Source organism: Mirounga angustirostris, unplaced genomic scaffold, assembly GCF_029215605.1.
Source record: "Mirounga angustirostris isolate CCGP_5_RB_7025 unplaced genomic scaffold, mMirAng1.0.hap1 SCAF_10, whole genome shotgun sequence".
NCBI lineage: Eukaryota > Metazoa > Chordata > Mammalia > Carnivora > Phocidae > Mirounga > Mirounga angustirostris.
The window spans coordinates 110,398,269-110,526,557 of NW_026991718.1; the positions used below are offsets into that span (position 1 = coordinate 110,398,269).

Below are 128,289 nucleotides of genomic sequence, written 5' to 3' on the forward strand. Positions count from 1 at the left end.
GAGTAAGGAAGGAGGAAGAAACCTTAGATGATTTAGAAAAGAGTAAAAACTTTTGAGACACCCAGACCCACTGGAGCATGTTAGCAAACATTTACAGAGGAATTAATACCAATTTTGTACAGTATCTTCCAGAAAATAGAAGAGGAGGAAACACTTCCCTACTCATTTCATGAGGGCATTATTACCTTGATAGCAAAATCAGATAGACTGTACATTAAAAAGATAATTACAGACCAATACCTCTCATGACTCTAAATGTAAGAATCCTCATAAAATGTTGTCAAATAGACTTTCACAATGTGTAGTTATATACCATGACTAAGAAGGATTTATTCTGGGCATGCAAAACTGTTTCACTGCTTACCAATCAATTATTGTAATCCATCACACCAACTGGTTAAAAAAGAAAAATTGCATGATCATATCAGTTGATGCAGAAAAAGCAATTGACAAATCTAAAACCTATTCATGATGCAAACTCTCAACAAACTAGACATAGCAGAGAATTTCCTTAATTTGATGAAGAACATCTACAAAAAAAAAATCCCTACAGCTATCATTATACTTAATGGCAAAAGACCAAATGTGTTGTTTTTTTTCCCCTAAGATAAGGACTGAGCCAAAGATGTCCATTCTCAGAACTCTTATCCAGCACAGTACTAGAAATTGTAGGAGAGAGAAGGACAGAAAGAAAGGAAGGAAAGTGAAGGAATGGAAAGGAAAAGAATGTACATTGAAAAGGAAGAAATGAAACATTCCTTGTTTGCTGATGACATGATTGTCTACATAGAAAATCCCAAAGGATCTAATTATTTTTTTTTAAGATTTTATTTATTTATTCATGAGAGACAGAGAGAGAGAGAAGCAGAGGGAGAAGCAGGCTCCCAAGGAGCAGGGAGCCCTATGTGGGACTCGATCCCAGGACCCTGGGATCATGACCTGAGCCGAAGGCAGACGCTTAACCATCTGAGCCACCCAGGCGCCCCCAAAGGATCTAATTATAAAAACAAAACTCTAGGGTTAATAAGTGAGTTCAGGAAGGATACAAGATCAGTACACAAAGATCAATTGTGTTTCTATATAATAAATAGACACATGACTAGTTCCATCAAGATCCCCCCAAAAAAGAGAAATACATAGGTATAAATTTCACATATGTGTAAGACCTATATAAAGAATGCTAGAAAACTGATCACAGCAATCAAAGAAGAACTTAAATAGAGATACATCCCATGTTCATGGGTAGGAAGACTCAATATTGTAAGGATGCCTTTTTTCCCCAACTTGACTTATGGATTAAATGCAATCCCAATTAAAATACGAGCAAACTATTTTATGGATATTGACAAACTGATTTTAGTAGTTTAAGGAGCCAGAAGCCAACTCAGTGTTGTGGAAAAACAAAGTCAAAAGACTGACACCAAGAATAAATAAATAAAGTAAAAAAAAATAATAAAAAAATACTGACACCATTCAGCTACAAGACTTCCTAGAAAGCTACAGTAATCGAAACAGTGGCATTGGTGAGAGAACAGACACACAGATCAATGCAACAAAACAGAAAGCCCAGAAATAGACCCACATAAATACAGCCAACTGAACTTTGGAAAAGGACCAAGATAGTCTTTTCAACAAGTGTTGCTAGAATAATTGGACATCTAGACATCCATGTGGAAGAAAACTGATTCAAGACACATGCCTAACAGCCTTCATAAAAATAACCCAAATGTAAAACACAAGACTATAAAATTCCTAGAGTAACGTAGAAGAACATCTACATGGCCTTTGATATGGAAATTACTTTCTTTTATAGACTGACTTCATATTTGAAGCAGTTTTAGGTTCACACCAGAATTGAGCAGAAGGGACAGAGATTTCCCATAGGACTCCCTGCCCCCACACATCACAGCCACTCCCATTATGAATATCCTCCACAGAGTGACACTTTTATTACAAATGATGAACCTACACTGGTATGTCATTGTCATCCAAAGTGCATAGTTCACATTATGGTTCACTCTTGTTATTGTATTGTTTATGGGTTTGGACAAATGTAGAGTGATATCCACCTTTATAGTATTATACAAAGTAGCTTCACTGCCCTAAAAATCCTCTGTGTTCTGCCTATTTGTCTCTTTCCACCCTCAGCCCTGGGAATCACTGATATATTTATTGTCTCCATAATTTTGCCTTTTCAGACTGTCATATAGTCGGAATCATGCAGTATGCAGGCTTATCCTTTTGATTAATAATAAGCATTTAAGGTTCTTGCATATCTTTTCAGGGCTTGATAGCTCATTTCTTTAAGCACCGGGTAATATTCCACTGTCTGGGTGTACCACGATTTCTTTATTCATTCAGCTACTGCACGTCATCTTGGTTGCTTTCAAGCTTGGCAATTAGAACTAAAGCTGCTACAAACTCTGTGGGGGAATCTGTTCCAGGCCTCACTCCTAGCTTCTGGTAGCCTTGGATGGCCCTAGGATTTACATGAGCTTCTCCTGGTGTCTTCACATCACCCTCGCTCTGTGCATGACAGCTAACCTAAGCTGTGCCTGAACTCCTGGTCCCCAGGAACTATGAAATAATATATGTTTTCTTAAACCACTAAGTTTGAGATAATTTGTTTTTCAACAAGTTTCCTTGTGTATATAGTGCCTACTTATGCTCCAGGCCATCCTCCTATCATGATGCAGAAGAAAAGTACCCTTCCCCTTGCTGCACATTGGTCCCCTTCCCATCATCGCATACGGCAAACCAATTTGTAATGTTCCTAAATTTATGCCAGTCCATGTTGCCAAGAGAGTGTGTAAATAGACCCCAACTTGATGTAGAACCAGACCCTCAGAATATCTTGGACCCAGACATAGAACATGAGAAATAATGCAGAATTTCTTTCCAGGAACTTCAGGTGGAAGGTTCCAGGTGTACCAGCATGAAACTTTCCTCAATCCCATTCATTCTTTCATCCATGCATTCCTTCACCCACCCAGGCATCAAGCATGCATTCACTCAATGCACGCTCTCATTCAGCCATGCATTTACTCTTGCATGGATCTGTTATCAGGCACCTGAATCCTCCTCTGGAGCAGGGCCCTGGCAGGTGACCCATCTTCAAGGAGCTCCTGGGCTCCCACAGTGGACTTCAAATAGTAATTGTCTGCTTTCTCTGGAGTGTGTCAGTTCTCCCTATAGTGACAAGCTCCCAGGCTTCATCCTCCTTGGACTTGGTAGCTATTACCTGCCACGTGCAGAGATTCTATCCACAGAGTGTGCATCTCACCTGGATGGAGAACTGTCATACCTTCAAGGGAGCCGAGGAACCAACATCCAAGCAGAATAGTGATGGAACCTACACCTTGGAAAGCTTGCATTCGGTGAATGTATTGGGGCAGGGGGACGAGTGGTGCTCACCTGTAAGGTGCAGCATGAGGCAAAACCTCCCATCCAGGCCAACCTCATGCTGTCCGCAGCAGCCCATGGCACATAAAAGCACGTGGGAAGCGCAGGTAAACTCACCTCTACTGCTCTGAGCTCCTGGGTCACCCTTGTCTCCTGAGTGCAGTGAGGTATTTAAACTCACAGAGCCCCACTTGCTCTTTCCTTCTGCCCATTGGTAATTAGGTCCACAGATGCCTATCCTTATCTTTGTAGCTTTCCTTCTGGGCTTCAAGGTGCTGCTGGTGATGAGTTTCATAGTCACCTGCACTTGCAGGTGGCAGAAGCTGTAACAGGTGAGTTGGGGGGTAGGCCTTAGTACGTAAGGAGAGTGGTCATGGTCATTATCATGGACTGGCCAGAGGAGTCCAAGGTGAGCCCACTCTTACCCACAACACAAGCCAGGGGGGACCAGCCTCAAGGAAAGGCTCAGAACACTGTTGTTTTCTCTAAATGTCTGTTGGAGATCTCAGAGGCTTCCAGCTCTCATGCATCCTGCAGTGCCCTGGAGTTTGAAGGTTTTTCAATGAAGTCCCTTGGAATCCTGAGTTGGGGTCCAAGTTGTGGAGGTGGGATGAAGGTCAAAGCTTTGAGCTCTAATTCCAAAGAGTGCCCCCCTGTACTGATCTATATGTCAGTTTTCATAGGACTTATTTTTGGAATGAATAAGGGAAGTATTATTAAGATCTCCTAATGGAGCCAGTCCAGGGACTGGGAGGCTCCAACTAGTGGCAAAGGTGAACGTGGGTGTGGGAGAGGTCAGAACTGAGACAGAGGGCCTGGGGTGTAGTGAGTAGGGGGTCTTATTCCTGATCGGCACCATGATTCCAGGCATGCAGTTTCTGCCACACAGTAGGTGCTCAATAATATTTGGGGAATTAATATAAGAATGAATGAATGAATATTTCCCCAACTGCTCCTGCATGCTCTGCAATACATTGCCTCCCACTGTGTCCAAGAAACTCACATGGGGGGAGAAGCTGTTGCGCCCCATTCCCACGCTGTACATGCTCCCTTTCTCAAACCCCCTGATGTTCCTTCTCCCTGAGCTTCAGAGCTGAGTCAAGGATGGCCTTTGGTCTGAAGGACCGTGGGATGTCTGGACCCTGATGTATTGAGCTTCAGACTGGCCCTGCATCGGGGCAAAAGAGAATCAAGTGCGTCGAGGAAACCAGGTTTCCATTCTGCACTGATAAGAGCACTGCTTAATTACAGAGCGCATTTTACTTTTATTTTATTTTTTATGTTTTGTTATTTTTTATTATGTTCTGTTAGTCACCATACATTGCATCATTAGGTTTTGGTGTAGTGTTCCATGACTCATTGTTTGCAGATAACACCCAGTGCTCCATGCAATCCGTGCCCTCCTTAATACCCATCACCAAGCTAACCCATCCCCCCTCCCCCGAAAACCCTCAGTTTGTTTCTCCGAGTCCATAGCCTCTCATGGTTCATCTCCCCCTCCGATTCTCCCCCTTCGTTTTTCCTTTCCTTCTCCTAATGTCCTCCCTGCTATTCCTTATTTTCTACAAACAAGTGAACCCATATGATAATTGACTTTCTCTGCTTGACTTATTTCACTCCAGTTCCATCCACGTTGATGCAACCGTTGGGTATTCATCCTTTCTGATGGCTGAGTAAAATATTCCATTGTATATATGGACCAGATCTTCTTTATCCATTCGTCTGTTTTTTTATTTTGAATGTTAATTCTAGTATAGTTAAAATACCATGTTATATTAGCTTCAGGGGTAGAATATAGTGCTTCAACAATTTTGTACATTACTCCGTGCTCATCCTGACAGGTGTATTCTTAATCCCCTTCACCAATCACCCATTCTCGCACCCACCTCTCCTCTGGTGACCATCAGTTTGTTTTCTATAGTTAAGAGTCTGTTTTTTGAAAGAAGAAGATAGCAGAAGGGGAAGAATGAAGGGGGGGAAATCGGAGGGGGAGACGAACCATGAGACTATGGACTCTGAAAAACAAACTGAGGGTTCTGGGTATCTGCTCTACCCATCACTGGGTATAGCCTGGTGATGGGTATTAAGGAGGGCATGTTCTGCATAGAGCACGGGGTGTTATACACAAACAATAAATCGTGGAACACTACATCAAAAACTAATGATGTAATGTATGGTGATTAACATAACATAATTTAAAAAAAGAGTCTGTTTTTTGGTTTAACTCTTTTTTTTTCTTTGTTTTGTTTCTTCAATTCCACATAGAAGTGAAATCAGATGGTGTTTGTCTTTCCCTGACTGACCTATTTCATGCAAGGTTATACTCTCCAGCTCCATCCACGTTGTTGCAAATGGCAAGATTTCATTCTTTTTCATGGCTGAGAATATACCATTGAATATATATACTACCTCATTTTATCCGTTCATCTACGATGGTCACTTGGACTGCTTCCATAATTTGGGTGAGCACATTTTACCTTTATACAGAGCTTCTGCAAGTATGCTTTTATTTTAACACCTATGTATTTTAAAATCACTACATGGAATAAACATTTTTCAGTTCTGAAATATATAAGAAATACATTAAAAATCCTTAGTCCTATAATCAGATCTTTGCAAAATATTAACATTTTGCTGTGATTGTTCTGTTTCTTTTAAAAACACTGTTCTGAATTTGGAGTTTATCATTTCAAATTTGATTTTATAATTTCACAACATACTATCAATCCTTAAGCAATATACAATATTACTTGCATGTTTTAATTTTATATAAATGCTGTTATACTGTATACAGCATTCTGGAACTTTTATTTTTATGCTCAACACAGTTTGTGGGATTTCTTCATGTTGCTATATGTAGCTCTCTTTTATTAATTTTCCAGAATTCTGTGGCTCTCTATTATAAGAAAATGCTACAACTTAGGGATTCTTGTCAAGATGGTATGAAAGCTGAACCTGTTGTTTGGGTAATACAACTTTGCAATGAGCATTTTTCTCTCTGTTTCCAGGGGCACACATTGGAGCGTCCCTCTAGCTGCTCTGCTTTGGTCCACAGAGCAAGAGTGTTAGTATCCTTTGGGAGCTTTTGTAATACCAAAAAAAGCTTTTAATTTTTGATGAGGTTTTGTTCTTCCCATTTATACCTTTGACCGAGCTTTATTTTTCTGAGCTGTGTGTGTGTCCGTCTGTCCGTGTGTGTGTCTGCATGTGTGCTATAAATAGTAAGAATCTTACATTTTTTCTACCATTGGATATATTATCCAGTACTCATTGATCGGCACAGTACCTTTGCTGTATACTAAACCACTCCATTAACGTGTGGTTCTTTTTATGATGTCTTACTGCCATTGTGGTTTGGGCAGCTGTATTGGTTTCTAATTGAGCTTTGAACATCAAGATTATTCCAGCAAGCTTATCACACTCGGACTAGTGCTCATACTATGGACAGTCTCTTCTGTGTAACTCATAACATCAGTCAACTCACCTAGATTAGTTTTTACTTTCATTAAAGTTGCATATGCACTCGTTTCAACAGGCAAATAGTTCTATACCTTCTATATATGAAAACTGGAATCTCTCTACCTCCCTCTATTTTCCACCTCTCAGGGGAAACAGTTTTCCACTCTTCTAATTGATTATTTTTTTAAATGTTTTATTTATTTATTCATGAGAGTCAGAGAGAGAGAGAGAGAGAGAGAGAGAGGCAGAGGGAGAAGCAGGTTCCCAAGGAGCAGGGAGCCCGATGTGGGACTCGACCCCAGGACCCTGGGATCATGACCTGAGCCGAAGGCAGACGCTTAACCATCTGAGCCACCCAGGCGCCCCTAATTGATTATTTTTAACTGAATCTTGTAGATGTTACAGCCAGATCTCATATAGCATCTTATATTATCACTTCTTGATCTCACCCGTAGGCATTATTCACTGACTTCCCCCTCCAGATGGTGGGGATACAGTGCTCTGTTACTCCAGACCCCACCACTACATGTGCACATTTCTACCCCACTACCTGAATATTTTGATTTTAGCTAATGTCATAGTCAGTGTCCACATTATAATGGCAACAACATTGTGCTTTATAATGCAATCTTGTAACATTCCCAGCTTTTGTTTGCATCCATCTGCTGATGTGTATTTTGGGTAACCACCACCATATTCAGGGTACAGAACAGTTTCATGGCTGCAGAGCTTACCCTTGTGCTGGCCTCTCTTAGTGATAGCCAGCCCCACCACCCAATCCTCTGGCACATGCCAATCTGTTCTCTATGACTTCGAGAATGTCATGGAAGTGGAGTCACACAGTGTGGACATTTTGAGAGTGATTTTGTTCACTCCACATGATGCTTTTGGAAACTTACAAGCTGTGCACATGTAGATAAGTTATTCCTTTTTATTGCTGAGCAGTATTTCCTGGTAGAAATGCACCACAGTTTGTTCAAACATTCACTTATTACTGTACATTTTGCTTGTTTCTAGTCTTTTGCCATTACAAAGAAAGCTGCTCTAAACATTCACAAACAAGTTTTCATGAGGATGCAGTCTTCCTATCTCTCAGACAAGTGCCTGGGAGTGTGATTTTGGGGACATATAACCCACTTCCTCTCCCGAAAAAGAGAAGAAATGATGTAAGCACATACAACTTCTTCTTTTTTGTAGATTAAAGTGATCTCTACACCCAATCTGCGGCCCGAACCCACGACCACAAGATCAAAAGTCACATGCTCCACCGATGAGCCAGCCAGGTGCCCTAAGCACATACAACTTCAGAGGTCCACCTGCACTGTGCATTGGGATAAAGTTTCACCAGTTACATCAATAAAAGGTTGGAATAGGGCGCCTGGGTGGCTCAGTCGTTGAGCGTCTGCCTTCGGCTCAGGTCATGATCCCAGGGTCCTGGGATCGAGTCCCGCATCGGGCTCCCTGCTCAGCGGGAAGCCTGCTTCTCCCTCTCCCACTCCCCCTGCTTGTGTTCCTGTTCTCGCTGTCTCTCTCTGTCATATAAATAAATAAAATCTTTAAAAATAAATAAATAAAAGGTTGGAATAGGGAGTCATTTCTGTGTTTTACAGACCCTGGCGTACCTTCTTTCCTCCAGCTGAGTAGCTCTTGGTGGAGGCTGGTGCAGAACGAGGTCACATGCCAGCCACCCCCAATTGTCCAGAGCTCGGGTGGTGGGACACAGGACCAACTGCAGATGTTTCTTGGCCTGGGGCTCCCAAGTGTGGAATGGCCAAGAAGACCCCAAGATGGGGGGAGGGGCACAGTGCACAGAGTAGAGGCCCCAGGTGGGCAGGAAGCATCATTTCTGCTAGGTCTGTTCATGCTCTCTAAAACGTAAGAGGCCTTTCTCACCATGTGAGGCCTTCTCTGCCTGACTTCTCTTTCACAATCCAGAAGCAGATTGCTGCCTCACAGCCGTGTCACTGCATCATAGATGCTTCCTCTTATATCACAGGACGGCGAGCTATTCGTCCCCACAGAACAGAGGCCCCATCTCCCCAGCACACACGTTTGCACAGAGCAGGGTCCTCAGGCCTCCACAATGTTGGCCTCTGGCTCCGGACCCTGTCCTCCTCCTTACCTGCTGCTGGCTCTGCTGTTGGGACTCACAGGTGAGCATTGCCTTGGGGAGACTCCCCATTCCCTGCCCCCTCAACTTCTCCTTGCCCCTGGACATTAAGGCCTCCAGGTAATCACAGGTGTTCTACCCAGACCCTCCACAGAAGGCCAAGGACTGACTGTCATCTGAGAGCATGAAGTCAGGGATCTGAGCATTTCCTCTATGGATCCATCACCTGCAGCTAGTTACGAGATACAGCAATCTGTGGAAGAGAGGGGAAAATGAAACAAGACGAAATCGGAGAGGAAGACAAATCATAAGAGACTCTTAATCTCAGGAAACAAATTGAGGGTTGCTGGAGTGGAAGGGGGTGGGAGGGGTGGGGTGGCTGGGTGATGGACATTGGGAGGGTATGTGCTATGGTGAGCGCTGTGAATTGTGTAAGACTGATGAATCACAGACCTGTACCCCTGAAACAAAGAATACACTATATGTTAATTAAAAAAAAGAAAAGAAAAGACAGTGCTGCTGGATACAAAAATGAGAGAATCTTCAGGGTGGGATGTATTTAAATAGGTAACCTGAGTGGCCATTGCTGATAATGGAGATTTATGCAAATATTATAAGAAGGTGGGCGAGTGAGCCATGTATTTTCTGGAGGAAGAGACTTCCTGAACATCATGGGAACAGCATGAGAGTAGAATCCTCCTTCTCTGTTTAAGGATTTGAGCTTTTACTCTAAGTCAAATGTTTACAATTGCAAGGTTTTGAAGACATAACTGACATGATCCAGCATGAGTTTTTTTTTTTCAGTTAAGTTTGTTGGTTTAATTAAGATAGACATGTCCTTCAAGTTATCAACGCCAAATGTGAAACTCCCATTCCATCGAGGTCCACCAAAGGCCAAACAACCTCATATTATCTGTGTTGCAATTTGCCAGCAAAAAGATGACTTGAAGTGATGGTTAAACTCGTCTAGTTTTGAATTATTCTAGCATTTGGTTGAGAAGGGGCTACCACAGAACATAGATATAAACAGCTAGATCATTCAAGAGCTCATTGCACTCATGGCAACAGGGAAAAGCAGTTTTAACCAAGATAGCAATCAAGAGAGGAAGGGGAAAGAGGTCAGATTATGGGTGCATGCAGAGAGGAGCTAACAGGATTTCCTAATGCATAGGATTTGGGGTGGGAAAGAAAAGCTCCAAGGGTTTGGGACCTGAGCGTCTGGGAAAATAAGGTGCCTCAGCTGAGATGTACAAGAATGTGGCAGAAATTGAGGGGTTGAGTATGGGACATGTTGACTGTGACAGACTTATTTCTAGCTAAGAAAAATGTCAAGTGGCTGGTTGGACACACAAATCATAGTTCAGGGGCAAGGCCTGGGCCAGAGATGGAAATAGGGAGATTATAGATATACTGATGAAAGAGTTTTCACCTTTCCCTGGCTCCTCTTGACCCTCTGGTCCTCTTCATTCTTCCCTCCCATATTACCTCCATTTCTCCCTCCATGGTGCATTCCTATTTCTTCCCATTTTGGTCCTAGCAGTTCAGCTTGCCGACCCCAATCTTCTTCTCCAGACTTAGAAACCAAAGTGCCTGATGTTCTTGGCACACCCAAGACCTGCCTGTAATAGCACATGCCCTCCTTAGGAGGCAAGTTTGGTTGCAAATACTGTTAAGTGCATGGGTTCACTCTGCAAGGGTGAACCACAGATTTTCTCCCTGAGGAGTAGTTAAGAAATGGAAATGAACACTGGGTGTATGAGGCGAGCCATAGCAGTTTGCTCCTCTGATTTAAATCCCTGCCTGGTTTTTAGGACACTTCAAGTAAGCAGGAATGATTTTGCATTTCTCGATGTCTCCAGGCACTAGCTAGTCAGCAAGGCAGGATATCCAACTGCAAAGCCAAACCTGCTCTGTGCCACATCACTGAGTCTCTCTGAGTCTTCGTTTCCTCATGTGTGATACGGTCTCACGTTACAGGCTCGTGGTGAGGCCTGCATGCCACGTACATGCAACGTGCCTAGGTCAAGGCCCGCTCACAGTGCGCACTCACTCACTGAGCTGTTGTGGATACACACGTGAGGAGACACCCAGGATCACGTCAGGATGATCTTTGTTTTCCCTCCAGGTGTGGCAGGTGAGGCGGAGCTGCAGGTGATCCAGCCTGAGAAGTCAGTGTCTGTCGCAGCCGGACAGACAGCCACTCTGCACTGCACCCTGACCTCCCTGCTCCCCTTTGGGCCGCTTGAGTGGTTCAGGGGAACAGGGCCAGCCCGGGAGTTAATCTTCAGTTTCAGAGGAGGCCGCTACCCCCGAGTGACAAATGTTGCAGATACCACAAGTAGAAACAGCACGGACTTTTCCATCCGCATCAGTAACATCACCCCAGCAGACGCTGGAACCTACTACTGTGTGAAGTTCCAGAAAGGGGCCCCTGATGTAGAGTTTAAGTCTGGACCAGGCACTCAACTCATAGTGAGCGGTGAGTATGGCGTGGGCCTCCTTAGTCCCCTGGTTGGGACAACAAGTCAATAAGAATGCCCTCCATTGTCTGAGCAACAGCTAAGGATCAGGTTCTGAGGTGGGTGCCCCTGACTTCAGCCCCTTCCAGAAATCAGGGAGTTGAGGCCTGGGGAGGTCATGCTATTTGTTCAAGGTCACAAGGCTGGAAAACAGTGGGAAAATCTAGAACTCCAGTCTGCGGGCCCCACTACTCTTCCCTTTTCCAATCCTGAGCAGCCCTCTTGTCCAGGAATGAGGGACTAATAGTCTGAGTGACTTGCTCAGTCGTATGGCCCAATGTTACTCTTGCCTCCAGAGAGTGCTCCCCTGCATGTGGCTGACTCTTCTCTACTCAGCACTTACTGAGCACCTGCTGTGTGCAGGCTCCGCTCTGGGTGCTGGGGAAGCAGCAGGGAACAAAACAGACAAGGGCTCCTCTCTCATGAAGCTGACATTCCCTTCCTTTCCTGTGGACCAAGGCACTCAGGGCAGGGAGGTGGGACAACGTCTTTCTTTCTCAGCTTCAGAAGAATCAAAGTGAGAATAGACACAGGCTCACTGTTTACTCTGAGAGCCCAGGTTGGAGAAGATGCCAGAGGTTGGGCATTTGCTGTGGGTCTGTCCAGAAAAGCTCCATGCAATTCCGGGACTGACTCACATAATAGCGACTGAATCTCCCCACAGCCCGTGGACAGAGGCATGAAGGTGGCTGTATCCTGATTGGGCAGGTGTTACAGAAGCTCCCAGGGGTACTTCCCATGCCTGGACACCAGCACTAGTACGTGGCTCCACCACCAGGCAGATCTGTGCCTCCTAGGAGAACACTCCTTCCTCCTCCCCAAACTGCCCACACAGGTGATGCCCTGGATGAGAATGGATGGAGTCAGAAGGGACCATCTCAGCCCCTTTTACAGATGAGGACACTGAGGCTCAGCAGATCTGGCCTGAGCAGGGAAGGGAACCACAGCCTGGCTCACAGCCCTGCTCTCTGCACACTCACTGTGCTGGCCAAAGTGGGAGAAAGCTCCAACCCTGTCCTTGAAACTCTTGTAAATCTTGTTCTCTTTTTCAGCAGTAAGCATTAAGAAAACTCACAGGGAGAGGTGGGCTAGCTTTGCACCCCCAGATCAGACAGATATGCAAACATCTTGTAAAGTGTTGAGCCTGTTCCTGGAGGGCATGGCTCCACACATGTAAGAGTATCAGGAGTCTTTCCCTGTTGTGTGGTGTTGATCGTTCACTGAGCAGCCTGGGCCAGGAACCTGGACAGAACAGAGGGTCCCCGCAATCCCAGCAAACTGGGCAGCCCATTCCTGGTTCTGCAGCCTGAGGATGACTGGGAGGCACATCCTGGAGGATGTTTTGGGTCCCCTCAGCTAAAGTGCATATTCTAGACTCAGCTGTCGGGACCCCACGTCTTCCCTCTGTTGTAACAGAGTCAGCAGGTCTGGGCACCCCGAGGGACCCCTCCCCATAAGTGCTTGCAGTGGAGAATCTCAGAGGGAACAGGAGGGTGGCGGGCACTGTCAGGCTGGAGAAGGTGAGACACTTGCTCTGTTGTGGATGAAACAGTTGGAGGCCACAGGAAGTCCCCTGGGAGGCAGTGAGGTGTGAGGAGCAGCCCCTTTGTAACTGGACCAAAGTGGGTTGGCTCCTCGGTGAGGTAGAGACAGAGACTGTCCAGGGGGAGCGCTGGTACCCACAAAGTTGTCTTTATTTGTACAGATAAGGGATCACAGGGAATAATTTCCAAAGCCATGATGCTAAACAAGGGCAAACAGACTCTATTGATTAGGGTTGAGATGAATATTCCGAGGGGGATTTTAACTATAATGAGGTGGAGGTTGCTGTCAGCCGCTTTCTGATTCATCTGCTCCTTTCCATCTGCATTTCAGTGACAAATTCTAAGCAAAACCGCTTGCATTCCCTCACTTTCCTCTCCCTGCAACCCCGGGAAGGAGACAGGCATGCTGTCCCATGTCACAGAGGAAGAGCCACGCGGTGTCACGGCCACCCCTCCCGTGGACTGGCCAGCCTGGTCCCGGCTTCCATGGGGGTCCCGCCACACCCCTGCTTCCCCTGCACGGCCTGCTGCACAACCTCTCTGAACTCAGTGAGGTTTGCAGGGAGGCGGCTAGGATGGTTGATACCAAGAGTGAGACCCAACAGGAATGTTGTTCCGGTGCCCAGATCGGTGGGAAGTCACCTGGCAGAGGCAAGAAGGGGGACTTGAACTCAGGCCTGGACCTGCACCTGGGCCCTGCTCCCTGACTCGGAGTTCAGCTCTGGAACCTCAGGTCCTCCTCTGTGGGATGAGGGGATGACACAGCCCTCCCCACGCTATCAGAAGGGCGGAGGGTTCTCCAAAGTGTCACACGCGTATCCTTGGTGCTGATGACCACAGTCATGCTTACTGTTCATAAATGCTCCTCTTGTAGCCAAACCCTCTCCCCCCGTGGTGTCGGGTCCCACGGCCAGGGCCTCGCCTGAGCAGACAGTGAACTTCACCTGCAACTCCCATGGCTTCTCCCCCAGAAGCATCACCCTGAGATGGTTCAAAAACGGGAATGAGCTGGCAGCCTCCCAGACCACCGTGGACCCAGAGGGAAACAGCACTTCCTACAGCGTCTCCAGCACAACCAGGCTGGTGCTGGCCCCGGGGGACGTTCGCTCCCAGGTCATCTGCGAGGTGACCCACGTGACCCTGCAGGGTCCTCCTCTTCGTGGGACTGCCAACTTGTCTGAGGTCCTCCGAGGTAGATGCCCCTCACCCCCAGCCCAAGCCCGGGTCTGGCCCCCAAGTCTCGAGCCTGCCCCTCCCCCCACTCTCTGCCCCAGGCGGTCCGTTGCCTGGAGTCTGACTCCTGACAGACCCTCCCAGTCACCCTGCACCTAGGTGTACGGTCCCCTCCTATGGTTTTTCATGGCAGCTGGGGGGTGAACACCTATCATGTGCCAAGCACTGTGCTGGGTAGGTCATTTAGTTTAACATAGCAATTCCAATTATTGAGCACCAGCTGTAATCCACGCCACCGTGTGCTTGGTGATGTCATTTATTTTGCTGATTATTCTATTCCGGCTGCATGCCACGGGCTGAGGATCTTGATTTCACTCATTCTTACCCTAATAGGAGCTGCCAGTCCTTGAGCACCTACTGTGTGCTGGGCACTGTGCTTAGGGATTTCATTCATATGCAAAGGCTACCCTCAGTGTTTGAGCACCAGCTGCATGCCTAGCCCTGTTCTGGGTGATTCCCTTGCTGTGTGGGGGGAGCTAAGTTCTCGAGCCCCTCCCCCGTGATCTGTCTGTTCCATGAGGTCAGAGCTTCTGCTCTGTGCTCTTTCAGTTCCGCCCACCTTGGAGGTTTCCCAGGAACCCGTGGCAGGGGACCAGGTGAAGGTCACTTGCCAAGTGAAGAAGTTTTACCCCCAGCGCCTACAGCTGACCTGGCTGGAGAACGGAAACATGTCCCGAACAGAAACGGCCTCGACGGCCTCGACGGCCTCAAACCTCATAGAGAACAAGGATGGGACGTTTAACTGGACGAGCTGGCTCCTGGTGAACTCATCCGCCCACAGGGAAGATGTGGTGTTTACCTGCCAGGTGCAGCATGACGGGCAGCCCGCAGTCACCAAAAACCATACCCTTGTGGCCTCTGCCCACCAGAAGGACCAGGGTGAGACCTCAGTGATCCTGTTCCTAGCATCCTGCCCCTGTTCCCTCACCTGACAGTGATAAGTCACCACGTCTGGCCAGCCACCCCCTCCTCCTGTTCTTTCTCACCTGAGCATGGTCTCTATCCCTTCTAGATCTTTCCATCCTCACCCCAGCAAATGTACGTACATGCCACTCTGAAATTCTGGAAGGGATCCTGAGGACCTAGAGTTTTGAGTCTTGACCAGTCTCCCGGGTGACTGTGTGTGGTCACACCTGGGGTCTCCTTTCTCCCCTTATTTGTGACAGCAGACTGGCGCTATTCATGATCATTCCCAGCACACTTACTTTATGTCAATTCCAGTTCATTGCAGGTCTCCCTTCCTGCTTAACCAACCCTGTGACCTGGAATTTTACAGAAGGGACTCAGGGAGCAATGAGGGACAGATGGTGATGATATCCTGCCCTTAGGCCAGCTGCTGAGCTAAGCTAGTCTAGGGAAACTTGAGTCCCTGAAGACGGACCAGCAACCTGTACAAAAAAAACAAAAACAAACAAACAAAAAAAGCATGTGTTAATTATAGCAGCAGGGCATTGTCCCAAGGAACTATGGAGTCCCCTTTCTACAACCCAAACATTCCTTATTTCTCTCTCATGTAACATCAGGAGGAGGTTGAGCCAGGTTTCCAGCAGTCTTTGTTCCAGAAGTTCTTTCAAAGGCCCATGTTCTTCCTAACATGCCCTATGACATTGTCCTCATGGCTGGGTCAACACTGGGTCAACGAGTGTTCCTGTCCCTGCTGGCTGGGACAACAGAGAGGGGAAGGCGAAAATGAAGGATTTCTCTTAAAACCAGGGGTATGTAGAAGTTGCATAGTTGTGTCTAATAATGGCTTAGTCGTGGATGCACTTCCAGTTTCAAATGGAGTCGACAATTGTGTGGTCATGTGATTAATGACATTATTTTTTCTATAAAACCAATACTATCACACTCTTAGTAAAATTAATAATAATTCCTAACATCATCTAAAATGGAGTATAGATTCCAATTTTTCAAAGCTGCTTCTATTAACTTTATTTTGTGGACCTAACTTGGTTTTAATTCACCTGTAAGTGCTTAAAAGAATTTTCCTGTGAAACACCTGCATCTCCACCATTCTTTCTTTTGATTTGGAAAGAATCTGAACAGCTAGGGCTACTCAAATTCTTCAATTCATGTTGGATGCCTGTGGTAAGCTGTGCTTTTGAGAAATTTGGTCCTTTTTCTCTGAATTGTCAAATCTCTGCACATAGAGATGCTCATAATATTACCTGGTTATCCTTCTGATGTCTGTAGGGTGTTCAGTGATATCCCATTTCATTCCTGATTTTGGAAATGTGCCAATTCTCATTTTTTTCATCGTCACAACTGCTAGAAGTTTCTCAAATTTATCAATCTTTTCAAAGAACCCACTTTTGTTTCAGTGATTTTCTCTATTGTTTGTTTTTAATTTCTGCGCTTTTTCTCCTCTTTTTTATTTCCTTCTGCTTCCTTTGGGTTTATTTTTCTCCTCTTCACTTTTTGAAATGGGAACAAAGGTTATTGAATCTACACTTTTCTTTGTTCAAATGCCATGACTGGGCCTCCTTCTGTGCTTGGGGAGTCAGGAGTGTGGAGCCAGCATACCTGGTGTGTGTTCTTCCTCCAGTTTGGAAGCATCTAGCCCACCTGCCTTCCTCTTCCATCTGAAAGATTCCTCCATGCTTGGACCGCATGTGATTTCCAGGGGGCAGGCTTGTTCTGAGCCAGGAGAGCAGGAAGAGATGAGTCTACACATTCTCCTATGGACCAGTTTGGGTTTGGTGTTCAGTCTTTGGTCTTTCACTGGGGCTCAGGCCATAGCCATTACTTCTGGTGCTTCCAGGATGTCTGAACTAGGAATCTTCCATTGTGCTAAGGCTGAGAATAGATTTTAGGGTTGTCTGGGTTGGCAGCTGGAGCTATGTGCAGGATGCCTATGGGATCCTGCTGTGCCAGGATGCCACAGCCTCCCCTGGGCATCCCAGGGCTCCAACCACTGCCATCCCTTCTGGATCTAGTGGGTCTGGCATAATGATGCATATCTTTTTCTACATGTCTATCGTATTGAGGTATTTCACAATACTTCTAGCCTAAAAGAGCTCCCTTCTCTCAGTATAGCATGACCACGTATGTTACTGGGACTTGGGGATGGTTGGGGATATGGATGGTTTGGACCCTGGGAGAGAGGCTCTGAGTCCTCTGATCTTTCTGGTTCTTCTTTCAGGACCCCAAGTTTGCCTCCTCCATTTTTCCTTCTCCCCATCACCACTCAACTCTGAAACAGCATCTCTCCCTTCCTTTTTGCTTTTACCCCTGAAGTCATGCATTCTAAACCGTGCCTGTCCCTTTTCTTCACACCTATCTTTTTAAAACTTCCCTGCCTCCTTGTATTAAGTTCCTCTTGCTGCTGTAATAATTAGGACACGCTTAGTGACTTAAAACAACACACATTTTTCCTTCCATTTCTAGACAAGAAAGTCCTAAATGGGGTAGCACGACCGGGTTCCTTCTAGGGACTCTGGGGGAGAGTGTGTGTCCTTGCTGCTCCAGCTCCTAGAGGCAGCCCCACCCCTTGGCCAAGGGCCCCGCACCCTCCGACCTCTGCTGTGATCATCATGCCTCCGGCTCCCACTGGCCTGCCTCCCTCCTTCCCTGGGACGGGTCTCTGTGATTAAATTGGCTCCACTCCGAAAGTCCAGGATAATGACCCACTCTAGACCCTAGCTAATTACCATGCAGGCTCTCCTGCCATGTAAGGTACCATATAGTCAGACTCTGGGGGTCCTGGGCCAACTCCCTTTAGTCAGGCATACCTTGAAACCCCTTCCTATGATCTGTGTCCTGATCTTCAGGACACGTTTCCAAATTTTCTCAATTAAACTTGACTTAATATTGGTGGTGAGATTTCCAAAAAACTGTCAGGCTCCTTGGTTACCTGCCCTTGTCTGTTTCTCCTGCCCTTTCCTGTGGTTGGTGAAGGTGGGAGGGGAATGGCATAAGGGATGTGCATTTGGATTTGGAGATTATTCTCTTCTGTCTATCAGAGATTTTGCAGTTTGGGCATTGATCTTCAAGGACTAGTGAGAGCCAGTTTTCCATAGAATTGACTGTCCTTTTATTGTTTTTCCTCTGGGTTGAGAGGCCGTATTTGGAGATGAGTAGCTAAGCTGTGTGTTGTCCTCAGCAGCCCATTAGTGCCCAGAGGGCTTTGAAAGCCTTGGCCCCAGTGTCCCTACCCCACATCTCAGCATCGATCTCCCATATTTCCCCATCAGGGTTCTATTCTGGTAGAGCAGGTGCAGTGTAGCTGAGAATTCAATCCTCTCTGTAGCACTGATACTTTATGATTATGTTGGACCCAACTGTGCCCTCGGCTTTTTCTGCCCTCCCGTCTAGGAGGTAACCGTCTGCACTGTTGCCCCTCAAGTCCTCTGACTTTCATACATAACCTTTCATGTGAGATCAGTCTTCACTTTGCATTGTCTTTCTCTGAAGGATTAATGCCCAGCAACAGCCACCCAACCCGTACTCCTTATACTTACCAACTCCTTTCCAGAATGCCAAGGTACGTCACTCCTCTGCTTACACCATTGCAGGTCACCGTGGTGAGGTTTCAGCAGAGACAAGAGCAGGACAAGCTGGCACCTACCCTGCTCTACCTCCTCCCTGGGCTGGGGGCCTCTTGGCCAGCCAACTGAAAAAGACCCTGCTCCAGATGTGCCCATTAGAGCTGGCTTTCTGGACCCCACCCAAACAAACTCCACACATCAGGTGACTCAGGAAGCAGAATCTCAGATGATATGAGAAGGGGGAAAGCTCACTGTGGAGCACCGTGTGATCCACATGTGTGAGAGGGGAAAGGAGGCAGAACTGGCAAAGGGAGATGTTGAACACAGTGCAGCCCAGCAAGACTCAACCTTGGACAGAGAGCTGGGGAGCCGATGCTCTTCGTGAGTTGTTTTAAATGGAGAAGATTGGCTAAGCCTCTGTACCCCCGCTTCTTCCAGCCCTCTACTGTAGGTTGCCCTCTAGAAGCAGGTGCAAACATGGGCAATACAGCTCTTTCAACTGAGAGAAAGTCCGGGGGCCCACCCAGCTGAGACCTGCCATCCTCCAGCACGCCAAGGGCAAATGTGGCGAGGTCTCTGCTCCTTCCTTTAAGATTACTCCATATATTTCAAATTTTATTTGCATTTCTTTATTGAAATATAAAAGCAAAAATGGGTCATTGCAGAAAGTCAAAGGATCTGAAGGTGTATTTACAGATCCAACCTCTATATCCAACAAACGATGTCAGCTGATATTGGCACTGGGGTCCAGGTGGGCTGGATGGTGTTTGAAACGCTCCTGAGCATTAGACCCCATTTCCTTGTCTCCCCAGGGTGTTGTCCAGGCAGCAGGCCTCCTGAGGTCAGGTCATCCTGGGACCTCCCTCCTCACCTCTGTACATGGAGTCTTTAAGCCCTGTACATGGAGCAAAGCAGGGCAGCCTTGCCCCTCACTGACCATGACACCATCTGTTTCACTCCACTTGAGGCCAGGCTGACATTTGTCCCTATTTCCCAGAGAGTTTGGATTTGTCCTGGTCCAAAGACAAGGTCTCAGAGTCACCCTGCAGGACAGCAGTGAGGGATTTCCCTGGGTCTGAACCACCTCATCTTTTGACCCTCTGTACACTATGAGCCTGTTCCCTCATCAGAAAGAGCGTATACAACCTGCCCTATGGGTGTGAGGACCAATTCAGTAAACCAAACTTACACGTTACTGAGTGCTCATTCTCCCCCACCTCTTCCCTCAAGAAGGACACCTGGCAGTAAGAAAGGGGTGAGTGAGATGAAGAACTTCTTGCCCCAAATCTGCCTTGAGCCTGAGTGCAGGGGAAGAGATTCATGAGCTTCAGAGCATTGATAAGCTTGAGTTGCTTCAGAGAGAGTACGTGGAGGCCCCAGGGAATGGACTCCTGGGTTCCCCTCTCATGGTGCCTGTGTCCATTCTTTTCCAGACCCAAGGCTATCTACTCCACTCCTGGTCGCTGTCACCCTGGGCCCAAAGCTTCTGCTGCTCATCATGGTCTCTGCCATCTTTGCCCATAAGAAGCAAGGGCCTGCCTGTAAGTTGTGGGTCAGGGAGGGCAGGCCAAGGTCAGTCCCAGAGGGAGCAAGGTCAGGAAAAGGGGCAGCGCACAGGTCACACAAGGGGTCAGGGCCCGACTGGAGTAAAGAGCCTGTGACACACCTCCCTTGATACCCTCAGGAGTCTCAGGGATCCCAGCTTCCTGAGATGTGTGTTGGGGGGAGACTTTAGCCTATAAGAGGTGGGCAGGGTCAAAGACTTCAAAGACTGTGCACAGAGTCCTAGGAAATATGGGAAGGAAGTGGGCAGAGGGGCTGAATGAGAGGCAGCTGGGTGGGAGGAACCCTTGGAGATCATCTCTCAGTTATTTGACCACTAGGGCTCTGTCAGGCACAAGGAGTCCACATTTAGGAGAATGCTGACAGGTGCCGGATGGCGGCTCTGAGGATGGCTCCTGCCTGACCCTCTGTGGGATACACTGGTGGGGATGGGGATGGGGGATCAGGCCCTAAGGGAGAAAGGTTTATGTGGCAGAGTCCTATATCAGGGGCTGCCTGTCCTCTTGCAACAGGTGTCCCAAGAGGAAAATAGCACCGAGGATATAGGAGACACATGCGGAACATTTCTGGAATGATGAGCAGATAACTAACTGTGAACATGGGTCCCACAGGTCCTACCTTCCTCCCCTGCTACATGCCACCCTCAGACTCTGCTGCCTGCTCCATTCCCTGATGGGCCCAGCCTAAGAGAAGGAACAACTAGAAGCTTCCACAATTCTGCCCCAAAGGCCTTGCTCCCCCCTGAGACCCACCTGCCCACAGCTCCTGCTGCTCCTTCTCAGAGTCCTTGATGCCCCAGAGCTGGGTCTTCATACCAGGTCCTCAGCAGAGGCCATGGGAACTTGCTCTGGGGACTGATGCATGGATCTCTGCCTGAAATGTGAGAAACAAGTCACATCTACACGGACCAGGTATCTCTCATCCATCTCCTGGGGACCATGGCCATGAACTACACACTCATGTCCATGTTCTCAGGAGTTATTCCTGCCAAGCCCCAGCCTCCCTAGCCTTGGTGAGGTTCTCCATTGGGTCTTAAATAGAATGCATCCCAACCTGGTTTGCAGAGGAGAAATGATTCTCCTTCTTTGCCTACATGTGCTACTCACAGTCCCGGAGGGAAGATTCCCTCCTCCCTGTGATGGGAACACTGCTCTTCTGTCCCCTTCATCCTTCCCGACCCCACTGCTCGTGTATTCTAGTTGGCAGTCCAGAAGCCTGGAGCCATCCTTAAAATTCTTTCTTTATATCCCACATTCAAGTCTGCCTTCAGAATGCTGTGTTCAGTGGTGAGATGGTAAACATGAAACAATCCACTCTTAGAAAGGAAAAGAAGCCTGACTGGTGGTGCTTGTGGACTTCTGTGGTGTCAACACTCCCAATGTGACCAATTACAAGCTAACAGTGTTTAACAACTCACTTGCAAAATTCCTGAAAAGCCTCTCAGAAGTGAGTGCAAGGCTCCTCCCACACCCCAGTGAGCTCCACCCAGAATCTACACACTGCTCACTCCCAGGGCTGCTCCCTGGTCTCAGCCACCAGCATCCCTTCCTGGACTATTGCTTTTTCTCTAACAGGCTCTCCAGTTTCAGCCACAGTGATTCTATGGAAATGGAAGTCAAACTGTGTCTCTCCTCTGCTTCTTCCCCCTACGAACCGGCATGGCTCATCTCTCCCTCTTTCAAGCTCTGCTGACATGTCACTTTATTAAAAGTCCCTTCCATAAACCACCCTACATAAAATATCAGTTCCTCTCTCTCACTCTGTGTTCCCACAGCTCATAACCTAATTAGATTGTTTCCCTAGAACTTATGATTAGCTGACATGATAAGTGGAGGCAGTTTTCACTTTGCACAATAGTGCAGGATAGAACAATGATGGTGTAGCTGAAACCATGCAAAGTGATCTCAACAATCAGTGGGAGTTAACAATTTTTCTATGACTTTTAAAAACTTTTTTTCAAAACACAAAAACTCTCCAACTGTCAATTATGAATGTATAGGAAAAAAAAAAACAATAGACCATTATTTATTTGGTGTACTGTCATCTCAAATATTAGAAACACGGAAAAGGGAAGCATTTAATTTTTTTGTAAAGACTCATCAAGAATAGTTTGCACAGTGCTTACCTTCTTCTGATCGCAATGTTGACCATATAGACCAGCATCTGAATTACCTCACTCCAGTCTCAAATAGGATCAGCATCCAACATTCTATCCCTTGCACTTTCAATGTTGTGAAACCCTTACAATATTAATTTGAATATTTCTGGTGTCACATCCTCTGGGACAGTTTCACCCCCCCTCCCCATCTTGTTCTCCAGTGAGGTGGTAAGATTGCCTCACTCTGCTCCTGTGGCTGCATATCCACAATCTGGGGACCAGAATCCCAGTCACCATTCCCATGGCAGCTATGCCTTCATGAGCCCCACTCACATTCAGTTTGAACTTCACCTCCAGTCTCATCTCTTCTCATTTCTACATCACACTTTCAGCTTTGTGCCAATTCCCTTTTGCCACTATTCACTTTTGTACAATGTCCCCTGGGTTCCTCGCTGGGAGACCAGGAGACAACACAACCACCTGCATTGCTGTCTGTGGGAAAGTGAGTAACGGAGTCACAGAGAACCACCACTACAGGCTTTGAAAGATGTGATGCTTACTTATGGGGATGAGCACCTGTTAGTCATATAGGGATTGGTGGCCTGAAGAAGAGCTGGCAGCAAAGTTTGTACTTGATGCAATTGCTCATGGAAAATTCCTCATGGTAAATGAAACTGGAATCACGTGTTGGGGGACTGATGTTATTTAACTGACCTATGGCAACTAAATTCGTGCACATCAACACCATGCAAACTGAGAACTGCCTGTTGTATGTGCTTGTCTCTTCCTCAAATAGGATGTGGACTCTGACAGAGAAGGGACTGTCTGTGTCCGCAGTTGTCAGAACAATGACAGCCATGAGTTTGGCCATCATATTTTAAAAAAATAAATTGGGGACTACTTCATTGAAAACATCAGTTTCTACCAGATGTTGGATATTAAAATACCATTTCACTTCGTTCAAAGCTGGTACATGTACCTAAAACCGTTTCATTAAATACTACTCTCACTTCTTTGTGTTTAAAAGTTCTATCAGAAATTCATATGCTCCAGAAAGTAAGCAAGTGGATTTTCAAAAAATGAAACAATAACCCACTGATTGGAGTCTGTCAAACAGATACAGGAACCTCCTGGAAGGGCTCCCACTGGCCAAGGTGCAAGAGTTTGAGCAACAAATAAGTGATGTCTGGTTCCGCTCTGGTCTGAATGTTCTTGTCCCCACAAAATTCAAGTGTGAGAATCCTCAAGCCCACGTGACGGTGTTAGCCGGTGTGGCCTCCAGAAGGTGAGGAGGGCATGAGTGCTCCACCCTCATGAGTGGGATGAGCTCCTAGAGAAGAGGCCCCCCAGGGTTTCCCAGTCACTTTGGCCACATGAGGACACAAGGAGAAATCTGTAGATGGCCCTTTCCCAACCGGCCTGGCTCCATGATTTCAGACTCCAGCCTCTACAACTATGAGCAAGAGCTTTCTTTTGATTATTAGCCACCCAGTCCAGGATACTTTGTTGTAACTGCATGAATGTCTAAGACTAATTATAACCGCTCACGTAAAATAAATATCTTTGAGCCCATATTGATATAAATTAATAACTGAATAAATTACTAAACTGAGAAGAGAAAATGTCCTGTGCAGAGAAGTCCCAAATGATGTATGTGGATACTTCACTTAAGGAGGGGATCCTAACTGACCACTCCTGGAGTGTAGGCACTTGTGGTGATTCCCCTCCAAAGAGGACAGAATGGAAAGGAGGGAAAAAAAGCAACTACAGAGGGGACACCTGACAAATACAGTGCAGCCAGGTGATCACGAGTTCACCAACAATCATAAACCACTGCCACAGTGTGTATCCTGGATTAATGTGATGAAAGCGGTACTTTTCCTCTGTGACCTTCCTCCCCAAACCCATCACCGCAGTCTGCTTATGAGATAAGGATCCTACAGATTACAATGAGGCACATTCCACGATATAGGTGAGCAGCAGTCCTCAAAACTGTCAGGCCATCACAAGCCAGGAATGTCTGAGAAGCTGTCACAGCTGAGAGGAGCCTAAAGAGACATGACAAGTAAATGTAATGTGGTAATCTGCATGGAATTCTGGAACAGAAAGGGACATGGGGTAAAAACTAAGGAAATCCTTTCAGGACTGAATTTATTTCTCCAAAGTTCAAATGTTGAAATCTGAAATCCAGCGTGATGGGATTTGGAGGTGGGGTCTTTGCAGATAATGAGGTCATGAGGGTGGAGTCCTCAGGAATGGGATCATTGTCCTCACAAAAAGAGACTAGCCAGCCAGCTCACCCCATCCACCATGCGAGAATACAAGTAGTTGGCGGTCTGCAATTGTAAAGCGCGTTCTCATCACAATCCAAGCATCCTGGCACCCTGATTTCAGACTTCCAGCCTTTGGGACCTTGCGAACTAAGTTCCTGTTGTTTCAAGGCATCTGGTTTATGGTGTTTTATTATAGCAGCCCAAGCTAAGACAAAATCAAAATAAACTATGTATTTTGGTTCATAAGGATGTACCAATATTGGTTCATTAACTAGAACAGATGCACCAAATTACTGTAAGATGCCAATAAGAGAGAAAACTGTATTCAGCTATATACTGGAACTCTATACTATTGTCCCAAATTTCATCTAAATGTAAAACTGTTCCAAAAAAGTAACTCTATTTTAAAAAAAAATGTCAACATCCTGTCCTCAGCTCAATGTCTGCCTCTTATGCCCCTTTGGGGGACAATGCAAAGAAATGTGTGGTGGAGAGATTTCCGTGTTTCTATACCCAGGTTTTATGTCACTTCACAAGTCTGAGGTTCCTTCTCTTCTTTCCTCTGTCCCCTGCTAGAGCTCACTCCAGAGCCAGGCACTCAGAGATTCATGAAGAAGCTGCTTCTTGGTCCCCCCATGATATTCATCCTAAACGTTTCCAATTAGTAAAGCCCAGGTTAGACCAAGTGGGGTCAGAGAAGCCTGGGTCCCTGGTTGAGGTGACGTAGCTTTAAGATCTCAGTGGAGGATTGCAGTTAATTCATGTCCTGAGCCCAAGGAATTGAGGTGGAAGGGGCTGTGCAGAGGGTGGGGGAGGCTGTGATGCACCAGGCCTGAGCAGATGGCTCTCAGCTGTCAGCTCTCTTTGGGATGGTCTCAGTTGAGCAGAGCCACCATGCCCAAGGTCATGCCTGAGAAACTTCCACATCCAGTGGCTCATCAACATGGGGATATAAAGGTCCAGCCTCTCACCCCAGCCCAGGACCAGTCTGAAGGAACATCTTAGCACCACAGCTCCATGGAAGATCAGCTGAGGTCTTCTTTGGGACTTCACTACAACTCAACTTCTTCTAAACAATTCTGCTCCCTTCTCCCTTCTCCTCTCCACCATTGGATCCTAAAGCACTCCCTGAAAATGACCTGCTTGTTAATATTCATCTCAGTGACTCTTTCCCAGGGAACCTGATGTGGAAGAGAGAGGCTGTGGTGGGTACCAGAAAAGGTGGGGATCCTTTTGTCTCTATGGGCCAAGCCAGTCATGGAAGGATGGATTATTTACACTACCACACCAAATATCATATACTACATACCAAACACATACGCCATATATAATATACCCTATACCACATACTACCTGCCAGTTCCATGTCATTTAAATATACCACATGCCACATGCCATATATTATATAGCACATACCATATCCCATATACCAAAGAGTTTTATATACAAGAGCAATGAAAATCAGAAAAATTGCGTTCTGAAAGGCGTGTGTGTAGACCACCCTCGATGAAGTAGAAGGAAGAGCTTAAAACAGGGAAGAGAAGTGAGGTGTAGCCTATTAGGAAGTAATAGTTTTTATTCATGCAGGAGATGATGATGGAGGTGGTGACATAGATTCAAGACGTATTTAGGAGGTAAAACTAACATTACTGGGTATGGGACAGACACAAATGCACAAGTGAGGGTGTAGAACATGGGTCCCTTCTTTTTTTGACCAAATGGGCAGAGGATTGCCACATACTGAACAGCATGTAGGTGAAGAAGAGAAAGTCCGAGTGCTACATATGAACACAGTTTTGAGTATTTGAGCCATACAAATGAAAATTTCAAGGTTAAATTAATATATAGGTCAGCCTCCAAGTAGTGAACTCAGGATTGGAAACTAAATTTCATCTGGTTACAAAGCCAGGGCTCTTGACCATCAAGGCACTAAAAATCCCAGGCTCTGAAGAGTTTAGAGTTTCATGGGAGGTGTGAAGTCTCCTTAAGTTGGGGGGAAGGGTAGGTTGTTGGAGGCTGGTGGAAAGATCCTGTCCAGCTATAAGCAGGAGCCATGGAGGGTTTCTCAGCATGGAATTCATCATCCCAAAGCAATGTGATAGGATGGTGACATCACTGGGGGAAGGGAGTCTTCTCATCCCCCATAGGCAGTTTGGGCCTGCTCTGCATTCTGCTCTTGTTCTAACACTTCTCCTGGCCTTAACATCCTGTTGATCCCTAAGAAGATGTGGGGCTCACAAGGAAGCAATACCAAAATAACCCTAACAGTCAGTACCTGACTATGGACCTGTGGACATTAAAGGGCACTCGCTGAGTGTGGGCTGAGAGTCCCTGGACATAACCTTTGTGCTTGGGCAGAGCCCATATCAGAGGTGAGAGAGAATGAGGCCAATATGCTGGTTCCTCTCTCTTTCTGAGGGCAGGCATTTCTCAAGTCCCTCCACTCCCTCCCTCCAGAGCTGGCCCTAGGCCCAGCACAGACAGCAGAGACCACCCTCACCTTCCAACACACAGGGTGTGTTGCTTCCCCTCTTGCAGAGTGTTCCCCCAGCCCCACTTTCCCTGTAGCCCCCTCCATCCTCTAAATCACAAATCATCACCATCTCCAAAACTCTAACCTCTTTCCCACACCATGTCTCTGGGCCTCTAAATCAGCAGGTGTACAGGTTGGGGAGACCTCAGATAGGACGAGGCTCAGGAAAGAGCACAAGCCTATGGATGTCATGCCCTTGACTCTGGAAATCCCAAGCATTTCAAACAGCAACTTCTGCACTTGTGGCCACCTTGTCTGTGCAGTTGGTAATCTTGAAGAAAAAGTGTTGCAGTCCCATGGTCCTCTCTTCACAATCCCCTTCCGCTGACATGATGGAGGCAGGGAGTCTTCTCTCCTCTGAGCACAGAGTCCTGGGCCTCTCCAACACAACACTCACCACCACAACGATGCCCATCCCTTCTTCCCCACCCTGCCCACCACTTTCATCCCTGCTGCGGACTCTGCTTCTAGGATTCACAGGTAAGTGGGCTCAGGTTTGTGGTAGGGACTCCCTTATGCTTGTTTACTGTGTTCTCCTCACCTGTTTACCTAGAATTTCTTGGGGGAGAATTTCTCTAGCCAGAATTTATAGAACTAGATTGGAAGGGCTCCTAGCTCACAAATCTTCCGGTGTCCATGTCTGTTCAACACCCTTTTGTTGAGGGAATGGACACACCCCCATGGTCACAGGCCTGGCCCAGCACACACATTAGAGCTCTCTTCCTCCTGCCCCCCACCTGAACAAAGATCCTGTCTTTTCAATTTATTACCACCACACAGATGCTACCTCTCAATGGAGAACAAATGTTGGAAAACATGAAATTATGAAGCAAGAGAAGAATCCACAATGCTTCCATCCAAACATAATCACTGTTAAAAATTTGCAGAGGTTTGCATGTTCATGGAATATTGGCTGGAAGTGGTCACTAGGGTCTCTCAGGTCAGTGATGGAAGCTGAACCCTGCAGGCTCTCCAGAAAACTAAGCAGCTCTGCCTCTGCTTGCTGAAAAAGCTAAACAAGAATGTGGAGTCTCTTCCCCAAGGCCACTGGTCCATGTTGGCAGAGGCTCTGAGTCCCAGTTGCCAAAGCAGAAGGCTTGAGGGATTCAGATCAGATGAAAGAGGAAGCCAAGACCATTATCTGAGTAAGGAAGGAGGAAGAAACCTTAGATGATTTAGAAAAGAGTAAAAACTTTTGAGACACCCAGACCCACTGGAGCACGTTAGCAAACATTTACAGAGGAATTAATACCAATTTTGTACAGTATCTTCCAGAAAATAGAAGAGGAGGAATCACTTCCCTACTCACTTCATGAGGGCATTATTACCTTGATAGCAAAATCAGATAGACTGTACATTAAAAAGATAATTACAGACCAATACCTCTCATGACTCTAAATGTAAGAATCCTCATAAAATGTTGTCAAATAGACTTTCACAATGTGTAGTTATATACCATGACTAAGAAGGATTTATTCTGGGCATGCAAAACTGTTTCACTGCTTACCAATCAATTATTGTAATCCATCACATCAACTGGTTAAAAAAGAAAAATTGCATGATCATATCAGTTGATGCAGAAAAAGCAATTGACAAATCTAAAACCTATTCATGATGCAAACTCTCAACAAACTAGACATAGCAGAGAATTTCCTTAATTTGATGAAGAACATCTACAAAAAAAAAATCCCTACAGCTATCATTATACTTAATGGCAAAAGACCAAATGTGGTTTTTTTTTTTCCCTAGATAAGGACTGAGGCAAAGATGTCCATTCTCAGAACTCTTATCCAACACAGTACTAGAAATTGTAGGAGAGAGAAGGACAGGAAGAAAGGAAGGAAAGTGAAGGAATGGAAAGGAAAAGAATGTACATTGAAAAGGAAGAAATGAAACATCCCTTGTTTGCTGATGACAAGATTGTCTACATGGAAAATCCCAAAGGATCTAATTATAAAAACAAAACTCTAGGGTTAATAAGTGAGTTCAGGAAGGATACAAGATCAGTACACAAAGATCAATTGTGTTTCTATATAATAAATAGACACATGACTAGTTCCATCAAGATCCCCCCAAAAAAGAGAAATACATAGGTATAAATTTCACATATGTGTAAGACCTATATAAAGAATGCTAGAAAACTGATCACAGCAATCAAAGAAGAACTTAAATAGAGATACATCCCATGTTCATGGGTAGGAAGACTCAATATTGTAAAGATGCCTTTTTTCCCCAACTTGACTTATGGATTAAATGCAATCCCAATTAAAATACGAGCAAACTATTTTATGGATATTGACAAGCCGATTTTAGTAGTTTAAGGAGCCAGAAGCCAACTCAGTGTTGTGGAAAAACAAACTCAAAAGACTGACACCAAGAATAAATAAATAAAGTAAAAAAAAAAAATTAAAAAAAGACTGACACCATTCAGCTACAAGACTTCCTAGAGGGGCGCCTGGGTGGCTCAGTCGTTAAGCGTCTGCCTTCAGCTCAGGTCAGGATCCCAGGGTCCTGGGATCGAGCCCCACATCGGGCTCCCTGCTCTGCGGGGAGCCTGCTTCTCCCTCTCCCACTCCCCCTGCTTGTGTTCCCTCTCTCGTTGAGTCTCTCTCTGTCAAATAAATAAAATCTTTAAAAAAAAAAAAAACAAAAACAAAAAAAAACAAAAAAACAAACAAACAAACAATAAAGACTTCCTAGAAAGCTACAGTAATCGAAACAGTGGCATTGGTGAGAGAACAGACACACAGATCAATGCAACAAAATAGAAAGCCCAGAAATAGACCCACATAAATACAGCCAACTGAACTTTGGAAAAGGACCAAGATAGTCTTTTCAACAAGTGTTGCTAGAATAATTGGACATCTAGACATCCATGTGGAAGAAAACTGATTCAAGACACATGCCTAACAGCCTTCATAAAAATAACCCAAATGTAAAACACAAGACTATAAAATTCCTAGAGTAACGTAGAAGAACATCTACATGGCCTTTGATATGGAAATTACTTTCTTTTATAGACTGACTTCATATTTGAAGCAGTTTTAGGTTCACACCAGAATTGAGCAGAAGGGACAGAGATTTCCCATAGGACTCCCTGCCCCCACACATCACAGCCACTCCCATTATGAATATCCTCCACAGAGTGACACTTTTATTACAAATGATGAACCTACACTGGTATGTCATTGTCATCCAAAGTGCATAGTTCACATTATGGTTCACTCTTGTTATTGTATTGTTTATGGGTTTGGACAAATGTAGAGTGATATCCACCTTTATAGTATTATACAAAGTAGCTTCACTGCCCTAAAAATCCTCTGTGTTCTGACTATTTGTCTCTTTCCACCCTCAGCCCTGGGAATCACTGATATATTTATTGTCTCCATAATTTTGCCTTTTCAGACTGTCATATAGTCGGAATCATGCAGTATGCAGGCTTATCCTTTTGATTAATAATAAGCATTTAAGGTTCTTCCATATCTTTTCAGGGCTTGATAGCTCATTTTTTAAGCACCGGGTAATATTCCACTGTCTGGGTGTACCACGATTTCTTTATTCATTCAGCTACTGCAGGTCATCTTGGTTGCTTTCAAGCTTGGCAATTAGAACTAAAGCTGCTACAAACTCTGTGGGGGAATCTGTTCCAGGCCTCACTCCTAGCTTCTGGTAGCCTTGGATGGCCCTAGGATTTACAGGAGCTTCTCCTGGTGTCTTCACATCACCCTCGCTCTGTGCATGACAGCTAACCTAAGCTGTGCCTGAACTCCTGGTCCCCAGGAACTATGAAATAATATATGTTTTCTTAAACCACTAAGTTTGAGATAATTTGTTTTTCAACAAGTTTCCTTGTGTATATAGTGCCTACTTATGCTCCAGGCCATCCTCCTATCATGATGCAGAAGAAAAGTACCCTTCCCCTTGCTGCACATTGGTCGCCTTCCCATCATCGCATACGGCAAACCAATTTGTAATGTTCCTAAATTTATGCCAGTCCATGTTGCCAAGAGAGTGTGTAAATAGACCCCAACTTGATGTAGAACCAGACCCTCAGAATATCTTGGACCCAGACATAGAACATGAGAAATAATGCAGAATTTCTTTCCAGGAACTTCAGGTGGAAGGTTCCAGGTGTACCAGCATGAAACTTTCCTCAATCCCATTCATTCTTTCATCCATGCATTCCTTCATCCACCCAGGCATCAAGCATGCATTCACTCAATGCATGCTCTCATTCAGCCATGCATTTACTCTTGCATGGATCTGTTATCAGGCACCTGAATCCTCCTCTGGAGCAGGGCCCTGGCAGGTGACCCATCTTCAAGGAGCTCCTGGGCTCCCACAGTGGACTTCAAATAGTAATTGTCTGCTTTCTCTGGAGTGTGTCAGTTCTCCCTATAGTGACAAGCTCCCAGGCTTCATCCTCCTTGGACTTGGTAGCTATTACCTGCCACGTGCAGAGATTCTATCCACAGAGTGTGCATCTCACCTGGATGGAGAACTGTCATACCTTCAAGGGAGCCGAGGAACCAACATCCAAGCAGAATAGTGATGGAACCTATACCTTGGAAATCTTGCATTCGGTGAATGTATTGGGGCAGGGGGACGAGTGGTGCTCACCTGTAAGGTGCAGCATGAGGCAAAACCTCCCATCCAGGCCAACCTCATGCTGTCCGCAGCAGCCCATGGCACATAACAGCACGTGGGAAGCGCAGGTAAACTCACCTCTACTGCTCTGAGCTCCTGGGTCACCCTTGTCTCCTGAGTGCAGTGAGGTATTTAAACTCACAGAGCCCCACTTGCTCTTTCCTTCTGCCCATTGGTAATTAGGTCCACAGATGCCTATCCTTATCTTTGTAGCTTTCCTTCTGGGCTTCAAGGTGCTGCTGGTGATGAGTTTCATAGTCACCTGCACTTGCAGGTGGCAGAAGCTGTAACAGGTGAGTTGGGGGGTAGGCCTTAGTACGTAAGGAGAGTGGTCATGGTCATTATCATGGACTGGCCAGAGGAGTCCAAGGTGAGCCCACTCTTACCCACAACACAAGCCAGGGGGGACCAGCCTCAAGGAAAGGCTCAGAACACTGTTGTTTTCTCTAAATGTCTGTTGGAGATCTCAGAGGCTTCCAGCTCTCATGCATCCTGCAGTGCCCTGGAGTTTGAAGGTTTTTCAATGAAGTCCCTTGGAATCCTGAGTTGGGGTCCAAGTTGTGGAGGTGGGATGAAGGTCAAAGCTTTGAGCTCTAATTCCAAAGAGTGCCCCCCTGTACTGATCTATATGTCAGTTTTCATAGGACTTATTTTTGGAATGAATAAGGGAAGTATTATTAAGATCTCCTAATGGAGCCAGTCCAGGGACTGGGAGGCTCCAACTAGTGGCAAAGGTGAACGTGGGTGTGGGAGAGGTCAGAACTGAGACAGAGGGCCTGGGGTGTAGTGAGTAGGGGGTCTTATTCCTGATCGGCACCATGATTCCAGGCATGCAGTTTCTGCCACACAGTAGGTGCTCAATAATATTTGGGGAATTAATATAAGAATGAATGAATGAATATTTCCCCAACTGCTCCTGCATGCTCTGCAATACATTGCCTCCCACTGTGTCCAAGAAACTCACATGGGGGGAGAAGCTGTTGCGCCCCATTCCCACGCTGTACATGCTCCCTTTCTCAAACCCCCTGATGTTCCTTCTCCCTGAGCTTCAGAGCTGAGTCAAGGATGGCCTTTGGTCTGAAGGACCGTGGGATGTCTGGACCCTGATGTATTGAGCTTCAGACTGGCCCTGCATCTGGGCAAAAGAGAATCAAGTGTGTCGAGGAAACCAGGTTTCCATTCTGCACTGATAAGAGCACTGCTTAATTACAGAGCGCATTTTACTTTTATTTTATTTTTTATGTTTTGTTATTTTTTATTATGTTCTGTTAGTTACCATACATTGCATCATTAGGTTTTGGTGTAGTGTTCCATGACTCATTGTTTGCAGATAACACCCAGTGCTCCATGCAATCCGTGCCCTCCTTAATACCCATCACCAAGCTAACCCATCCCCCCTCCCCCGAAAACCCTCAGTTTGTTTCTCCGAGTCCATAGCCTCTCATGGTTCATCTCCCCCTCCGATTCTCCCCCTTCGTTTTTCCTTTCCTTCTCCTAATGTCCTCCCTGCTATTCCTTATTTTCTACAAACAAGTGAACCCATATGATAATTGACTTTCTCTGCTTGACTTATTTCACTCCAGTTCCATCCACGTTGATGCAACCGTTGGGTATTCATCCTTTCTGATGGCTGAGTAAAATATTCCATTGTATATATGGACCAGATCTTCTTTATCCATTCGTCTGTTTTTTTATTTTGAATGTTAATTCTAGTATAGTTAAAATACCATGTTATATTAGCTTCAGGGGTAGAATATAGTGCTTCAACAATTTTGTACATTACTCCGTGCTCATCCTGACAGGTGTATTCTTAATCCCCTTCACCAATCACCCATTCTCGCACCCACCTCTCCTCTGGTGACCATCAGTTTGTTTTCTATAGTTAAGAGTCTGTTTTTTGAAAGAAGAAGATAGCAGAAGGGGAAGAATGAAGGGGGGGAAATCGGAGGGGGAGACGAACCATGAGACTATGGACTCTGAAAAACAAACTGAGGGTTCTGGGTATCTGCTCTACCCATCACTGGGTATAGCCTGGTGATGGGTATTAAGGAGGGCATGTTCTGCATAGAGCACGGGGTGTTATACACAAACAATAAATCGTGGAACACTACATCAAAAACTAATGATGTAATGTATGGTGACTAACATAACATAATTTAAAAAAAGAGTCTGTTTTTTGGTTTAACTCTTTTTTTTTCTTTGTTTTGTTTCTTCAATTCCACATAGAAGTGAAATCAGATGGTGTTTGTCTTTCCCTGACTGACCTATTTCATGCAAGGTTATACTCTCCAGCTCCATCCACGTTGTTGCAAATGGCAAGATTTCATTCTTTTTCATGGCTGAGAATATACCATTGAATATATATACTACCTCATTTTATCCGTTCATCTACGATGGTCACTTGGACTGCTTCCATAATTTGGGTGAGCACATTTTACCTTTATACAGAGCTTCTGCAAGTATGCTTTTATTTTAACACCTATGTATTTTAAAATCACTACATGGAATAAACATTTTTCAGTTCTGAAATATATAAGAAATACATTAAAAATCCTTAGTCCTATAATCAGATCTTTGCAAAATATTAACATTTTGCTGTGATTGTTCTGTTTCTTTTAAAAACACTGTTCTGAATTTGGAGTTTATCATTTCAAATTTGATTTTATAATTTCACAACATACTATCAATCCTTAAGCAATATACAATATTACTTGCATGTTTTAATTTTATATAAATGCTGTTATACTGTATACAGCATTCTGGAACTTTTATTTTTATGCTCAACACAGTTTGTGGGATTTCTTCATGTTGCTATATGTAGCTCTCTTTTATTAATTTTCCAGAATTCTGTGGCTCTCTATTATAAGAAAATGCTACAACTCAGGGATTCTTGTCAAGATGGTATGAAAGCTGAACCTGTTGTTTGGGTAATGCAACTTTGCAATGAGCATTTTTCTCTCTGTTTCCAGGGGCACACATTGGAGCGTCCCTCTAGCTGCTCTGCTTTGGTCCACAGAGCAAGAGTGTTAGTATCCTTTGGGAGCTTTTGTAATACCAAAAAAAGCTTTTAATTTTTGATGAGGTTTTGTTCTTCCCATTTATACCTTTGACCGAGCTTTATTTTTCTGAGCTGTGTGTGTGTCCGTCTGTCCGTGTGTGTGTCTGCATGTGTGCTATAAATAGTAAAAATCTTAAATTTTTTCTACCATTGGATAAATTATCCAGTACTCATTGATCGGCACAGTACCTTTGCTGTATACTAAACCACTCCATTAACGTGTGGTTCTTTTTATGATGTCTTACTGCCATTGTGGTTTGGGGCAGCTGTATTGGTTTCTAATTGAGCTTTGAACATCAAGATTATTCCAGCAAGCTTATCACACTCGGACTAGTGCTCATACTATGGACAGTCTCTTCTGTGTAACTCATAACATCAGTCAACTCACCTAGATTAGTTTTTACTTTCATTAAAGTTGCATATGCACTCGCTTCAACAGGCAAATAGTTCTATACGTTCTATATATGAAAACTGGAATCTCTCTACCTCCCTCTATTTTCCACCTCTCAGGGGAAACAGTTTTCCACTCTTCTAATTGATTATTTTTTGAAATGTTTTATTTATTTATTCATGAGAGTCAGAGAGAGAGAGAGAGGGAGAGGCAGAGGGAGAAGCAGGCTCCCCGCCTAGCAGGGAGCCCGATGCGGGACTCAATCCCAGGACTCCAGGATCATGACCTGAGCCGAAGGCAGACGCTTAACCATCTGAGCCACCCAGGCGCCCCTAATTGATTTTTTTTTTAAACTTCTATCTTTTTTTTTTTTAAGATTTTATTTATTTATCTGAGACAGAGAGAATGAGAGAGAGCACATGAGAGGGGGGAGGGTCAGAGGGAGAAGCAGACTCCCTGCCGAGCAGGGAGCCCGATGCGGGACTCGATCCCGGGACTCCAGGATCATGACCTGAGCCGAAGGCAGTCGCCCAACCAACTGAGCCACCCAGGCGCCCCCCTAATTGATTATTTTTAACTGAATCTAGTAGATGTTACAGCCAGATCTCATATAGCATCTTATATTATCACTTCTTGATCTCACCCGTAGGCATTATTCACTGACTTCCCCCTCCAGATGGTGAGGATACAGTGCTCTGTTACTCCAGACCCCACCACTACATGTGCATATTTCTACCCCACTACCTGAATATTTTAATTTTAGCTAATGTCATAGTCAGTGTCCACATTATAATGGCAACAACATTGTGCTTTATAACGCAATCTTGTAACATTCCCAGCTTTTGTTTGCATCCATCTGCTGATGTGTATTTTGGGTAACCACCACCATATTCAGGGTACAGAACAGTTTCATGGCTGCAGAGCTTACCCTTGTGCTGGCCTCTCTTAGTGACAGCCAGCCCCACCCAAACCTCTGGCACATGCCAATCTGTTCTCTATGACTTCGAGAATGTCATGGAAGTGGAGTCACACAGTGTGGACATTTTGAGAGTGATTTTGTTCACTCCACATGATGCTTTTGGAAACTTAGAAGCTGTGCACATGTAGATAAGTTTTTCCTTTTTATTGCTGAGCAGTATTTCCTGGTAGAAATGCACCACAGTTTGTTCAAACATTCACTTATTACTGTACATTTTGCTTGTTTCTAGTCTTTTGCCATTACAAAGAAAGCTGCTCTAAACATTCACAAACAAGTTTTCATGAGGATGCAGTCTTCCTATCTCTCAGACAAGTGCCTGGGAGTGTGATTTTGGGGACATATAACCCACTTCCTCTCCTGAAAAAGAGAAGAAATGATGTAAGCACATACAACTTCTTCTTTTTTATAGATTAAAGTGATCTCTACACCCAACCTAGGGCCCGAACCCACGACCACAATATCAAAAGTCACATGCTCCACCAATGAGCCAGCCAGGTGCCCTAAGCACATACAACTTCAGAGGTCCACCTGCACTGTGCATTGGGATGAAGTTTCACCAGTTACATCAATAAAAGGTTGGAATAGGGCACCTGGGTGGCTCAGTCGTTGAGCGTCTGCCTTCGGCTCAGGTCATGATCCCAGGGTCCTGGGATCGAATCCCGCGTCGGGCTCCCTGCTCGGCGGGAAGCCTGCTTCTCCCTCTCCCACTCCCCCTGCTTGTGTTCCTGTTCTCGCTGTCTCTCTCGGTCATATAAATAAATAAAATCTTTAAAAATAAATAAATAAAAGGTTGGAATAGGGAGTCATTTCTGTGTTTTACAGACCCTGGCGTACCTTCTTTCCTCCAGCTGAGTAGCTCTTGGTGGAGGCTGGTGCAGAACGAGGTCACATGCCAGCCACCCCCAATTGTCCAGAGCTCGGGTGGTGGGACACAGGACCAACTGCAGATGTTTCTTGGCCTGAGGCTCCCAAGTGTGGAATGGCCAAGAAGACCCCAAGATGGGGGGAGGGGCACAGTGCACAGAGTAGAGGCCCCAGGTGGGCAGGAAGCATCATTTCTGCTAGGTCTGTTCATGCTCTCTAAAACGTAAGAAGAAGCCTTTCTCACCATGTGAGGCCTTCTCTGCCTGACTTCTCTTTCACAATCCAGAAGCAGATTGCTGCCTCACAGCCGTGTCACTGCATCATAGATGCTTCCTCTTATATCACAGGACAGCGAGCTATTCGTCCCCACAGAACAGAGGCCCCATCTCCCCAGCACACACGTTTGCACAGAGCAGGGTCCTCAGGCCTCCACAATGTTGGCCTCTGGCTCCGGACCCTGTCCTCCTCCTTACCTGCTGCTGGCTCTGCTGTTGGGACTCACAGGTGAGCATTGCCTTGGGGAGACTCCCCATTCCCTGCCCCCTCAACCTTCCCCTGCCCCTGGACATTAAGGCCTCCAGGTAAGCACAGGTGTTCTACCCAGACCCTCCACAGAAGGCCAAGGACTGACTGTCATCTGAGAGCATGAAGTCAGGGATCTGAGCATTTCCTCTATGGATCCATCACCTGCAGCTAGTTACCAGATACAGCAATCTGTGGAAGAGAGGGGAAAATGAAACAAGACGAAATCGGAGAGGAAGACAAATCATAAGAGACTCTTAATCTCAGGAAACAAATTGAGGGTTGCTGGAGTGGAAGGGGGTGGGAGGGGAGGGGTGGCTGGGTGATGGACATTGGGAGGGTATGTGCTATGGTGAGCGCTGTGAATTGTGTAAGACTGATGAATCACAGACCTGTACCCCTGAAACAAATACACTATATGTTAATTTAAAAAAAGAAAAGAAAAGACAGTGCTGCTGGATACAAAAATGAGAGAATCTTCAGGGTGGGATGTATTTAAATAGGTAACCTGAGTGGCCATTGCTGATAATGGAGATTTATGCAAATATTATAAGAAGGTGGGGGAGTGAGCCATGTATTTTCTGGAGGAAGAGACTTCCTGAACATCATGGGAACAGCATGAGAGTAGAATCCTCCTTCTCTGTTTAAGGATTTGAGCTTTTACTCTAAGTCAAATGTTTACAATTGCAAGGTTTTGAAGACATAACTGACATGATCCAGCATGAGTTTTTTTTTTTTCAGTTAAGTTTGTTGGTTTAATTAAGATAGACATGTCTTTCAAGTTGTCAACGCCAAATGTGAAACTCCCATTCCATCGAGGTCCACCAAAGGCCAAACAAGCTCATATTATCTGTGTTGCAATTTGCCAGCAAAAAGATGACTTGAAATGATGGTTAAACTCGTCTAGTTTTGAATTATTCTAGCATTTGGTTGAGAAGGGGCTACCACAGAACATAGATATAAACAGCTAGATCATTCAAGAGCTCATTGCACTCATGGCAACAGGGAAAAGCAGTTTTAACCAAGATAGCAATCAAGAGAGGAAGGGGAAAGAGGTCAGATTATGGGTGCATGCAGAGAGGAGCTAACAGGATTTCCTAATGCATAGGATTTGGGGTGGGAAAGAAAAGCTCCAAGGGTTTGGGACCTGAGTGTCTGGGAAAATAAGGTGCCTCAGCTGAGATGTACAAGAATGTGGCAGAAATTGAGGGGTTGAGTATGGGACATGTTGACTGTGACAGACTTATTTCTAGCTAAAAAAAATGTCAAGTGGCTGGTTGGACACACAAATCATAGTTCAGGGGCAAGGCCTGGGCCAGAGATGGAAATAGGGAGATTATAGATATACTGATGAAAGAGTTTTCACCTTTCCCTGGCTCCTCTTGACCCTCTGGTCCTCTTCATTCTTCCCTCCCATATTACCTCCATTTCTCCCTCCATGGTGCATTCCTGTTTCTTCCCATTTTGGTCCTAGCAGTTCAGCTTGCCGACCCCAATCTTCTTCTCCAGACTTAGAAACCAAAGTGCCTGATGTTCTTGGCACACCCAAGACCTGCCTGTAATAGCACGTGCCCTCCTTAGGAGGCAAGTTTGGTTGCAAATACTGTTAAGTGCATGGGTTCACTCTGCAAGGGTGAACCACAGATTTTCTCCCTGAGGAGTAGTTAAGAAATGGAAATGAACACTGGGTGTATGAGTCGAGCCATAGCAGTCTGCTCCTCTGATTTAAATCCCTGCCTGGTTTTTAGGACACTTCAAGTAAGCAGGAATGATTTTGCATTTCTCGATGTCTCCAGGCACTAGCTAGTCAGCAAGGCAGGATATCCAACTGCAAAGCCAAACCTGCTCTGTGCCACATCACTGAGTCTCTCTGAGTCTTCGTTTCCTCATGTGTGATACGGTCTCACGTTACAGGCTCGTGATGAGGGCTGCATGCCACGTCCATGCAACGTGCCTAGGTCAAGGCCCGCTCACGGTGCGCACTCACTCACTGAGCTATTGTGGATACACACGTGAGGAGACACCCAGGATCACGTCAGGATGATCTTTGTTTTCCCTCCAGGTGTGGCAGGTGAGGCGGAGCTGCAGGTGATCCAGCCTGAGAAGTCAGTGTCTGTCGCAGCCGGACAGACAGCCACTCTGCACTGCACCCTGACCTCCCTGCTCCCCCTTGGGCCGGTTGAGTGGTTCAGGGGAACAGGGCCAGCCCGGGAGTTAATCTTCAGTTTCAGAGGAGGCCGCTACCCCCGAGTGACAAATGTTTCAGATGCCACAAGGAGAAACAACACGGACTTTTCCATCCGCATCAGTAACATCACCCCAGCAGACGCTGGAACCTACTACTGTGTGAGGTTCCAGAAAGGGAACCCTGATGTGGAGTTTAAGTCTGGACCAGGCACTCAACTCATAGTGAGCGGTGAGTATGGCCGGGGGCTCATTTGTCCCCTGGTTGGGACAACAAGTCAATAAGAATGCCCTCCATTGTCTGAGCAACAGCTAAGGATCAGGTTCTGAGGTGGGTGCCCCTGACTTCAGCCCCTTCCAGAGATCCGGGAGTTGAGGCCTGGGGAGGTCATGCTATTTGTTCAAGGTCACAAGGCTGGAAAACAGTGGGAAAATCTAGAACTCCAGTCTGCGGGCCCCACTACTCTTCCCTTTTCCAATCCTGAGCAGCCCTCTTGTCCAGGAATGAGGGACTAATAGTCTGAATGACTTGCTCAGTCGTATGGCCCAATGTTACTCTTGCCTCCAGAGAGTGCTCCCCTCCATGTGGCTGACTCTTCTCTACTCAGCACTTACTGAGCACCTGCTGTGTGCAGGCTCCGCTCTGGGTGCTGGGGAAGCAGCAGGGAACAAAACAGACAAGGGCTCCTCTCTCATGAAGCTGACATTCCCTTCCTTTCCTGTGGACCAAGGCACTCAGGGCAGGGAGGTGGGACAACGTCTTTCTTTCTCAGCTTCAGAAGAATCAAAGTGAGAATAGACACAGGCTCACTGTTTACTCTGAGAGCCCAGGTTGGAGAAGATGCCAGAGGTTGGGCATTTGCTGTGGGTCTGTCCAGAAAAGCTCCATGCAATTCCGGGACTGACTCACATAATAGCGACTGAATCTCCCCACAGCCCGTGGACAGAGGCATGAAGGTGGCTGTATCCTGATTGGGCAGGTGTTACAGAAGCTCCCAGTGGTACTTCCCATGCCTGGACACCAGCACTAGTACGTGGCTCCACCACCAGGCAGATCTGTGCCTCCTAGGAGAACACTCCTTCCTCCTCCCCAAACTGCCCACACAGGTGATGCCCTGGATGAGAATGGATGGAGTCAGAAGGGACCATCTCAGCCCCTTTTACAGATGAGGACACTGAGGCTCAGCAGATCTGGCCTGAGCAGGGAAGGGAACCACAGCCTGGCTCACAGCCCTGCTCTCTGCACACTCACTGTGCTGGCCAAAGTGGGAGAAAGCTCCAACCCTGTCCTTGAAACTCTTGTAAATCTTGTTCTCTTTTTCAGCAGTAAGCATTAAGAAAACTCACAGGGAGAGGTGGGCTAGCTTTGCACCCCCAGATCAGACAGATATGCAAACATCTTGTAAAGTGTTGAGCCTGTTCCTGGAGGGCATGGCTCCACACATGTAAGAGTATCAGGAGTCTTTCCCTGTTGTGTGGTGTTGATCGTTCACTGAGCAGCCTGGGCCAGGAACCTGGACAGAACAGAGGGTCCCCGCAATCCCAGCAAACTGGGCAGCCCATTCCTGGTTCTGCAGCCTGAGGATGACTGGGAGGCACATCCTGGAGGATGTTTTGGGTCCCCTCAGCTAAAGTGCATATTCTAGACTCAGCTGTCGGGACCCCACGTCTTCCCTCTGTTGTAACAGAGTCAGCAGGTCTGGGCACCCCGAGGGACCCCTCCCCATAAGTGCTTGCAGTGGAGAATCTCAGAGGGAACAGGAGGGTGGCGGGCACTGTCAGGCTGGAGAAGGTGAGACACTTGCTCTGTTGTGGATGAAACAGTTGGAGGCCACAGGAAGTCCCCTGGGAGGCAGTGAGGTGTGAGGAGCAGCCCCTTTGTAACTGGACCAAAGTGGGTTGGCTCCTCGGTGAGGTAGAGACAGAGACTGTCCAGGGGGTGCGCTGGTACCCACAAAGTTGTCTTTATTTGTACAGATAAGGGATCACAGGGAATAATTTCCAAAGCCATGATGCTAAACAAGGGCAAACAGACTCTATTGATTAGGGTTGAGATGAATATTCCGAGGGGGATTTTAACTATAATGAGGTGGAGGTTGCTGTCAGCCGCTTTCTGATTCATCTGCTCCTTTCCATCTGCATTTCAGTGACAAATTCTAAGCAAAACCGCTTGCATTCCCTCACTTTCCTCTCCCTGCAACCCCGGGAAGGAGAAAGGCATGCTGTCCCATGTCACAGAGGAAGAGCCACGCGGTGTCACGGCCACCCCTCCCGTGGACTGGCCAGCCTGGTCCCGGCTTCCATGGGGGTCCCGCCACACCCCTGCTTCCCCTGCACGGACTGCTGCACAACCTCTCTGAACTCAGTGAGGTTTGCAGGGAGGCGGCTAGGATGGTTGATACCAAGAGTGAGACCCAACAGGAATGTTGTTCCGGTGCCCAGATCGGTGGGAAGTCACCTGGCAGAGGCAAGAAGGGGGACTTGAACTCAGGCCTGGACCTGCACCTGGGCCCTGCTCCCTGACTCGGAGTTCAGCTCTGGAACCTCAGGTCCTCCTCTGTGGGATGAGGGGATGACACAGCCCTCCCCACGCTATCAGAAGGGCGGAGGGTTCTCCACAGTGTCACACGCGTATCCTTGGTGCTGATGACCACAGTCATGCTTACTGTTCATAAATGCTCCTCTTGTAGCCAAACCCTCTCCCCCCGTGGTGTCGGGTCCCACGGCCAGGGCCTCGCCTGAGCAGACAGTGAACTTCACCTGCAACTCCCATGGCTTCTCCCCCAGAAGCATCACCCTGAGATGGTTCAAAAACGGGAATGAGCTGGCAGCCTCCCAGACCACCGTGGACCCAGAGGGAAACAGCACTTCCTACAGCGTCTCCAGCACAACCAGGCTGGTGCTGGCCCCGGGGGACGTTCGCTCCCAGGTCATCTGCGAGGTGACCCACGTGACCCTGCAGGGTCCTCCTCTTCGTGGGACTGCCAACTTGTCTGAGGTCCTCCGAGGTAGATGCCCCTCACCCCCAGCCCAAGCCCGGGTCTGGCCCCCAAGTCTCGAGCCTGCCCCTCCCCCCACTCTCTGCCCCAGGTGGTCCGTTGCCTGGAGTCTGACTCCTGACAGACCCTCCCAGTCACCCTGCACCTAGGTGTACGGTCCCCTCCTATGGTTTTTCATGGCAGCTGGGGGGTGAACACCTATCATGTGCCAAGCACTGTGCTGGGTAGGTCATTTAGTTTAACATAGCAATTCCAATTATTGAGCACCAGCTGTAATCCACGCCACCGTGTGCTTGGTGATGTCATTTATTTTGCTGATTATTCTATTCCGGCTGCATGCCACGGGCTGAGGATCTTGATTTCATTCATTCTTACCCTAATAGGAGCTACCAGTCCTTGAGCACCTACTGTGTGCTGGGCACTGTGCTTAGGGATTTCATTCATATGCAAAGGCTACCCTCAGTGTTTGAGCACCAGCTGCATGCCTAGCCCTGTTCTGGGTGATTCCCTTGCTGTGTGGGGGGAGCTAAGTTCTCGAGCCCCTCCCCCGTGATCTGTCTGTTCCATGAGGTCAGAGCTTCTGCTCTGTGCTCTTTCAGTTCCGCCCACCTTGGAGGTTTCCCAGGAACCCGTGGCAGGGGACCAGGTGAAGGTCACTTGCCAAGTGAAGAAGTTCTACCCCCAGCGCCTACAGCTGACCTGGCTGGAGAACGGAAACATGTCCCGAACAGAAACGGCCTCGACGGCCTCGACGGCCTCAAACCTCATAGAGAACAAGGATGGGACGTTTAACTGGACGAGCTGGCTCCTGGTGAACTCATCCGCCCACAGGGAAGATGTGGTGTTTACCTGCCAGGTGCAGCATGACCGGCAGCCTGCGGTCACCAAAAACCATACCCTTGTGGCCTCTGCCCACCAGAAGGACCAGGGTGAGACCTCAGTGATCCTGTTCCTAGCATCCTGCCCCTGCTCCCTCACCTGACAGTGATAAGTCACCACGTCTGGCCAGCCACCCCCTCCTCCTGTTCTTTCTCACCTGAGCATGGTCTCTATCCCTTCTAGATCTTTCCATCCTCACCCCAGCAAATGTACGTACATGCCACTCTGAAATTCTGGAAGGGATCCTGAGGACCTAGAGTTTTGAGTCTTGACCAGTCTCCCGGGTGACTGTGTGTGGTCACACCTGGGGTCTCCTTTCTCCCCTTATTTGTGACAACAGACTGGCGATATTCATGATCATTCCCAGCACACTTACTTTATGCCAATTCCAGTTCATTGCAGGTCTCCCTTCCTGCTTAACCAACCCTGTGACCTGGAATTTTACAGAAGGGACTCAGGGAGCAATGAGGGACAGATGGTGATGATATCCTGCCCTTAGGCCAGCTGCTGAGCTAAGCTAGTCTAGGGAAACTTGAGTCCCTGAAGACGGACCAGCAACCTGTACAAAAAAAACAAAAACAAACAAACAAAAAAAGCATGTGTTAATTATAGCAGCAGGGCATTGTCCCAAGGAACTATGGAGTCCCCTTTCTACAACCCAAACATTCCTTATTTCTCTCTCATGTAACATCAGGAGGAGGTTGAGCCAGGTTTCCAGCAGTCTTTGTTCCAGAAGTTCTTTCAAAGGCCCATGTTCTTCCTAACATGCCCTATGACATTGTCCTCATGGCTGGGTCAACACTGGGTCAACGAGTGTTCCTGTCCCTGCTGGCTGGGACAACAGAGAGGGGAAGGCGAAAATGAAGGATTTCTCTTAAAACCAGGGGTATGTAGAAGTTGCATAGTTGTGTCTAATAATGGCTTAGTCGTGAATGCACTTCCAGTTTCAAATGGAGTCGACAATTGTGTGGTCATGTGATTAATGACATTATTTTTTCTATAAAACCAATACTATCACACTCTTAGTAAAATTAATAATAATTCCTAACATCATCTAAAATGGAGTATAGATTCCAATTTTTCAAAGCTGCTTCTCTTAACTTTATTTTGTGGACCTAACTTGGTTTTAATTCACCTGTAAGTGCTTAAAAGAATTTTCCTGTGAAACACCTGCATCTCCACCATTCTTTCTTTTGATTTGGAAAGAATCTGAACAGCTAGGGCTACTCAAATTCTTCAATTCATGTTGGATGCCTGTGGTAAGCTGTGCTTTTGAGAAATTTGGTCCTTTTTCTCTGAATTGTCAAATCTCTGCACATAGAGATGCTCATAATATTACCTGGTTATCCTTCTGATGTCTGTAGGGTGTTCAGTGATATCCCATTTCATTCCTGATTTTGGAAATGTGCCAATTCTCATTTTTTTCATCGTCACAACTGCTAGAAGTTTCTCAAATTTATCAATCTTTTCAAAGAACCCACTTTTGTTTCAGTGATTTTCTCTATTGTTTGTTTTTAATTTCTGCGCTTTTTCTCCTCTTTTTTTATTTCCTTCTGCTTCCTTTGGGTTTATTTTTCTCCTCTTCACTTTTTGAAATGGGAACAAAGGTTATTGAATCTACACTTTTCTTTGTTCAAATGCCATGACTGGGCCTCCTTCTGTGCTTGGGGAGTCAGGAGTGTGGAGCCAGGATACCTGGTGTGTGTTCTTCCTCCAGTTTGGAAGCATCTAGCCCACCTGCCTTCCTCTTCCATCTGAAAGATTCCTCCATGCTTGGACCGCATGTGATTTCCAGGGGGCAGGCTTGTTCTGAGCCAGGAGAGCAGGAAGAGATGAGTCTACACATTCTCCTATGGACCAGTTTGGGTTTGGTGTTCAGTCTTTGGTCTTTCACTGGGGCTCAGGCCATAGCCATTACTTCTGGTGCTTCCAGGATGTCTGAACTAGGAATCTTCCATTGTGCTAAGGCTGAGAATAGATTTTAGGGTTGTCTGGGTTGGCAGCTGGAGCTATGTGCAGGATGCCTATGGGATCCTGCTGTGCCAGGATGCCACAGCCTCCCCTGGGCGTCCCAGGGCTCCAACCACTGCCATCCCTTCTGGATCCAGTGGGTCTGGCATAATGATGCATATCTTTTTCTACATGTCTATGGTATTGAGGTATTTCACAATACTTCTAGCCTAAAAGAGCTCCCTTCTCTCAGTATAGCATGACCACGTATGTTACTGGGACTTGGGGATGGTTGGGGATATGGATGGTTTGGACCCTGGGAGAGAGGCTCTGAGTCCTCTGATCTTTCTGGTTCTTCTTTCAGGACCCCAAGTTTGCCTCCTCCATTTTTCCTTCTCCCCCTCACCACTCAACTCTGAAACAGCATCTCTTCCTTCCTTTTTGCTTTTACCCCTGAAGTCATGCATTCTAAACCGTGCCTGTCCCTTTTCTTCACACCTATCTTTTTAAAACTTCCCTGCCTCCTTGTATTAAGTTCCTCTTGCTGCTGTAATAATTAGAACACGCTTAGTGACTTAAAACAACACACATTTTTCCTTCCATTTCTAGACAAGAAAGTCCTAAATGGGGTAGCACGACCGGGTTCCTTCTAGGGACTCTGGGGGAGAGTGTGTGTCCTTGCTGCTCCAGCTCCTAGAGGCAGCCCCACCCCTTGGCCAAGGGCCCCGCACCCTCCGACCTCTGCTGTGATCATCATGCCTCCGGCTCCCACTGGCCTGCCTCCCTCCTTCCCTGGGACGGGTCTCTGTGATTAAATTGGCTCCACTCCGAAAGTCCAGGATAATGACCCACTCTAGACCCTAGCTAATTACCATGCAGGCTCTCCTGCCATGTAAGGTACCATATAGTCAGACTCTGGGGGTCCTGGGCCAACTCCCTTTAGTCAGGCATACCTTGAAACCCCTTCCTATGATCTGTGTCCTGATCTTCAGGACACGTTTCCAAATTTTCTCAATTAAACTTGATTTAATATTGGCGGTGAGATTTCCAAATAACTGTCAGGCTCCTTGGCTACCTGCCCTTGTCTGTTTCTCCTGCCCTTTCCTGTGGTTGGTGAAGGTGGGAGGGGAATGGCATAAGGGATGTGCATTTGGATTTGGAGATTATTCTCTTCTGTCTATCAGAGATTTTGCAGTTTGGGCATTGATCTTCAAGGACTAGTGAGAGCCAGTTTTCCATAGAATTGACTGTCCTTTTATTGTTTTTCCTCTGGGTTGAGAGGCCATATTTGGAGATGAGTAGCTAAGCTGTGTGTTGTCCTCAGCAGCCCACTAGTGCCCAGAGGGCTTTGAAAGCCTTGGCCCCAGTGTCCCTACCCCACATATCAGCATCGATCTCCCATATTTCCCCATCAGGGTCCTATTCTGGTAGAGCAGGTGCAGTGTAGCTGAGAATTCAATCCTCTCTGTAGCACTGATACTTTATGATTATGTTGGACCCAACTGTGTCCTCGGCTTTTTCTGCCCTCCCGTCTAGGAGGTAACCGTCTGCACTGTTGCCCCTCAAGTCCTCTGACTTTCATACATAACCTTTCATGTGAGATCAGTCAGTCTTCACTTTGCATTGTCTTTCTCTGAAGGATTAATGCCCAGCAACAGCCACCCAACCCGTACTCCTTATACTTACCAACTCCTTTCCAGAATGCCAAGGTACGTCACTCCTCTGCTTACACCATTGCAGGTCACCGTGGTGAGGTTTCAGCAGAGACAAGAGCAGGACAAGCTGGCACCTACCCTGCTCTACCTCCTCCCTGGGCTGGGGGCCTCTTGGCCAGCCAACTGATAAAAACCCTGCTCCAGGTGTGCCCATTAGAGCTGGCTTTCTGGACCCCACCCAAACAAACTCCACACATCAGGTGACTCAGGAAGCAGACTCTCAGATGATATGAGAAGGGGGAAAGCTCACTGTGGAGCACTGTGTGATCCACATGTGTGAGAGGGGAATGGAGGCAGAACTGGCAAAGGGAGATGTTGAACACAGTGCAGCCCAGCAAGACTCAACCTTGGACAGAGAGCTGGGGAGCCGATGCTCTTCGTGAGTTGTTTTAAATGGAGAAGATTGGCTAAGCCTCTGTACCCCCACTTCTTCCAGCCCTCTACTGTAGGTTGCCTTCTAGAAGCAGGTGCAAACATGGGCAATACAGCTCTTTCAACTGAGAGAAAGTCCGGGGGCCCACCCAGCTGAGACCTGCCATCCTCCAGCACGCCAAGGGCAAATGTGGCGAGGTCTCTGCTCCTTCCTTTAAGATTACTCCATATATTTCAAATTTTATTTGCATTTCTTTATTGAAATATAAAAGCAAAAATGGGTCATTGCAGAAAGTCAAAGGATCTGAAGGTGTATTTACAGATCCAACCTCTATATCCAACAAACGATGTCAGCTGATATTGGCACTGTGGTCCAGGTGGGCTGGATGGTGTTTGAAACGCTCCTGAGCATTAGACCCCATTTCCTTGTCTCCCCAGGGTGTTGTCCAGGCAGCAGGCCTCCTGAGGTCAGGTCATCCTGGGACCTCCTTCCTCACCTCTGTACATGGAGTCTTTAAGCCCTGTGCATGGAGCAAAGCAGGGCAGCCTTGCCCCTCACTGACCATGACACCATCTGTTCTCACTCCACTTGAGGCCAGGCTGACATTTGTCCCTATTCCCCAGAGAGTTTGGATTTGTCCTGGTCCAAAGACAAGGTCTCAGAGTCATCCTGCAGGACAGCAGTGAGGGATTTCCCGGGGTCTGAACCACCTCATCTTTTGACCCTCTGTAAACTATGAGCCTGTTCCCTCATCAGAAAGAGCGTATACAACCTGCCCTATGGGTGTGAGGACCAATTCAGTAAACCAAACTTACATGTTACTGAGTGCTCATTCTCCCCCACCTCTTCCCTCAAGAAGGACACCTGGCAGTAAGAAAGGGGTGAGTGAGATGAAGAACTTCTTGCCCCAAATCTGCCTTGAGCTTGAGTGCAGGGGAAGAGATTCATGAGCTTCAGAGCATTGATTAGCTTGAGTTGCTTCAGAGAGAGTACGTGGAGGCCCCAGGGAATGGACTCCTGGGTCCCCCTCTCATGGTGCCTGTGTCCATTCTTTTCCAGACCCAAGGCTATCTACTCCACTCCTGGTGGCTGTCACCCTCGGCCCAAAGCTGCTGCTGCTCATCACTGTCTCTGCCATCTATGCCTACAGGAAGAGAAGGCCTGCATGTAAGTTGTGGGTCAGGGATGGCAAGCAAATTTCAGTCCCAGAAGGAGCCAGGTCAGGAAGATGGGCAGTGCACAGGTCACACAAAGTCAGCACCCGCCTGGAGTAAAGAGCAGGACACATCTATCTCCATACCCTCAGGAATCTCTGGGATCCCTCTGAGATGTTCCCAATTCCCAAGAAGTATGTGGGGATCTGTAGCAGGTGCGTGGAGTCAAAGGCTATCAAGGGATTTGCACAGAATCTTAGCGATTCTGGGAAGGAAGTGTGCAGGGGGCTGAATGAGAGGCAGCTGGGTGGGAGGAACCCTTGCAGACAATCTCTAAATTATTTGAGCACAAGGAGTCTACATCTAAGAGAATGCTGACAGGTGCCGGATGGCGGCTCTAAGGATGGCTCCTGCCTGACCCTCTGTGGGACAGACAAGAGGGAATGGGGATGGGGATCAGGCCCTAAGGGATGAAGGCTTAGGTGGCAGAGTCCTATATCAGGGGTTGTCTGTCCTCTCACAACAGGTGTCCCAGGAGGAAAATAGCGTGGAGGACATAGGAGACACATGGGGAACATTTCTGGAATGATGAGCAGATAATTAACTGTGGTGAACATGGGTCCTACAGCACTTACCTTCCTCCCCTGCTACATGCCACCCTCAGTCTCTGCTGCCTCCTTCCTTCCATGAGGGACCCAGCCTAAGAGAAAGAACAACTAGAAGCTTCCACAACTCTGCTCCAAATGCCTTGCTTCCCCCAGAGACCCAGCTGCCCACACCTCCTGCTTCTCCTTCTCAGAGTCTTTGATGCCCCCAGAGCTGGGTCTTCATACCAGGTCCTCAGGAGGGGCCATGGGAACTTGCTCTGGGGACTGACGCAGAGACTTGTGAGAAACAAGTCACATCTACACAGACCAGGTATCTCTCATCCATCTTCTGGGGACTGTGGCCACAAACTACACACTTATGTCCATGCTCTCAGGAGTTATTCCTGCCAAGCCCCAGCCTCTCCAGCCTTGGTGAGGTTCTCTATTGGGTCTTAAATAGAATGCATCCGAGGTATCTTATGGTTTTTTGTGCTATTGTAAATTGAATCATTTCCCTAATTTCTCTTTCTACAGTTGCATTGTTAGTGTATAAGAAAGCAACTGATTTCTGTGCATTGATTTTGTATCCTGTCACATTACTGAATTGCTGTATGAGTTCTAGTAATTTGGGGGTGGAGTCTTTTGGTTTTTCCACATAAAGTATCATGTCATCTGTGAAAAGAGAGAGTTTGACTTCTTTGCCAATTTGAATACCTTTATTTCTTTTTGTTGTCTGATTGCCATTGCTAGGACTTCTAGTACTATGCTGAACAATAGTGGCGAGAGCGGGCATCCTTGACGTGTTCCTGATCTTAAGGGAAAGGCTCCCAGCTTTTCACTATTAAGGATGATATTTGCTGTGGGTTTTTAATAGATGGATTTTATGAACTTGAGGAATGTTCCCTCTATCCCTAAACTATGAAGAGTTTTAATCAGGAAAGGATGCTGTATTTTGTCAAATGCTTTTTCTGCATCAATTGAGAGGACCATACGGTTCTTCTCCCTCCTCTTATTAATGTGTTCTATCACATTGATTGATTTGCGAATGTTGAACCACCCTTGCATCCCAGGGATAAATCCCACTTGGTTGTGGTGGATGATCCTTTTAATGTATTGTTGGATCCTATTAGTTAGGATTTTGTTGAGGGTTTTGGAATCCATATTCATCGGTCTGAAATTCTCCTTTTTGATGGGGTCTTTGCCTGGTTTGGGGATTAAAGAATAAACCTAACCAAAGAGGTAAAGAATCTATACTCTAGGAACTACAGAACACTCATGAAAGAAACTGAAGAAGACACAAAAAGATGGAAAAATATTCCATGCTCATGGATCCGAAGAATAAACATTGTTAAAATGTCTATGCTACCCAGAGCAATCTCTACCTTCAATGCTATCCTGATCAAAATTCCAGTGACATTTTTCAAAGTGCTGGAACAAACAATCCTAAAATTTGTATGGAATCAGAAAAGACCCCGAATCGCCAAGGAAATGTTGAAAAAGAAAAACAAAGCTGGGGGCATCACGTTGCCCAATTTCAAGCTATATTACAAAGCAGTGATCACCAAGACAGCATCGTACTGGCACAAAAACATATAGATCAATGGAACAGAATAGAGAGCCCAGATATGGACCCTCAACTCTATGGTCAATAATCTTCAACAAAGCAGGAAAAAATATGCAATGGAAAAAAGACAGTCTCTTCAATAAAAGGTGCTGGGAAAATTGGACAGCTATATACAGAAGAATGAAACTCGACCATTCTCTAACACCATACATAAAGATAAACTCAAAATGGATGAAAGACCTCAATGTGAGACAGGAATCCATCAAAATCCTAGAGGAGAACATAGGCAGTAACCTCTTCGACATCAGCCACAGCAACTTCTTTCAAGATACATCTCCAAAAGCTAGTGAAACAAAAGCAAAAATGAACTTTTGGGACTTCATCAAGATAAAAAGCTTCTGCACAGCAAAGGAAATAGTCAACAAAACAAAGAGGCAACCCACAGAATGGGAGAAGATATTTGCAAACGACACCACAGATAAAGGGCTGGTATCCAAGATCTAGAAAGAACTTCTCAAACTCAACACCCAAAAAACAAATAATCAAGTCAAAAAATGGGCAGAAGACTTGAACAGACACTTCTCCAAAGAAGACATACAAATGGCTAACAGACACATGAAAAAATGTTCATCATCATTAGCCATCAGGGAAATTCAAATCAAAACCACATTGAGATACCACCTTACACCAATCAGAATGGCAAAAATTGACAAGCAAGAAACAACAAATGTTGGAGAGGTTATGGAGAAAGGGGAACCCTCTTTCACGGTGGGAATGCAAGTTGGTACAGCCACTTTGGAAAACAGTGTGGAGGTGCCTCAAAAAATTAAAAATAGAGCTACCCTATGACCCAGCAATTGCACTCCTGGGTATTTACCCCAAAGACACAGATGTAGTGAAAAGAAGGGCCATATGCACCCCAATATTCATAGCAGCCATGTCCACAATAGCCAAACTGTGGAAAGAGCCAAGATGCCCTTCAACAGACAAATGGATAAAGATGTGGTCCATATCTACAATGGCATATTACTCAGCCATCAGAAAGGATGAATACCCAACTTTTACATCAACATGGATGGGACTGGGGGAGATTATGCTAAGTGAAATAAGTCAAGCAGAGAAAGTCAATTATCATATGGTTTCACTTATTGGTGGAACATAAGGAATAGCATGGAGGACATTAGGAGAAGGAAGGGGAAAATGAAGGGGGGCAGAATGGGAGGAAGAGATGAACCATGAGAGACTATGGACTCTGAGAAACAAACTGAGGGTGTTAGAGGGGAGGGGGGTGGGGGGATGGGTTAGCCTGGTGATGGGTATTAAGGAGGGCACGTACTGCATGGAGCACTGGGTGTTATACAAAAACAATGAATCATGGATCACTACATCAAAAACTAATGATGTATTGTATGGTGACTAATATAACAATAAAATAAAATAAATAGAATGCATCCCATCCTGGTTTGCAGAGGAGAAATGATTCTCCTTCTTCTTTGCCTACATGTGTTATGCTACTCCTCAGTCCCAGAGGGAAGAGTCCCTCCTCCCTGTGATGGGAACACTGTTCTGTCACCTTCATCCTTCCCAACCCCACTGCTCATGTACTCGAGCTGGCAGTCCAAAAACCTGGAGTCATCCTTAACATTCTTTCTTTATATTCCACATTCAAGTCTGCCTTCAGAATGCTGTGACCAGTGGTGGGATGGTAAATGTGAAACAATCTACTCTCAGAAAGGAAAAGAAGCCTGATAGTGCTTGTGGACTTCTGTGGTGTCAACACTCCCACTGTGACCAATTACAGGCTAAAAGTGTTTAACAACTCACTTGCAAAATTCCTGAAAAGCTCTCAGGAGTGAGTACAAGTCTTCTCCCACACCCCAGTGAGCTTCATCCAGAATCTGCACACTGCTCACTCCCAGGGCTGCTCCCTGGTCTCAGCCACCAGCATCCCTTCCTGGACTATTGCTTTTTCTCTAACAGGCTCTCCAGTTTCAGCCACAGTGATTCTATGGAAATGGAAGTCAAACTGTGTCTCTCCTCTGCTTCCCCTTGTGAACCTGCATGACTCACTCACTCCCTCTTTCAAGCTCTGCTGACATGTCACTTTATTAAAAGCCCTTTCCATAAACCACCCTATATAAAATATCAGTTCCTCTCTCTCACTCTGTGTTCCCACAGCTCATAACCTAATTAAATTCTTTCCTTAGTACTTATGATTAGCTGACATGATAAGTGCTCACTTTGTACAATAGTGCAGGACAGAACAATGACGGTGCAGCTGAAACCATGCAAAGTCATCTCAATAATCAGTGGGAGAAAAACAATTTTTCTGTGACCTTTAAAAACATTTCTCAAAACACAGAAATTCTCCAACTGTCAGTTATGAATGTATAGAGAAATGAAAAAACAATAAAACTATTATTTATTTGGTGTACTGTCATTTCACACATTAGAAACACTGAAAAAGGAAGTGTTTTATTTTTTTATAAAGAGTCATCAAGAGTAGTGGGCACAGTGCTTGTCCTCTTCTGATCACATAGTTTGACCATACAGAGCCAGCATCTGAATCACTCCAGTCTCAGTTGGGATCAGCTTCCAACATTCCATCCCTGCTACTTTTGATGTTGTGAAATCCTTACAATATTAATTTGAATATTTCTGGTATCACATCCTCTGGGACATTTTCACCCTTTGCCCACCCCCCCCAACCACCACCACGACTTCAGTGATGTTGTAAGTTTGCCTTCATTCTGCTCCTCTGGCTGCATATCCATGCTCTAGGGACCAGCATCCCAGTCACGATTCCTGTGGTAGCTCTGCCTTCATGAGCCCCACTCACATTCAGTTTGAACTTCACCTCCAGTCTCATCTCTTCTCATTTCTACATCACACTTTCAGCTTTGTGCCAATTCCCTTTTGCCACTATTCACTTTTGTACAATGTCCCCTGGGTTCCTTGCTGGGAGACCAGGAGACAACACAACCACCTGCATTGCTGTCTGTGGGAAAGTGAGTAACGGAGTCACAGAGAACCACCACTACAGGCTTTGAAAGATTTGATGCTTATTTATCGTGATGAGCACCTGTTAGTTACATAGAGATCGGTGGCCTGAAGAAGAGCTGGCAGCAAAGTTTGTACTTCATGCAATTGCTCATGGAAAATTCCTCCATGTTAAATGAAACTGAAACCAAGTGTTGGGGGACTGATGGTATTTAACTGACCTGTGGAAACTGACATTCATGCATGTCAACACCATGCAAAGTGAGAACTGCCTGTGTGTGTTTGTCTCTTCCTCAAATAGGATGTGGACTCTGACAAAGAAGGGACTGTCCCAGTCCACAGTTGCCAGACAATGATGGACATGTGTTAGGCCATCACATTTTTAAAAAATAAACTGGGGAATACTTCCTTGAAGACATCAGTTTTTACAAGATGTCAGATTTTAAATAACATCTTTTTTCATTCCATCATCTGCTGCATGTACCTAAAACCATTTTGTTAAATACTACTCTCTTCTTGTGTTTAAAAATTCTATCAGAATTTCTTATCATCCCAAAAGTTAGCAAGTTGAATTTTAATAAACAAAACAATAACCCACTGATTGGAGTATGTCAAACAGGTGCAGGAACCTTCTGGTAGAGCTCCCAATGGTCAAAGTATAACGGTTTGAACAACAAATAAGTAAAGTAGTATATCTGATTCTGTTCTGGTCTGAATGTTCTTGTCCCCACAAAATTCGAGTGTTAGAATCCTCAAGCCCACGTGATGGTGTTAGCAGGTGGGACCTCTGGAAGGTGAGCAGGTCATGAGGGCTCCACCCTCATGAGTGGGATTGGCCCTTATAGAAGAGGCCCCCCAGAGATACCCAGCCACTTCAGCCATGTGAGGACACAATGAGAAATCTGTAGAGGGTCCTCTCCCAACCATGCTGGCTCCATGATCTCAGCATCTAGCCTCCTCAGCTGTGAGCAAGAGCTTTCTTTTGTTTATTTGCCACCCAGTCTGGGATATTTTGTTATAGCTGCCTTAGTGACTAAGACTGACTATAACCCCATATATGAAATAAATATCTTTGAGCCCATCCTGATATAAATAAATAATTGAATAAATTAATAAATTGAGAGAAGAAAAAATATCCTGTGCATAAAGTCCCAAATGATTTAACTAGATACTTCACCCTCAGGAGGGGACCCTAACTGCCCATCCATGAAGGGCAAGCTGCTTGTTGTGATTCCCTTCCAAAGAGGACAGAATGGTCCTGAAAAATACGGTTCAGCCAGGTGATCACGAGTTCACCAGCAATCATAAACCATGGCCACAGTGTGCTCCCTGATATAATGTGATAAGAGCGGCACTTTTCCTCTGTGACCTTCCTCCCCAAGCCCATCACCCCCGTCTGCTTATGAGAAAAGCATCCCGACAAATTGCAATGACATTCCACCACATAGCTGAGCAGCACTCCTCAAAATTGTCAGGCCATCACCATCAAGGAAAGTTGGAGAAGTTGTCACAGATGGGAGAAACTTAATGAGACATGTCAAATAAATGTAATGTGGTATCTTGCATGGAATTCTGGAACAGAAAGGGACATGGGGTAAAAACTAAGGAAATCTATTCTGGAGTGAATGTTTCTGTCTCTCCAAAGTGCATGTGTTGAAATCTAATCCCCAGTGTGATAGGATTTGGAGGTGGGATCTTTGACAGGTAATGAGGTCTTAAGGGTAGAGTCCTCATGAATGGGATCAATGCCCTCATGAAAAGAGGCCAGCCAGCTCACCCCATCCACCATGTGAGAATGTAAGTTGTCAGCAGTCTACAGCCACAAAGAGGCTTCTCATCACAACCCAACTATCCTGGCACCCTGATCTCAGACTTTCAGCCTCCAGGACTGTGAGAAGTAAGTTCCTGTTGTTTCAAGGCATCCAGTTTATGGTGTTTTGTTATAGCAGCCCAAGCTAAGATAAAATCTAAATATACTATGGACTTTGGTTAATAATAATGTACCAGTATTGGCTCATTAATTATCACAGATGTACCACACTACTGTCAGATGCTAATAAGAGGGGAAACTGTGTGCAGCTGTATATTGGAACTCTGTACTATTGTCACAATTTTATTCTAAATGTAAAACTGTTTCAAAAATCACGTCTATTAAAAAATATGTCAACATCTTGTCCTCAGCTGGATCTCTGCCTCTTGCACCTCATTGGGGGACAAGGCAAGGAAATGTGCGGTGGGGAGACTTCTGTGTTTTTATACCCAAGTTTTATCTGACTTCACAGTTCTGAGGTTCATTCTCCTCCTTCCTCTGTCCTCTGCTAGAGCTCACTCCAAAGCCAGGCACTCAGAGATCCCAGAAGAACCTGCTTCTCAGTGCCCCATGATAGTCATCCTAAACGTTTCCAATTAGTAAAGCCCAGGTTAGACCAAGAGGGGTCAGAGAACTCTGGACCCTTGGGTGAGGTAGAGTAGCTTTAAGAACTCAGAGGGGGATGCAGTTAATCCATGTCCTGAGCCCAAGAAATTGAGATGGAAGGGGCTGTGCAGAGGGTGGGGGAGGCTGTGATGCACTAGGCCTGAGCAGATGGCCCTCAGCTGTCAGCTCTCTTTGGGATGGCCTCAGTTGAGGAGAGCCACCATGCCCAAGGTCATGCCTGGGACAGTGCCACATCCAGTGGCTCATCAACATGGGGATGTAAAGGTCCAGCCTCTCAACCCAGCTCAGAACTCTGAAGAAACATCCTAGCACCAGAGCTCCACAGGAGATCAACTGAGGTCTTCTTTAGGACTTCACTGTTGCTCAGCTTCTTCTAAACAATTCCGCTCCCTTCTCCTCCTAACCACCGATGGATCCTAAAGTACTCCCTGAAAATGACCTGCTTATTAATATTCATCTGAGCACCTGTTTCCCAGGGAACCTGATGTGGAAGAGAGAGGCTGTGGTGGGTACCAGAAAAGGTGGGGATTCTTTTTTCTCTAAGGGCTAAGGAAGTCATTGAAGGATGGATTGTTTACCCTATCACTTACCATATATCATATACAACATACCAGACACATATGCCATATATAATATACCATATACAATATACCATATACCGCATATCACATACCACATGACATATGCAATATACCATTACCAAATATCACATACCATACACGATATACCACATACCACATACCACATACAACATACCATATAAGGTATACCACATAGTATATGCCATAGACCATATACAATACAGCAAACAGTCTTAATAAACAAGAGCAATGAGAATTTACAAAACTGTTTATACAAAAAAGGAGTTTACTCAGATCTGTGTTGTAGTAGACCCTGGATAAAGTAGAAGGTAGAGCTTACAGAGGGCAAAAGATTTGGGGATACCCTATTAGGAAGTAATAGTTTTCATTCACACCAGAGATGACAATGGAGATGGAGAAATAGATTTAATAAGTGTTTAGGAGGTAAAAATAACAGGGTCTGGTAATTTGTAGACAAGAGTGGACAACTGAGGATGTAGAACATGGGCCTCTTCTTGGTTTGATCAAATGGGTAGAGGATGTGCCACATACTGAAGGGGAGAAGAAATTGTCCCAGTGCAGACTATGAACTCGCCTTTGAATATTTCAGCTATACAAATGAAAATTTCATGGTCCAAGGATATATAAGCCAGCCACCAAAAAGTGGATTCAGGATTGGAACCTAAACTACATCTGGTTGCAAAGCCAATGCTCCTGACCATCAAGGCACTAAAAATCCCAGGCTCTGTAGAGTTTAGAGTCTGATGGGAGGTGTGAAGTCTGCTGGAGGTGGGAGGAAGTGTAGTATTCTGGACCTTGAGGAAAGATCCTGTACAACCCGCAACAGGGCCCATGGATGGTGTCCCAGCATGGAATTCATGATTCCAGAACAATGTGATAGGATGTGACATCACAAAGGGAGAGGAGTCTTCTCATCTCCTATATGCAGTTTGGGCCTGCTGTGGACTCTCCTCTTGTTCTAACACCTCTCCTGGCCTTAACATCCTATTGATCCCTGAGGAGGCATGGCTCACAAGGAAGCAACAGCGAAATCATCCTAGCAGTCAGTGCCTGACTATGGACTCGTGGACACTAAAGGGTCACCAGCTGAGTGTGGACTGAGAGTCCCAACACAATCTTTGTGCTTGGGTAGAACCCATTGCAGAGGTGAGAAAGAAAGAAGGCCAGCATGCTTGTTCCTTTCTCTTTCTAAGAATGTTTCTTCTGTCCCTCTACTCTATCCCCCAGAGCTAGCCCCAGACCCAGCACAGACAGCAGAGGCAGCCCTCACATTTCAGTTGTGTTTCTAGGTGTATTACTTTCCCTCTTGCAGAGTGTTGCCCCAGCCCCACCTTCCCTGTAGCCCCTTCCATCCTCTAAGACACAAATCATCACCATCTCCAAAACTCTAACCTCTTTCCCACACCATGTCTCTGGACCTCTACATCGGGAGGGGTGCAGGTTGGTGAGATCTCAGTTGGGATGAGGCTCAGGAATGAGCACAAGTCTATGACATGCTTTTAACTATGGAAAAATCAATCATTTCTAGCAGCAACTTCTCAGCTTGTGGCCACCTTGCCTGTCCATTTTATAATCTCAAAGAAAAACTGTTTAAGTCCCATGGTATTTCCTCTCATCACAATCCCCTTCCTCTGACATCATGGAGGCAGGGAGTGTCTTCTCTCCTCAGAGTAGAGAGTCCTGGGCCTCTCCAGGACAACACTCAGACAGAGAAGTCTCCAGGGGCACCACGATGCATGTCCTTGCCTCCCGATCCTGCCCACCTCTGCCATCTCTGCTGCTGACTCTGCTGGTGAGATTCACAGGTGAGTTGTGGCTCAAGTATGTGTGATGAGGACTCCCCTATGCTTGTTTACTGTGTTCACCTCACCTGTTTACCTAGAATTTCCTGGGCAAGGGTTTTCTCTAATCCATCCAGAATTTATATAACTAGATTGGAATAGCTCCCCGTTCACAAAATCTCCCAGTGGCCGAGTCTGTTCCACACTCTTTTGTTCAGGGAATGGGCACACACTAATGGTCACAGGGCTGAGCACAGCACACACATCAGAACTCTCATCCCCCATCCCCTAGGAACAAAGAACATGTCTTTCAAATTTATTACCACCACACAGATGCAACTTCTCAATGAAGAAAAGCATGTTGGAGAACATGAAATTATAAAGCAAGAAAAGAATTCACAATGCTTCCATCCTAAGATAATCACTGTTAAAAATTTGCAGAGGTTTCTGTGCTCATGGAATATTGGCCAGAAGTGGTCACTAGAGGTCTCTGGGTCAGCGATGGAAGCTGAACCCTGCAGGCTCTTCAGGGAACTAAGCAGTTCTGCCTCTGCTTGCTGAAAAAGCTAAAGAAGCATGTGGAGTCTCCCATTGGTCCATGTTGGCAGAGGCTTTGAGTCCCAATTGCCACAGCAGATGGCTTGAGGGATTTAGATCAGATGAAAGAGGAACCCAAGGCCTTTATCTGAGTATAAGCAAGGAGGAAGAAAGCTTGGATGTTTTAGGAAAGAGTAAAATATATGAGACACACATACCCACTGGAGAATGTTAGCAAACATTTAAATGGGACTACCAAGTTCATAAAATCTCTTCCAGAAAACAGAAGAGGAGGAAACACTTCCCTACTCATTTGATGAGGCCATTATTACCTTGATAGAAAAACCAGATAGACTGTACATAAAAAAATAACTACAGATCAATATCTCTCATGAACCTAAATGCAAGAATCCTGAACAAAATTTGGCAAATAGAATTTCAAATGTGTAAAATTATATACCATGACTAAGAAGGATTTATTCCAGGCATGCAAAGCTGTTTCAACATTTGAAAATCAATCACCGTAATCCATCACATCAAGTTAAAGAAGAAAAACTGCATGATCTTATCAATTGATGCAGAAAAATCATTTGACAAATCTAACACACATTCATGATGTAAACTCTTAGCAAAGTAGAAATAAGAGGGAACTTCCTCAATTTGATAACCATTTACAAAAAAACCCTGCATCATTATACTTAATGGTGAAAGACTGTTGTGGGGGTTTTGTTTTTGTTTTTTGTAAGATAAAGACTGAGGAAGGATGTCCCTACTCACAACTCTTATTCAACATAGTACTAGAAATTGCAGGAGAGAGAAGGACAGGAAGAAAGGAATGGAGGAGAAAGGGAAGGGAAGGGAAGGGAAGGGGGCAGGGAAAGAAGTTGAAAAGGAAGAAAAAAAAAACTTCCCTTATTTGCAGATGATGTGATTGTCTACATAGAAAATCCCAAAGAATCTACTTAAAACAACAACAACAAAAAAAAAACTCTTAGGGTTAATAAGCACATTAAGCAAGGATACAAGATCAACATACAAAAATCAGTTATGGCTTTCCTCAGGCTTCCTGGTGGCCACCTCTTGAGGCCTCACCCCCAGGCTGGATTCCTCCAGTCTGGTCAGCCTCCTTTGCTTCCGGGAGACGTGAGCTGAGCAGTTAAGCCGAGATTCAGGCGGAACTTTTCCGACGCCCCAGGGCCCTTCTTGCCGCGGAACTACCCCACCTCCAGCGATTTATTTATTTGAGAGGAGCAAGGTGGCAGAGAAGTAGGAGACCTGGATTTCGTCTGGTGCCAGGAATTCAGCTAGATAGTTATCAAACCATTCTGAACGCCTACAAACTCAACAGGAGATCAAAGAAAAGAAGAGCAACAACTCTGAACAGAAAAGCGACCACTTTCTGGAAGGTAGGACCTGCGGAGCAGTGAATCCGAGGCGATATTCGGGAGGATAGACGGCAGGGGAGGGGCCTCCATCGGCCACTTCTGGCAAGTGATAGAACCATGGAGCACAAAATCGGAACTTTTAAAAGTCTGCTCTGCTGAGGGACGTCACTCTGGTGACTAAGTGGGGGGTGGAACCCTCGTGGGACAGTGTGGTCTCAGGACCCTCGGGGTCACAGAAAGACTGGGGGTGCCTGAGTGCAGCAGAGCTCCCAGGTATCGGAGCGGTGAAGCCGGCTGCAGAGACGGAGCCGAGGCGCAGGCTCTCAGCTGGAGGTTGCCATAAACCGTGATCAGGGCACAGTCGGGCCACTGCTCCTCCAGCAGGGACCCAACAAATGGCAGATCTGGGGAGACTCACCTTCTTCCCCTGGGAGGAGAGGTGCAGGAGTGCACCGCAGGGATCTGCTGGGTTTGGAGACTCCACACGGGGTCGGGTGCCAGAGATAGAAACGCGTGGTCACAGTCCAGGTGAGCACGGAGTGCGGCCAGAGACCGGGGAGATGGGAGTGACTGACTGCTTTTCTCTGGGGGCTCACTGAGGAGCGGGGCCCCAAGTTCTTGGCTCCTCCGGGGCGGAGGCTGGGAGGCCACCATTTTCACTCTCGTCCATCAAAGCCTAACGGAAAGCTTGCAGGGAACAAAAGCTCCTGAGGGCAAACCTGAGCAGATTACTTACCCAGACCAGGTAAGGGCGGGGCAATTCCGCCTCTGGCAAAGACATTTGGGAACCACGGCAACAGGCCCCTCCTCCAGAAGATCAGCGAGAACAGCCAGCCAAGACCAAGTTTACCCATCAATGAGAACGGCAGAACTCCAGCACTAGGGAAATAATGCACATAGAATTCATGGCTTTTCCCCATGATTCTTTAGTCTTTCAAAGTTAATTTTTTTAACTGTTTTTTTTTTTTTTGAATTTTTCTTCTTTCCTTTTTCAACCAACATCTTATCAATTCCTTTTTTTTTTTTAAAGATTTTATTTATTTATTTGACAGAGAGAGGCAGTGAGAGAGGGAACACAAGCAGGGGGAGTGGGAGAGGGAGAAGCAGGCTTCCCGTGGAGCAGGGAGCCCAATGCGGGGCTTGATCCCAGGACCCTGAGATCATGACCTGAGCCAAAGGCAGACACTTAACGACTGAGCCACCCAGGTGCCCCTTATCAATTCCTTTTTTAAGATCTTTTTTAATTTTCATTTTTACAGTCATATTCTATCTCTTTATTGTATTTAACCTTATTTTTTGTATATATATAAGTTTTTCTTTCTTTAAAATTTTGGGATACAGTTTCTTCTAACAGACTAAAATATACCCTAAGTCTAGTGTATGACATTGTCCTAGTCTCCTGCCTGATTCACATTCTCTTTTCTTTTTTAATTTTTTTCATTCTTTTTTTCAACCAACTTCTTATCAGTTCCTTTTTTAAAATCTTTTTTAATTTTCATCTTTACAGTCATATTCCATCCCTTCATTGTATTTATCCTTATTTTTGTATGTATATAAGTTTTTTTTCTTTAAAATTTTCTTTCTTTCTTTAAAAGAGGCAATTTTTCTAGCAGACCAAAATACACCCAGAATCTAGTGTGTGGCTCTGTTCTATTCACCAGCCTGATCTTTTTTTTTCCCCCTTTCTTTTCCTCCCATTTTCAGGTCTCTTCTGATTTGTTTAGTGTATATTTTTCTGGGGCCGTTGTTACCCTTTTAGCATTTTGTTCTCGTGTTCATCTTTTCTCCTCTGGACAAAATGACAAAACAGAAAAACTCACCTCAAAAAAAAGAACTAGAGGCAGTACCAACTACCAGGGACCTAATCAATACAGACATTAGTAAGATGTCGGAACTAGAGTTCAGAATGACGATTATAAAGATACTAGCTGGGCTTGAAAAAAGCATGGAAGATACTAGAGAAACCCTTTCTGGAGAAATAAAAGAACTAAAATCTAACCAAGTTGAAATCAAAAAGGCTATTAATGAGTGCAATCAAAAATGGAGGCTCTAACTGCTAGAATAAATGAGGCAGAAGAGAGAATTAGTGATATAGAAGACCAAATGATGGAAAATAAAGGAGCTGAGAAAAAGAGAGATAAACAACTACTGGATCACGAGGGGAGAATTTGAGAGATAAGTGATATCATAAAGCAAAACAACATTAGAATAATTGGGATCCCAGAAGAAGAAGAAAGAGAGAGGGGGGCAGAAGGTATATTGGAGCAAATTATAGCAGAGAACTTCCTTAATTTGGGGAAGGAAACAGGCATCAAAATCCAGGAGGCACAGAGAACCCCCGTCAAAATCAATAAAAATACGTCAACACCCTGACATCTAATAGTAAAATTCACGAGTCTCAGAGACAAAGAGAAAATCCTGAAAGCAGCTCGGGACAAGAGGTCTGTAACCTACAATGGTAGAAACATTAGATTGGCAGCAGACCTATCCACAGAGACCTGGCAGGCCAGAAAGGACTGGCATGATATATTCAGAGCACTAAATGAGAAAAATATGCAGCCAAGAATACTATATCCAGCTAGGCTGTCACTGAAAATAGAAGGAGAGATAAGAGGCTTCCAGGACAAACAAAAACTAAAAGAATTTGCAAACACCAAACCAGCCCTACAGAAATATTGAAAGGGGTCCTCTAAGCAAAGAAAGAGCCTAAAAGTAACACAGATCAGAGGAACAGAGACAATAACAGTAACAGTCACCTTACAGGCAATACAATGGCACTAAATTCATATCTTTCAATAGTTACCCTGAATTTAAATGGGATAAATGCCCCAATCAAAAGACACAGGGTATCAGATTGGATTAAAAAAACCCAGACCCTTTGGTATGCTGTATGCAAGAGACTCATTTTAGACCCAAAGATACCTCCAGATTGAAAGTGAGGGGGTGGAAAACCATTTACCATGCTAATGGACATCAAAAGAAAGCTGGGGTGGCAATCCTTACATCAGACAAATAAGATTTTAAACCAAAGACTATAATAAAAGATGAGGAAGGACACTACATCTTACTTAAAGGGTCTATCCAACAAGAAGATCTAACAATTTGGGGTGCCTGGCTGGCTCAGTCATTAAGTGTCTGCCTTCAGCTCAGGTCATGATCCCAAGGTCCTGGGATCAAGCCCCACATTGGGCTCCCTGCTCTGCAGGAAGCCTGCTTCTCCCTCTCCCACTCCCCCTGCTTGTGTTCCCTCTCTGTTGTGTCTCTCTCTGTCAAATAAATAAATTAAATTAAATTAAAAAGAAGATCTAACAATTTTAAATATCTATGCCCCTAACATGGGAACAGCCAATTATATAAGCCAATTAATAACAAAATCAAAGAAACACATCAACAATAATACAATAATAGTAGGGGACTTTAACCCCCTTCACTGAAATGGACAGATCATCTAAGCAAAAGATCAACAAGGAAATAAAGGCTTTAAATGACACACTGGACCAGATGGACTTCACAGATACATTCAGAACATTCCATCCCAAAGCAACAGAATACACATTCTTCTCTAGTGCCCATGGAACATTCTCCAGAACAGATCACATCCTGGGTCACAAATCAGGTCTCCACTGGTACCAAAAGATTGGGATCATTCCCTGCATATTTTTGGACCACAATGCTTTGAAACTAGAACTCAACCACAAGAGGAAAGTTGGAAAGAACTCAAATACATGGAGGCTAAAGAGTATCCTACTAAAGAATGAATGGGTCAACTAGGAAATTAAATAAGTATTAAAAAAATTCATGGAAACATGAAAATGAAAACACAACTGTTCAAAATCTTTGGGATGCAGCAAAGGCAGTCCTAAGAGGAAAGTGTATAGCAGTACAAGCCTTTCTCAAGAAACAAGAAGGGTCTCAAATACACAACCTAACCTTACACCTAAAGGAGCTGGAGAAAGAACAGCAAATAAAGCCTAAACCCAGCAGGAGAAGAGAAATAATAAAGATCAGAGCAGAAATCAATGAAATAGAAACCAAAAGAACAGTAGAACAGATCAACAAAACTAGGAGCTGGTTCTTTGAAAGAATTAACAAGATTGATAAACCCCTGGCCAAGCTTATCAAAAAGAAAAGAGAAAGGACCCAAATACATAAAATCGTGAAAGAAGAGAGATCACAACCAACATCAAAGAAATACAAACAATTATAAGAACATATTATGAGCAGCTATATGCCAGCAAATTAGATAATCTGGAAGAAATGGGTGCATTCCTAGAGATGTATAAACTACCAAAACTGAACCAGGAAGAAATAGAAAACCTGAACAGACCCATAACCAGTAAGGAAATTGAAACAGTCATCAAAAATCTCCCAACAAACAAGAGCCCAGGGCCAGATGGCTTCCCAGGGGAATTCTACCAAACACTTAAAGAAGAATTAATACCTATTCTCCTGAAACTGTTCCAAAAAATAGAAACAGAAGGAAAACTTCCAAACTCATTGTATGAGGTCAGCATTACCTTGATTCCAAAACCAAAGACCACATCAAAAGGGAGAATTACAGACCAATATCCTTGATGAACATGGATGCAAAAATTCTCACCAAAATACTAGCCAATAGGATCCAACAGTACATTAAAAGGATTATTCACCACGACCAAGTGGGATTTATTCCTGGGCTGCAAGGTTGGTTCAACATCTGCAAATCAATTAATGTGGTATAATACATTAATAAAAGAAAGAACAAGAATAATATGATACTCTCAATAGATGCAGAAAAAGCATTTGACAAAGTACAGCATCCTTTCTTGATGAAAACTCTTCACAGTGTAGGGATAGAGAGTACATACCTCAATATCATAAAAGCCATCTATGAAAAACCCATACGAATACCATACTCAATGGGGAAAAACTGAGAGCTTGTCCCTAAGGTCAGGAACACAGCAGGATGTCCACTATCACCACTGCTATTCAACATAGTATTAGAAGTCCTAGCCACAGCAATCAGGCAACAAAAAGAAATAAAAAGCATCCAAAATGGCAAAGAAGAAGTGAAACTCTCACTTTTTGCAGATGATATGATACTTTATGTGGAAAACCCAAAAGACTACACCCCAAAACTGCTAGAACTCATACAGGAATTCACTAAAGTGGCAGGATATAAAATCAATGCACAGAAGTCAGTGGCATTCCTATACACCAACAACAAGACATAAGAAAGAGAAATTAAGGAGTCAATCCCATTTACAATTGCACCCAAAACTATAAGATAGCTAGGAATAAATCTAACTAAAGAGGCAAAGCATCTGTACTCAGAAAGCTATAGAATACTCATGAAAGAAATAGAGGAAGACACAAAGAAATGGAAAAACGTTCCACGCTCATGGATTGGAAGAACAAATATTATAAAAATGTCTATGCTACCTAGAGCAATCTACACATTTAATGCAATCCCTATCAAAATACCATCAGGTTTTTTCAAAGAAATGGAACAAATAATCCTAAAATTTGTATGGAACCAGAAAAGACCCCGAATAGCCAGAAGAATGTTGAAAAAGAAAAGCAAAGCTGGTGGCATCACAATTCCGGACTTCAAGCTCTATTACAAAGCTGTAATCATCAAGACAGTATGGTACGGGCACAAAAACAGACACATAGATCAGTGGAACAGAATAGAGAGCCCAGAAATGGACCCTCAACTCTATGGTCAACTAATCTTTGACAAAGCAGAAAGAATGTCCAATGGAAAAAGACAGTCTCTTCAACAAATGGTGTTGGGAAAATTGGACAGCCACATGCAAAAGAATGAAACTGGACCATTTTCTTACATCACACACAAAAATAGACTCAAAATGGATGAAAGACCTAAATGTGAGACAGGAGTCCATCAAAATCCTAAAGAACACAGGCAGCAACCTCTTCAACCTCAGCCACAGCAACTTCTTCCTAGAAACATCACCAAAGGCAAGGGAAGCAAGGGCAAAAATGAACTATTGGGACTTCATCAAGATAAAGAGCTTTTGCACAGCAGACGAAACAGTCAACAAAACCAAAAGACAACCGACAGAATGGGAGAAGATATTTGCAAATGACATATCAGATAAAGGGCTAGTATCCAAAATCTATAAAGAACTTACCAAACTCAACACCCAAAGAACAAAGAATCCAATCAAGAAATGGGCAGAAGATATGAACAGACATTTCTCCAAAGAAGACATCCAAATGGCCAACAGACACATGAAAAAGTGCTCAACGTCACTCGGCATCAGGAAAGTACAAATCAAAACCTCAATGAGATACCACCTCACACCAGTCAGAATGGCTAAAATTAACAAGTCAGGAAATGACAGATGTTGGCAAGGATGCAGAGAAAGGGGAACCCTCCTACACTGTTGGTGGGAATGCAAGCTTATGCAGCCACTCTGGAAAACAGTATGGAGGTTCTTCAAAAAGTTGAAAATAGAGCTACCCTATGACCCAGCAATTGAACTACTGGGTATTTACCCCAAAGATACAAATGTAGCGATCCAAAGGGGCACCTGCACCCCAGTGTTTGTAGCAGCAATGTCCACAGTAGCCAAACTATGGAAAGAGCCTAGATGTCCATCAACAGATGAATGGATAAAGAAGAAGTGGTATATATATACAATGGAATATTATGCAGCCATCAAAAAAATGAAATCTTGCCATTTGCAATGATGTGGATGAAACTAGAAGGTATTATGCTAGGCTAAATAAGTCAATCAGAGAAAGACAAGTATCATATGACCTCACTGATATGAGGAATTTGAGAAACAAGACAGAGGATCATAGGGGAAGGGAGTGAAAAATGAAACAAGATGAAACCAGAGAGAGAGACAAACCATAAGAGACTCTTAATCTCAGGAAACAAACTGAGGGTTGCTGGAGTGGAGGGGGGTGGGAGGGATGGGGTGGCTGGGTGATGGACATTGGGGAGGGTATGTGCTATGGTGAGCACTGTGAATTGTGTAAAACTGATGAATCACAGACCTGTACCCCGAAACAAATAATACATTATATGTTAATTTAAAAAAGATATTTACTGTACATTTTAAGGTAAAAATATAAGTTAAAAAATCAATTATGTTTCTATATACTAAAAATACATGTGACCATTTACATTATCACCCTCTAAAAAAGAGAAATAGTTATAAATCTCATAATATATGTACAAGATGTATATAAGGAAAGCTATAAAACCAATTAAAGCAATCACTTTTAAATCAAAGAAGAACTAAACAAATAGAGATACATCCCATGTTCATGGATAGGAAGACTCAATATTGTCAGGATATTCATTCTTCCCAACTTGATCTAAGGATTAAATGCAATCCCAATCAATATAAGAGCAAACTATTTGATGGATATTGACAAACTGATTCTAAAGTTCATATGGAGAAGTTAAAAATCCAGAATAGCCAACTCAATGTTGGAGAAGAACAAAGTCAGAGGACTGACACCATTCAATACAAGACTTACTAGAAAGCTACAGTAATTGAAACAGTGGCATTGGTGAAAGAATAGACACACATATCAATGCAACAGAATAGAAAGTCCAGAAATAGACCCACATAAATACAGCCAACTGATCTTTGGGAAAGGAGCAAAAAGTCTTTTTAACAAATGTTGCTGGAGCAATTGGACATCTGGACATCCATGTGCAAAAAGAAAAAAATTGATTCTAGACACAGACCTAACAACCTTCATAAAAATAACTCAAATGTAAAACACAAAACTATAAAATTCCTACAAGATATCATAGAAGAAAATCTAAATGACCTTTGATATGGAAATGACTTTTTTATAAATAGACTTTGTATTTTAAAGCAGTTTTAGTTTCACACCAGAATGGAACAGACAGTGCAGAGATTTCCCATACCACTCCCTGTCCCCACATATCACTCTCTCCAATTACCAATATCCTCCACCAGAGTGGTATATTTATTACAAATGATGAACCTACACTAGCATGTCATTAACACCCAAAGTCCATAATTCACATTATGTTTCACCCTTAGTATTTTATAGTCTATGGGTTTGGACAAATATATAGTGATATCCACTTTTATAGTATTATACAGAGTAGCTTACTGCCCTAAAAATGCTCAGTGCTCTGCTTATTTATCTCTTTCCACCCTAACCCTGGCAATCACTGATATATTCCCTTCCCCCATAGTTTTGCCTTTTCCAGAATATCATGTACTTGGAATCATGCAGTATGCAGGCTTCTCCTTTTGTTTAAGCTTCTTCCATATATTTTCAGGGCTTGATAGCTCATTTGTTGTTAGCACTGGATAATATTCTGCTGTCTAGGTGTACCACAATTTCTTTATCCATTCACCTACTGAAGGTCATCTTGGTTGCTTTCAAGCTTGGCAATTATAACTAAAGCTGCTATAAACTGTGAGGAGGAATCTGTTCCAGGCCTCTTTTCTAGCTTCTGATAGCCTCAGACCATCCTCTGATTGTACATGGCATTCCCACTGTGTCTTCACATCATATTCCTTCTGTGTATGACAGCTAAGCTAAGCTGTGCCTGAATTCCCGGTCCATAGGAACTATGAAATAATATGTGTTTCCTTAAAGTAAGTTTGTGGTAATTTGTTATTCAGCAAGTTCCCCTGTTTATATAGCTCCAGGCCATTCTCTTATCCTGATGCAGAACAAAGGTACCCTCCACCTTTCTGTACATTGGTCCCCTTCCCCTCATCCCATATGGCAACGCAGTTTGTAATTTTCATACTTTGGCGTCAGTACATATTGCTAAAAGAGTGTGTAATGAGGCCCCACCTTGATCTAAAACCAGACCCTCAGAACATCTTCGGCCAAGACAAAGAACATGAGAAAGGATGCAAAATTTCTTTCCAGGAACTTCGGTTGAAGACTTCCAGGTGATCCAGCCTGAGAGTTCAGTTTCAGTCAGAGCTGGAGAGATCTTAACACTGGGCTGCAACGTGTCTGCTCAATCCCCAGCAGGGCCTGTCTTGTGGTTCAGGGAGAATGGGCAAGAACGACACTTAATCTACAATTTCAATGGAAGCCAATTCCCCCGAGTAACCCAAGTGGAAAACACAGAGTTCAACCAAACAGACTATTCCATCCGCATCAGTGATGTGTCACCCAAAGATGTGGGCACCTATTACTGTGTGAAGCTAACAATAGCGCACCCTGACATGGCGTATGTATCTGGTTCAGGCACCTTTGTGTCTGTGAATGGTGAGTACACCCTGACAAACTCCATCCTCTTGGTTTATAAAAATAAACTTTTTAAAATCTGAAACATGTACCAAATCATCACTACATACTAGATTCTGTGCCCCTTCAATCACAAACCACCCTATAAGTTAGATTCTGCAGATGGCCCTATTAATTAACCATTCTGTGGTCCTGTGCCTAATATTGAATCAAGCCATGTTGACAGGCCATGCCCTGCCCTGATGGCCAACTCCACCAAACCAGTGACACATGACAAGGGAAACTCTCACATAAAAAGACACCAGGTTGGGGCGCCTGGGTGGCTCAGTTGGTTAAGCGACTGCCTTTGGCTCAGGTCATGATCCTGGAGTCCCTGGATCAAGTCCCGCATCGGGCTCCCTGCTCAGCGGGGGGTCTGCTTCTCCCTCTGACCCTCCCCCCTCTCATGCTCTCTCTCTCATTCTCTCTCTCTCTCTCTCAAATAAATAAATAAAATCTTAAAAAAAAAAAAAAGACACCAGGTAGGCACAATACAACTACAGGTGTGCACTTTATGATCCAAAAAATGAGAAAAACAGACCTACATGGCCAGCTGGCTTTTCTAAGGTCTGGGGGACAATCCTGGGATGAGAGCTATCCACTGAGTATCTTCTAACCTATGCTCTGAGACCCATTTTCCATTCACTGACCCTTGTTGCCATATCTTATCTTCCAGATTCAGGATGAAATCTTAACACGGGGTAGAGTTTGCCTCCTAAGCCCAATACCTCCTGAGCCAAAGCAAAGGGATCCACAGGCAGGCAGAATCTCTACAAGCCTGCACAAATCCACTCACCCATTTCTCACTGGAATGTGAGTGAAGCCTGGTGGCAGGTCTCTGAGGGGCCACCACAATGCAGTCAGGACCCCGTTCCCCACACAGGAAGTCAATGAGTGGGTGTGGTCTCCTACTACGGCTTCTGGAGAGCCAGGAGACCAGAAGGACGGGTCTTGAGTATCACCCACCCCCACATCTTGTTTGGAAAAGCTGTCCTAGAGGGGTTGAGTCACTCTCCTGGCATTTGATCTTTTCCTGCTCTGCCCTAATCTACCCCCAGCTCTGCTATTCTCTTCTCTGAGGACAACCAGTGTTTGCTACTTCTTGCCACTCTCTGGATTAATTATGTTAAATGCAGTGAGATTAGTGTGTCTATCTGTTCTTCTGGGAGAACTAGTCTTCCTCAGTGATGTTCTCTTCAAGTCCAGTCACATTCCATGATATCCAACTGGCCATGGAAAATTTACATATGTCCCTCAAGCCAAAAAGTGTGAGTGTAGGCAGCTTCCCCACATTGTCTCCCAGCCTCACCAGACGAGTTCCCTTGTCTCTCTAACCCACACCTTAGCCCATCTGTGCTTTTGATGGTTTGCCAACCTGAAAGGAGAGAGATTACCAGGACCTGACTAATATGGGGTAGTGATGGTGGTGGTAGTGGGTGTTGGGGGTCAGTTGTGGGCCCTCCAAAATTGATAAGGTCCCTTGAGGTTCTACTCTTTTTTCTTAAGAGGAAACTGTCTCTCTCTTCCCCCTTGCCAGATAAGCAGAGGAACCATACTCTGCCTGCATGCCTCTATTTAGTAGTCTTAAATGGCTCCTGAATCTCTAGGTTTGTTATCTCTTGACTTACCCTTTCTCCACACCTCTCAGCACTAATATCTCCACAAATTCAGTGGCTGCTCACCCTTCAGAAAAGAGATGAGGGTCAATCCCAAACTCCCTATAGGTATGAGGTCGACAGAGGACACTTGGACCCATCTCCAAATGTATTGAGTGATTTTTGGCATTTAGATGGGAGAGGGACTGGTCTCTCTCTATAAACACTATCAGTACATAATCCCAGTCCTCTCCCTCCCTGTCCTCCTCTTTCCTTGGTTAGGGGCTGGGACGTGGAACTGGGGAGGTGATACATCTGATCCTCTGCACTGACTCCTCTCCCAGGTCAGGAGCTTCCACCACTTGCAGAGGCCTCTCTAAACTCAGTGTGTGTGTGTGTGTGCACACACGTCATTAACAGAAGTCATGAATGAGGCCCACCCATGATGTGGATCCTAGTTCTTCAGTCCTGCCTGGGCCAGAGCACGAGAAATGGGAAATGATTTTGCATTTCTTTGCAGGAACCACACATGAGATATTCCAGGTGCAACAAGCTGAGATGACACAGACTGTATCAACTGGAGAGACAATCATCTTGAGTTGCAGTGTACCAGATTCATTTCCAAAAGGACCTGTCTTATGGTTCAAGGGACATGGGCCAAACCGGGAATTAATCTACAACTTCAAAGAAGGTTTCTTTCCCAGAGTAAAAGAAATTGGACACCCCACCAAACCTGACAACACAGACTTTTCCATCCGCATCAGTGAAATCTCTCTTGCAGACGCCGGCATCTACTACTGTGTGAAGTTCAAGGAGGGGAAACCTGACACAGAGTTCCAGTCAGGTCCGGGCACCAAGGTGTTTGTGACTAGTGAGTTTGTCTCCTCCACCCCCTGTTATGGGCTATCATCTCAGTTAACCAATCCTCTATTCATTGAATTACTAGATTATGCTAAATATTATTGAAGGTGCATTATACATTTGATCTGTCATTCTCTCAGCAACCTGTGAGTTAAGTGTTTTACAGGAGGAGAAACAGACTCAGAAAGGTCAATTGAATGGTGAGGGATATTTTGGTTGACATCCCAATATTGAATAACCCACACCCAATAGCTAGATTTAAACCATTTAAGGTAATTTCATGACTCCCTACTAGTGGTTAACTCAAATATGAGACTGGCTTAAGCCAATTTGTGTCCATAAGTGAAAAGGACAGACTTGCAGAGAAATCTGGGAAGCTAATACAATTCTCTCTCCTGTTGGCTAGGAACAAGGAATCAGTTTGCCCCAGGTGCTCCAGAGAGACATCTTATGACCATGAGGGGAACCAAGTTGAGGAAAAATCTGCTCTAGAGAAGTGCAAAGATGTAAAGAATGTGGGTTGACAACATTGCACAGCCATATTGTTCCTGGTTCCAACCCCACTTCTGGACCTCCGATAATGGGAGAGAAAACATCTTGTTAAGCCAGTTTGCTTAAAGTCAGCACTGTCCTAAGGGATGCCAGGTGATAAAGTTCCCACATCCACAGAGCACTGAAGTACAATTTCAAACCATTTTTTTCTGTTCCTAAAGCCTTACTTATTTAATTTTTCTATTTTGTTATAACCTCTGAACTCTGAGCAACATCCAGCTTGAGAAATGATTAAATTGGTGTTACTACAATACTACTATTTGTTGGGCATCTACTGTACACCAAGCATCTACTTTTCCCATATTATTGTATTTACCTGCATAGCAACTTGAGTATAAGAATGATTATCTTTATTGTGTGAATGAAGAAACTGAGGCTCAAGGGAATTCAGGGGTACAGATAGTAGGAGAAAAAGATAAAGTTGGTCTGGGCTCTCTCCAGCATGCTCTACATATTAGTGAAGAACCTTTCCTTACAAGGGATAAAAACGAAAAATATTAGTTTAATGTGATCCTGTAGCTGAGGAGGATTCTAAGTTCCTCACAGAGCTTTAGGACTAAGGACTCAGTGCCACCAAGACTCTTATTCTTTGAAATTCTTTCATCTCTATTCATCTCTGCCTGGCTTTTGCTACACATAGACCTTATCCATATAATGGAAGAGATTAAGTATAGAAAATGTTGACATTCATTACCTCATCCTAGCAGCCAAGATGGAAAGAGAGCTTCTTATTCCCAGCCTCCACAAATGAATCCCAAGGAGTCATTTGAAATCGCCTTTCCTATGCCTTTCACTTACTCATTATTATAAGGGAGAGGAAGTGCTAGGTAGGGAATCCACCAACCCAATGATATAAATGTTCAACAGGCTAAAAACAACATTTATGTCCACCCCAAGGTCCAACCCTTCAATGTAACATATGAGGAAGTTGAGACCCAGAGACTGGGCTTACCTAAAGTTACACAGGGAATGGATAATAGAACTCAGATCTCTTACTCCCATAATCCTTGGGTTTATGGCTCTGTCTTCTTCCTAATAAGAAGATTCTAGTTAGATTTGGAAGTGTGGATGTACATGAAGATGATTTAGAGGAAAAATACTGTGAATAAGTTCAATCTCCATGTTAAGAGCCAAAGAGTAATAAATATATTAAATTTATACCATTTCTACATAATAAGTAAAAGGTATATATATATATATAGTTTTAAATACTGAGCTAAGTATGTTTGCTATGGTTGCTGTAACTAATCATCACAAACTTTGGGGTTTAAAACAGGAATAGTCTTATGCAGTTGGTATGACAGTGTGAGAAGCTCCATGCATCTACTCCAAGCTACTGGTGAAAATTATTGTTTTTAAATCATTTAAGGTACTGACATCAGTAAAATGACAGACTAAGAAGTCCCCAAGCCTTCTCCCATGGAGACATCCAAATAACCACACTCTATGGGCCAAAATACCTTTGTAAGAATGCTAGAAACCAACTGAGAAGCAGCAGCACCCAGGCCAATGGAAAACCAAGAAGGGATTCCAGTGAAAGCTGTAGGAAAGTTTGCAAAGTTTTGTACACTCATACGCCACCCCCAACCTGGTGTAGCGACACAATTAGGAAGAAACCTCCCATACCTGCTCCACCCTCAAGATGGAAACAGAACAGACCATGCATCAAACAATCTGGATTGTCTGGGGGCTGCCTGAGGGGATGGTTTCTGTGTCATCTGATTCAGAGCATAGTAGGAACAGCAGAGCAGTTTAGAAGCGCAAATAATGAATCATGAAACACTACATCAAAAACTAATGATGTACCGTATGGTGACTAACATAACATAATAATAAAAAAAAAGAATTTAAAAAAAAAAGAAAAAGAAGTGCTGAAAACAGAGACCATCAAAGTGGCTCAGAGCTACAGACATTATGCAGTTCCACAAGATGACACCAGGAGGAATAAGATTGTGATCTCCTGAGAAGAAAAAACAAGCTGTTTAGGGAATTTGAGACAGCTAAAAAAACACACACATTGAACATTATATCAAAAACTAATGATGTACTATACCTTGGCTAATTGAATTTAAATAAAAAAATTAAAACACACACACAAAGACAGTATATTCAACAAATGGTGTTGGGAAAACTGGACAGTGACATGCAGAAGAATGAAACTGGACCACTTTCTTACACTATACACAAAAATAAATTCAAAATGGATGAAATACCTAAATGTAAGCCAGGAAACCATCAAAATCCTAGAGGAGAAAACAGGCAGCAGCCCCTTTGACCTCAGCTGCAGCAAATTCTTACTAGACATGTCTCTGGAGGCAAGGAAAACAAGAGCAAAAATGAACTATTGGGACCTTATTAAGATAAAAATCTTCTGCACAGTGAAGGAAACAACCAACAAAACTAAAAAGCAACGAATAAAATGGGAGAGATAATACCTAGAGGGTATTATACTAAGTGAAATAAGTCAGTCAGAGAAAGACAAATATCATATGATTTCACTCATATGTGGAATTTAAGAAACAAAACAGATGAACACAGGGGAAGGGAAGGGAAAATAAAATAAGATAAAAACAGAGAAGAAGGCAAACCATAAGAGACTCTTAACTATAGAGCACAAACTGAGGGTTGCTGAAGGGGAGGTGGAGGGGAGGATGGGCTAAATGGATGATGGGCATTAAGGAGGGCACTTGTTGGGTTGAGCAGTGGGTGTTATATATAAGTGATGAATCACTAAGTTCTACTCCTAAAACCAATACTAGACTATATGTTAACTAACTTGAATTTTAGGAAACAGTCAACAAAACTAAAAGGCAACTCATGGAATGGGAGAAGATATTTGCAAATGACGTAACAAATGAAGGGCTGGTGTCCAAGATCTATAAAGAATTTCTAAAACTCAACAACCAAAAAACAAATAATCCAGTCAAGAAATGGGCAGAAGACATGAACAGACACTTCTCCAAAGAAGACATACAAATGGCTAACAGACACATGAAGAAGTGTTCAACATCACTAGCCATCAGGGAAATACAAATCAAAACCACAATGAGATACCACATTACACCAGTCAGAATGGCTAAAATTAACAAGACAGGGAACAACAAATGTTGGCAATGATGTGGAGAAAGGGGAACCTCTTACACTGTTGGTGGGAATGCAAGCCAGTATAGCCACTCTGGAAAACAGTATGAAGGGTCCTCAAAATGTTAAAAATAGAGCTACCCAATGACCCAGCAATTGCACTACTAAGTAGTTACCCCAAAGATACAGATGTAGTGAAAAGAAGGGGCACATGCACCCTAATGTTCATAGCAGCAATGTTCACAATAGCCAAACTGTGGAAGGAGCCAAGGTGTCCTTCAACAGATGAATGGATAAAGATGTGGTTCATATACACGATGGAATAATACTCAGCCATCAGAAAGGATGAATACCTACCATTTGCATCAACATGGACGGAACTGGAGGGGATTAAGCTAAGTGAAATAAGTCAAGCAGAGAAAGACAATAATCATATGGTTTCACTCATAGGTGGAATATAAGGAATAGCACAGAGGACCAAAGGGGAAGAGAGGGAAAACTGAATGGGAAGAAATCAGAGAGGGAGACAAACCATGAGAGACTCTTGACTCCAGGAAAAAACAGGTTTGCTGAAGGGAGGGGAGTGGGAAGATGTCGTAACCGGGTAATGGGTATTAGGGAGGACATGTAATGTGATGAGCACTGGGTGTTATATGCAACTAATGAATCACTGAACACTACATCAAAAAACTAATGATGTACTATATGTTGGCTAATTGAACTTACTAAAATAAATAAATTTTTAAAAATTTATTTTTGGCAGATTATATCATTAGGATAAAAGACATTTTTAATGCATAAGTTCCTACTCCATACATCTTTGTGGATAGTTACATTAAACCTAAAAAAAAAATTCTGTAAAATACACACATACACACACACACACACACACACAAGCCCAGAGAAGTCACATCCCCAGAAAAGGCTTGAAAGGTCCCAGAACTTCTAGCCAGGCTGACTGAGGAAGGTATTCTCCTGCACTAAGCCATTTCATTAAAAGGTGGTTATCTTAGTCCATTAAAGCTGCTATAACAAAATACCACAAACTGAGTAGCTTATAAATAATAGAAATTTATTTCTCATAGTTTTGAAATCTGGAAGTTCAATATCATGGCACCAGCATGATCAGGTGAAGGCTCTCTTCTGGATCACAAATTTTTTATTTTATCTTCACATGGCAAAAGGGTCTACAGCGTTCTCTGGGGTCTCTTTTATAAGACATTAATCTCATTCATAAGGTATCTATTCTCATGACCTAAGCACCTCCTAAAGTCTCCACCTACTAACACCATCACCTTTGGGGAGTTCAACAAATGAATCTGGGGTAGGATGCAAACATGGTTTTTTCAAAGTCCCAAATCTAAAAAAAAAAAAAAAAAAAAGAACCAAGAAAACATGGCTCAATGAAATAAAAATTATAAAAGTCCAGAAGTCAACACTAAAGAAACTCAGATCACTCTACTTCCTGCCAAATAATTCAAAAGAACTATGTTAAAGCTACTCAAAGTACTAAAAGAGAACACAGATAGCCAACAAAATGAAATCAGAAAAACAACACATGAACAAAATGAGAATATCAACAAAAAGAAACTGTAAGAAAGAACCTAACAGAAATTCTGGAGCTGAAAAATACAATAGTGGATTGAATATTTACCAGAGGGGCTAAACAGCAGACTTGATCATGTAGGAGAAAAAATCAGAGAGCTTGAACACAATTCATTTGAAATAATTGAGTCAGAGGAGCAAAAAGAAAAAAGAATAAAGTGAAGACAACCTAAGGGACTTATAAGGCACCATCAAACAGACCAATATACATATTATGGGAATCCCAGAAGAGAGAGAGAGAGAGAGAGAGAGAGAAGGAGCAGAGAACTTATTTGGGAAAAAATTTTTTTTTCCAAATCTGAGGAAAGAAATGGATATACAAATTCAAATAACTTCAACCAGGATAAATTCACAAATATCCACACGGAGACACATTATAATCAAACAACTGAAAGTCAAAGACAGAGGAACTGGAATGCATCAAGAGGAAAAACAACTCATTACATACAAGGAAGCTTCTATAAGATTATTAGTGAATTTCTTGGCCAAATCCATGCAGCCCAGAAGGCACTGAGATGGTATAGTCAAATTAGCAAAAGAAAAACTGTCAGCCAAGAATAGTATATCTGACAAAACTGTCCCTCAAAAGTGAAAGAGAAATTAAGACTTCCCCAGTTAAACCAAAGTAGAAAGAGTTCATTACCACTACAGCTGCCCTATACGAATACTAAAGGGAATCTTTCAAGTTTAAATGAAAGGATACTGGACAGCAAAATGAAACTGTACAAAAATATAAAATTCTCCAGTAAAGGAAAATACATGCACAAATATAGTAACCTGTATTATTGTAATTTTGGTACATAAGTTCACTTTTAATTCTTGGATAGGATTTAAATGAGAAAAACATAAAACGATATAAATCTATGTTGATGAGTATACAATATATAAACATGTAATTTATGACATCAATAACAAAGTTGGGGTGGTGGAGATGTAAGTAGTGGCATTTCTGTATGCAATTGAAATTAAGTTGTTATCAGTTTTAATGGACTGTTATAACTTTAAGGTATTTTTACAATGGTAACCACAAAGAAAAAATCTATGATATAAATCAAAGCAACATGAGAAAAGAATTATAGCATGCCACTACAAAAAAAAAATGAATCAAAAGCAAAAGAAGGCAGTAAGAGAGGAAAGAAAGAGTTAAAAAGGTACAAGACAGGGCACCTGGGTGGCTCAGTGGTTAAGCATCTGCCTTCAGCTTAGGTCATGATCCCAGGGTCCTGGGATCAAGCCCTGCATTGGGCTCCCTGCTCAGTGGGAAGCCTGCTTCTCCCTCTCCTACTCCCCCTGCTTGTGTTCTTGCTTTCACTGTCTCTCTCTGTCAAATAAATAAAATCTTTAAAAAAAAAAAAAGGTACAAGACATATAGGAAACAATTAACAAGATATCTATAGTAAGTCCTTCCCCATTAGTAATTACTTTGAATGTAAATGGAATAAACTCCCCAATAAAAAGATATAGAATGGCTAAACTGATTTAAAAAGGGGTGTGTCTGGGTGGCTCAGTTGCCTGACTGAGTTGAGTGCCTGACTCTTGATCAGGTCTTGATCTCAGGATTGTGTGTTCAAGCCCTGCTTTGGAGAGCCTACTTTAAAAAAAAAAAAAAAAAAAAAGGAGGATCCAGCTATATGCCATTTATAAGAGACTTGCTTTCCATCTAAGAACATCCAAAGGCTCAAAGTGAAAGAAAGGAAAAAGATGTTCCATGTAAATGGTGACCAAAGGAGAGCAGATGTGGCTATCTAATATCAGATAAAATGGACTTTAGATAAAAACCTGATACAATTGACAAAAAGAACATTACATAATAATAAAAAGGTAGATTCAACCAAAAGTATATAAAAATATTTATGCATCACACATCAGATCTTTAAATTTTTGAAGCAAATATTGACAGAATTGAAGGGAGAAATAGACAGAAACACAGTAACAGAAAGATTTCAATACCTCACTTTCAATAATGGATGGACAATCAGAAAATTGATGAGGAAATAGAGGAATTGAATAACACTATAGACCAACTGAACTTGACATATACAGAACATTCACCCAACAACAGCAGAATATACATTCTTCTTAAGTGCACATGGAACATTTCCAAGACAGACCATATCTTGGGCCACAGGTTAAGTCTTAACAAACTTTAAAAGATGGAAATTATAGAAAAGTATTTTTTCTGATTACAGTGGAATGTAATTAGAAATCAATAGCAGAAGAAAAACAGGAAAATCAAAAATATGTAGAAATCAAACAACACGATCTTAAACAACCAAGGGTCATAGAAGAAATCACAAGGTAAATTAGAAAATGCCTTAAGACAAATAAAAACAGGGTCACCTGGATGGCTTAGTTGGTTGAGCCATCAACTGAGTTGGTTGTGCAACTGACTTTGGCTCAGGTCATGATCTCAGGGTCCTGGGATTGAGCCCTGAGTCAGGCTCCAGGCTCAGCAGGGAGTTTGTTTGAGGATTCTCTCTCCCTCTCCCTCTTTGCCTCCCTCCACTCATGCTACTCTCTCATAAATAAATAAATAAAACAAATAAAAACAAAAACACAACATACCAAAACTTAGGGGATACAGTGAAAGCAGTGCTAAGAAGGAAGTTTATGGTGGTAAATGCGTACATCAAAAAAGAAGAAAGATCTCAAATCAAAAGCCTAACTTTTCACCTCAAAGAATTAGAAAACAAAAATGAACTAAACACAAAGTGAGCAGGAGGAAGAAAATTCAAAGATTAGAGCAGAGGTAAACAAAATAGAAAATTTAAAAAATTCAATGAAACTAAGAGTTGGTTTCTTTTTAAAGACCAACAAAACTGACAAACATTTTGCTAAATTAAAAAAAAAGACTCAAAAAAAATAAAATAAAAATTTAAAAAAAGACTCAACTAACATTAGAACTGTAACAGGGGACATTGCAACTGATTCCACAGAAATAAAAAGGATTATAAGAGAATGCTATAAACAATGATACATCAATAAATTGGATAACCTAGAATAAATAAAAACCACAATACCTTGGCTAATTTAATTTAAATTAAAAATAAAAAATTTTTAAAAAGAATAAATTACTAGAAATACACAACTTACCAATATTGAATCATGAAGAAATAGAAAATCTGAACAGACCAATAACTAGTAAGGAGACTGAATCAGTTATCATAAACCACCCAACAAAGAATAGCCCAGAACTAGATCACTAAAAATTCTACCAAATATTTAAAGAAGATTTAACATCAATCCACCTCCTCAAACACACTTTCCAAAGAATTAAAGAAGAGGAAAAACTTCCAAACTTGTTTTATGAAGCCAGCATTACTCTGATACCAAAGCCAAAGACATTACAAGAAGAGAAAACCACAGACCAGACCATATTTCTGCTAAATATTGATGCAAAAGATCTTCAGTAAAATACCAGCAAACCAGGGGCTCCTGAGTGGCTCAGTTGGTTAAATGTCTGACTCTTGATTTTGGCTCAGGTCTTGATCTCAGGGTCGTGAATTCAAGCCCCACATTGGGCTTCATGCTGGGCATGGAGCCTACTAAAAAAAAAAAAAAAAATACCAGCAAACCAAATTCAACCACATATTAAAAGTATTATACTCCATGACCTACTAGGATTTATTCCCAGAATGCAAGGATGGTTTAACATATGAAAATCAATCAATGTAATACACCACATTAACAGAATGAAGGCCAAAAAACACAATCATCTCAATTGAGACAGAAAAAGCATTTGACAAAATTCAGTATCTTCTCATCATTAAAAAAACAAAAAACAAAAAAACAGGACTAGAAAGGAACTACCTCAACATAATAAATGACATATATGGAAAGCTCACAGCTAACATCATACTTAATGGTGAAAGACTAAAAGCTTTTCCTCTAAGATTAGAAGCAGACACCACTCTATTCAACATAGTATTAAAAGTCCTAGAGCCATCAGGCAAGAAAAAGAAATAAAAGACATTCAAATTGGAAAGGAAGAAGTAAAAGCATTTCTATTACAGTTGATGTGATTTTATGTAGAAAACACTAAAGATTACATACACACACACTGTAATTCAGCAAATTTGAAGGATACAAAATCAACAAATAAAAATCAGTTTGTTTCTATTCAATGAATAATCCTAAAAGGAAATTTTAAAAAAACAATTCCATTTACAATAACATCAAAAAGAATAAAATACTTAGGAATAAATTTAAACAAGATGGTGAAAGATTTGTATGCTGAAAACTACAAAACAGTGCTAAAAGAAATCAAAGAAGACATAAATAAATGGAATGGCATCCTATGATCATGGATTGTAATACTCAATATTGTGAATATGTCAATACTACCCAAAGCAATCTACAGATACAATGCAATCTCTATCAAAATCCCAATGACAATTTTTTCAGAAATAGAAAAGTCTATCCTAATATTCATAGCAAATCTAAAGGAACCCCAAATAGTCAAACAATCTTGAAAAAGAACAACAAAGTTGAATGTCTTACATTTCCTGATTTCAAAACTTATTACAAAGAAATAGTAATCAAAACAGAGTGTGATACCAGCACAAAGACAGATGTATAGACCAATAAAATAGAACAGCCAGAAATAAATCCTCATGTATCAGTCAACTGATCTTCAACAAGGATGCCAAAAGCACTCAGTTGGGAAAGGGCAGTTTCTTCAGAAAATAGGGCTGGGTAAACTGGATATCTACCTGCAAAAGAATAATATTGAACCTTTATCTTACACCAACCATATATAAAATTTAACGAAAATGGATTAACTAGGCTAAATGTAAGACCCAAATCTATAAGACTCCTACAAGAAAACATGAGGGAAAATCTTCATGATGTTGACTGTGGCAATAATTTCTTGGATATGACACCAAAAGCACACACAATAAAAGCAAAAATAGAGAAACGGAACTACATCAAACTTTAAAGCTTCTATGCATCTGAGGACACAATCAACAGAGTAAAAAGGTCACCTATGGAATGGAAGAAAATATTTGCAAATCATATATCTGATAAGGGGTTAATATCTAGAAAACATAAAGAATTCCTACAAACCAACCACAAAAAATTAAAGAACCTAATTAAAAAGTGGTCAAAGGAATTGAACACATTTTTCTCCACAGATGATATTATGACTGACCATTTACCACATGACAAAGTTGCTCAACCCCCCTAATGATTAGAGAAATGCAAGTCAAAACCACAATGAGATATCACTTCACATCCATTAAGATTTGCTACTATTTTAAAAAACAGGAAATATATACACTGACATCCTGGGCTGTGCTACTACTTCAGTCTGGGGGATGTCCTCCCCTTTCTGAGCCTCACTTGACTCAACTGAAAAGTGGGAGGACTGGACTAGAACAGTACTTTTTCTAGTAGAGCCCCTACAACTGAAACTGTGCATGTGGGATCAAAGGTCAGGGTGGTGAAAGTGGGAGGGAATGGAGTGAACTTCAGAGGCAGTACTGTCCATCACAGGCTTCCGTGACATTGTGACAAAATAGCCATTTTGATGAACCTGGAAGGGCCTTTTGACTGCTTTGACTAAATGAGTATCACAGAGGTGACACTACGTGACTTCTAGAATGAGAGCATAAAATGCCATGCAGCTTCCATTTTGTGCCCTTGGGATGCTCACTCTTTGAACCCCACAAGCACATGGACAGCGCAGGTGTAGGTGCTCTGGCTGACAGCCACTATCAACCACCAGACAGGTGAGTGAAGGAGCCTCCAAATGATTCTAGCCCCCAGCCCTCAAGTCACCCCCAGCTCTTCTTCCCAGCTTGAGGTCCCAGACAGCTTGGAACAGAGATAAGCTGTCATGAGCCACAGAATCTGTGAGGAAAAGAAAATCGTGTTTTATGCCACCAAGTTTTGAGATGGCTTGTTACTTGGGAGTAATAGCAAAAACTACTAAAGGAGCTCTTTGGGGTGGCGGGGGTGCTTCTGGAGTTTGCTATTTGTCAACTACAGCTGAAGGAGAACATCAGTGAAGTCACATGAGAAGGCTCATCGCATATCCTGCCATGAATCTGTTCAAGGAGTCCCCTCCCCCCCCCACCACATGCACAGAGCTGGAATCCCTGCTATTTTGAGGGGCATCCTTGGTTCACCAGTGAAACCTCAGTGTCATCCAAAGCTTGTGGAGATGCGTAGTAGAGGCTCTTCTCACTTTTAAATTGAAAACAACAGTATAGAGGTGCCTGGCTGGCTCAGTCAGTGGGGCATGTGACCTTGGATCTTGGGGTTGTGAGTTTGAGCCTTACGTTGGATATAGAGATTTCTTAAAAATAAAATCTTTTTTAAAAAAATAAAACAGTGGTTCATTTGGTTTTGTCATTGTCAACTCAGGATGCAGTGGTGATTTGATCAATGTCATCGTGAGCTGAAGGAGGAGGGGGCAAAGTGGTGGAGGCCTGAACAATCAGGCCAGGTGTTGAAGATCTCTTGTGTCAGCTGCACTAACCCATCATGCCTCACTCCTCCCTTAGTACCTGTCACTGCCCCAGAAGTCCAAAGCATTCTGGATCATCCGTTACCATTTGGACTCTCAACCCCATGCTACTCTGCTCAAATTCTAATATGATCCAACCTTGTCTCTTCCTCTTTCTCTATTCTTCCAAATATTTCCATTTTCCTACTTTAAAGAATGCCTGAGCATGTCCTTTGAATGTTGAGAAACTATAGCCAACAGAAAATGAAATGAGTTCTTTATAATCCAAAAGTTTCCCTGAAAAGTTTTAAAAGTCCCCTAGAAAATGAAATAACAGAAGAAATTAAACTTGTTGGAGCACGTGGGTGTGTTTTAATGTCTGAGGAAAGAGTGTGAGGGACCTACGGAAGGCTTCACTGCCCCTCCTCCAGCAGAGGACCAAGGGGTAGAAAGCCCTGGAGAAGGTGGTGTAGGCAGACCCGGCAGGGCCTTGTGGGCAGTGATGGGGGATCTGGATTTTGCTCTGGGTGCCATGAAAAGCCCACGGAAAGGCTTGAAGCGGGGACGGGCAGTGACTGTGTGCAATTTAAAAAACCCTCTGGCTGCTGAGTGGAAAACGGATAGTAGGTACCAGACTGGAAGAGGGGAGACCAGTGAGGAAGCTAGAGCAGTGGTTCAGAGGAGAGATGATGGGAGGAACCAAGGTGGAGGTAGAAATAGAAACAAATGGATGAACTCATGAGGATTTATAGCAGGTGGTTCTAACAGTGGTAATAAGGCCAGCAAAGCCATGACCCACCGGCCTGGGAATCAAGTTCCGGATTCTCTCTCCAGGCACCTCCCTCTAAGGCGGGACTTCCTCCCCCTCAGCCTCTCCCAGAGCAGCCTGGACAGGAAGTCCCGTCCCACTCCTCTCTGAGTGTCTTCCCCTCCATTTCAGGAGCTAGGATTTGGGCGTTACTAAGGAGACCAGGAGAGAGAGAGAGAGAGAGAGAGAGAGATGCTGGATCCCTGTCGGGGGAGGGGAAGACTTTGAAGGCCCCCAGAGGAGTCTGATGATGATGTGTTTCCTGCTCAGAGAGGTGGACCTTCCTTGACCACCCAATGGTGCCTCTTTCTCCCTTTCCCTCCCTGATATGCGTCCCTGTTGATTCCCTCCCCTTTTGGCCCTCAAGACAATCTCAAAATAACCTTTTTGTTTACTTATTTACATAATATTGTTTTCTTAGGCCTTATCATTTATGGCCTGTCTTGTGGACTAGAATCTAAGCTTCAGGAGGGCAGACTGGGTGGTCACTCAGAGAAGGAGCAAATGAATGAATGAGTGATGCAGCCAGGAATAAACCCAATATACTACTGAGTTACAATAAACTATTAGGAATAAACCCAGTGAGAAAAAAAGTCTTTTTAAAAAAATCACTGGGGGGCGCCTGGGTGGCTCAGTCGGTTAAGTATCTGACTTCAGCTCGGGTCATGATCTCAGGGTCCTGGGATCGAGCCCCGCATCGGGCTCCCTGCTCAGCGGGAGATTCTGCTTGTCCTTCTCGCTCTGCCCTTCTTCCCCCCCCCGCCCCGCTCATGCTCCCTCTCTCACACACAGATATATAAATAAAACCTTTAAAAAAATCACTGGGAGGAAAAGCTATCTTAATTATGTAAAGGGACTTCAGTATTTCTGTGCCCTCTTAGGGCTAGAAGCTGAAACTTCTCTAAATGTGCCCTATGGCTGTAAACATAGGCGGAGCTGTTTGAGGGAGCAGCGTCTGCCTTGCTCTGGGAGGGGTTCCGTGGACACTCTCTTGCCAACATGTCAAGTGCCCTTCTTTGTCCTCAACAGAGCTCTGACCAGAGGCAAGGGGCTCTTTAGACCCCCACTTTAGAAACTAGCACTAACCACAGCAAGCACAGACTGAGCTCTTACCGGGTGCCACCCTCAGGGCTAAGCGCCTCAGGAAAAAAATCTCATCTAAAGAGCTTCACACTTAGAGTGTAATAATAATTATTAGTGTCCATTTTCCAGATGGGAGAACTGAAGCTCAGAAGGCTGAAGGCCTCAGCAAGTCAACCAAGTGACAGAGATGGAAGTTGGGCCCCATCCTCCTGACTCCAGGATTCTTATTCTTTAATGACCTCCTATGCCAGAGTTGAGGTTAGTGATGCTGCGGGCTGTCCCGTTGGCAGGGGAAGCTCTCAGAGGATGCATTTTGATTGTTTTTAATCTGAAGCCACTGGCTCTTCCCCTCACTGTCTGGCAGACAGGTTTTCCAGGAACCTTTGGGTGGGGGTGAGGGGAACAGGTGCTCTGAGAGGACAACACAGGGGCAGGGTCTAGGTTTCCCTGAACCTGTAGTCATTGGGCTTTATTTCTGGAAACCAAGGGCATGCTTGCAAAGATCCAGCTTGTGAGGCTCCTTGCTCATTTTTGGGCGGCTGCTGCATCTGTGCCTCCCCAGTTTGGACCTGAAGGCACGAGGCCTTGATATTCTGTAGAATCTCGATGCAACAGGAGTTTCACTATCCCTCCGCCCAAGCTAGTCTCCAGCCTCCTCTCCCCAGGAGGACGCAGGAGAGTGTGGAAGACATTACTCATGTTCACCGATATATCTGGTTTTCCTCCCCTTCCTTGCCATAGGAAAGGATCACATTTCCTTACCCCTGGAGGTCAGGCAGGGTCATGTGACCTGCTGTGGCTATTGAAACACAAGCTGAAGTGATGTGCCTCTCTTCCTAGTAGTTGCATTGAAGTGGTGCTGGTGTGTGACTCTCTGTGCTTTCTTTCTGCTGAGGACTGCACAGCTTTGGGGCCAGATTCAGCCTGGGGCTTCTCCTTGCAATGTATGAGCAGAGGCAGTGTGGTGGGTGGTTAAGGCCTGGGCTCTGGAGCTAAATCATCAAGTTCCAACCGCAGCTCTGCCACTTTGCAGCTGTGTGGCCTTGGGCAAGTCCCTGCATTTCTCCGTGTCTCGGTTTCCCTGTCTGCAAAAAGGGACCAACTTGGCACCTACCTTATGGTGCTCTCATGAGGTTAAATGAGATCAAGTCACAAAGCCTGAGCGCCGGGCTCAGCAGGTAGAAAGTCCTCGATGAACATGTGCTCTCAGAAAGATGGGACAGAAGGGTATTTTTTTTGTCCCTTTCACCTCTCCCCTGGAACCTGGGATACACCTATCCACCCTTCTGGGCAAGTCATGTTGTGAACACAGAGGAGGTGGGGATGGGGAGAGGGCAGCTGGAAGCTGAGAAAGGAGAGGAGCCCCTTGTCCTCATGGCAGTGTGAAGCCTGATGACTCTGAACTTGTTGCTTCTGAGTCTGGACCCCCTTCATGGGCTGAGGAGTGGTGGGGGAAACTGAGGCAAGAGGAATCAGCCAAATGGAGCCCTGAACCAAGGCAGTGAGAACTGAGTAAAACCCCCTCCGGTCCATCTGTAGGGTCCTCAGAGGTGTCTGACATAGTTCACTCATGAACTGAACCATTATCCGAAAGCTCGTAGGTGACAAAAGCAACTGCCAGGTGCCCCCGGTGCAGCCGTGGAGGAAAGACACACCCAGACCCTGAGGGAGGGTCCTTTGTGGAGACTTGCCCCAACTGCAAGGAAATTGGAATCTTTTATTGAAAGTGTAAAGTGCGCAGTGTGGGGTTTGGCATGGAGTCTAAGAGGACTCGATCCTCCAGGTGACCTCCTTTCCAACGCGGGGGCTGACCGTAGGACTGACCGTGGCCGGCACTGTTTGCCAAAAGAGTCTCTGGCTGGTTCCTTTCTTGGGGGAGGGGGCAGGTGGGAAGAGGGTTGGGAAGCTGGGGAGGAACCTGTCGTAGGGGGCTGAAGGGACTCAGGGCTGGAGACTGTGTTAGCAGAGCCTTTCCCGGGCGAGTTCTGGCTTCCTCTGGGGCTGCAGCAGCATCCCTGCCTCCGTCCTTCAGGCACTCAGCACCAGGAGGTCCTTGGAGTCAGAACAGAGAACCCAGTTAGTGGGGGAGATGGCTTCTGCTTACAACCTCAGCAGTCACCTGCCTGAGGACTGGGCAAGACACATTTCTGGGAAGGAGCAACTGCGAACAGTGGGGGTTTATTGGGACTAAAGGGGCCGGAGGAGCACCTTGGCCATGTCATTAGCTTGCCCTGTACAGGGGACCTTGGACAAGACACTTCACTTCCTGCCCCTCATCTCTTTCTTCCCCCAAATAAGAGAAACAAGCTTGAGCGTCTGTCCACATTCTTCCAAAATCGAATTTTCCTGACTCAAAATATCTACAGCAAAGTAAATAATAGATTTAACCCATGGAACAAAATAAGTACCCATAAGTCTGTACTGATATAAATAATTGGGTAAATAAATTAATGGAGGAGAAAGGATGGCTCTTCCTCCTTTCAATTTCAACTAATAAATGTGGAAGGAATGAGGCAAACACCACCTCCATGAGGCAAACACCACAGTAATAACTCTTGCAGACAAGAACCATTAAAGAATGCCAAAATGAGTGGGAGAAAGTGTAATGAGAAATAAGGTATATGGGTGGTCGTCTCCAAGTATCTCCTCATGAGATATTTATTAGTTACAATGGGAAAAATAGTAAGTTAACCAACAGCAGGGAAACTGAGAGGGACCACCTTCACCTCATGATCAGAGTCAATATCCCCAGGAATAAGACACTGACATTGCGTGCCCCACCCCCCCCACCCCCCGCCAATACGGTGCACTGAGATGGACACAGCATCACTCCCGTGGCGTTCTTGCCAAAAATACGTAACCTCAATCTCATCGTGAGAAAACATCGGTCAGATCCAAATTGTAGGACATCCCATACAATGGGCCAGACTCATCAGAAATGTCAAGATCATAAAACACAAGAATTTAGGAACTGTCACACGTTGGAGGACACCATTCCAGATTTGGATTGACAACCAAGTGCAAAGTGGGATCCTGGATCCTGAACCAGACCAAGGACAGCAAGTGCGAAAACCGTTGAGGAAGATCTGTAGTTTAGTTAATAGTTCTCTATCAATGTGAACTTCCTGGTTTTGATCATTATACTCTGGTTATATAAGATGCTAACATTAGGGGAAATTGAGTGAAGAGTATTCTCATACTCTCTGTACTATTTTTGCAACTCTTCTGTAAGTCTAAAATTGTTTTAAAATGAAAAAGTTAAAATAAAAGGCTAGACCCATATAATAATAACAATAATAACAAGAAGAAGAGGAGGAGGAGGGGAGGGGGGGAAGAGGGAGAAGAAGAAGGAGAAGGTGCCTGGGTTGCTTAGTTGGTTGAGCGCCTGACTCTTGGTTTCGGCTCAGGTCATGATCTCAGGGTCATGAGATGAGCCCTGTGTCAGGCTCTGTGCTCAGCGGGCAGTCGGCTTGAGACTCTCCTTCTGCCTCTCCCCCCATACCCGCACACTCTCTCTAAAATAAAGAAATAAATCTTTAAAAAGAAAAAGAAAGAGGAGAAGAAAGTAGCTACCATTTACAGAGGTTGTACAAGACCAAGTCTGGGCTGGGTCTTTTTTTTTTTTTTTTAAGTTTATTTATTTAAGTAATCTCTACACCCAATGTGGAGCTCGAACTCGCGACCGCAAGATCAGAAGTCACATGCTCTACCCACTGAGCCAGCCAGGCACTCCAAAGCTGGTTTTCTCTTTAAATCAGCGGTTCTGCGCCTTTCAGACCCAACACTCCAGTTTACATTTTATCACAGGTATTTGTGCTATCTCCTTTATTATTCTGAAATGAAATTCATAATCTATAGAACCTACTTATATCCCTTGCTGGAATATAAAGAAGAAATAAAAGGTAAGTAATTTATAATACAATAGTATGTATTTTGATGTGAAATACTCAAGTATGATTATTTAGGAAAGAAAAAATCATCCCCACTAATTTAAAAAAGGCCCTTAGGCTGGGGAGGGGGCTTGCAGTACAGCCCTAGTCGAGAACCACGGTTGGAGCTGTGTCCGTTATACCAGTACAAAACCTACTTCTCACTAGCTGGGCGACCTTGGGCAAGTGGCCTCCCCTTATACTAAGTATAAGGCACTTTACACTTAGACTCTCACTTTATTCTAAAAGCAACCCTGAGGAGAGGTGCTATGATTAGCCCCTTTTACAGAGGTGAAAACTGAGCCTCAGAGACGTTAAGTGACTTGCCCAGGGTCACCCAGCTGGATACTGGCAGAATAAGGATTGGAACCCAGGCCCTACTGAGCAAAGTCATGTTTAAAAATAAAACTCCAGAACGATTGGAATGAAAACAAGTAGAATGCTCTAAGTGGTCATTTCTAGGGAGCAAATGTATCTAAGAGAATAAATGTGTTTGTTTAATCTTCTCTGTATTTTCCGAATTTCAGTTAATGAGCATATGTGGCTTTTATCATGGCAAAAAGGCCTCCTGCAACTGAATTTCAAGGCACCCGCCATGATTATAATTAGCAGTTATTTCAGGAATATCTATCCAAAGGCCCATTGTCCCCCTGGCTGGGAGAGATTTTCCGGGACCAGGATTGTCCATTTTATTCACTGCTGTATTCCCCACCCCCTTGCACATCATCTGGCACTCAATAGGTGCTCAATAAAAGTTTTTCCAGTGAACTACATCGCACTTCTACTGTGGGTGAGCCCCTTACAGCTCTGAGCCTCAGTATTCCCATCTGCAAGATGGAGGCAATAACATCTGTCCTGGGGACGAAATGAGATGGTGGATGAAGAGAGCTTCATTGACGGTTCTTCAGCTTTGTTTCTTGTTCCCTCAGCCCCATCCTTTGAAGGAAGAGGCCTCCATTGCCCTACCTTTCCCCTCCCTTCTCTTCCTCCTCCCAACTCCTGGGCATGGAACAAAGGGCAGAACAGAGTTCTTCTCCCCTTACCTCCAAAATGTCGATGTCTGCATTGCTGAAGTCGATGTTGAGGATTTTGGGGAGAGGGACGCCAGAGCCCAGCACGGCTGTGAAAAGAAACACCACCACCAAAACGGTCAGGCAGAGTGAGTGTGGCTTAGAGGCATCAGCCTTATAGGAGGCCACCAAGATTTACAAGGAGACCAGCCATTTCTGTTCCATCTCTAGGCCTTTGTCCGAGCAGGTGCTCCTGCCCAGAGCACACGCCCTCAGCCTTGCCTGCCTGCTGAGTTCTGAGACTCCCCCGAGACTCTGTTTGGATGTCATCTCTTCTGTGAGGCTTCCCCCAGCCCAGGCCAAGAAACCTTTGGCTCCTGCCCTCCCTTGAACCACCCCCACCATTACAAAAATCACAGAATATGAATTCTCTCTTTCTCCATCTGTCACCTCTACCCAGAGTGTGAGGTTTTTGCAGGCCAGGACTGTGTCCCCAGCATCACCCAGCCCTGGGCTGGGCACAGAGGAGAGGACAGATGTTCGCTGAATGGAGGCATGGAAGGATGCACATGGAGTCCCAACAAGTGACCACGGTGGGATGTACTGATTGCTTTTAGATTGTCAGAACTTAAGTAGATTCATGCTGACTCATGTTCTGGGAAAGAAGGGAAGAAGGAAGGAAGGAAGGGATGGATGGATGAAAGGGTAGGTGGGGGAACTGGAGTTAAACAGATTTTCTGCCTCCAGCGGGACTTTTCAGAGAGCTAAGGACATGGTGAATCTACCCTAGGGCAGTATATTCAGAATTTCCCAAACTTGCTTGGCCATGAATCCCTCTTCTTAAGAGTATCCCGTAGGACTAATTTTTCATGGAACCCACTTTGAGAATCATGGTCCTAATCCAGCCTCTCACTTTTGAGAATGATAAAGTGAGAATGAGGGACTTGCTGCCAAGTTCACACCACCTCTTAGTGACCAAGCCCGGGCGAGAGTCTCCACCTCTTGCCTCAAAAGTCAGCCCAGCCCAGCCTCGCTCCTGACATCCTCCTCTCCTGCCAGGGAACATGCACGACCTTGGTGACCAGGGCCTTCCTGGGATTGCGATTCAGCCTCTTCTGGTGACAGTTTCCAGAATAAAGGTCTGTTGGACATGGAGAGCGCCCCAAATGAACCCCGGCTGGTAGAGCTGACAGCAGTCCCTCTCCATCCTCTCCTCCACCAGGGGGAAGTGGGAAGAGGGAGGGTGGGGCCAGGTTTGGTGGAGGCCTTAGGGACGAGGTTACAATGGGGAGGGTTCAGCTCTCCCAGCCTCCAGTGGCCCCACAGTTCAGATAACTTCCTGATAATGTCCCCGAGGCACCACAGAGAGGAGGAATCATGCTCTGTTCCTTCGTTCTATGAAGCGGAAAACCCTCACTGATAATGTGGTTGCCTAGGGGGCAGAGTCTGGGTTAGGAGGCTGGGAGATCAGTAAGAGCAACTTTAGCTTTATCTCTACTGATCGAACTTTTTACAACAATAATTATTCACATAGTCCCCGTATAAGTAAAATTAAATACATGATTAAAAATCAATCAGGACAACACATGAGCACTGTGTGTTGTGTAAGACTGGTGAATCACAGAACTGTACCCCTAAAACAAATGATACATTATATGTCAATAAAAAGAAAAGGAAGGAAACCAGTTTCAATCAAGTGCAAAAAAAACATTAAAAATAAAGAAAAAATAAAAATCAATCAGGGCCATAATAATGTGAATATACCTACCAATACTAAATTTGCACCTGAAAATGGTTAAGCAGGTAAATTTCATGTGATGTGTATTTTACCACAACTAAAAATAAACACACACAAAAAGAAATCAGGAAATATCTTGGACTTTTTTTTTTAATGGAGAAAAAAGAATTTAGAAGGACCTATAACCAGGTGTTGAGATTAAGTGCCTCTGGGAGGTGAGATGTTACTTTTTAAACTGTTCTGGACTTTCTAAAACTTACACACATATAATATTCATATGTAATCAGAATTTTACATAGATAATCAGAAAAACAAAACAATCAGCCAAGTAAGGAAGAAGGAGGAGGAAGAGAGGAAGAAGAAGGAGAAGGAGAACACAGCAGAAGCAGCAAATAAGGAAGTTGATGGACCCTCGGGGCAACATTTGCCTTCAGAGGGTTAATTATATAAGCTTAGGGTGAAGTTCTCAGAAATACAGTTGAGGCAGAACGGCTGTGTGTCAAATACGCCCAGCAAACCAGCAGCCTCCAGGCCCCCCAGCCACACACCCCTGCAGAGGCATGGGCGTAACTCTCACCGTTCATGGCGGGCAGAAACGCCAGCTCAAAGATCTTCCCCACCAGCACCTCCAAGAGGCCAACCTGCAGGGAAGAAGGAGAACTCAACCCTGGCAGGGGTTCACTCAGATCCCCAAGGGCTCCTTGAGGCCCTACCCTGTGGCCCAAGCGGAAGACGCAGAACAGCTCTGGGAGAATCTGGGAGCTGCCGTGACTCGAGAACCACCGAGTTGGACAGGCGTGAGGCATATCTGTCTGCCTGCTGTCTCTGCAGTTAGGGAGACTGAGGCCCAGAGCAGGGCCTGTGCTGGTCCAAGGCTCATGGTGAGGCTGGGACTGGGGGAGGCCCAGGGCCTGTAGTCTATGGTGGTGTCACGCAAGGCCCTGGGGTTGTGTCGCCAACACTCCGGGTTCCCGTCCCAGCTTAGTCTCTGTGGGCCTCTGGGAAGTCTCCCTCACCACTTAGGACCCTCAGCTTCCTCAGCTGTAAAATGGGCCAGCAAGCCCCGCTTGCAAGGAGGCAGCGAGGGTTATGGGCAGATCAGGTGAAATGCCCAGCCTTGAGACTTTTCATGTGTGCGTGCTCTGAACATCTCTAAGCCTTGGTTTCCACATCTGAAAATAGGCATGAATAACCCTTCCCTCGTACAGTGGTTGTAAAAGCCAAACGTAAACTCCTCTATGTAAAGTACCTGCCTTGGTGTAGAACCACATGGTAGGACCGTGACAAGCGCGCGGGACTTTTATCCCAGCGCCGTGACCTTGGACACGTCGACCAACTTCTCTGCATTTGGCTGCCTTATGTGGAAAATGGGCTAATAATTGTGCCCAAATCATAAGTTTGTTTTGAGGATTAAATGAGAGAAATTTGTTTAAAAAAAAAAAGCTTAATTTGGTGCCCCGTGCCCGGCTCTGCTATCCCAGGACTGTTCTCTAATATCACGCTCTGTGAGCCGCTGCTTCTGCTTGGAGTCCGGAGATTCCGGTTCTGGTCCCAGCTGTGCCCCAAGCAGCTGCGAGGCAGGTCACTGCTCATCCCCGGGCCCCAGTTTCTCCATCCATGAAATGAAGCTGGTGACACCACTCCATGGGTTGGAGAGGCTGGGGTTTGCAAAAACTCAGAAAGAGGCAACACCGTGGGTGATCTGAGTATCTCTGCGCATGTGGAAATCTCACCCCAGCTTGCTCGGAAAAGCGGGCATCTGTTTAGTCGTCAGTTTGTAAAAGAAAAGAGGGGCATTTCTGCAGACTTTGGTGGTGTGGGGGGACCCAATAATCAGCAAAGAAACGAGGAAACAGGACCAAACCCTAGAATCTGAGCATCTCAGATTAGAAAGGAAGAGTTCCAGAGTGTGGTGGTAAAGTGGTGGCTAGGAATAAATCCAAACCTATTTGCGGAGGCTCAGAGTGGGTTGGAGTTGCTCAAGATTACATGGGAGTCAGTGGCAAAGCCAACCTCCCCCCACGCAATCCAGAAAAGCAGGGGTCCTGTAGGACATGGCTGCGCCTAGCACCTCCCCACCCAGGAGTGGAGGGATTTGGGCCAAGTGGCCTCCATGGGAGTAGTCAGTTAAAATGGGACAGCCTCACAGGCAGAGTCGGAGCTGGGAGTCTGTACCCAGCCCCTCCCTGGCTTTGTGGGCCTCCGTTTCCCCACCTGGAACGGAGGCCTGACAGAGATGTCAATGCTTTGGCATTCCCCAACTCCCTGGGCCCCAGCCAGCCACACGGGGATGCCATTCCCAGAGGATCTTGCCCTGGGGGCTGAGCTTAGTACTTACATCAAAGTTGCCTACGTTTGAGGTTCTGAGGTTGAGGTGAGTCCTGCCGAGAAAGCAAACAGCCAGTTAGAAATAGTGATTGCCTGAGAATCATAAGGGGTTGTATTGCAATGAACTCTCAGAAGCCCCTCCACCAACATCCTCACAAAGACCTCTCTTGACCCCCGGGGGCAGTTAATAAGAACAGTGTTGAGGTCCACGTAGTGAGCACCAACTATGTACTAGACATGGTGCTCGAGCTTTTATACCATACACGGTAGCCCCCAGGTTTCGTTGTCCATGGGCTCAGGGACCCGCGCTCAGCTGCTGTCGGGAAGAGAGGAGTCCCCTTCTGGCCTATTATGGGAAGGTCAATAGTATCCTGACATTCCGTCACATTCACCTGACTTCACCTCATTACGTGGGCATTTTTTCATCTCACATCATCACAAGAAAAAAGGTGAGTATAGAGATGCCGGGGTGGCTCTGTCAGTTAAGCGTCCGACTCAGGATTCTGGCTGAGGTCATGATGTCAGGGTGCTGAGATCGAGCCCTACGTCGGGCTCTGCACTGAGCATGGAGCCCGCTTGTCCCTCTCCCTCTGCTCCCACCCCAGCCTGTGCTCTCTCTCTCTCTCTCAAATAAATAAATAAGTAAAATCTTAAAAAAAAAAAAAGAAGGGTGAGTATAGTACAGTACTTTGAGAGAGATGACAGTCACATAACTTTTATTACAGTCTATTTTTACAATAGTCGTATCTTATTTATGAGCTGCTGTTGTTAGTCTCTCACTGTGCCTAGCTTATAAAGTAAATGTTACCACAGGTATGCGAGCTAGGCAAGCACAGTGCAGCTAACCTGTAGTACCAGCTGCGCTTTCAGGCATCCACCGGGGGGTCCTGGAACTTACTGCCCATGGATCAGGACGGACTGGTGTACGTAAGGCTCAGATCATAGCTGTGACACCTACTGGCTGTGGGTCCTTGGCCAAGTACTTACCCTCTCTCTGCCTCGGTTTCCTCCTCTGCAAAGTGGGCAGCTGCAAGGACTAAATGAGCAATCCAAGCGAGCCTGTTCCTGGTACAGGGTGCGTCGCACGCACCCAGGAGCGATCATCCCCACCTCGCTCGATCCTTTCGTGACCCTCTGGGAGCGGAACCTGAGGCTCCAGGGGACCTCGCCGTGGCTACAGAGCTCAGGAGACAGAGCCCAGGACTCATGCCCTGAGATGCACTCTTGGCCGCTGCGCTATTCTGAGGAGGGGGCCCGAGACCAGGGTTTGAGGTCTCTCTCTGCCCCCTGAGGGTCTCGGTCTCACTGTGCCTGAATGTCACCTGCAGACCAACAGCCCTACCTGAGAGAGGCCGGACCAGACTTGCCCTGGGCCAGACGATTGGAGCCCTTGTGCATCCGGCAGCACAGAAACCAGTGAGCCTTCTCAGGGGAGAAGACTGCTTCCGTCGTGTTTTATTGCCGACTTCCACTCCCTCCCCTCCTTCCCCCTCGGTTACTCCATCCACAACACCTGAGCTCTTTCCTGCACTGCTCTCGCTGCCTGAACTGTGCCCTCCTCCATGGCCCCTTCTCCTCATCCAGGCCTCAGGTCAAGCATCGCCGCCTTAGAGAGACTCTTGGATGGCTCTGATTCGTGTCCTATTCCGAGTAATTCCCATTGTTGGGCTTGATAAATATTTGTCGTAAGAAGAACAACTTACAACGAACTAGGCACGTGCTGACAATTTTACATAGGATCTCATTTATCTTGAAGTAGGAATGATAATTGTACTTACTGCCATAGGCTGACATCAGGAATGAAATGAACGGAGACACACTTAGGGCTTAGCTCAATGCCTGGCACATAGAGAACATCCAACAAATAACAGCTGTTCTCATGAGTCCTACGAGGTAGGGACTATTATCCCCGTTTTCAGATGAGAAAACTGAGTTTCAGAGAGGCAGAGTCACCTGACTATGTCACATGGCCGTCAGTGGTCATGTTAGGATTTGAACGCATACTGCTTGGCTCCGGAGACTGCGCTTGTAATGGATGATGCAGCTCTGGGCCAGACAGACCTGGGCTGGCCCAGAGCCCCTCTCTGTACCCTCGGTGCGGCCCTGAGTCAGTACACCTCCTCTCTAAGCCCTAGTTGTCTCCTCTTTAAGATGGGAGAATAATAGGGGCGCCTGGGTGGCTCAGTTGGTTAAGCGACTGCCTTCGGCTCAGGTCATGATCCCAGAGTCCCTGGATCGAGTCCCGCATCGGGCTCCCTGCTCGGCAGGGAGTCTGCTTCTCCCTCTGACCCTCCCCCCTCTCATGTGCTCTCTGTCATTCTCTCTCAAATAAATAAATAAATAAAATCTTTAAAAAAAAAAAAAAAAGATGGGAAAATAATAGCCCTGACCCCGCACGGCCATTGCAAGGCTAAACAAGATCATGCATACAGATACCTAGTGCAAAGCCGGGCACATCCTCATCACACCCATCGTTGTTATTATTGTTGACATTGTAGTTGTTGTTGGCAGTAGGTCCTTTCTCTGAAGCTCACGGCATCACCCACCCTGCCCAGCTCGCGCCAGGGCCCTTGGCACTCACAGCCCGGTTTCACCCCTGCAGCCTCCGGGATTTACCCAGCCCTGACAGCCGTGCGAGGGGACCTCCGGTGTCCTCCCAGGCGTCCCTTCAGGAGCTGGCCCCAGGCGTGGCAGGACCAAAGAGGCCCTTCTGAGCGGCAGGAGCCCGAGTCCACAAACCCCCTTACTTGTCCAGCTTGGCGTCGATCATGAGCTTATCTTCCTCCACGGAAAACATGGCCAAGAGTTCTGTGTCCTGGAGGAAAGGGGGTGACAATGAGGTGCGCTGCGGGGCGGGCTGTGTGTGCCAGGCGCCGGCTAGGTGCTGCATTAACAGAGGTTGTCCGTCCCCCGAGGTCTTGGTCAAACCTCCCTTTACGAACCGAGACCCCAGTAACGCTCCCTATATAATGGATATCCCCGCTCTGGAGAGGGGGGTTGGGAGTAATAAATTGCCTACGTTCGCTGACAAGTGGGTTGTTTTCAAGTAAGGCAGCAGGGCCGAGCGAACTTCCCTCAGAAAGACACTGTCGCAGGGAGCAGGGATTGCTTGGCTGGTGCGGGTGTCTGAGCTGTCTCGGGGCGGGGGGCGGGGGGCCTGCAGCCTAGGAAGCTGCTCCCAATGAGCCACTGCAGATGGGGTTGGGCATCATCAATGTCAAGTGCAACTGCCCCACCCCCACCCCCAGCAGAGGGCATGAAAGGTCCAGACTCAACCCCTCTCCAGCAGAAGCCTGGTTATAGGAACGTTCCTCTTTGCTTCCCTGCTTCCCACACCAAATAAAATAAAATAAAATAAAATAAAATAAAATAAAATAAAATAAAATAAAATAAAATAATAAAATAAAATAAATTGGTCTTATGGAAAAAAAAAGAAGCTCCAACACATTCAGGTGAGTAATTGGGATGATGAAGGACTGGATGCTCTGGGTGTGTATGGCAGGGACCCGCATGGGTGTGCAAAATCATCCCATCCATTCACGAACTGATGCCTGAAGGGTATATAGGATTTGGCCAGGTGAAAAAGAGGGTGTGAGAGTGATCCAGGCAGTGGGAAGGGTATGTGCAAAAGCTCCGGGGCAGGAAAGAGGTTAGCATTAGAGGGAAGAGAGAAGGCCAGAGAGTAAGGAGGTAAGAGGACCGCAGATGACTGGAGTGAGAAGGGGCCAGACCAGGCAGGGCTAGCAGGCTGGAGAGGAGTCATGGCTGCATCCTGGGGGCACTGGGGCTTCATGGCAGGGCTCTGAGCTGAATCATACAGCATTTGGGCTGTTGATGGAAAATTTCCACAGAGTAGGGACCAACCAATGAGGGGCAGTCATCTCCACTCCCTGGGTGAGAACCAGCCCTTTTAATCTGTCATCTGATGATGCCCAGAAAGGACCCCCAACACACCATGGCTTGGCATGCTCTAGCCGAGAATACCCACTTCCTGGATTAGAGGTGGCTCAGTTGTTCTTGAATCCTGGGAGGAGAGCCTGAGAAGACACAGCAGATGGGACAGAACCCCAAGTGTCTGAATCTAAAGCTTTAACCACCAAGGGGGAAATGGCATTTAACACAGCACATTGCTTCAACAAATATTTACTGAGTACCTACTATGTGCGGGACCCTGTGCTAGGCTCTGAGGATGCTGTAGTGAAGAAGACAATGTGCATCTCTGCCCAGCAGTAAACTAACAAATGCATTGTACAGTGTCAGGTTAAGGCTGAGAGAGAGAGGGAGGCCAGGGGTGGGGATATTTTAGACAGCTGGTCTTGGGAAGACCTCTCTGGGGAGGTGGCATTTGAGCAGAGACCTAAAGGAAATGAGGAAGTGAGTCATGCAGACACCTGGAGAAAGAGTATTCCAAGCAGCAGCGGAAACAGCATATGCAAAGGCCCCGGGGTGGAACTCCACCTGGCACATTGGTGAAAGAGTAAAAGAGCAAAAGAGTGAGGAATTGAAAGGTAACCAGGGGATGATCTAGAAGAACTTTGTGGGTCATTGTTAGTGGATTGGCTCTTGTTTCAGGATTGAAAGGAGAAGTTTTGAGAAAAGGAGCCACATGATTTTAAGAGGATTCTTCTCTATGAAATAACTGGAAATTGTATTTGTATCTGTCTCCTGCTGGGTCTCAGGGACTTGAGAACCAGTACCATCTGCCTTGTTTCCCCTTTGTCCAGCATCTAGTAGAAAGCGTAACCCAGAGTAGATGCTCAAAACAAATCGCTGAATGCATGAATTGCCACACCGTGCTCTACAACCTGTGAAGGAGCCCTTATGGTAGGCCAGGTACTGCTCTGAGCGTCTTACTAATGCCCCGCTGCTATCCCCATAAAGTAGAGGAGAAAATCAAGCCCAGAGAGAGGGAGTGATCCACCCAAGGTCACATAGCTAGAAGTGCTGAAGACTGGATTTGAATCAGATCATCTGGCCCCATGTTTGGCTAGTAGTCACTATGGTTGGTCCCATGGGGGTTTGAAGGGGTCTGGGGACTCCAGAAGATCACATGACGCCCCCCCCCCCCAGATACTCACCACATCGATGAGGCAGATAGTGGTCTCAACGTCATTGGGCTGGGAGACCATGACCTCAGAAGTGGCGAACACCTTCACCAGTGCCTTGTCCTTCTGCAGCGTCACTGAAGGTGGGTTCGGCACCTGGATCCTGATGGTGAGTGGGCGGGACTCAGGGTACTGCTGGAACACCTGGGGGTGGACACCAGGCCAGAGTGAGTGGAGCCCTGGGGGGTGGGGGTGCCCAGTGGGGCATCAGCCAACCTCTAAACACATGGCCAGGGTCTCAGACTGGGCACCCTCAGATCCAACAGCATCTCTCGAGCCCTACAAACCACATGCAGGGGCTCTGACCTACTGCTGGGTTTGGGCAGGGGGCTGCCCTCTCCGAGCCTCTCATGTAAGGTTACTGGAAGAATTAAATGTGGGGGTGACAGCAAAGCTCAATGCCTGATGTCCAGAAATGCTCAGAACCTGCTGCTGAGCAAGATGGGTTCGTCTGGACATTCACGATTGCATCAAATCATCGTAACAACTCCATGGGGTATTTTTTCCCCATGTTACAGATAAAAAAAAAAAAAAAACCTGCGGCTCAAGCAAATTGTCTATGGCCGGCAGGAGAGCTAAGGTTCCAGCCAAGGTCTATGTTACTCAGAAGCCCAGGCCTCCCTGCCCTCCTGCTGCCTCTGGATGCCCCACCTGGAATGAGAAAGTTCACAGTTTAAGGGGCTTCACAGTGAAGTCCCAGAGTGAGGCACAGCCTACCTGGATTGGCTGCGGTCTCTGGAGACCCACGGTGGGAGGAATCGGAGCCTGTTTGCTGCAAATGGACTCCCCAAAAGCTAATTAGCTAAAGGGACAATTCATCAAGCAATCAGTTCCCATATTTGCTAAATAACTGTTTTACCAAAAAATTTATTTTAAGGAACACTCTTCTTTCTTCTTTATTTTTTTTTAAGATTTTATTTTTAAGTAATCTCTACACCCAACGTGGGGCTCGAACTCATGACCCCAAGATCAAGAGTCACACACTCTTCTGACTGAGCCATCCAGGTGCCCCTAAGGAACACTTTTCTTAAATATATTAAATGAACATAAATATATGGGAAAAACGACAAAGTTACTTTGAAAAGAATTCCATGTAGGGCGCCTGGGTGGCTCAGTTGGTTAAGCGACTGCCTTCAGCTCAGGTCATGATCCCAGGGTCCTGGGATCGAGTCCCGCATCGGGCTCCCTGCTCTGCGGGGAGCCTGCTTCTCCCTCTCCCACTCCCCCTGCTTGTGTTCCCTCTCTCGCTGTGTCTCTCTCTGTCAAATAAATAAATAAAATCTTAAAAAAAAAAAAAAAAGAAAGAAAAGAATTCCATGTAAATGGAAACTTCCATGTGCAATGCAGCAGTGTGGATTCTGGTCCCGAGAAGGCTCTCTATTTATTTTCTTGAACACATTCAAGGTGAAATTCTTTTTTTTTTTTAAGATTTTATTTTTTTATTTGAGAGAGAGAGAGTGAGAGAGCACGAGAGGGGGAAGGGTCAAAGGGAGAAGCAGAAACCCCACTGAGAAGGGAGCCTGACGTGGGATTCGATCCCAGGACTCCAGGATCATGACCTGAGCTGAAGGCAGTCGCTCAACCAGCTGAGCCACCCAGGCGCCCCAAGGTGAAATTCTTTTGAACAAACTGGGTCTATTGGCAAATCTAGTAAATTCAGCCAAATGACCACTTAGTGGATCCACCCTTTGGCAATCTGGCTTTTGACAAATCAATGACTTCGTGAATTGGCTTTTCACAAAGGGATTTTCAGGATAGCTGGAGGGACCTACCCCAACATACACAGTCTCCAACAATTAGCAACACCTCCCTTCACAGGGATGTGGAGAGTCCCCCTCAAACTCTCCCCACAGCAGCAGGAGACCCGGGATGCCCCTCCCCACTCTGATACTCCACCCCAACCTGGATTTCCAGGAGACATTCCTCTGTGTCCAGCCTGAATCCTCCCCCTGCTGCAGACCCAGCCCCATTTCAAGGCCTGAGTCCCTGCTCTAGCCCAGCTCTGCCACTTCCTCGTTGTGTGACTTCTCTGAGCCTCTGTTTCCCTATCTGTAAAATGGATTGCTCCTCTCTTGTGGCCCCATTAATGCGGGGGAGGGAGGGTAATTAAAACCAAATAAAAGAGTGCACTCTTAAATTTCTTTCATAAGCTGTAAAGTGCAGTGCACATAAGAAGTGGCCCAATAAATAAAAGGTCCAGTTGACTGAGGGCTCTCCCTGCCTCCCAGAGCAGCCACCATTCTGGACGTTAGATAATGGTGCTCTGCCTTTCAGCTTCCAACCACACGAGGGCGATAGTGACCATTTGTTGAGTTGGGTCTCCCTTCCTGCCTCTGAATTACAACCAGAAGCAGAACAGGTAGAATAGAGAAATGTCTAAAATGGTTGTAGATTACAGCAATCCTTCGTACCTGCATGACACTTACTATGTAAGAAACTCTTTGCTTCCAGGGGCAGGGTAACAGGCTTGGGACCCGCGCTGGGACAGGAACTGGGATCAGAAAGACCTTTGTTCCCACTGTACCTAACTACTAACCTGACAAGAGTCCCACTTGTTCCCCCCCGCTTTTAAAATAGGTTTTGTTACTATTAACAATAATAATAACAGTGAACATTTATCAAATGCCTACTCTGTGCCTACGTTCAGATCCCAGGTTCTCAGCCACACAGTGAAGTGGGAGTTGTTATCCTTGTTTTCCAGATGAGAAAACTGAGGCCCAGTGAGAAGTAATTTGCCTACGGTAGCATGGTTGAGACATGCTGAGCTAGAATTCAAAATCATGTTTGTCTGCTCCAGAAACCTGGCTCTTCCCATCTAAGCCACCCTCCACCTGCATGTGCTCTGTGTCAGCATCTTTACATGAATTATCACCTTCATCATCCTTACTCTCTTAGATGAAGCTGTGGAGTGGGAGTTAGCATCCTTTTTTGACAGATAAGGAAGCTAAGGCTCAGAGATGTTAAGACTCTTGCCTGAAGACACACAGCAACAAAGTAGCCAGGCCAGGATTAGACCTGTGCAGGCCAGTCTACTGCTAGAGCTCAGGGTCTTTCCACCTCAACCCTCCATGCTCCCCTCTCATAAGGATTTGGATACCACACTTTGCCACTGCACTCCTAAGGAGGGTGTCAGGTCGCCCCACCCTAGTGTTGAGTGTCTCCCCTTCTGACCCAGTTCCTGGGACAGTTAGAAGGAGGGCAGCACTGAAGACAAGGGGACACTTCTGCCTTACATACCTTGGGAATCAGAGCTCCCAGCGTGGACGTGGTAAGAGGAGGAAGCTCTTCAAACTGCAGGACAAGAAGGGTCATGTGAGTCCCTGAGGTTATGGGGACAGATGGGAGTTGCTAACACAGTGATTAAACTCCTACACACCCTAAGACAACCAGTGGGGGGCATCTTCTTCTCTTTAAAGACCACTTGGGGGGCCCTGCCCGTCCAACAGCAACCACCATACTGATCACGGTAGCTGTTTTGTGGTTAAGTGGACAGGGCCAGCCACTTAAGCTCACCACAGACCTGACTCTTTCCCCTCTAAATGTAATTCTTGATTAAAACAAGGTGAGCATCAGTGAGTCCATGTGCATAACTCAGTGTCCACTAAATGCATAATTCTGCCATATCTTTGAACAGCCTGTACTATTATTTACTTAATGTTTTCTTTCAATTGACTTGCTTTTGAACACCTCAAATACTAAAAAATGGAAAGCCACTACCATTTGACAGAAAGAAATGGCAACTGGAAAAGTAAATACAATAAAAAAATAATGCCATTACATTCTGCTTGGATATCATTGTCTGTGGAGGGCTATGGGTATGAGTTCTGTTCTCTCTGAGTTAAAAAGAGGATACTTAAAAGTGCAAGAGAGGGTTAACTATATACTGGCACTAAATGGAGACTTTCCTCTTGATGGAACCAAGAAGGACACAAATCATATGGTGGTTTTTTTTTTTTTTTTTAGAACATCTTATTCTTAGCAGATAGACATAAATTTATGGAGTGAAATGTCATGTTTCCAAAAACTTAAATTGTTCAACAATAGCTAGCTAGCTAAGTAGATAATAGATAGGTTAGATAGATGGATGAATGGAAGGATGGATGGATGAGAAGATAGATAGATAGAAGGATGGATGGGTGGATGGATGGATGGATGGATGGATGGATGGATGGATGGATGGATGGACAGAAAGTTGGATGGAAGGAAAGAAGGATAGAACGATGGATGTATGGATGAGTAGATGGGTGAGTAAGCAGATGGATGGGTGGATTGGTATACATGAAGCAAATATGGCAAACTATTAACTGGTGAATCTGGGTGAAGGATATTTGGGCATTAATTGTGTTATTTTGTAACTTTTCTGAAGGCTTGCAATTTTCACAAGAAAAGGTTTGGAAAGAAAATTACTCTGGATCATACCTTATTCTTATGTATGATTTAGTTTTTAATATCAATGTTTACCAAGTAAAAGGATTCTAAGCATTTATATTGGTATACATATATAGAAACATATATCATGCTTTTAAAGAAGGATTGGCATAAAATTAAATAGAACTGAATATGATTTGATGTTATTTCATGCCCTGGCTGTGAGTCACCTAAAATACCCTAGGCACCAGGCTTTGGTAAACACTGACATAATCAATACATGTCCATGAGTGGGAAATGAGTGGGGGATGGGCTGTCTACTACTGTTCTTGCTTTAAAGCAATCTTCCCAAGTCTGTGGGGACTAGACAGGATCAGTGGGGAGCTCTTTGTTGCCCAGCCCAGCCCACCTCTCGATGGGGCCATGACTCACCATGCCGTCGGTGATGTCGATATCCAGTGCCCCCTGCTTCTGCAGAAGGGCCAACACTGAGCCCAGGAAGTCGGCAGAAATGGCCAGTTGTGAATTGGTGTTGTCGCCCATGGGGGGCAAGTCTGGCATCTTTTGTCTGGGAGACATAGCTGGCCGCCCCAGTGGATAGTCAATGAGCTCTCCTCCAGCCTCCCCAACCAGAGTCTGGGGAAGCAGAGAGGAAAGGAGTCACAGGGAGGGGTACAGGGAGATAAGTGGAGGAAGAGGCTGAGACTGGGTGAGGTCCTGAATCTGCCGCCAGGCAGCAGCCTTCCTCGGTTAAGCCCACTGGGACAGAGTTATCCTTTCTTTTATGGCCCCCAGCTCTCCTTCATTTGTGATGGAATGGAACCTCTTGCAGTTCTCACTTTATGACCACTTACAGCCATCTTTTGCTTTCAATACATGTGTGACATAGATTCTTCCCCACTCCATCCTGCCACAACAAGTCAGCATGTTTATGGATCTGCAAAATGCCATGGCGTATCTACACTCTAAAGACCAGACACCTTTCCACGGTCGGCAGATGCTGTGTGATCTGCACCGGGGACTTCTCCACCTCATGGAGAGTTACTCTGTCCCTACTGACTGGGTCAGGCCCCACCACCATCTCATGACCCCCACCGTGGCACCTTCCCACACCCTGTTCCCTCCCCCACACTCTTCTCTTGTTATGGCCCACTTATCTGGCAGGTCTCAGCTTAAGTGTCACTTCCTCCATGAAGCCCTCCATGACCTTCCTGGGTACATCCTATCTCCTTGCTTCAGGCTCTGATATCCTGGGACCCTCTTTCACGATCTTTGTGTCTTTGTTTGAGTGACTCTTGGATGGCCTATCCCCTCCAATAGATTGTAAGCTCCATTAAGGCAGAGATCTTACCTTGTTCACCAATGCACCTCCAGCCCCAGGCCAGAGTCTGGCAAACAGCAGGTGACCAACAAATATCTCTTGGATGGCTATTGCTTATGAATAGACTAGGTGTGCCCATATATGTGTGCCCAAGTAGGCTCTGTCTGTGGCAGCTTGGGTGTGCCCCTGCAGGTCTGTATCTGATGGAGCACTGGGCGGGGGGCGGGGCGGGGGGGAAGCATCCATGTTGGTACAGCGCAGGGGGAGCACGCATGCATGTGCCCCGTGCAGTTAGGGGCCGGATTCGGTGGTGTCCCAGAACCAGCTCACGCCAGCTCATAAGCGCTCTTGTGACATTCTACGCTTGTCTTCCCAACTCTTCATTCAGTGATATCAAGTTGGTAGCTTAAAATGGGCCACGGTGGCAGTATTTAGACCATGGAAATCAGCAAATGCTATGAATCAGGACTTTTTTTTTTTTTTTTTTAATCACGGATTGCCGGCTGCTGGCGCTTATCATCACGCGGCCGGATTCATTCCTCCAGGAAACCCAAGTCCGTAGTAGCAGAAGGTAGACTGCTTGGGTTTAGATCCCAGGCTCACATTTATTCGCTGTGTGACCTTGGGCAAGTGGCTTAACTTCTGTGCCTCCGTTGCCTCAATAAGAGTTCACCTTATTATATCATATGGTTGCTGTGAGGATAGACGGAGTTAATCTACATCAAACACTTAGAATGTGCCTGGAAAGCAGTAAGCACCTCTAAGTGTTGGCTGTGATTGTGTTTTCTGATGTGGCTCCTAGAAGGTCCTCAAGTCATCAAAAGAGGGTCCTGTTCAAACGTTGCTTTGCAGACATTGAGTAGAAGCCCATGGGTCTGGCAGTCACACCCCTGCCCACCTCCCCTTGCCCCGAGGCCCCGGCACTCACATTGAGGTCCAGCTCCAGGAATTCCCCAGTCACAAGCGGGAGGCTGGAGAAGGTATACTGGACACTTCCCAATATCCCCAGAGGAACCAGAGCTGCAGGCAAAGGTGGGGGTCACGGGGAGTCCCCTTGACCTTCCGAGATGCCTTCCCTCCTTGTGCCCCAAAGCAGGCAGAGCAGCAAGGCTCCAGATCCAGACAGCATGAAAAGAGCCAGAGTTCTGGGTTCAAATTCCAGCTCTGCCTCTTCCTTGCTGTGTGACCTTAGGCAAGACACTGCACCTCTCTGAACTCCAGTTCCCTCCTCTGTAAAATCGGTTTAATATAACTCCTTGGACTATACTGTGGGGTCCATGAGAGTCTGGATATCGATAAGCTTTGTAAACTGTGAAGTACTATGACCAGGGAAAAGGTTTAAGGTTCCACGATGTGGTGCTTAGTTGAAGCGTGGACTTCCCTGACTGCTTGTGACCAATAGCCCCATCATCTGGGCTCTTCCTCCCTTGTTCCTGGCCACAAAGGGAGAGAACTTTACCTGTCTGGGAAAGCCATCCTCAAACTGCTTGGGGTCTCGAGAGATGGGACTGCCACCCCAGAGGGCTGCACTGTATGGCTGTAGAAACTACAGCCCCTCATAAGTCAGGTGCCTCCATTATGTTGTGGTGGTCTATATGAAAGGAGATCCCTGGAACATGCCGTGCGTGAACTGCACAACTATATGGGGCAGGTCTGCCTTCAGGAATGTTCACTCAGAAATCTTGGATGGTGGGGTGGTGTTGGAGCCTGGTTCTGAGGACCCGGACAGTCTCCACGGTGTCTCCTGCTCTTCGCTCTCCAATCCCTCTGCGGGATGAAGCCAACCTCCCATTGTAGAGATGAGGAACCTGGAAAGTCTTTCCAAGTCCACACCGGTGTCAGGGCAGAGCCAGGACTCAAACCCAGCCTCCCTGTCCCAGTCCAGAGCCTGAGCCTCCGAGGCCAGGTGGGAGACTCCTTCCTCCGGGGGGATGTCTGGCCAGGTAGCCTCTCTCTTGTGGCATCGGCTGCACTGCACTCTGAGGGCCTGAGTGGGTGTGCCCCCACCACACTGGACCCTCCTCCCAGACATGCTATGTCCCCAGTGCCTCCCATGGCTAGGCCCAGATCAGGGCTGGCAGATGTTGGCTGAATGAAGCAAAGCAGGAAGGACTTACAGTCCACGAGACCCAGCTGGTCATTGACAAGACCCAGCACCACATCCACGATGGGGCAGAGCTGTAAGGGGAGACGGCATGAGGTTCCAGTGATGGGGCTAGGGTTGGGGAGGGGAGCACGAATACTGACAACAGCTAACATTTACTGCCTGCTTGCTCTGTGCCCGGCACGGTCCTCCCCACAACCTTATGGGGAAGGCTCTCTCCTAACCCCCATTTTATAGCTGGGAAAACCAAGACTCAAAGAGGGAATATGATTGTCACGCAGCTCGGAAGTGCCCGAGCTGGGATTCAAACCAGAACTGTGTGACTCTTAAGCTCCACTTCCTTATCCCTTCACTACTCTGTCCCTCCATGGTCCTCCAGGTCCTCCCCAGACCCCCAAGAACATGTCCCAGCCCTCTGGCTCCCTCCGTCCCTCTGGGTCACCTGCATGCCCACAGGGATGGAGGCTGGACTGTGGTCCCTCAGTCTGGGGAAAGTCTGTGCTTCTAGCTTCCCATCCCGGGATGGGTTCTCACCAAGTCAGGGAGGACGTTGGCCAGCACTCGGTTCACTAAGTTGTCCACGAGGTTGGGGAGAAGCCTGCAGAGAGAGGAGTGGAAGGGAGGAGGGAGCTCACCAAGCTTGTCCACACTTGGGGTCCCTGGCCAGGCCCTGAACAGCGAGAACTGGGAAATTGTTCTGAAAGCCAGAAGGACAGTGGCTGGACCTGACTGGACAGGCAACCCTGACAAATTGCTTGGCTTTTCATTCAACATTCACTCGTCTGTCCATCCATCCATCCATCTATCCATTCACCCATCCAACAAACAAATGCTCCTTGAACTCTGCAATGGGCCAGGTGCAAAAGTCATTCCCTCCTGCTCATCTGCCCCTCAGTGGGCTGCTTGCTGCCGCTTTGTGCCGTCTTCCTAAAGGGAAATGAACGTATTACTTGATCCAAGCACCTAGCACAGTGTCTAGTGCATAGTAGGTGCTCAATTAATGTTTGTGGGAGGGAGGGGAGGAGAAACACTGGTCAGCAAAATGTGCTCATGTGGTCCGCAAGAGGAAATGCATTGCTCTTGTTGAAAAGCTTGGGACATGTGATCAGTTCTACAGACAAAGAAACGGGTCCGGAGAAGTGGTCCAGAGCGAGTTCTAAGTCCATCACCAGCTGTAAACTAACTGTCTTAACCAGTTAGTTGAGGAGGGGAGGAGATCACGGTGTTGATGCATAGACAAGACACGTAGATGGACAGACTTGTAAGGCAAGCATGTGTTTCCCGAGACCCCTCAGTGATGAGAAAGTGAGTGAAACATGGCTATCCTAATACAAAGTGTCACGGACAGTTTGGCCCCTTAAAAATCCATCCGTCTCTGCCCCCACTGAACACTCCCTGTGTCCACCCACGTCGTAACTGACCGTCCAATGCTTGCCAGTTTGACAGAGCAAAGAATTTCTTGAGATCGTGTCCTAATTAGAACGTTCCACTATGCATTTTGGTCTCCTTTTCAAGTGGATGCACACCTCGAGGGGCCTTGTCTTGGTTCCAAATCTCCTTGGAGGGTAAGGCCCTTGAGAATGCACCTGCACGTTTACCCATGCATGGGTGTGTGTGTGTGTGTCTATGTGTGTGGGGGGAGGGATCATCTGAATTTAATCTGTGTCCATTCAGGGCACAGACTGTTTTCTCTTTCTGGGAAATTATCTGGCAGATACATCAACCCACATTTAAAATGTATATAAACGGTTATTCATTGTAACCTGTTTGTCAGAGCAGAAGATTAGGCAGATTGCCATGTCCCCACCCCAGGGGACTAGACAAATTCATGGGGGTTTGTCCAGACAGTGGAATAGTACATGGCCGTAAAAACAACAAGGAAAGTCTCAATGTTCAAATACAGAAAAATCTCCAAATAGAGTAAGTGAAAAAGACAAAGTGCAAAATGATGTTTATAGGATGTGCCCATTTGTGTTAAAAGGAGGGTTGGGAATGAGAATCCACATTCATGTTTGCTTCATTTGTAGAAAGGAATTGGAAGGAGAATCAAGAAAGAAGCACAGTGAGCTTGCTGGGGAGGGGCAGATGGGAAGCAGGGTGGGGAAGAGGGCTCTTCAGTCTGTGCCTTTTAATTTTTTTACATATATTTTTAAAGATTTATTTATTTATTTTAGAGAGAGAGAGCAGGAAAGGGACGGAGAGAGAGAGAGAGAGAGAAAGAGACTCTCAAGGAGACTCCCCGCTGAGTGCATAGCCCAATGCAGGGCTCAATCTCATGACCCTGAGATCATGACCTGAGCCGAAATCAAGAGTCAGACGCTCAACCAACTGAGCCGCCCAGGCGCCCCTATTTTTTTTTATATTTTGAACCATGTATTACCAAATATATTTCCTAGTGAAAATGTGAATGTAAAAATCTGTGAGGTTTCTGGGTCTCCACCTCCTCTCCTCACCAAAATATCAGGGGCCAATTGTCTCTGTCCTTACCTACCCTAGAACAGAAACAAAGACTCAGAGAAGCTCACATGAATCAGAAATTCTTGAGTTCAAGTGGCACAATGAGTTTTTCTACTTTTAAAGTCTAGGTAGATGGGGCGCCTGGGTGGCTCCGTTGGTTGGGCGACTGCCCTCGGCTCAGGTCATGATCCTGGAGTCCTGGGATCAAGCCCCGCATTGGGCTCCCTGCTGAGCAGGGAGTCTGTTTCTCCCTCTGACCCTCCCCCCTCTCATGTATTCTCTCTCGTTGTCTCTCTCTCAAATAAATAAATAAAATCTTTAAAAAAAAAAGTCTAGGTAAGAGGAGCACTAGAGTGATAGTGAGAAAACACTGATAACACAGGAGGGGAAGGAGTAGGGGGTCAGAGGTCTCGAAGAGAGAAGCCAAAGAAGCATTTCCCATGATGAGGGCCAGGGAGTGAAGAGAAAAGGACTCAGCTCTGAGCTGCCCTGATGTGCCCTCATCCAAGACCATCACTGGGGGACAGCGTACCCAATACACAGACACTTGAAACCTCTCTGGACAGAGTATGGGGATTTGGCCACTTTATGAGGAGGGCATAACAGAAAAAACTCAACCCCTAACCAAGGTTGCATTGGACAGAACCCATTGGGAAATTTCCCCATGAGTTAGGACTCCAAGAGACACAAAACTCCTGCTAGACATATATTCAGAAAGCTCTTAAAATGTACCAGATTCTGTACTAAGTGTTTTGCATTCATTATCTCAATTCCAAAGGGAAAACAGTTACCCCCATTCCACAAAGAAGCTGGAGCACAGAGAGGGCAACAGAGTTGCTCAAGGTCACACAGCAAGGAATAGTGGAGCTGAGGTTTGAACTGTGGGCTTCTTCTAGAGCCTTTACTCGTAACCATATGATTTGTCAAAGACAGACCACTTCACCATCCCCCAAGGCACTCCACTGCCCGCTGGTACTCACCCTCGAAGCAGCTTGACTTTGATACCCCCCAGGAGGGTGTCACATCGCTCAATAACTAGCCTAGGGTAGCCCGTGCGGTCCATGGTCAGCCGGACCTTGGCAGTGATGTTCACTTCCACAGCGATGTCCAGGAAGCCAATGAGACTGGAGGAGATCATGGGGCCGGTGAGACTGTGAGTCAACCTCGACTGCCAGGCAGCTCAGCTTCATTCAGTTCTATGCAGCACCTTGCACCTTGGCCTCTGTCCTTGCTGTCCCTGCCTCTTTCTTTTGTGCATCTATTATGCTCCTTGCTCATCTTTAGGGGTCCCAAACCGGAAGGCTTCCCTGGTCCCTCTACATATGTGAACAAATTCTATCTCTTCCTTAGTCTATGAGAGCTTCCTTCAAAGGTTAGGAACAGGGGTCAATAAATGAACTCTATACATAAATTCTGGTTTCCAAGGTGACTACCCATTGACCTAGCTTTGTAGACATGACCTCATCCCATGGGGAGAAATCAACACCAAAGTCCTCTCTGTGAGGTTCTCGGATAAGCACTACTTTGTGGCAGGCACTCTTCAGGGAGACATTTGCTTGCCTTCCCTCGCCTGTGGCCACAGCCACCTGGAAAAGGAGGTGTCTTTATGTCCATTGCAGGAGAAGACACTAAGGCTCAGTGACATGAAGGGGCTGACCCGAGGTCATACAGCTTTAAAGAGAGTCAGGATTCAAACCCAGGCTGTCGCCTGTCTCCAGCCTCCCAGAGCTTAACAACCATGCAGGCTACCTTCACGGCTGACGGGGACCACAAGATGACCTGAGCCCAAAAGTATAAGCCACGTACTGGTAACACATTAGGTCTTATTATTCCCCCCATATTATGGACAAAGAGGCTGAGGTACAGAGAGGGGAAATGACCTGCCCACGATCTCCCAGCCAGGACATAGGGCGATGGGGGCCCCTCCAGGGCTGAGGGTACACACCTCTTTCCGTTGATGGCCACATGGGTGTACAAACTCAGGTAGATACCCACACCAGGCAGGAGCCTCACGGACACCCGGGGGAGGGTCAACTCCACGATGCGCAGTCTGCATAGGACCCGGGTGGTGAGATGGGGGTCAGCCCCACTGCCTGCCACCCCTCGCCAGGAGTGCCCCGTCTCACACCACCCCCTTCTCTGTGCTGCGTTCATTCCTCCTGGCCCTAAAGAGACCTGAGGTTTGTGGATAGAACTGGGAGAACACAGAGAAGTGAAAGAGAAAGAATGCCATGACCCACCCTCCTATTGGCTGGAGACGCACTGTTTGCATTTCCAGGTATTTCCTTTGGATTTTTTTTTTCTTGTAAAGATGCCATTCCCTCTATTGTCCCTGCCCCTCCTTGCCTGCTTCCTTCCTACATATTCTCAGATTTCAGATTAAGACCCTCTTCCTCCAGGAAGCCTTCCCTGACCTCCCCCATTATACACATCCCTATTTCCCCCATGAACTGCTTGCTGGTGTTATAACTGTATGATTATTTTCAGGCATCTTTATGAAAGCCCATATACCCCATTAGCCTGCAAGCTCTATGAGGACAAGAGACGTGTCTTTTGGCTAACCATGTGGCCGCGTGCTCAGTGCCAACACAGTGGCCTGCACGTAGGAGGAGCACTAAGTATTTGTTGAATTAGATAGTGAATGTGCGGAGGAGACTGGGCACAGCTGAAATTACTCTATATGTGTAGTTTTAAATCCTTGGGTATTTTCCATCTTGTGACTATGACCATTCTACAGATGAGGAAATCAAGACTCAGAGCGATGAAAAGTGTGGCCCAGAGTCACACACATAAATGAAAAGGTGAGTTGAGACTCACATTCAGGACTGCTTAAGGACAAGACCCCCAAGCCATACAACTTGGGGCTCTCAAGACCTCCAGTCCTGAGGCCAAGCCTTGAACTCCAGGCCCCTGGGTGTGATCACCCAGCTTGTAGGTTCATCATCTGGGCTTGATAGGGAGAGCCTGGCCCCTCCTTACCCAGTGATGCCCTGCACGGTGCTGAGGATGCCACCCTCGCCGAGGACGCCCAGGACTCCACCTCCTCCAAGAAGTCCTCCATCGCCAAGGAGACCACCTCCGCCGAGCAGGCCACCTTGGCCCGACAGGATGCCATTGGCTGCCAGCATGCCCCCAGTGCCCAGCAAACCACCTGGGCCCAGTGCCCCAGTGGCTACACCGGGTGGGATCTCTCCAGGCCGCAGCTCTCTCCGGTGAAGCCTGCCCACGGCTGCTGCAACTTCGTCTGACCTGTACCGCCCATGGCCCCTGGGGCTGCCATATGCATTCACAGCATTGCGGTAGTCGCCGTTTCGGAGGTCCCTGTTGCTTCCATCTGACTCAGGGATCTCACCGTATCTGTATTTGCCCCCCAGCTGAGCAGTGTTGTCATTGGTCTCGATGTGACCATACTTGTAATTACCGCCAAGCTGGTCACCATTGGAATATTTTGGGGGGCGCTCTCGGACATGGAAATCGTTGTAGGGAACGCCACCGACACCTCGGGAGAATTCAGCGCCTCTGTAGTCATTGTAATGGTGTCGGCCACCGCCCAAAAGACCACCACCACCACCACCCAAGAGACCACCACCACTGCCACCCAGCAGACCACCACCACTGCCTCCCAAAAGCCCCCCACCACTGCTGCCTCCACCACCCAATAAACCTCCCCCTACTCCACCCAACAGGTCATCTTCACCCCCTCCACCCCTACCACCAAGCAGGCCCCCCAGAAGACCACCACCCCTACCACCACCACCACCACCGAGTAGCCCCCCACCACTGCCACCCAGCAGCCCCCCACCACTGCTGCCTCCGCCACCCAGCAGCCCCCCACCCCTGCTGCCTCCGCCACCCAACAGCCCACTGCCACTGCCACCTAACAGCCCCCCACCACTGCTGCCTCCACCACCCAATAAGCCTCCCCCAACTCCACCCAACAGGTCACTACCACCCCCTCCACCCCCACCACCAAGCAGGCCCCCCAGAAGACCACCGCCTCCACCACCTCCACCTCCATTTCCACCAAGCAGACCCCCCAAGAGCGGTCCGCCACCATCACCACCAGCTTTACCCATGGGCACCTCTCTCAGGGCTGAGCGGAGAGCATCACTCTGCTGTAGGGTGCCGGAAATGGCTGCAGAGAAGCAAGGGTACCAGTCAGGGCTTTCTCCCACAGCCCCCGGGTACCACCGCTGGAGCACTGCTCGGCTCTCTGGGCCATTCTTCCTAGTGGTAAAACGTCAGGGTCGAATGGGAAGACACCTCCAGACCAATCCAGCCCTGACATCCCAGCAAGCTCACTAGCTGCTGACCTTGACCTGCTCTCACTTTCACTAGATTTCACATCGTTCACCAAACGTGGAAAGATTTTCTTCTTCATTCTCCCTTTTGAGTGCTCCATACTTCAGAGCTTATAAACCTGCTTAGACGGGAGTCAGGGCAGGGAGTGTCTTCATTTGCCAGCTGACAAAAATGAGGTCCCAAGAATTAAAGGCAGCAATAATTACAGCTCCTACATTTGAGGGCCTCCCATGTACGAGGAACTGTGCTAAGTTTTCAAAAGGCTTTCTCATCCATCCTCATATCTGTCCTCCGCGATGGGGCCAAAATCACATCGATTTTGCAGATAAGGAAACTGAGGCTCAGAAAACTCAAGTTGTGGACTTAAGTCCACGCGGTCAGTATTTGAGCCCCAGGAAGGATGACTCCAGGACCCCAAGCTCTTAGTTACTGCTGTCTACTGCCTTGGCTCTAAAATCCTTAACATGCTGCCTTGCACAGAGTAAGCGCTCAGGAAGTGGTAGCCAAAAGCAGAAGGGGGAATAATTTACCCATCCACCTGATGCAGAATCTGCCAGTGACAAAGAGGGTCCTTGGGAACCTCAGAGTTGGCTGGACAGCGCTGCCCACCCCATGTCACCGCTAACCCCCCTGGACTCACCGTTGCTCAGCACGTGTTTGGTAACCCTGAGGACAGCGTTTGTCTCTTGGCGCGTGCCACAGACAGCTGCCACAGACAAAACAGCCACACACCAGGCCGTCCACATGCTGGCGCAGCTTCTGTGCTGAGGAGACAGTGCATCAGAGGGCTGTGGCTGGGAGTCGCCACCCTGGCCAGCAGACGGAGCTAGGCACCCCCTGCCAAGAGTCATACTAGCACCCTGAGACTGAGGCGGAGGGGATGTACTGAGGTCACACATGGGGCAGGTCCAGAATTCCCAATACCACCTTCTAAGTTTTTCAAAATGAAATGGATCTGGAGACATAAAGCAGATTCATTAACCAAACTGTCCTAGAGCCATGAATGTCTCATTATCCCCCAAGATGAAATTTCCAAATGGAGCATCAGGGAGAGGGGTCATGAGGATTCCAATCAAAGTAGCACCTAGTAGCCGACAGCTTCTAGAGGAAATCTCTCCAGCATCCACCCCTCTGTTCACCCACCAACCCATCCATCCTCCCATCCACCCATTCATCCTCCCACCCACCCATCTTTCCATCCATTCATCAATTTATCCGTCCATCTATCCTTCCACCCATCCACCCACCCATCCATTCTTCCATCCATCCATCCATCCATCCATCCATCCATCCATCCATCCATCCTTCCTTCCTTCCTTCCATCCATCCATCCATCCATCCATCCATCCATCCACCCATTCTCCCATCCATCCATCCATCCATCCATCCATCCATCCATCCATCCACCCATTCTCCCATCCATCCATCCATCCATCCATCCATCCATCCATCCATCCATCCTTCTATCAGTTCATCCACCTATCAACACATTCATCTAGCCACCCTTTCAATGCATCCAGCCAGCCAGAAAACACTCCTACCTCTTTGGAGGAGACAGTTCTACACCATATAGTTAAGATTAAGGGCTCTGGATCAGAGCTATCTAGGTTCTAATCCTTAGACAAGAGACTTTACCTTTTTGAACCTCTGCCTCCTCATCACTAACACATTGTTTCTGGTATGTGGTAGATACTCAATAACCAGCAGCTGTTGTTATTGTCTTGGTACTATTATTTCAGAGCCCTAAGGAATGGGTGTGGACTGTTATGAGATTGGGGAGAAGGAAAGCATGCATTTTGGGATGAGCTGCTCAGCCTCTAAGTAACTTTATGTTGCTGCCTCAATGCCCTCCATGCCTTAACTCGGCACTCTTCACTTCTCTCACTCCATTAATTCAGTCTACCCAGTTGTCAGCTTCAGAGGATCATTGACTCCCCTCTGGGCCAAACTGTGAAATCACTAGCTTCAGCCCCCTCCACTTACATACCCTCTTCTCTTCTCCCGGCCACCACTTCTCTTGAAGTTCACAAAGCCCCCAAGTTTTTTCTCCCACTCCCACCTACTTCTGGAATATTGGAAGCACTCATTTATACTAGAATATGAGGACTAATATGTGCAAAAATATATTTTTTTCTGGCTTCTTTACCTCATCCTAACCTACTACTTAGAAAGTTCTGTCTACAAAGAGGGATCACCATCTTCAGTTAAAAAGATGGACACCAATGGAGGGATTTCTGGCAAACAGCTGAGGAGTCTCAGAGAAGTAGCAAAGGTGCCAGGTACCCAAATCCCTTGGAAATATAAGTGCAGCTCTGTTAACTCATGTAACTGGTACGGCTCAGACCCTTTTCTTGATCCCTGAGAGGCTCTCCTGACTGTGTCCATGTTATAGGCAAGACAACAGAGGCTCAGAGAGGGGTCACTCTGACAGGTCTCCAGTCTGAGACTCTCCTCAGTGCCTCCCAAGGCCTCAGCTTCCCACTACCCAGACACTCAATGGGGAAGGGGCCCCTCCTTACCCCTGCAACGTCCCTGCAGCTCAGGCTTGAGAGGTCCTATTCACCGGGCCCTCTGCTTTTGGCTGAGTCTAGTTACAGGGCAGCCTTATATAGCAGCTGGGTTGGAGCCCAGACCTAGAGAGGGAAACACCATGTAATTATGAGAGATTGGAATCCAGATGTGCTCTGCAAAGCAGGCATTGAGCCCCAAAACCACAAAGGTTTGCGGTTTGTGGTTAATTCTGAGAGCCATGTTCAGCTCCGGATAGTGTCACATGAGCTGAGGTTCATCAGCCTCTGGTCTGGGCACATTGCTGGAGACTCCAGCGAGGCAGGCCCCCAGATGGGAGAACTAGGAACACCTACAGATGCATCTGGTTTCCAGCTCTAAGTCAGGCACTGCCTTCTCCAGACAGCCTGGGCAGCCAGGAAGCACCCTGGGACTGGACCCAGCGTCAGGCTGACTCAGGTTCAAACTCAGGCTCAAGCCCCAGTTCACTGTATGACCTTGGGCCAGCCATTTCCCTTCTCTGTGCCTCTCATCATTTCCATCTGTTAAATGGATATAATGCCTGCCTCCTGGGACTGATTGGAAGATTCAGGGAGATGCATATAGGTCTGACTCTTCAAACTTGGGGCTGGTGTAATGAGAACAAGTAGATGGGCTTCTTTTGACCTGCAGAAGATTTTCTCCCAATCTTTCATTATGAAATATTCACACATACAGCAAAGTTGAAAGAATTGTACCCTAAAGACCCATGCGCTTGTCACCTTCCACCCACCGGCCATCCCCGCCATTAGCACGCTGTTCTTCCTGCTTCATCACATATCGACCCATGGATCCAAGAATCTGTCTTTTTAAAAAATGTATTTCAAAGTAAACTGCAGGGAACAGTACATTTCCTTCTGAACACTTCAAAATGCACGCTATTGTGATTCTTTTCTGTGAATATAAAGTTTACCTACAGTGAAATGCACCGATCTCAAGTGTTTATTTGTTGAATTTTGACAATTTTGTACAACCTTGTAGCCCACACCCCTATCTCGGTATAGAACATTTCCATCACCCCAGAATGTTGCCTCCTGCCCCTTCCCAGTCAATGCCTCAGAGGCGGCCACTGTCCCTCCAAGACCTGCAGGGACACAGCCCAGGCCCAGGCCTTGGCATCCAAGGTGGGTCTGCTTCCTGCACTCAGTCCTGCTCCTCTCTGCACCCCATGCTGCTCATCACCCCCCTCCTTGTTCCCTGTCTCTGGGTCTTTGCACATACAACATCTGCCACAGGATACCCTTCTCCAGACTCCACTGGTTATAACTGTACAGAAATGTCAGCTACTCAGAAAGCTTTCTGTGACAACCCCAACCCTGACCCTTCCTCTGGCCCGCCCAGGGCCCTCTGCAGCCCATGGGAGATGGTGTTGCCGTGGGCAAACCAAGCCTGTGCCCACTCCCAGCCAGCACGGACACAGCTGCCCCTATGGGGAATGAATGAACGTGAGCTCTCACTCCCCACTGGGTGAGGAGTTCTCCCAGTCTTTGCTTCCCACCCACCCCCAGCCCCCATCGGGGTCCTGCCTCCATGTTTCATTGATGCCACCCCCTCCCTGCCTCCACCAGGTCCTCCTGAGAACTCCTTGGGGGGTGAGGGGGCATTTCTATCTTCCCATCAAGGTCTGCTCTCAAATCAGGCTGAGAATAAACGTGTTTCCCTGAATTCTGCGAGGAGATTGCTTCCTCCTCCCTCCCTGGCAGCAATGGGGGCAGAGTTCTGCCTAGCTCCCTGTCGTCACTGGCCCCTGGGCCTGCCCCACTCTGGGACTCAGTTTCCTCATCTGCAGTGGGTGCATCACTGAACAGGCTTTGGAGCTGGAGGCTGGATTTGAATTCTGCTGCCATTGCTCTCTGAGCTTCTGTTTCTTTGGGTTTGAGATGGTGACCTCAAAAGGGTGTTGTGAGGATTGAGGGACTTAATCACGCAGGAGGTGCTTAGCAGGTGGCATTTTTATCCCCATCATCCGGGTCCCTGCTGGTCCCACATGGCAACAAATCTGAGCAAGCCGTGAATGGTGTGAGGAGGGGCTTTAGCCCCAGCCCTGGGCTACCTGATCATTTGTGGCTCTAGGGCAGGGACCCCGAGAAACACACATACCTGCGTTCCCCCCATGTCCTATCTGCTCTCTCCACCCCACACAAGCCCTTCTCCAGGCCCTCAGTCAGGCCATCGGAGAAATAGGCCTAACTGCACTGCCCTAGCTGGGTCTGGAGGATTACACAGGAGACGTCTGCAATGTGCCTGGAGCCTCGTGGGGGCTCAGTACACAGCAGACCCCTTTTTGGCTCCCCATTGTCTGGCATTGAGTGTGATATAAATGCTTGTTAAACCAATACATTCCCTTTTAAAATTGAAATAGAATGCAAGAGGGCAGTGGTGCTCTGTGTCCCACCCACTCCCCTACCCCCCCACCACCGGGGTTCCCGCAGGGACCAATGCGCACTGGAAACTAGAGGGCAGCGCACACGGGAAAGTGGTTGGCTATTGTCCGTCACCTGAGGCTCCGTGCCCTCCCCGGTCCTGAGACCAGCCAGACCCTGGTGGCCATGAGGCTGGCTTGTCCCCTGGAGCCCCAAGAGGATTAGCACAACTTTGGCGCCAGGGAGATCGCCTGGGATTAGTGTCCAAAAGGCACCTTTGTCTGAGGCTGAAGCAACCAGGCCCTGGGAGGTGACGGACTCACCCAAAGGTGACTCAGTCGTGCAGGGGGCCATGTGGGGGGCTCAGGCAGGGAGCTGAGGGACCAGGAAACAGAACCAGTCCCATCACCGCCCCCTCCTTCAGCCCGGTCTCTCTCATGAGCTGTCAGCTGCCAGGGCTGCAAGGGGGCTGCCCGTGGAGGGGCTCTCTACACATCGTATTTCATCCCCCTGCTCTAAGTGCAGAGGTTCAGAGCCTGGGCTCTGGAGTCAGGGAGCCCGGGTTCAAATCCTGGCCTTGTCACTTCCTAGCTGTGTGGCCAGGGGCCAGTCACTTAACCTTTCTGTGCCTCAGGGTCCTCAACTACAGATTGAGGGTAAAAACAGCTCCTAGAAAGCAGGGTTGATTCAAGTAGTCGAAAACATAACGTATCTAAAGCACCTGGAACAAGAAACAATAAATGCAGCAAGTATTTTATAGCATCACAGGGAAAAGCCCAGGCTTTGGAACTAGAGTCAGAAGGATCTGGTTCAAATCCTGGCTCTATCACTTAGGGGCTGGCCAGTTCCATTTCTCTGAGCCTGTTTCCTCCTCTGTAAAGTAAAGCCATCCCATCCACTATTATGGTCGCTGTGGAAATTGACTGAGGTAAGCGGTGTTAAGCATGTAATGCCAAGACTGATGTACAGTAGGCGCTCAGTGGAGATAAGCTGCTCTCACGGCTGCCCCGTGAAGCCACAGGACTCACTGTGATGAAGCAATACCGTCCCTGACTTTGCAGCGCTCTGGGTCGAGTGGGAAAATTGGACTGAAGAGCGACAACCCAGTGTGGTGGGCACGATAATGGACCCTGCCTATAGCACAGTGCAGCTGAAGGCTGCAGGGGCCCTGCGCGTGGAGGGCTGGCAGGAGTTTGCCAGGCACACCTGGGCGAGGGGCGATCGGAAGCAAGGAGGGAAGGGGGAAGCGCCACGTGAGGCCCTGGGCACACAGCACACACATCTACCACGTACCAGGCACTTTTTGCCGTACTTCATAAGGATTTTCCCATTTAATCCTCAAACGACCTATGAGTGAGTCCTAGAGTGTTCCCATGTCACAGATGAGGAGCCTGAGGCACAGAGACCACTCTGCTCCTTCTCCATGCTCCCAGAGGAATCGGCTGAGGCCAGGTCATGGGCAGCCTCGAATGCCAAGCTGGGATTTTGGATGATTTCCTGTTGGCTGTGAGAATCCAGACAATGGAGGGCTGTCAGTGGTGGTGAGATGGCCAGATGAGGTCAAGGAAGGGCTGGAGGAGGATGGGATGGGAGAGGGGAGGGAGGGAGTAGAGGAAGGTTGCTGAGAAGGCAGAGCCATGTAGCAGTAACATGAGCTCACCATCCTAAGTGCTGGGTAACCCACAAAACCTCACTACTATCATCCGCAAGTTACGGATGAAGAGATAGAGTCAGAGGGATTGAATGATTTGCCCAAAGCCACATGGCTAATCCGCAGTTGGGATGGATTTGAACACAGACAGCTAACTTGGGCCACTCATTTAATCATTGCCCTGTTCTGGGTGGGAGTCAGGAGACAAGGGAAGTGAGAAAAGAGTCAAAGATAAGTTCCAACATGTCACTTAGCACCGGGCTTGGCATACAAGCCAATAGGGGCCGATACCTGTAAGATGAGTGGATGGGATGGGGAAGGAGAGAGGAAGGAAGGAAAGGCAGGAGGCTGGGAGGCTGGCTGGGTGGGTGGGGGGTCACAGGGTCATTCCTATTAATGCACAAACCTTCAGATGGGCTCCAACTCTCTTCTGCCTCCCCAAATCCTGAGCCACTCCCCAAAACTTCATTGGCACCTCTTTCCTCAAGCGCACGCATAAGTGCCAACTTGGGGCCATTCCCCAGAACCCAGGAGGCCCAACCTGAGCAGTGGGGAGGAGCCCAGGACTGAAGTGGGACCCCCCCTCCGCCCCCGTTTCCCAGCCTAACTCTGCTGCGGTGCAGTCTTGGGCCAGCCAGGCCCCTCTCTGGCCTCAGTTTCCCCATCCACACTATGAGCATTTGGTGTAGTTTGTTCTGAGGCCTATCCTGCGGTAAGTCCACCACCGGTGTGCAGCCAGTAGGGATCCCTCCAGGGCAGGACCAGGTCATCCTTGCTTCCGGGAATGCTGGCTCCTTTCTCCCTGAAAAACTCCTATTCACCCTTCTGCTCACACATCACTTCTGAGAAGTGTCCCAAAGTCAGAGAGACAGAGACAGACAGCCACAGAATCAGACAGATTCAGAGAGACAGAGCGAAAGATACAGGTACTCAGAAAAATAGATATGGGAAGGGGGGTAGGGGCCAGGGGAGGGGGGCACGAGGAGCCCGAGGCAGAGGTGAAGGAAGGCAGGACAAGACACAGAGGCTTCCCAGGCCACCCAGGTAAGTTTGGGAGGCAAAGCTACAAGGACTAGGCCCCCAAGTCCTTTACTCTCCAGGAGCCCCGGCCAGGAGCTGGCGAGGGTCCCAGAAACCTGAGGAACAAACCAGCTGGGAGGTGCCAAGAGAGAGGAGTGGTTTATTGAAAGCTCAGAACTCTCCACTGTTCTTCAAAAAGGAGTCCTGTGCCCAGCCCTGCAGTCCCCACCCCAGACTGGGGGCAGAGCTGCAGGGCTAGAGCACCTGGGTGGTCCTGGGTGCCTAAAGGACACTAACACTGTCACCGACACAGGCCAGAGGCTGGGAGGGAAATTGAGGCCGAGTGAGCAGGTGCACGGACTCTGGAAGTCAACGGGGAGGGCAGGTGGCCATTCTCAGCTTCAGGATACCACGGTCAATACAACGGCATTCTGCAAGGAGCGACGGTTCTCGGTTAGCCCATCTGCCACACCCTCCACCCCACTGCTGTCTCCATGTCATCCTCCAATCCTCCCCTCACCCCCAGCCCTGTGCCCTGGGGTTAGCACCAGACCTGGAACCCAGCAGGCACTCGCTAACTGAATGAATGAACAAGTGAGTGAATGATGAATGAATGACATCCAGTGTGGGAGAGGTCACTGACTTCCGAACTTAAGAGACCCAAGTTCAAGCACCATTTCTCCTGCTAATTTATTAAGTGGCCTTGGGCCAGAAATTTGACCTCCTTCATCCCTGATCCTCATCTGATAAATGGATCCATAATTCCCTGCTCTGCCCACCTCCCAGAGTTGTTCCAAGACTCAAAGTGGTGCTGGATTGAAAAGGATCGTGAGGGAGCACCTGGGTGGCTCAGTAGTTAAGCGTCTGCCTTCGGCTCGGGTCATGACCCCGGGGTCCTGGGATGGAGCCCTGCATCGGGCTCTCTGCTCCATGGGAAGCCTGCTTCTCCCTCTCCCACTCCCCCTGCTTGTGTTCCCTCTCTCGATGTGTCTCCCTCTGTCAAATAAATAAAATCTTAAAAAAAAAGAAAAGAAAAGAAAAGGATCGTGAGGCCATGTTGATGTTCAGCAAGAAAAAATGTCATGAACTATTAGCCATGCCTGCCACAGGCACAGGATATTTGCTAGCCCTGGGCCAGGGGAGCTGTGACTCTGTGAGTGAATCTCAAATTCCATCCAATAGGTCAGATGCGTGTGTGCATTCAACAGGAGAGGATTCTGTGATCGACCAACAATGTCTGCCGTGGGCGAGTGAGGAAGGAGCTGTAGCGCACGTCATATGTTTGACATTCCCAGGTGAAGTAACTTGTAATGCCCTGAGCAACTTAGAAAACGGTGCAGGAACAGACCAGATGGTGAGGCAGGGCATTCCCCTCAGCTCGAGCTTAAGGCCCATCAAAGCCACACCTGCGTGGGAAGCTTACCTCGATGATCTTCAGGGCTGCGTTGGCAAAATTGACATTGAGAACCTTAGGCAAGGGAATTCCAACATCCAGGTCCACTGGGAGGAGGAAATGGTTGAGAGCCAAGGTAGGTTGGGGGCTGGGACAAGTTTCCTTGAGCCAGCCATTTCTGTTCTTGGGGACTCAGTTTTCCTGATTGGCAGACTCCTACTCATCCTACTAAACCCAAACAAAAATGCTCCTTTTCTGTATTGTCATCAGTGGCTCCCCTCAGGTTCTATCAGTGCGAGGTTCTATCAGTCCCTTGCATACTCTGAGTCATCTAAGTTTTAATTATTTGTTTATATGACTATTTCCCTCTGGACTGTGAGCTTGAGGACAGGACACTGGTCAGACAGCTTTCAGGGCCCAGGGTTTGGCGTGATGGAGGTGCTAATTAATGTAGTTTGAAAGGAAACATCGGTGCCTCAGTTTCTACATCTTAGAAATGGGGATCAACCCCTCCAACCTCAGTATCTCTATCAGAACAATGGGCAATCTGATTTCAGACATTCCATGTTTCCAAGAAGAGAGCAAAGTCTGCCCATACCATTGAGCTTTGGCACATAGGCCACCCGGACCACATCACTGAGCCATTCTTCTAAACGGGATGCCTGCAACAGAGCACAGGGAAAGCTGGGAGGTGTGGCTTCGCCAGGAGCAGCTCATCCCTTCCCCAGCAGGGAATCCAGAGGTCCAGCTGCTGAGCCTCCCCCAAGCCTGAGGACACATTCCTGGTGGGCACAGGGCCCACTGGGGTGGCTGTCCATCAATGACCCCAAAGGGGACTCTGTGATTTAGAACAGCTTCACGCAGGCCCCATGAGCTTGGAAGAACTGCTTTCCTAGAGGAAGGGTCTGTGGGGCCTGGAAGGGACAGTGCCTGAGAAAGAGCAGAAAACATGCCCAGCTCCAGTAGAACTTTGAGAGGTCTGCTCTTAGATTCCTATCCATTTAGGGACCCTTAGAATGTTCTAGAACCTGAGACCATTGTGGGACTCCAGAACCTCCGAACTCTGAAAAGCAGGACACCAGGGGCTCTGTGAGGCTCTGAAATGTTAGAACTTTCTGAGTTCAGGAACATTATTACTGTGTGAAGTTCTAGAATTTTGAGTCCTTGTGAGATTCTGAATGTTTACAACTTTGTAAGGTTCCAGGACTTTGGAAGATCATGAGATTCACTTTCCTCAATGATGACTATTTTACACATACATATACACACATGCACACTTGCTCTGATGTTTGCCCACTCTGGCTTGTTGGGGCAGAGCCCAGACGGGTCAGCTCAGGCATATGACCTATGACTCATCCTGCCCCTTTCCACCCCCCACTTGAAGACCCTCACCACTGGCAAGCTGCTCACCCTCCCAGGAACTTACATCAAAGGCGTGGGCAAAGGAGGAGGCCAGCTTGACACTGAGCCTGGGGGAGAGAAGAGAGATACTGAGCGGCCGCAGCACCCACCACAGCACCTACTGAGCACTGCTCTGCCCACCCCACTCCCAGGATCAGGAAACAGGGTTACAGCCCCAATTCTGCCTCTAGTCACCTCGACTCAGGGACTCAGTTTTCCCACCTGTAAAATGGACCTGAACGGATCTAACCTTCTTCTGATATATCATGACTGCCCCCTCTGACTCTACGGCCCTGGAGTCTTAGTCCCCCTCCCAATTGTTTGGCCCTGGGCAAGTGGCCGAGCCTCCCTAAGGAGTGGCCCTCCCAGAGACTAAGCACTGGACTCAGGGTTCCCGGCATCCAGCAGGCGAGCACTAAAGACAGCACTAAAGATGGATCCCAGCTGGCCCAAATACAGGTCCAGGGCCAGAGCCTGGACACACACCTCTATTTCCTGAGGGGCTGAGGCAGGGACTGCCACCAGGAAGGGGAAGCAAACCCAGGCAGGGGGGCAAGGCTAGAAATGGGGCGACAATGGAGCCTTGCAGGGGGGAAGCAGCAGCCTGAGGGCCTGCGGAGGACACGAATACGGGGTCAGGTGAGCACTGGGGGCCTACGGCTCTGGACGGGCAGATCCCAGAGACCCCCGGGAAAGCCCCCCACACCTAGGGGAGGGACAGGCAGGTCCCCAGGCCTCAGGCCATGGTGACAGCACTGGGCCTGCAGAGTGGAGACCCAGACCGCAGCCCGGCTTCCGGGGACAGCCCACTGCGTGAGCCTGGGTTTTGCCGGCTGTGAAGTGCCATGCATGTGTCAGGAAGGACTGTCACCAACCTCACCATCTTGGTTATTATGGCTATCATGGGACCTAGTTACCTCGGGGGTGGAGAGATTAGACAAGTAACTAGTCCACATGAATAACAGAATTTTACAGTTATCTCCGTGGCTAGTCTCTGGGGCTGGTAACTCACGGGGTTTGGACTCCATGTCCCCGCAGCACGTTTATCTCCCAGGGCCAGGTTTGGAGCAGGTGCAGTGGTAGAAGCCTGCTCTGGATCCTGCTGCCCTGAGCCCCGGCTGTCCCATCTGTAAAATGGGCTAATACCGACCCCTCCCTGGCAGGTCCTGGAGGCAAGGAAGAGGCTGGTAGAACACAGGCAACTTGACTGATGCTCAGCAAATGGGTGGTGGTTCCAGTCGGCCCCTACCTAGTTCTTGTTCCTAAAGACAAGGCCCAGGACCCCAGGTTACCGTTCCAGGGACAGCGAGAGGTGCAGCTTGGTAACCAAGGGAGCCAGCTGGGCATTTAAAGTCAAAACCTGCAATGGAAAGAGCAGGCAGAGGTTAGCCATGAATGTGGCAGGAGGAGCTTGAGGACAGGGCCACTTTGGCCAACAGGTGAATTTCCACTATCCGTTCCTTCCACTAATCCCTACTGTGGGCTAGGGTTCACGCTGGGCTATGCGGAGGTAACTTGAAGGCTCTGGTGTTCAGGAAGTGGAGCATTGAGGGCACCTGATGTTGCAGGAGAGGAAGCTCTGGGGCTCCAGGAGCCTGGAGAGACCCACAATCCAGCCTAAAGGGGGGCAAGGAAAAGCGTCCCCAGTGGGGTGACACCTGAGCTGAATCTTGAAAGAGGAAGTTAGCCAAGGGGGGAGGGGAGACGGCACTGCGGTGGGGGAGGACCCCGCCAACAAACACCCAGGTGGGACCTGCTAGCCCTGAGTCACTGAGGCCGAGGGAGAAGGATGGGAAGGGCAGAGGATGGGGCGGGACGGCACTGAGTGCCAGGCAAAGGTGCTTGTCCTGGGGGGCCAGGCAGAGAGTGAGCAGGGAGGGAGCTGTGCTTTTGGGAAAACCAGCAGAGGTGGAGGGCCAGGGGGAAGCTGGAGGGTCACCGGAGAGATATCTGAGCACAGCGAGGCTGGGGAGATGGGGAGTCATTCCTGAGATCTGAGGAAGGCAGAGCAGACAGGACCCGGGCCAGGACAGACGCGTGATGGAGCGGGCACCCGGGCCTCCCGGGCCTCAGCTCAGATGACAACAATGGGGGAGGGAGACACCCCCAAAATCAGGGTCTGGGAGAAGGCAGGCCCGCTCAGAGCCCCAGTGCCAGGCTCCCAGCCCTCGGCCACTCACCGCATTCAGCTCGAAGAGGGCTTCAGGGGTCCCTTTAGGGGGGTAGGACAGCACATGGATGTTAGCTGGGATAGAGATGGTGGCCTTGCCGTTCTGGAGTGTGACTGATGGTGCTTCTTTCACCCGCATGGAGAGCAGGAGCTGCCGGCCTGGGGGCAACTTTCCCAGGGCCTGGAGAGAGGCAGGGGCAGGGCGGGGGACGGGAGGACAGCTTCAGTGCCCCAATAATAGAATCAGTCAGTCAACAAACACCCACTGAGCACCTAATGGGCACCGGGCACCATGCTGGGTGCTCAGGTTACAGCCCGAACCAGACAGTCCTGCTCATGCCCCGCCGAGGCTGACATTCAAGCGGGGAGACATCAACCCACGGAACTGAATCAGGCTCTTGTCTCACAGTCAAAATCCCCCGCAAGAACCACAGGCCCTATACGACCCATCCTCGGCTCTCCTCTCCATCTTCCCTCCAGCCGCTGGCCCCACATTCTCTCCTGATTCACTGGCCACTTCGCTCTTCCTCCAAACTGCCTGGCACACCCCCAACCTCAGGGCCTTGGCACTTGCTGTTTCTTCCCCAGATACTCGCATGTTTCCCTCCCTCCGCTCCTTCAGCCTACTGTTCAAATGTCACCTCCTCAGTGAGGCCTTGGCAGGGCACCCTGCCTAAAAGCACTACCCCCGCCTTCCTCATCTGCCTTCACTGCCCCATCCTCTTCCACCTTCTGACGGGGTGTATAGTCTACTTATTCATGTGTCCAACGTCTGTCACCCCTACCAGGATGGCAGCTCCTGAAACAGAGGCTTTGGTCTGCTTTTCATCTTTGGCTCCTTCTGCACACCCAGCACCTAGCACAGGGCCTGGGACATAGTAGGTGCTCAGTGCGTAGCGTTGACTGACTCACGATCAGGAAATTCCAAGATTCACAATCATAGAAGCATGGAAATGCTGGAAGCC

At 46.4% G+C, this 128,289-nt stretch overlaps 5 protein-coding genes across 5 annotated transcripts in view; 3 read left to right on the forward strand and 2 right to left on the reverse strand.

Moving 5' to 3' along the window:
• Window positions 1-8,870: 8,870 nt before the first annotated feature.
• LOC135361796 (signal-regulatory protein beta-1-like) lies at window positions 8,871-24,997 on the forward strand. Its single transcript, XM_064572927.1, has 6 exons — window positions 8,871-9,014; window positions 11,097-11,450; window positions 13,909-14,226; window positions 14,817-15,146; window positions 20,188-20,295; window positions 20,929-24,997. Exons 1-6 carry the CDS (start codon window positions 8,945-8,947, stop codon window positions 20,988-20,990), a joined length of 1,242 nt encoding a protein of 413 aa, XP_064428997.1. The 5' UTR covers window positions 8,871-8,944; the 3' UTR covers window positions 20,991-24,997.
• A 12,550-nt stretch (window positions 24,998-37,547) lies between these two features.
• Window positions 37,548-50,824, forward strand: LOC135361797 (signal-regulatory protein beta-1-like). Its single transcript, XM_064572929.1, has 6 exons — window positions 37,548-37,664; window positions 39,745-40,098; window positions 42,557-42,874; window positions 43,465-43,794; window positions 48,842-48,949; window positions 49,463-50,824. Exons 1-6 carry the CDS (start codon window positions 37,595-37,597, stop codon window positions 49,480-49,482), a joined length of 1,200 nt encoding a protein of 399 aa, XP_064428999.1. The 5' UTR covers window positions 37,548-37,594; the 3' UTR covers window positions 49,483-50,824.
• Window positions 50,825-70,020: 19,196 nt separating this feature from the next.
• Window positions 70,021-72,642, forward strand: LOC135361841 (signal-regulatory protein delta-like). The gene is made up of 2 exons (XM_064573540.1): window positions 70,021-70,063; window positions 72,197-72,642. The coding sequence occupies exons 1-2, from the start codon at window positions 70,021-70,023 to the stop codon at window positions 72,640-72,642; spliced, it is 489 nt and encodes a 162-aa protein (XP_064429610.1).
• Window positions 72,643-87,816: 15,174 nt separating this feature from the next.
• On the reverse strand, window positions 87,817-115,525 carry BPIFB4 (BPI fold containing family B member 4). Its single transcript, XM_045883833.1, has 16 exons — window positions 115,420-115,525; window positions 114,550-114,612; window positions 113,457-113,976; window positions 112,423-112,527; window positions 111,458-111,601; window positions 108,555-108,618; window positions 108,034-108,094; window positions 106,845-106,936; window positions 105,028-105,231; window positions 103,465-103,518; window positions 100,201-100,371; window positions 97,870-97,937; window positions 95,133-95,175; window positions 93,372-93,435; window positions 91,090-91,166; window positions 87,817-88,169 (listed from the first exon to the last, which is right to left on the reverse strand). The coding sequence occupies exons 1-16, from the start codon at window positions 115,523-115,525 to the stop codon at window positions 88,146-88,148; spliced, it is 1,860 nt and encodes a 619-aa protein (XP_045739789.1). The 3' UTR covers window positions 87,817-88,145.
• Window positions 115,526-122,761: 7,236 nt separating this feature from the next.
• Window positions 122,762-128,289, reverse strand: part of BPIFB3 (BPI fold containing family B member 3) — a 16,140-nt gene continuing 10,612 nt past the window's right edge. Inside the window, exons 10-15 of the mRNA XM_045883834.1 lie at window positions 127,335-127,505; window positions 126,447-126,514; window positions 125,180-125,222; window positions 124,352-124,415; window positions 123,784-123,860; window positions 122,762-122,791 (exon numbers count right to left, since the gene is read on the reverse strand). Coding sequence (XP_045739790.1) covers window positions 122,762-122,791; window positions 123,784-123,860; window positions 124,352-124,415; window positions 125,180-125,222; window positions 126,447-126,514; window positions 127,335-127,505 — 453 coding nt within the window. The remainder of the gene's footprint in view (window positions 122,792-123,783; window positions 123,861-124,351; window positions 124,416-125,179; window positions 125,223-126,446; window positions 126,515-127,334; window positions 127,506-128,289) is intronic.

What these genes read in the sequence shown, in the direction of transcription:
- LOC135361796 (XM_064572927.1), top strand. Translation starts at nt 8,945, where the DNA reads ATGTTGGCCTCTGGCTCCGGACCCTGTCCTCCTCCTTACCTGCTGCTG. An exon ending in CACTCAACTCATAGTGAGCG is followed by an intron (nt 11,451 to 13,908) that starts GTGAGTATGGCG and finishes CTCCTCTTGTAG; the next exon opens with CCAAACCCTCTCCCCCCGTG. An exon ending in TGCCCACCAGAAGGACCAGG is followed by an intron (nt 15,147 to 20,187) that starts GTGAGACCTCAG and finishes ATTCTTTTCCAG; the next exon opens with ACCCAAGGCTATCTACTCCA.
- LOC135361797 (XM_064572929.1), top strand. Translation starts at nt 37,595, where the DNA reads ATGTTGGCCTCTGGCTCCGGACCCTGTCCTCCTCCTTACCTGCTGCTG. An exon ending in TGCCCACCAGAAGGACCAGG is followed by an intron (nt 43,795 to 48,841) that starts GTGAGACCTCAG and finishes ATTCTTTTCCAG; the next exon opens with ACCCAAGGCTATCTACTCCA. An exon ending in CAGGAAGAGAAGGCCTGCAT is followed by an intron (nt 48,950 to 49,462) that starts GTAAGTTGTGGG and finishes CTCTCACAACAG; the next exon opens with GTGTCCCAGGAGGAAAATAG.
- LOC135361841 (XM_064573540.1), top strand. Translation starts at nt 70,021, where the DNA reads ATGGCGTATGTATCTGGTTCAGGCACCTTTGTGTCTGTGAATG. An exon ending in CACCTTTGTGTCTGTGAATG is followed by an intron (nt 70,064 to 72,196) that starts GTGAGTACACCC and finishes ATTTCTTTGCAG; the next exon opens with GAACCACACATGAGATATTC.
- BPIFB4 (XM_045883833.1), bottom strand. Translation starts at nt 115,525, where the DNA reads ATGTGGACGGCCTGGTGTGTGGCTGTTTTGTCTGTGGCAGCTGTCTGT. An exon ending in CAAACACGTGCTGAGCAACG is followed by an intron (nt 114,613 to 115,419) that starts GTGAGTCCAGGG and finishes GCTTCTCTGCAG; the next exon opens with CCATTTCCGGCACCCTACAG. An exon ending in ACCGTGCAGGGCATCACTGG is followed by an intron (nt 112,528 to 113,456) that starts GTAAGGAGGGGC and finishes GGTCCTATGCAG; the next exon opens with ACTGCGCATCGTGGAGTTGA.